Source organism: Bos javanicus, chromosome 27, assembly GCF_032452875.1.
Source record: "Bos javanicus breed banteng chromosome 27, ARS-OSU_banteng_1.0, whole genome shotgun sequence".
Classification (NCBI taxonomy): domain Eukaryota; kingdom Metazoa; phylum Chordata; class Mammalia; order Artiodactyla; family Bovidae; genus Bos; species Bos javanicus.
Window position 1 is genome coordinate 43,100,171 of NC_083894.1, and position 144,179 is coordinate 43,244,349.

The 144,179-nt window shown below is 42.9% G+C and overlaps 1 long non-coding RNA gene across 1 annotated transcript; it reads left to right on the top strand.

Annotated features, from left to right (window-relative positions):
• Positions 1-36,268: 36,268 nt before the first annotated feature.
• LOC133240103 (uncharacterized) lies at positions 36,269-109,907 on the top strand. Its single transcript, XR_009734112.1, has 3 exons — positions 36,269-36,450; positions 63,110-63,223; positions 109,803-109,907. It is a non-coding gene; the product is annotated as an uncharacterized LOC133240103 (long non-coding RNA).
• The last annotated feature ends 34,272 nt before the right edge of the window (positions 109,908-144,179 follow it).

The following is a 144,179-nucleotide window of genomic DNA, read 5'->3' on the forward strand; positions in this document are numbered from 1 at the left end:
GGAGAAGACTCTTGAGAGTCCCTTGGATGCAAGGAGATCCAACCAGTCCATTCTGAAGGAGATCAGCCCTGGGATTTCAGCATCAGGGCATGATGCAGAAGCTGAAACTCCAGTCCTTTGGCCACCTCATGCGAAGCGTCGACTCATTGGAAAAGACTCTGATGCTGGGAGGGATTGGGGGCAGGAGGAGAAGGGGACGCCAGAGGATGAGATGGCTGGATGGCATCACTGACTCGATGGACGTGAGTCTGAGTGAACTCCGGGAGTTGGTGATGGACAGGGAGGCCTGGCGTGCTGCGATTCATGGGATCACAAAGAGTTGGACACGACTGAGCAACTGAACTGAACTGAACTGAAGAGATTTCATGTCACTACCTTTTGCCTGTCCCCCAGCCATGGTCTCCACTACCCAACTCAGATCTCTGTCCTGGTCAGTTACCCATATTGCCCAGATTGCAAGGTGCCCCCTCTTCTCAGGCCCAGCACCTGTGGAAGCTCTACTAGAAACAGTGACTCAATATGATTTGATTTGCCACTCAGAGATGTTGGCAGAGGAGGGGAGAGGGTGAAAGCCATAAGCCCCTCATTTCTGAATGAGTCTATAATGTATGCTGCTGCTGCTAAGTTGCTTCAGTCGTGTCCGACTCTGTGCGACCCCATAGATGGCAGCGTACCAGGCTCCCCTGTCCCTGGGATTCTCCAGGCAAGAACACTGGAGTGGGTTGCCATTTTCTTCTCCAATGCATGAAAGTGAAAAGTGAAAGGGAAGTCGCTCAGTCATGTCCGACTCTTAGGGACCCCATGGACTGCAGCCCACCAGGCTCCTCCATCCATGGGATTTTCCAGACAGGAGTACTATAATGTATAGATGGCTCTTATACACACCCTGGGAATAATGAGAGGAATTCCTGTACCAGCAGACTACTGTATTCTTAACAGAATCAGGCAAATGTAATTGCTTCCTCTGAAATGATCAACATGGGACCCATTCTTCAAAGAATCAAACCATACCTAAGTGCTGCTTCTTCCTTGTAATCTCTTCTGAACCTTCCAGCTGCAAATTTCTGTTTTACCTATGCTCACATAATGCTTGATTGTTCTCTGATAATATAAATTATTCAGCCATAAAAATGGAACAAAACTGGGTCATTTGTAGTGTTGTGGATTCACCTGGAGTCTGTCATACAGAGTGAAGTACGTCAGAAAGAGAAAAGTAAATGCTGTGTATTAACGCATAGATGTGGAATCTGGAAAAATGCTACTGATGAACCTCTTTGCAGGGCAGAAATAGAGATGTCCCTTCTCACGTAGAGACTGGATTTGTGGACACAGTGGGAGAAGGAGAGGGTGGGACGAATTTAGAGAAGAGCATTGATGTATCTATACAACCATGTGTAAATAGACAGCTAGTGGGAAGCTGCTGTAGCACCAAGAGCCCAGCTCAGTGCTAGAGGAGCTCTGTGATAACCTGGAGGAGTGGAATGGGGAGTGGGGAGGAGCCTCAAGTGGGAGGGTATATATGTATGTTTATAGCTGATTCACTTTGTTGAACAGCAGAAACTATCTCAATATTGTAAAATAACTATAGTCCAATTAAAAATAAATTTTTAAAAGTGAGGGTTAAAGGTTAAGGTTTCTATGCCAATTTTTAGAAAAGTGTGCAAACTTAGGGGGCTTCCCTAAGTTCCCTAAGTGGCTCAGATGGTAAAGAATCTGCCTGCAATGCAGGAGACTTGGGTTCAACCCCTGGGTCAGGAAGATCCCTCTGGAGAAGGGAATGACAACCCACTACAGTATTCTTGCTGGAGAATTCCATGGACATAGTAGCCTGGTGGGATACAGTCCACGGGGTCACAAAGAGTCGGACATAAATGAGTGACCACACTTTCACACTTTCACAGACTGCAGAACTTTATCCTGGTCCCAGTTTCCTCATGTTGAAAACAGACCATCGGACGTGCTTGGCTGACACGAGTGCTCACTGCACGTTGGCTGCTGCTGTTCTTACACGTGGTTTGCGGCGTCCTGTCCCTCCAGGTAGGTGAGTTCTCCAGGAGAAAATCTTTCTTTGCTTTTGCTCAGTGTTGTGGATTCCCAACTCATATTTACTCAATGGGTAAAAATGTGAATGTGATTAGTCAAGTTAGTCAGATAAAAATGATTTATCAGGGGAAGGAAAACAGATCAGTAGGCTTAGATACAACAAAGGTTCATCTAGTCAAGGCTATGGTTTTTCCAGTGGTCATGTATGGATGTGAGAGTTGGACTATAAAGAAAGCTGAACACCAAAGAATTTATGCTTTTGAACTGTGGTGTTGGAGAAGACTCTTGAGAGTCCCTTGGACTGCAAGGATATCCAACCAGTCCATCCTAAAGGAGATCAGTCCTGAATATTCATTCAAAGGACTGATGCTGAAGCTGAAACTCCAATACTTTGGCCACCTGATGCGAAGAACTAACTCATTGGAAAAGACCCTGATGCTGAAAAAGACTGAGGGCAGAAGGGGACTACAGAGGTTGAGATGGTCGGATGGCATCCCTGACTCGATGTACGTGAGTTTGAGTAAGCTCTGGGAGTTGGTGATGGACAGGGAAGCCTGGCATGCTGCAGTCCATGGGGTCACAAAGAGTCAAAAGGACTGAGCGACTGAACTGAACTGACCTGACTGAGGGTTGGATACACCTGCTTCCTGAAGACACATCTTTAGGACTGAAAACATCTTGTAGCATTTCAATCATATAACTTTAAGTATTTAAGGTTCCAGACTGAGCTTTTGTCGTGCTTTCTGCCTCTTGCCCTCAGAACTTATTTCTTACCTATTCTGCACTAACCCCCGCTGGCATCAGTCCCATAAAAGAAAATGAATGTTCTTATTCCTAAATGAATAATGACACTGTAACTTTTTTTTTCTTTTCCTTTTTCCCCCACAGGGGATTCTTCCCTTGTCTTATTGGAGCAATGAGACAACACAGAGAAAGGACTTTGGCATTCTTTTCTTGAAATGGAAAGAGACGTCTCAAAAGCAAATATTTCACATTTGTTGTGGGCGCTTCTGACTCATGCCTTAATTTACATTATTGGGCAGCTCTAGGTTACTGAGCTGACATCTGGAGAAAAGGCCTGAAGTGGGGAGATTCGGCAGTCTCTGCCTTTTCCCATGACCGCAAGGATGAAGGATAGCTTTGTAGTGATGACAGCTTGGGACATAGTTCTAGAAATCTTTCCTTGTTGTTAATATGCATTAAATGTCTATGTATGCACATGGATTTTAATATTCTTTCTCTTCTTGTCCTCTAAGTGTTGAATAGTGTGGCTCTCTCCATTGATACCTTGACATCTGTAAGAAGTGGGGCAGAGTGGGGGTGGGAGAAGTTGAGCATCAATTTTTCTCAGATTTAGGACTAATCTGCATGACCTTCACACAGACTAGAGGGGTGGCTGTGATGGTGAGTCCTGTATTGTGGTCAGAGGGGCTTCCTCCTCCCCTCTTCCTCCTCCTGTTTCCTCCACCAACACTCTCTCCCCCTTCTCTTCTCGCTCCCTTCTTTCCACCTCCTCTTTAAATGTTTTGGTTTGTTCTTAATGAAAAAGCAATCATGGAGCATTGTCATTCTTTTCAGAGAAGAAGTGTAGCCTCTAGAGATTTTTAAAGTATTATTCAAGTTTATCTGGTTCTGATTTTCGGCCTCTCACTGAGAGCTTTCGGTAATCCTGCCTGGAAATCCTTTCGGTCTCAGTTCCCTATTTGAAAACAGCGTGTCCCGTTAAGATGACATAGTGGGATCTGACTTTAAGAGTGTAAAAAAAACACGCTGAGCTTCCACCATGAGTGTTTTATTCTTCACTTGGGGATTCCAGCTTTGTGGCTCATCATTAAAGCACATCAAGGAGTTAAAACCTTGTACATGTACAGCCCATCACACATAGGGTTCCCATTTCCTGAGAAAGAAAGCTGTTTACTCGTGAAATACATTTTCATATTATTTCTTCTTATATATGGTCAAAATTGGACTTTAATATCATGATTGATCAGCACAGGTTTACGCCTTGCCCCTTGATGCCAGTGTTAAAGGCGGAGTTTTGGGGATCATCCAACTGCCTTACCCTGGAGATATCCAGGCTCAGAAGTGGGGTTTTGGCCTGGAGCTAGTTGATTACCAGCAGACACAGAAGAGGAACTCAAGTTAGCTCTTCCTAACAGTACCAGTCATATTGCTTATTTCTGGTGAAGGCTGTCAGAGCATGAAGAAGCTATGGATTGATAAGTTGTGCTGACTGCAAGATCACAGGACAACAAAGAAGAGGGTGGACCCCATCGTCAGGCTGATTTAGCCTCAAATTCCATACTCGCTAGCTGAGTACTTTGGGCAAGCCTCAGATGATTCTCTCTGCACTTCTACCTACCCAACCCAAGAAAGCATGAAATAAAAGTGTTTTCCTAAGTAAAGTAGCAAGGAAAGTAACCGCCAGACATGAAGTATGCAGTGAGTTTTAGCTCCACATTGTGTTAGAAGTATGAGAAGAGTAGTCGTAGTAGTAACAGTAGCAGCAGCAGCAGCAGCAGTGATGGGAATAGTAGTGGTACGACCAGTATTAGTAGCATTACACCTCTCATTATCAGTGCTTATACTTCTTTTCCCTGGACTAGTCATTCCCATGGTGTTTGGGGTATATGGTATCCTATAATTGAGTTTGTTTCAACTGAAGGTTAAGATCAGGTGGATCCTTAAGACGGATAAAAATTCAGAGTGATCCAGGAGAATGTGCTCACTGTGAAAGCGGCTCTGGGAGAGAGCTTTGCTGCCTCCTATGATTTCAAACACTTTTAGGCCATCCAAACACAAATTCACACATCCATGAGTTCATTCAATTGTTCCTGGATGAGTTCTATGTGCCAGGTCCCAAAGTCATGATACATTAAAAACTCAAGTGCTAGAAGAACGCTTGCTGCCATCACTAGCTTTTTCCATTGCTTTGTGGCCTCTAAAGGAACTTGTTGGATATAAAAGAGAGCCTGTAAGTTTTGGGGTTGTAAGACGTAGATTGTAACATCAGGACGAACCAGCTCAGGAAGGAATAGCTTGTGTCATGATTGACCCAGAAACAAGACATATCTTGACAGCACTAAGCCACATATTTATAAACCAACTCAAATTCTACATGAAATAGACAAAATATTTTGTATATATCCCAAAGGGGTTTACTTTGACTCTTGAGCCTATTGAAGTTACCCAAAGCAGAGATGCAAAGAATGCTGGGAAAACCTGCAGCACTATCAAACTATACGTTTTTTTGAAATGGCAACCTTATATTTAGTAAGTTTCTCCCTCCCTCCCTTTCTATGAAGATATATACATGCTTTATCCCAGCGAGAATCTGGGATCAGAGCCTTCTAACTCCATCAATCCACCATTTATTGGACACCTACCATATGTCAGACTCTGTGCTGAGCTCTTTGCATGCCTGGTCACCCATGGGGGAGACATTATTACTGAAAACTACTATTTAGAGAAGTTCAATAGAAAGGGAGGATTTGGATCTCCTGGAGTCCAAGTCTGTGACAGTATCCACCACTTAAGAAATAGAAGCATAAGAAAGTCGTAGAATGAAATTCCTCAAAGAAAGAGTGAACGTTTTTGCATCCTGGGCTTGTTGTAAGATTATCTGGGGTTGCGGTTTATCTTAAGTTTGGATTTCTGATGAGACAGTAGGTTATAAACATGGTTAGGGACTTTCCTGGAGGTTCAGTGGTTAAGCCTTGGCACTTCCACTGCAGGGCGTGCAGGTTGGGTCCCTGGTGGGGACACTAAGACCCCACATGCTGTGGGGTGCAGCCAGAAAGTGAAAAAAATATTTGGAGTGTGCTCGTTAGTGAACGCAGCAGCCTGGCCTACTCTGTCCGTAAACTTGAATGATGTTGGGTTTTCTGTAAGACTCTGCAGACCCAGAAACTGTTTAAGGAGGTTTCCCATGAGAACAAAGGGAAGATATTTTAGAATACAAATTGCTAAGAGGCATTTCCTTTTAAGCTGTCATGAGCATCCACGTTATAATGCTGTGTGTTCAACATCAATTGTCCAAGGTGATAACTCTGAGCAGGAACTAAGGAAAAGAGGAGGGTAAAAGAAGCTTGCAAGCTCACTAAGAGTCATTACACCACTCAAGTCACCGGTGAGAGGTATATCTCAAACATAAAGGCACGTCCAGTATACTTCCCTTACTTGTTCAAACACGGGAGCATGGACAACAAAACAGCTAAGGGCTATTGTGTCAGAAGAAACAGTTTCTCTTAACTGTTTTTAAGTGGAGAGTATCCAGTCACCATCGTGTTTGAATTTTAACATGTAGACCCTAACTGAAAAATAAATGGATAGAAAATCAACACATGTTCTTTTGTACATTGTATTGATTGAAGGCTTGTAGATTCTGTTTGGAGTTTGAAAAAGGATGCACATCAAGAGGAAAGAAAGAGCTTTTTATCAGCACTGTTTTCTTAATTCAAGTAGAGCTGATTTACAATGCTGTGCTGGTGTCAGGCGTACAGTAAAGTCATTCAGTTTTATATCTGTGTATTCTCTATACACAATATATGGATATAAGTTATTACAAATACTGAGTAGAGTTCCCTGTGCTACACAGGAGGTTCTTGTTTGTCTGTTGTACATGTATTAATACCAGTGTGCACCTGCTAATCCCAAATCCCCAGCTCATCCCATAAGTTTGCTTTCTAATTCTGTGAGTCTATTTCTGTTTCCTAATTTGCATCATTTTTTAGACTCCGCATACTAGTGATGTCATGTGGTCTGTCATTCTCTGTCTGATTGACTTTACTTAGCACGACAGTCTCCAGGTCCGTCCATGTTGCTGCAAGTGACATGATTTCATTGTTTTTAATGACCGAGTGATATTCCATTGCGTACATGTACCACGTATTTATCCATTCATCTGTAGATGGACACTTAGGTTGCTTCCATGTCTTGGCTATTGTAAATAGTGTTGCAATGAACATTACAAGTGACATGATTTCATTGTTTTTTAATGACCAAGTGATATTCCATTGCATACATGTACCACATATTTATCCATTCATCTGTAGATGGACACTTAGGTTGCTTCCATATTTGGCTATTGTAAATAGTGTTGCAATGAACATTGGGGTGCAAACATCCTTTTGAATTATAGTTTTCTCTGGATATGTGCCTGGGAATGGGATCGCCAGATCCTGTGGTAGCTATGTTTTTAGTTTTTTAAGGAACCTCCGTATTATTGTCCATACTGGCTGTACCAGTTTAGCTGCAGTAATCAAAATAGTATGGTACTGGAAGAAAACAGAAATATATATCAGTGAAGTAGGATAGAAAGCCAAAAAATAAACCCATGCGCCTATGGTCAATTAATCTACAACAAAGCAGACAAGAATACACAATGGGGAAAAGGTCTCTTCAGTGAGTGGTGCTGGGAAACTGAACAGGTACATGTAAAAGAATGAAAAATTCTAGAACATTCCCTGACACCATACAAGCAAAAATAAACTCAAAGGGATTAAAGACCTATATGTAAGACAAGATAGTATAAAGATCCTAGAGGAAAACATAGGCTGAACATTCTCTGACATAATTTTCAGCAGTGTCTTTTTGGGTCCACCTACTAGAGTAATGGAAATTATTAAAAAAAAAAAAAAAAAAAAAAAACAACAACTAAACAAGTGGGACCTAATTAGACTTAAAAGTTTTTGCCCAGCTAAGGAAACCATAAACACAACAAAAAGCCTACAGAATGGGAGAAAATGTTTGCAAATGATGCAACTGACAAGGGATTTATCTCCAAAATATACAAACAGCTCCTACAGTTCAATATCAGCATCTGTCTTGACTCCCATCTAACCCAGAGAGCAGCCCACGTGCCTGTATCTCTACTGCGAGCTGTGACAGAGGTGAGGTGCAAAAGAGAGTTACCTGGGACCATGCGTCCATACAGTCCTGCTAGGAGAGCATCTCTCAATGGAACTGAACCGCAGCCTCAGACGTTGTGAGCTGTTCCATTGTGCACCTATCCACACCTCAGCTTTTTCTCCCTGTTAAGCCTGCATTCTCAAAATATGCAAGAGTATAATGGCTGGTTGCAGGCCTTGGAACTTGAATATGTTTATGTTGGAATGTAACCATGCACACCTAAGCAGGACCAATCTGAGTTTTTCTCTCTGTTTACTACAGTTTTTTTTTTAAGTGGAAGTAGCCTTGAGCCTATATGTCAGGGTTTGAACTTCTATCTCATAGTGTGTTGTAAAGATCAAACAAAAGAAAACATGGGGAAAATATTTTAAAATGTAAGGAAAAGGAATATTCTGGGAAGATAACAGCTTGTTTTCTTTTAGTCCTGTTTCCAATCTTTCCCACATGAGCCAAATGACTGCTAGAATTGGAAGGAAGTTGGTTGGAAGTGAGGCTTTGGTTCTGCAGGAGTTATGGTGAGGCAAAGCTTCCTGCCTTCATTTGTGGATGAGATCTTAAAGACCAGTACCAGAGGGAACTGCAATGAGACTCAGAAATATCAAGTCTTGAGAAAACCATGACCTCACCTCTTTGTGGGCCCCTAACAGAAGGTCACCATCTCCATATGTGGGGCTGGGCTCCTGGTGTTCAGGAGGCCAAGAATTGACTGGATGGATGGAGCCCTCCACGCCCGTAGGCTGAGAGAGGGAAAGCAGACCAGGGATCCAGTAAGGAATTCCCTGTGATGCCTTCAGAGACTTACGGAGTACAGAGCATTTAACTTCCCACTGCTCACCAGGCTTCAGAAACCCCAGTAATTACACTTGAGAAGAGAAAATTTCCTGGAGTTAAAAACAATTTTAGTGCAAAAGTCTTTGGTTTAATTGAAGGAGAGGATGGTCAGAGTAGAGACTGAATCCAGGGAATCAATGGGAAAAAATTCTTAAAACAGAGAGCAAAAACACAAAGAGAGAAATTATGATAAAAAGATAAGAGACATGAAAGATAGACGCTGAACATCTAGATGCACATAAAACTTAAGAAAATGTATCTGAAAAGCTGAGTCACAGGATGAAAGAGCATGTTTAGGTCCAGGAAGTATGGATGAGATGAGAAAAGACAGCTTCAGGAGCACACCTGGAAATTCTGAGAACCTTCCTGTGAGATCAGGTTACACATAAAGGGAAAGATTCATGCTGTTATGCTTGCGTTTCCAATCCTTATAGTGAAATCTAGGAACAGTGTTATAATTCCTAGAGATAACAGATTTCAGGAGTTTAACCTGAGAGTCTCTTACAAAAAACTGTAATTCACTTGGCATGCTAAGCAATTCAATTAAGACTTTGTAATAATTCAGATAATATATCTCTGAGGAAAACACAATGGTCTAGAAGAGATTCTAACTGAACAAGTGAAGGAGAGATGAGTAATCAAGCCAGGGAAATGCGACATGAACTGGAGACTGTGCACAACGCATCTGAGAATGAATCAGTGCTTATTTGTGTGTTTACTTAGATACAGATGGATAATGAGAGACTGAGATGATAAATATAATTTATGTGTGATATAAACGCCAAATATGATTAATATGATGGAGAGAAGAGACACAATGTATTGGAAATTCAACTAATAGTTTAGAACTAAAATTGCTAAATTCTGAGTAAGTCCAAGGACTTGAGGGGAGGGGAAAAGTAAAATCATTCAAATTCTTCAATGTTGATGGGAGGGTCAAAGAAAGAAATGTCTGTATGTAATCTTACGGAGAAGTGGAAAATTATAGAACAGCACATTTTGTTGGTGTAAATGGTTTTTATTTTTGCTTCAAATAATTGTAGAGAAATAGGTTTCAAAAAGAGAAGATAATCATTAAAGAACTGGGGAGAAATCTATTAGTATCATTTCCAAATGAGTATAGGAAAATAGCAAGCAGTCATAATCATCAAACTAGAAAAATAAGAGAAAAGTAAAATGGATGTTGAAAATAAAGAAAGAGGAATAAAATTATGTCAATGATTTTATTAAATATGAAAACTGCATTCTCAGATTAAAAGTGTCAACTGACATAAAAATATAATTAACTGCCATTTGCAAGAAGAACTGTTAAAATGATTTTAAAGAGTTGTATAAAGAAAATGCAAAGAAACAAGAGGCAAAAGGAACATCCATGTAGAATTTAAAGTTAAAAGCACTAAGTCAGGGCTTCCCTGGTGGTCTAGTGGTTAAGACTTCACCTTCCAATGCAGGGGATATGGGTTTGATCCCTCCTGGGGCAGCTAAGAGCCTGCATGTCTCCTGATCAAAACATAAAACAGAAGCAATGTTGTAACAAATTCAATGAAGACTTAAAAAAATATGAGCTCCATATTAAAAGTACTAAGTCATGAAGAAAAACGATTCAGTTCAGTTCAGTTGCTCAGTCGTGTCCAACGCTGTGCGACCCCATGGACTGCAGTGTGCCGGGCCTCCCTGTCCATCACCAGCTCCTGGAGCTTGCTCAAACTCATGTCCATCAAGTCAGTGATGCCATCCAACCATCTCATCCTCTGTTGTCCCCTTCTCGTCCCGCCTTCAATCTTTCCCAGCTCAGGGTCTTTTCCAAGGAGTCAGTTCTTCGCATCAGGTAGCTAAAGTATTGGAGTTTCAGCTTCAGCATCAGTCCTTCCAACGAATATTCAGGACTGATTTCCTTTAGGATGGACTGGTTGGATCTCCTTTCAGTCCAAGGGACCCTCAAGAATCTTCTCCAACACCACAGTTCAAAAGCATTGGCTTTCTTTACAGTCCAGCTCTCACATCCATGCATGACCACTGGAAAAACCATAGCTTTGACTAGACAGACCTTTGCTGGCAAAGTAATGTCTCTGCTTTTTAATATGTTGTCTAGGTTGGTCATAACTTTTCTTCCAAGGAGCAAGCGTCTTTTAATTTCATGGCTGCAATCACCATCTGCAGTGATTTTGGAGCCAAAAAAATAAAGTCTCTCACTGTTTCCATTGTTTCCCCATCTATTTGCCGTGAAGTGATGGGACCAGATACCATGATTTTAGTTTTCTGAATGTTGAGCTTTAAGCCAAATTTTCACTCTCCTCTTTTACTTTTATCAAGAGTCTCTTTAGTTCTTCTTTGCTTTCTGATGTAAGTGTGGTGTCATCTGCATATCTGAGGTTATTGATATGTCTCCCGGCAATCTTGATTCCAGCTTGTGCTTCTTCCAGCCCAGCATTTCTCATGATGTACTCTGAATATAAGTTAAATAAGCAGGATGATGATATACAGCCTTGACATATTCCTTTCCTGATTTGGAATCAGTCTGTTGTTCCATGTCCAGTTCTAACTTTTGCTTCTTGACCTGCATACAGGTTTCTTAGGAGGCAGGTCAGGTAGTCTGGTATTCCCATCTCTTTAAGAATTTTCCACAGTTTGTTGTGATCCACACAATCAAAGGCTTTGGTGAAGTTAATAAAGCAGTAGTAGATGTTTTTCTGGAACTCTCTTGCTTTTTCAATGATCCAACGGATGTTGGTAATTTTGTCTCTGGTTGCTCTGCCTTTTCTAAATCCAGCTCGAACATCTGGAAGTTCATGGTTCACACACTGTTGAAGCCTGACTTGGAGAATTTTGAGCATTACTTTGCTAGCTAAACCAGTTAAACCACTTAGAAGCCTATAAAAAAAGATGAGAAGACAAAATTGTAAAAATACAGAGTGGAAAGGAACAATCATGCAATAGAAAGAATTTTAAGAGCTGACTACAGGAAGACAACTGAACAGTTGATTGAAGGTGGTGGAAGGGGCTAAGTTTAGCTTTGAGGAAGGCACTAGTCTTGATGTATTTCAAAAATAAATTGTGTCTAATCTTTAAAAATAGATTATTCAAAAACTATATAAAAATTTATTTAACAAATATTATTTAGTAAAAAATAGAAATTGCCCCATTTTATTCATGGAAATAGTATCATAGTCATGGTGAAAACTTACAAAGAAACTACAATCTAAAGAAGAAAACTTATATCATGCTACAGACATAGAGGCAAAACTTCTAAATCAAATAAGTGACTGTGTGGTTAGTCGCTCAGTCGTGTCCAGCTCTTTGCAACCCCATGGACTGTAGCCCTTCAGGCTCCTCTGCCCATGGGAGGTCCCAGGCAAGAACACTGGAGTGGGCTGCCATTCCCTCCTCCCGGGGATCTTCCAGACCCAGGCGTCAGACCTGCGTCTCTTGGATTGCAGGCAGATTCTTTTACCATTGAGCCAAGGGGCAAGTCAAAATCAGTGAGTACAATTCAGTAATTGATCAAGAGTTTAAACCATCATAGCCAGGTAAGTTTAATGTACAAAAATATTGGTTTAATTTAGGAAAGTTATCATCATAACCCTAATAGATGAATAATAATATTAAAAACTGATAAAAGATATTTAATATCCAGCAGCCACTCCTATTAAAATTAGGTAAAAGAGTATTAGAAAGAAACCAAATGTAATGAAAATCTATTTACCAAAAATCAATGGAAAATATTATCCTAAATGTTGAAACAATTAAACAGAATACTAAATAAAAGAATTATTTTAAATAACATTAAAATAGTTAAAGTTTGGATTAGATAGAACAACCTTTTATTATTATTTTTATTTAACATTAATCTAGAGGTTCAGGAAAATGAAACAAATGAGCAATGGAAGAACATGGATGCACTGGAAAAAAAGATTTTTTTTTTTTTTTTGCCAAGATGGATTTGATACAACATAATCTTACCTGCAAAGATTTGACTATAAGTCTGAAATCCAAAGAGTAAAAAATCTACTGAAAGAAATAAGTGACTTTGGTAAGGTGTAAAGAAGCACTTTTTCTCTATACTAGCAATTAGCATTTAGAAATGGACTTGGAATATTCTCCTTATAACAACGGTAAAATCAGACCATACTAGGAATTAGTGGGTAAGGCACAGGACTGACATGAAGAAACTTATAAAAATCTACTGTAAATATGGATAGACACACCTGTGCATGCGTGTAATCTGTACACACATAGGATACAAGTTTACATGTATGTACTTCATGTACTAGGGGTATACATGTATATATACCTAAATTTTATGTGTATATATGAAAAGATATATGAAAAAGACGGCTGTCTTGTCTTTCAAGATACTAAGTCATACTACAAAGTCACATTGCTGTGATATTGACGTAGGCTTGGAGAGTGGATGAATGGAACAAAATACACATTCCAGAAACAGATCTTAATTATATATGAGAATATATGACAAGGGCAGTATTTTAATTTAGTGGGAAAGCATAAATTGTTTAATAAACTGTGTTGACTTGGTATTCCATGCATGTGGAAGAAATGATATCAGACTTCTGTCTTACATTATGTACAAAAATAAATTCCAGATGGATTAAAGACCCCTTTTTTTTTTCTGAAGAATTTGAGAAAAAGACAATGCTTTTTTACCCCTAAACACGGCAGTGTGTATTTCCTAAAACATTTGCGATATAATCCCAACCATAGTAAAAATGGGAATTCCGTTTGCTAGCATATTGTTATCTCATCTGTGGTATTAGATAATCACAGTCATCCCTCTAGGGTCTTATTAAGCCGAAGAAGAATTGTAATTTCCTTTTCTGGCTCAGGAATCATTTCAGAACATCCTGTCACCCTGGATTGTCAAGTCTGTTTAGTCTCCTTTAATCTGGAAGAGTTCCTCAGTCATGCTCGATTTTCGTAAAGATTTGAGGAGAATAGCCCAGTTATTCTGTAGAGCAGACCTCAGTTTGCTCTGCTTGCTATAGCTGTGGGCTTTCCTCACCATGCCTTCGCTGGATCTGTTGTTTTCTTTTGTTACTTTAAAGCTGTTTCAAGCTTGAATCCACTGTTTCAAGCAGGGGCCTATCCACTGATCTGAGGCCTCTCGATGGCAGAAATGCCTGGAGCCCTGGGCCAGGGACTTCTACCAAGGCCCCTTGTGGATCTCAGAAGACCTCCTGCTGTCAATCACAGCTGGTAGAATAGAACCCATCATTTCCGTATTACCTGGAAACCTTCAGTCAGTTCAGTTCAGTCGCTCAGTCGTGTCCGACTCTTTGCGACCCCATGAATCACAGCACGCCAGGCCTCCCTGTCCATCACCAACTCTCGGAGTTAACTCAGACTCACATCCGTCGAGTCAGTGATGCCATCCAGCCACCTCATCCTCTGTCATCCCCTTCTCCTCCTGTCCCCAATCCCTCCCAGCATCAGAGTCTTTTCCAATGAGTCAACTCTCCACGTAAGGTGGCCAAAGTACTGAAGTTTCATCTTTAGCATCATTCCTTCCAAAGGAATCCCAGGGCTGATCTCCTTCAGAATGGACTGGTTGGATCTCCTTGCAGTCCAAGGGACTCTCAAGAGTCTTCTCCAACACCACAGTTCAAAAGCATCAATTCTTCTGTGCTCAGCCTTCTTCACAGTCCAACTCTCACATCCATACATGACCACTGGAAAAACCATAGCCTTGACTAGATGAACCTTTGTTGGCAAAGTAATGTCTCTGCTTTTGAATATGCTGTCTAGGTTGGTCATAACTTTTCTTCCAAGGAGTAAGCGTCTTTTTTTAGATTCCCCATATTCTTCTTAGATCCACACTGATGCAATAAACAAGTGGAAACATTTTGCCTACTTAGTGGCCACAGAGATAATTATATTTGAGGCAACACTCTAGTGTGAAAACAAAGTCAGTCAGTCACATAATCAAATTTTACACTAGCTAAATCCGGCCCTCATGACAAGCCCACCCAGAAAGGAGAAGTACTCTGCTTCATGAAGCTTCTTAACTCCACAGTTTCTTGAATTGGCAGGCAGCAGTTGTCTTTGTTGTGAATACCAATGTTTTTCGGCCAGCTATCAATAGAGTTTTATTTCCTGTAAACTCTTCTGGCCTTGTGCCCTTCCAACACCTCAAAGGCTTAGGGAGCCAGATCTTCAGCCTTTCCTTTAACAGGTGTGATTTAATGCCCTGCTTTTTTATGCACAATGCCAACATTGTAACCTTCATCACAATGTGTGTAAACGGGCTGCCTCCTGGCTGTGAACTGGCTGAGTGAAAAATACATTGCCTAGGAAACCACAGCTCTGCAGCTTTCCTGAATGTTTAATTAGTTTAGTTAGGGATCAGGACTTGTGATACTTCCTCGGTCAGACCTTGTTTCCACTACTTTACTACCTATTTGCCTTTGAGCAATTTAATTAATATCACTGTGTCTGAACTTTCTCACTTATCAAATGGAAATACTTATGTTACATATTTGATTGGTACTTATATTAACGTGAGGAAGAAATTAAATATTGACTCATGGTACACAGCACCGTACAACAACATTTAGTAAGTGTGTTGGCTGAGCCACACCTGGGTTCCTTGCCCGAATGCAGTGAAGCCAACCTACGGACACCGCGTTGTGGTGAAGGAAAGTGCAAGAGCCAAGCGAGCAGTCCAGGCAGCTAGTGCTTGAAAGACCTGTACTCCCCGGTGGCGTTCAGGGAAAGGTTTTTAAAGGCATGGTGAGCAGGAGAGGGTATGGAGTGTGTGATCAGCTCGCGGACATTCTTCTGATTGGTTGGTGGTGAGGTAATCAGGAGTCAACATCATCAACCTCCTGGTTTCAACTGGTCTGGGGTCTGTGTGCTGGTGAGCAGCACACAATTAACTTCTCCCACCCTGTGGGGGGTGTCAGTATCTGCAAAACTGCTGGAAGGACATGGCTCAGAATATTATCTAAAGCCCTTGAAGAGGACCTAAAGGTCCTCCACCTTCTTTAGTGACTCAACTATTACTGTTTTTTATTGCTTGTTTTTTTTTCCCTTCCTTTCTGTATTTTCTCACTTCTCTGATTAAATTTGCTCAGGGAGCATCTGGGAGGCTAAAGATTTTTTTTACAGACAAGAGGCACAGGGAGGGCATGGGGCACAGGGGGTCTGTCCCGGGAAAGCCCCCATAGGATCCTGCTCAGTTACAAATGTTAATGATTGTTATAATGGGTTATTATGCCTCTTTGGTAAACTGTGTAAATGAATGCTTTGGGTACCAGTTGATGTATAACCACAGACCTTCTGGTTTAAAACAAAGTGACTTTATTATGCTCACAGTCTATAAGTCAAGGGCTGAGCAGGGCTTGGCTGGGTGTGGCGTCAGCTGGTGTGATCCGGTCACTTGCAGTGGGTCGCTGGGATGATCTTGGAGAGTCTGAGAAGGCTTCACTTGCTTGTGGTCTTACTGGTCTGCAGCTTGGGAGGCATAGCAGGGGCCCTGGTCTCAGCTTGGTCTCTCCAGGTCTTTCCCGGATCATCTCTCTAGCTGGAGCATCCGACTGCTTTAGTACCCAGGGCTCTAGAGTAAGTGTTCTAAGAATCCAAAGAAGAGCTACAAATCTTCTCGAGTTGTTTCAGAAGTTGCCACGTGTCGCACACGCTGCATTCTTTCGATTTCACAGGACTAGCTCATGTTCATGGTGGGGAAGGACCGTACGACTGCATGAATACTGGCAGGCATGACTCTTTGGGGCCCGTCTTCAAGACAAGCCGTGGCAACGAAGAACAGCATTTCTTCCAGGAGTATTCTTCTGTATCTGTGTGCCAACTAATGGTTACTCATTAGTCAGGCATGTGTCCAAGGTGTGTTATTGCAAAAAAAAATGCTTAAAAAAATACTACAGAGTCATCTCATGGAGTGACTTGAAATTTTCTGAAAATGCGTCCTGGGATAGAGATTGGCTAGAGAGATCAGAGGAGAGTATGACTAAGAGCAGACTCCTTTCTAGAGTCAATATTTCCTAATGTTTCACTTCTAATTGCAGATTGAAGAACATATTTCTTGGTCATTGCTCCCACTAGGCTATGTTAAAATCCACCCCTTTACCTCAGAGGCTTATAATAATAAACGTTTATTCCCTCCTCTCCTGTCTGTAAATCAGCTGTGCTCTGCTGGGCTTAGCTGAGATCATTTGCAGTCAGCTGGATTAGGATTCAGGATTTGGGTGGGTCCAAGTATGTCCTGAAGAATTGATGCTTTTGAACTGTGGTGTTGGAGAAGACTCTTGAGAGTCCCTTGGACTGCAAAGAGATCCAACCAGTCCGTTCTGAAGGAGATCAGCCCTGGGATTTCTTTGGAAGGAATGATGCTAAAGCTGAAACTCCAGTACTTTGGCCACCTCATGGGAAGAGTTGACTCATTGGAAAAGGCTCTGATGCTGGGAGGGACTGGGGGCAGGAGGAGAAGGGGACGACAGAGGATGAGATGGCTGGATGGCATCACCGACTCGATGGACGTGAGTCTGGGTGAACTCTGAGAGTTGGTGATGGACAGGGAGGCCTGGCGTGCTGGGATTCATGGGGTCGCAAAGAGTCAGACATGACTGAGCGACTGAACTGAACTGAAGTTTGTCCCACCTGTCTCCTCATTCTGGAATCATGATAGAATTCTGAACTTCTGGTGAAATTCAGGAACTATAGAGGCTAAAGCAAAGCATGCAAGCACCTATGAGACATCTGTCCACACACTGCCCGCTTACATTCACTGGCCAAATCAAACCACAGGGGCAAGTAAGCCCAAAGTCAGAAGCACTGGGAATTCTCTTCTCCCCACAGGAAGGCATAGGGGAAAGGAATAACTGTGAACAGCTGGCATTCTCCACCATGGAGAGCCAGGCACGGTGGAATAAAGAGCCAGTTCCCTGGACCTTGCTGAATGGATCTTCAGTTTTTCCATTTGTAAAGCTCTATCTCCCATCCAGTAGAAGAGAGCATCATCTTCTTATAATTTTTTAGGAGCACTCAGAGTTCATTCCAAAGCTCCAGATTTTAATTGTCTAACATACAGAAATTATTACCCTTTTTTTGAACTTTCTGTTATTTATATTCATACTGTGTTTATGCAACACCAACACCATATTTAGCTATTGACAATGCATAAGGAATTGGTCTCTGCCCTGAGGAATTTATTTCAGAGCAATTCAAGCTGCTTAAATCAGTGTCAGGCTCTCAACTTTGAACAGACAGCTGTGGAGAGGAGATAAGCTTTTGAAGATGCAGCAGAAATGGTGTTTATAGAGGGAATGAAAGTGGGAGAGATGACAGGCAACCAGGAAAGGGAGAGTTTATCCAAACTTGCAAAACGAATGGTAGGAGAGGGAAAAAATGAACAGTTCAGGTGATGGAACAGTCAAAGGTGAGGCTCCAGCTCGACTTCATCCTCTGCATTTTCAGCAGTCCTGAGGAATTGAGACATCAACTGGGTTTATTCTTTGGCAGACATAACCTCTTGAAGTTTTGACTTCAGCTTTATCACGTCTCCGTCTCGTACGTGCTCTGTGCTGATAACATGGCTAGTTCTCACTGAGGATGGTGCAGTCCCTACGGGCATGTTGTTAATAGAAAGTTTGATACACTTCAGTGATTTTCTAACCTAAAGTAAGATCTGAACAGAGGCTAAAACAGTAACTTCTAATATGTTATAATTTGAGGATTTCCACAGACATCTGTTGGAGAAGGCAATGGTACCCCACTCCAGTACTCTTGCCTGGAAAATCCCATGGATGGAGGAGCCTGATAGGCTACAGTCCATGGGGTCGCTAAGAGTCAGACACGACTGAGCGACTTCACTTTCCCTTTTCACTTTCATGCATTGGAGAAGGAAATGGCAACCCACTCCAGTACTCTTGCCTGGAGAATCCCAGGGACAGGGGAGCCTGGCAGGCTACAGTCCATGGGGTTGCAAAGAGTCAGACACGACTTAGTGACCAAACAATAGGCATCTGTGCCTTTAAAATAATTCCTACACCTAAACTCACCCTGTACTTGATAATCCTGAAATGCCTTACTCTGCATTAAGGAATTAAGATGATAAGTAAGACTATGGTGTCTCATAGATATATAGCTCCTTGGATGGACACTGACAAGGGAGATGTGATGGCAAGATCCTGCTGGTAAAGAGCCCTTGTCACTGTGAGCTGTCTGCTTCTTCTGGGCAGTCCTCTCCACCCTCTGTGAAAGTGAAGTCGCTCAGTCGTGTCCAACTCTTTGTGACCCCATGGACTGTTGTCCACCAGGCTCCTCTGTCCATGGGATTTTCCAAGTAAGAGTACTGGAGTGGGTTGCCATTTCCTTCTCCAGCCTCTGTAGTGGGGGTTTGTTCTTGGCTGCTCAGAATCCATGGACTTTTCCAGGATGAACCCATCATTGTCTTTTGGCAAATTCTCTTTCCCACTTTGTGAGTAGTATTTGGTAAGTGTGTAAACTGAGGTGCCCTGTTCTGTTACCTCCCTTCTGTGATGGTCTTTTTTAAAGAGTTTCTGATGTAGACCATTTTAAAAGTTTTTATTGAACTTGTTACAACATTGCTTCTGTTTTATGTTTTGATTTTTGGCCAGGAGGCATGTGGGATCTTCTTTCCCCACCCAGGGATCAAACTTGCACCGCCTGCGTTGGAAGGTGAGGTCTTAACCACTGGACCACCAGGGAAGTCCCTGTGATGGTCTCTTGATGTGTCAACTTGGCTATTCTCCTGTCCTCGGTTATTTAATTTTATATTATTTTAAATTTTCATTGGCGTGAGAGAGCCAAAGAATATTTCTTACACTATGTCAGATCTCCCACTCTAAGGATCCTCCAACCCCCATGCTCTGTTTGAGGAGTTAGAGGAGATGGGCCTCATCCCTTTTCCACAGAGATGGAAGGAAGATCTGAGAGTGGGAAGTGCAGCTGAGGCACCAGGGCTTAACTGGGGACTCTCAGGTCCTCAGTATTGCTTCCACTCTGTTTCTTAGCTATGATATGCCTGTAATTTTGTTTTTAATTTTTATTGGAGTATAGTTGGCTTACAAAGTTGTGTTAGTTTCTTGCATACGGCAAAGTGAATCAGTTATACATATACACATATCCACTCTTTTTTAGAGTCTTTTCCCATATAGATCATTACAGAATATTGAGTAGAGTTCCTTATCCTATAAGTAAATCCTTATTAATTATCTATTTTATCTACATTAGATGGGTTTCCTTGATGCCTCAGTGAGTAAAAAGTCTACCTGCAATGCAGGAGATGTGGGTTCAGTTCCTGGGTCAGGAACATCCCCTGAAAAAGGGAATGGCACCTCACTGTACAATTCTTGTCTGGGAAATCACATGGACAGAGGAGCCTGGTGGGCTACAGTCCATGGTGGTGTCAACACTCTCTCTTTTCTGCAGTATTTTACTTTCTTATGTTATCTTGAAATTACAATCTTAATCTGTGCCTTATATATAATATCTTTAGGTCATTGAATTTTGCATAGTTCCATGAGCAATTTCCCAATTTCTTTTTATCTGTTGTTGATTTTATTTTAACCAAGAGGGAAACAAACAATCTTAAAGAAAATTAAACACTGTATGTGGATATTGCTTAGGTATTACAAGTACTTTTTTAACCCTGATGTTTTGAAATCTTTTTCCAAAGAAAGTCTCTGAACAAGATCCTCTGATCATTCCTTCTTAGCTTATTTTTACTCTATTTCCAATCCTGCTTCATAGCTATTGTGTTGTCTTAGTAAATTTTCCGTTTGCTTGGCCACAGAAGAACAACAAAACACACTGGCAAGCCCATTTGTGTCACTTGCAATAAGAACAAAAATACTTACCTAATATGGCCCATGAGCATTCTGATGGACAAAACTTGGATTCCTTGTAAGCCTGAACTCCCAGAATATATTCAAACAAATAGATGAACCCATGAAATGCCCTGTAATCAGATTGAATCTGCCTTCTCTCTTGCTTTAAGGCATGGGGCATGCAGGATCTTAGCTGCATGACACGGGACCTTTAGCTGAGGTCCGCAGGCTCTCTAGTTGGGGTGTGAGGGCTTTGTTGTCCCGTGGCATGTGGGATCTTAATTCCCCAGCTGGGGATCAAACCCATGTCCCCTGCATTGGAAGGTGGTTTCTTAACCACTGGACCACCAGGGAAGTCCCGCAACTGGGTCTTGAAAAGTGGAAGAACCAGGCCAAGGACAAGCCAGCGTCAGAGGGATGCTGCGATAGGAAGGCTCAGCTAGCAGTGAACGTGAAAGGAGTTGGGAAGGCAGTGCAGGGCCCAGCAGCTGAGAAGGCAAGAGTCTCCTCTAAGCCTCTGGAAGGAATGCAGCCAGTCAGTACCTTGAGATAACCCAGCATGACCTGCAGCGGAGTTCTCAGCTACAGAGCAGTAAGACGATCAATCTCTGCTGTGTTAAGCCAATAAGTTTGTGGATAATTTGTTATGGTAGCAAGAAAACTATTAGGCTCTATAGCCCGTAAGTGTAGCAGGAAGAACAGAGCTGAGCACAGAATCTGGGGGTGGTCAAACAGCGGGGAGTGCAGATCATGTCCCTGCTCTACTGTTTACTGGCAAGAGGTTCACCTCTCTAAACTTCAGTATTATCATCTCCAGAATGGGCAGAAGATGCCTGCCTTTCAGGTTTTTTTTTCCTATAAATTAGAGATAATACAGGCTTAGCTTGTAAGCATCTGAACTCTCTCCCTGGCTCTGACCAAGGCTGGGATTCAGGGTGGTACCTGGTACCACTGAGGAGAGAGAGGTTGATTGTGATAGGCTGGGAAATGTAGGTTGAAGGGGAAACTGAGGTTTGCAGGTGGCCAGGTCAATATGGGCTCAGGAAGAGAGTCTGTGACTGGGAATTCAAAGACACAGGGCAGATAGGCCGTGACTGTCTGTGGGCAGAAAGCTAGCAGTCTGGTCTGGCAGGACCGAGGAACGAGGTCAGGACTGGGGTTACTGGAGCAGGTCCCGGGGCCAGGGTAGAAGCAGGACCCACTGACTGGGCAGGGAAGATCCCCTGGAGCAGGGCATGGTGGCCCACTCCAGTGTTCTTGCCTGGAGAATCCCGTGGACAGAGGAGCCTGGCGGTCCACAGTGCATGGGGGCACAAAGAGTGGGATATGACTGGAGTGACTTATCACGTATGCATGGTAATGCAGTAAATATAGATTCTAGCTATTACCTTATCATAGAAAAGAGCAAGAGAATTCCAGAAAAACAGCTATTTCTCCTTTATTGACTATGCTTTGACTGTATGGATCACAACAAACTGTGGAAAATTCTTAAATACATGGGAATACCGGACCACCTCACCTGCCTCCTGAGAAATCTGTTATGCAAGTCAAGAAGCAACAATTAGAACCAGACACAGAACAACAGACTGGTTCCAAATTGGGAAAGGAGTCGTCAAGATTGTATATTGTTACCCTGCTTATTTAACTTATATGCAGCGTACATCATGCGAAATGCTAGGCCAGATGAAGCACAAGCTGGAATCAAGATTGCTGGGAGAAATATCAATAACCTCAGATATGCAGATGACAGCACCCTTATGGCAGAAAGTGAAGAAGAACTAAAGAACCTCTTGATGAAAGTGAAAGAGGAGAGTGAAAAAGTTGGCTTAAACCTCAACATTTAAAAAATGAAGATCATAGCATCTGGTTCCATCACGCCATGGCAAATAGACGGGAAAACAATGGAAATAGTGAGAGACTTTATTTTGGGGGCTCCAAAATCACAGCAGATGGTGATTGCAGCCATGAAATTAAAAGACACTTGCTCCTTGGAAGAAATTCCATGACCAACCTAGACAGCATATTAAAAAGCAGAGACATTACTTTGCCAACAAAGGTCCATCTAGTCAAAGCTATGGATTTTCCAGTAGTCATGTATGGATGTGAGAGTTGGACTATAAAAAAGCTGAAGGCCAAAGAATTGATGCTTTTGAACTGTGGTGTTGGAGAAGACTCTTGAGAGTCCCTTGGACAGCAAGGAGATCCAACCAGTCCATCCTAAAGGAGATCAGTCCTGAATATTCATTGGAAGGACTGATGCTGAAGCTGAAACTCCAATACTTTGGCCACCTGATGTGAAGAGGTGACTCATTTGAAAAGACCCTGATGCTGGGAAAGAGTGAGGGCAGGAGGAGAAGGGGATGATAGAGGATGAGATGGTTGGATGGCATCACTGACTCAATGGACATGGGTTTGGGTGGACTCTGGGAGTCGTTGGACAGGGAGGCCTGGCATGCTGCAGTCCATGGGGTCGCAAAGAGTCGGACACGACTGAGCGACTGAACTGAATTGATTACCTCTTGGAGTATTTTTCCTTTTGCTTCTTTCTCTTCTCCCATTCCTTGTGTGTTGATTTGTGTGTATGATGTGTGTAATCCTGTGTGTACATCTTCGAGATTTGATTTTTCTTCCAACTTTTTCCTCTGTTATTCAGATCACATTCTTTCTATTGACCTGTCTTCAAGTTTGCTGATTCTTCTGCCAGCTTATATTTACTGCTGAGCCCCTCCAGTGAATTGTTAATCTTGGGTTTGCATTTTACTATCTGGTTCTTTTTAATATATATATAATTTACCTTTTTATTGATCTCTATTTACAGAGACATTGTCACCATGCCCTTATTTCTGTAAGCACAATTTCATTTCCTTGTCTTCGCATCATTCTCTTAATAGTAGCAGCTCTGAGGTTTCTCTGTCCGCCCAGTTCACCCTCTGGGCCTCCTCAGAGGCAGATCTTGTTGATTTTTTCCGCCTGTGGATGGGTCACAGTTTCCCTTTTTTTTTTTTCTTCATGTCTCATAATTTTTGGTTGAAAACTGAACATTTTAGATACTACCCTGTCGCAGCTCTGGATACTGATTCCTCCCCACCCCCACCCCAAGGAACTATTGTTTTATTTGCTTGTTTGTCTGCTTGGTGACTTGGCTTTGGCTGTTTCGACCTGGAGTAAATTGCCTGGTGGACAGGCTTGTTCACAGAGCTGGGCAAGGAGGGTAGGTGAAAGAATGAGCCAGAGACTTCTTATTCTTACCAAGATTTAGTAGATTTTCACGAATGAATGTTTCTCTACTTGATGTATTCTCACAGGACACTTTCTATAGACTTCAAAGGATTAAAACAACTCTTTCTGCCTCAGTTAAATTTCTGTTTTACTGGGGAGAGTTTTCGCTGAGACCCTTGTTCTGCCGTTCTGGAAGCACTGCTTCTTCTCTTGTTTTCACTGTTTGCTTAACTAGAAGATATCCTTGGGAATCCCTGGTCGTCCACACACAGAAGACTGCGTGTTTCACAATCTGTAGCCAGTTTCAATCCATGGTCAGGGAACTAAGATCCCACATGCCATGTGGTATGGTCAAAATGAAAATAAAATAAATGAATAAGTAAATACATAAATAACATCTTTTATTTATTTGAATCTAGTTGTTATGAAGCAAAGCGATCCTCTTGATCTTTAAGTAGGTGAAAGCAAATTATCTGTGTGACTCCATTCCAACGTTAACGTTGATAAATGAGAATTTTTGAAATGTGCCCAACTTGGGTTTGAGATCACTGACACCGCATTAGTTTATCTCCCAGCAGGAGTCCGTGGCCTCTGGGAGGCAGCAGTGTGAAGACGAGGTTTCTCTCCGAAGCACCGGTTTCCATACGGTGATGGATGGTGGCTTCCATTCAGAGATCTTGGGACAAGTCTGACTGTAGAGCTGGAGGTTTGCAGAGCCGGTCCTCCAGAGGTCTCTGTGGACAGTTGGTAGAATTGGTTTTCACCTAGTAAGAAAAAAAAGTGATAAATGAGCTAACAAATTAAACCTTCAGGTTAAAATAAAGGGTTTAAGTGTCAACTAAAGAAACACAGGTAAAGATCAGAGTACAAATGTGGTTAATAGCGTATGCTGGAGAAGGCAATGGCACCCCACTCCAGTACTCTTGCCTGGAAAATCCCATGGACGGAGGAGCCTGGTGGGCTGCAGTCCATGGGGTCGCTAAGAGTCGGACACGACTGAACGACTTCACTTTTACTTTTCACTTTCGTGCATTGGAGAAGGAAATGGCAACCCACTCCAGTGTTCTTGCCTGGAGAATCCCAGGGACAGAGGAGCCTAGTGGGCTGCCGTCTATGGGGTCGCACAGAGTCGGACATGACTTAGTGACTTAGCAGCAGCAGCAGCAGCAGCGTATGTTAGTCAGTACGTTGAGAAAACAGAGTTTTTTGAAGCAATTTTGAAGTAGAGGAAAGGTCATTGAAGTGTGTGAGAGAGTACACGGGACGGCTCACTGTTGTCATCGTGCAAGAGAGCCCACCGCCTTTCACCACTCCTCCAGCGGGCCTCCAGGAGGCTTCAGATTCATGAGCCACTATTTTCTTCGTTGTATGCATAGTGACTGTGTTGTTGCGGATATAAAAAAGCCTCCATTCATGCTTACTGAACAAATAGGTTCAAGGTATAGGGGGTAATATCCAAAATATGTAAGGAACTCATGCAACTCAACAGCAGAAAAAAACAAATAATCTGATTTAAAAATTGGCAAAGGACTTGAATAGACATTTTGATGCAAAACACATAAATGGCCATCGAGTACAGAAAAAGGTGCTAAGCATCTCTAGTCATCAGAAAAGTGCCAATCAAGTAGACAAGGAGCCATCACCTCACACCTGTCAGGATGGCTGTTCTCAGAAAGACGAGAGGTAACCAGTGTCAAGGATGTGAAAAAAGAATTCTGGTACAGTCGGTGGAAATGTAAACTGGTGTAGCCACTGTGGAAACAGTATTGTGTTCCTCAGAAAATTAAAAGTAGAACTATCGTGTGGCCCAGCAATCCCACTTCTGGGCATGCATTCAAAGGAGATGCAATAGTCGTCTTGATGGGAACTCTGTGCCTCTCCATGTTCACTGCAGTGTGGTTCACATAGCCAAGACACGGAACCAATTCAATTATCCATCAGCAAATGAGGGGGTAAGGAAAGTGTGATATGTGTGTGGTGTGTGCATATATACACACACACATATGCACACATGTACACACATAATGGAGTATTATTCAGCCACAAAAAGGAAATTCCTGTGACACCATGAATGAAACTTAACAGCATTACGCTATGTGAAAAAAAATCAGAGAAAGACAAGTACTGTACAATTTCACTTGTATGTGGAATCTGAAAAAGATAAAAATCACTGAAACTGGTAGATTGGTGCTTGTTGGGGGCTGGGGCGTTGGGGAAATGGGGAGATGTTGGTCAAAGGCTACAAACTTTCTGTGATAAGACAAAGGAGTTCTAGGGAACTAATGGTGACCAGAGTTAACAGTACTGTAATGTATACTTGAAATTTTCTAAAAGTAGATGTAGCAAATCCATGCACACACACACACACAGACACACAGACATACACACAGACATGCACACACACACCAGCACAGCTGCGTGAGGTGTGGATGTGCTGACTGGCCTGCGGTGAGCATTTCACAGAGGATGCAGGCATCACAGCGCCTCGTCACTCACCTCAATTGCCAAATGACGTCATGTGAACTTATACCTCAGCAGAGCTGAGGGGAAGAAGACCTACTCATTGCTGGTTCAGTCACTGACCAGTTGTGGAGACAGAAACCACACCAGTTACTGTAACAGAGGAAAATGGGCATTAATGATTGCTTACATTCATGGATTTGAGTTCTCATGTGCGTGTCCATGTGGGATTCCTCTCTTGGTCTCCTTGATCATTGATGTCCTTTGTAGTCGGTTGAATAGTATCCCTCAATGAGTACATCCATATCCTCAGAGCCTGTGAACATGATCTTAATTTGAAAAGGGTCTTTGAAAATGTAAGTAGGACTCTTGAGATAAGACCACCCTGGATTGCCCATTGACATGCCCCTAAAAGAAACGTGGAGAGGAGAGACAGGCGGTTGCGGCAGAGGGGGCCGCTTGCTTGTGGCAGAAGGAGATGGGCTCGGAGTAATGCAGCCACAGGCGGGGAATTCCTGATACCACCAGAGGCTGGAGAGCTAAGGGAGCTTCCTCCTGTAGAGGCTTTAGAGAGAATGGGGTTCTGCTGTGCCTTGATTTCACACTTGTGACACCCAGTGTAGTGCGAGAATAAGTTTCTGTTGGTGCAAGCCACTGGTCGTGGCAACTCCTATGGCAGCCTTTGGAAGCAAATATGTACTTCCATCTCATGCTCCCACTTTAGTTTATTTAATGTATATCTTTACAATCCAGTGTCCGTGTGTTCCATGTAGATCTGTGGACTCCCTTGATACATGTCTAGGCTTCTTAGCAATAAAAGGAATTCAAGTTTTAAATGGCTAAAAGCAATCAAATCTACCAACAAAATACCAGTATATTTTGAATGTGCCAGACCAATTCCAAGGGTAAATAATTCATCCCAAATGCCCTAGGAGTCTACTTGGAAATTATTCTCTCAAACTTGGTTACCGTCACTCCATCTATTTTATTAGCAAAATTATAAAAGTCATCCACTGTTGACAAGAGAAGCAGCCATGAACACGTATTCCTGGAGTTGCTATAAATGGTCCCCAACGGTTTTAGATGATAAGTTGACAATATCAGGTAAGAGTCATAAAGATAACACCATTTACCTTGGTGACACTTCTTTTAGGAGTATGTTCCAAAGAATAAGTCAGAAGACAAAAATTCTATGAAGGCACTTCTGTACCTAAACAAAATAAAACAAATAAAAGGTCCTAAAATAGTTCAAAGGCCAGACTGTGGTTTAGTAAACACTCATTCATACAGTAAGCTACTATTTTACACCCTTCTGAGTACTGAGGATAAATGGTATATAAGCAAAATCATATCCCCAAGACACACACACACACATATTTGTTGTTGTTATTTAGTTGCTAAGTTGTGTCCGACTCTTTTGAGACCCTATGGACTATAGCTGGGCTTCCCTGGTGGCTCAGATGGTAAAGCATCTGCCTGCAATGTAGGGGATTTTCCAGGCAAGAATACGGGAGTAGGTTGCCATTTCCATCTCCAGGGGATCTTCCTGCCCCAAGAATCAAACCTACATCTTCTGCATCATCAGGCAAATTCTTTACCACTGAGCCACCAGTGGTATATATATATACACACATACATATATGTGTATATATGTACCGGGAGTTGGTGATGGACAGGGAGGCCTAGCGTGCTGCGATTCATGGGGTTGCAAAGAGTAGAACACAACTGAGCAACTGATCTGATCTGATAGATGTATACATGTGTATATATATCTATATATACACATTTCTTTATAGCTCATAAAATGCTTTTGATTGAGATGATCTTATTTAGCATTTACAATAATCCAGTGATGATGGGGGATGATCCCCATGTTAAGATAAAAACGCTGATTACGGGAGAGGGCAAGTAATTTTCATAGCTTTCTGTAATTAAGTAATAGACAGAAATTGGATGGAACCTGTTAACATTTGATATTGTTTCTAATTAAAGTGCATTCACTGTAGAGTTTTTTGTTTGTCAAATAAACCACATAGTCAGGGGAAGAAAAGAAAGTTTAAGCCAAATTCATATTCTTTCCTGTGACTTAAAACACTCTGAGCCGTAACAGGCTCCATATAACAATGGCCTTCAAGTGGGGAGGAGTGTGTGTGTGTGTGCTGGGGTGTTGATGGCAGGGTAAAGGGAAGCCATGTCCCAAAGATACTTCTCAAAATTCTTTTTTTTTTTCTTTTAAATTTTATTTTATTTTTAAACTTTACATAATTGTATTAGTTTTGCCAAATATCAAAATGAATCCACCACAGGCATACATGTGTTCCCCATCCTGAACCCTCCTCCCTCCTCCCTGCCCATACCATATTCTGGGTCGTCCCAGTGCACCAGCCCCAAGCATCCAGTATTGCGCATCGAACCTGGACTGGCAACTCATTTCTTACATGATATTCTACATGTTTCAATGTCACTCTCCCAAATCTTCCCACTCTCTCCCTCTCCCACAGAGTCCATAAGACTGTTCTATACATCAGTGTCTCTTTTGCTATCTCGTACACCAGGTTATTGTTACCATCTTTCTAAATTCCATATATATGCATTAGTATACTGTATTTATGTTTTTCCTTCTGGCTTACTTCACTCTGTATAATAGGCTCCAGTTTCATCCACCTCATTAGAACTGATTCAAATGTATTCTTTTTAATGGCTGAGTAATACTCCATTGTGTATATGTACCACTGCTTTCTTATCCATTCATCTGCTGATGGACATCTAGGTTGCTTCCATGTCCTGGCTATTATAAACAGTGCTGCGATGAACATTGGGGTACACGTGTCTCTTTCCCTTCTGGTTTCCTCAGTGTGTATGCCCAGCAGTGGGGTTGCTGGATCATAAGGCAGTTCTATTTCCAGTTTTTTAAGGAATCTCCACACTGTTCTCCATAGTGGCTGTACTAGTTTGCATTCCCACCAACAGTGTAAGAGGGTTCCCTTTTCTCCACACCCTCTCCAGCATTTATTATTTGTAGACTTTTGGATGGCAGCCATTCTGACTGGTGTGAAATGGTACCTCATAGTGGTTTTGATTTGCATTTCTCTGATAATGAGTGATGTTGAGCATCTTTTCATGTGTTTGTTAGCCATCTGTATGTCTTCTTTGGAGAAATGTCTATTTAGTTCTTTGGCCCATTTTTTGATTGGGTCATTTATTTTTCTGGAGTTGAGCTGTAGGAGTTGCTTGTATATTTTTGAGATTAGTTGTTTGTCAGTTGCTTCATTTGCAATTATTTTCTCCCATTCTGAAGGCTGTCTTTTCACCTTGCTAATAGTTTCCTTTGATGTGCAGAAGCTTTTAAGGTTAATTAGGTCCCATTTTTTTTTTTTTTGCTTTTATTTCCAATATTCTGGGAGGTGGGTCATAGAGGATCCTGCTGTGATGTATGTCAGAGAGTGTTTTGCCTATGTTCTCCTCTAGGAGTTTTATAGTTTCTGGTCTTACGTTTAGATCTTTAATCCATTTTGAGTTTATTTTTGTGTTATGGTGTTAGAAAGTGGTCTAGTTTCATTCTTTTACAAGTGGTTGACCAGATTTCCCAGCACCACTTGTTAAAGAGATTGTCTTTAATCCATTGTATATTCTTGCCTCCTTTGTCAAAGATAAGGTGCCCATATGTGCGTGGATTTATCTCTGGGCTTTCTATTTTGTTCCATTGATCTATATTTCTGTCTTTGTGCCAGTACCATACTGTCTTGATAACTGTGGCTTTGTAGTAGAGCCTGAAGTCAGGTAGGTTGATTCCTCCAGTTCCATTCTTCTTTCTCAAGATCGCTTTGGCTATTCGAGGTTTTTTGTTTTTCCATACAAATTGTGAAACTATTTGTTCTAGCTCTGTGAAGAATACTGTTGGTAGCTTGATAGGGATTGCGTTGAATCTATAAATTGCTTTGGGTAGTATACTCATTTTCACTATATTGATTCTTCCAATCCATGAACATAGTATATTTCTCCATCTATTAGTGTCCTCTTTGATTTATTTCACCAGTGTTTTATAGTTTTCTATATATAGGTCTTTAGTTTCTTTAGGTAGATATATTCCTAAGTATTTTATTCTTTTCATTGCAATGGTGAATGGAATGTTTCCTTAATTTCTCTTTCTGTTTTCTCATTATTAGTGTATAGGAATGCAAGGGATTTCTGTGTGTTGATTTTATATCCTGCAACTTTACCATAGTCATTGATTATTTCTAGTAATTTTCTGGTGGAATCTTTAGGGTTTTCTATGTAGAGGATCATGTCATCTGCAAATAGTGAGAGTTTTACTTCTTCTTTTCCAATTTGGATTCCTTTTATTTCTTTTTCTGCTCTGATTGCTGTGGCCAAAACTTCCAAAACTATGTTGAATAGTAATGGTGAAAGTGGGCACCCTTGTCTTGTTCCTGACTTTAGAGGAAATGCTTCCAATTTTTCACCATTGAGGATAATGTTTGCTGTGGGTTTGTCATATATAGCTTTTATTATGTTGAGGTATGTTCCTTCTATTCCTGCTTTCTGGAGAGTTTTTATCATAAATGGATGTTGAATTTTGTCAAAGGCTTTCTCTGCATCTCTTGAGATAATCATATGGTTTTTATTTTTCAATTTGTTAATGTGGTGTATTACATTGATTGATTTGCGGATATTGAAGAATCCTTGCATCCCTGGGATAAAGCCCACTTGATCATGGTGTATGATCTTTTTAATGTGTTGTTGGATTCTGATTGCTAGAGTTTTGTTAAGGATTTTTGCATCTATGTTCATCAGTGATATTGGCCTGTAGTTTTCTTTTTTTGTGGGATCTTTGTCAGGTTTTGGTATTAGGGTGATGGTGGCCTCATAGAATGAGTTTGGAAGTTTACCTTCCTCTGCAATTTTTTGGAAGAGTTTGAGCAGGATAGGTGTCAGCTCTTCTCTAAATTTTTGGTAGAATTCAGCTGTGAAGCCATCTGGACCGGGGCTTTTGTTTGCTGGAAGATTTTTGATTACAGTTTCAATTTCCTTGCTTGTGATGGGTCTGTTAAGATTTTCTATTTCTTCCTGGTCGAGTTTTGGAAAGTTGTACTTTTCTAAGAATTTGTCCATTTCTTCCACGTTGTCCATTTTATTGGCATATAATTGTTGCTAGTAGTCTCTTATGATCCTTTGTATTTCTGTGTTGTCTGTTGTGATCTCTCCATTTTCGTTTCTAATTTTGTTGATTTGATTTTTCTCCCTTTGTTTCTTGATGAGTCTGGCTAATGGTTTGTCAATTTTATTTATCCTTTCAAAGAACCAGCTTTTGGTTTTGTTGATTTTTGCTATGGTCTCTTTTGTTTCTTTTGCATTTATTTCTGCTCTAATTTTTAAGATTTCTTTCCTTCTACTAACCCTGGGGTTCTTCATTTCTTCCTTTTCTATTTGCTTTAGGTGTAGAGTTAGGTTATTTATTTGACTTTTTTCTTGTTTCTTGAGGTGTGCCTGTATTGCTATGAACTTTCCCCTTAGGACTGCTTTTACCGTGTCCCACAGGTTTTGGGTTGTTGTGTTTTCATTTTCATTCGTTTCTATGCAAATTTTGATTTCTTTTTTGATTTCTTCTGTGATTTGTTGGTTATTCAGCAGCGTGTTGTTCAGCCTCCATATGTTGGATTTTTTAATGGTTTTTCTCCTGTAATTGAGATCTAATCTTACTGCATTGTGGTCAGAAAAAATGCTTGGGATGATTTCTATTTTTTTGAATTTACCAAGGCTAGCTTTATGGCCCAGGATGTAATCTATCCTGGAGAAGGTTCCATGTGCGCTTGAGAAAAAGGTGAAATTCAGGTTTTAATTTTGAATATATTGCAGTTTGAAAAATCTCTCCTGGTAATGTCTATACACTCTCAGAAGGAGAATGTTTGGAGTTAATATGAATTGAGCACTTGTCTTGGGCCAGCTATGTCCAAGCGCTTTACATATGAGGTCGTGTTACCCCGTGAGGCAGGAAACATGGGCAAACCAGCTCTGAAGCCAATATTCGTAAACCTGGCACTGACCGCCTCTTCTTCCCCGGCCAAGTCGAAGTGAGTGGAGTGTTCAGCTAAACTTAGAAACCACACTGAGTAGGAAAGACAGTCTGGAGGAGAAAATGTAGATGCTGCAATGTGGCCTATATGAGAGCCATGTCATATATTATTGTAAATGGAACAATTCTGAAGTAGCTGCTGCAAAAGTCACGTTTTGTTGAAGTTGAGCACAGCTCTGTTGCAGGCTCTTTGGTACATTCATCCTGGTAGACCTCAAATTACCAACCTGCACAATTTGGTGAATCACATGTACTTCCTCATTTATTGATTACTTTGATCTTTGCTATTTTGTGTAACTAAATGTTTGGTTATAAATTCATGCTACAGCTGAATATAATTAAAAATCATCAAAGAATGGGAAATGAGCTTAACTAGCATCCGAAGGTGTTATTATTATTATTCATTGTGATCATCATGCACAGATGAGATTTATTAGTTGTAGTGTTTGTCTGTGTTACATTTGCTTCTTTATAAGCAAAGGGACAGGATTCCAGGTTATCTCAATAGAGTACTTGTGGTCAAGTATAAAGCTGCAGTTTATATGCTATGCTCTGAGAGCTTATCTTTTTAAGCTTAGCATTTTAATTATGGGAGTTTCATACATTTTCTTCTGTGCCTCAAAATTTCACCGAAAATTCATGTCAGCCTTTCACTTTACCTTCCTCCTAATAAAAGGGAAGAATATTTTAGTAATTATCACCCTTCACCATATAATTGTTTGTTTAGAAAATCATAGTGGATGGAATAGAACATTTTATTGTGCAGCCAAGAGGGAAAACATAAAAGCTTCCAGTGAGCTGGTTGGTAAATACATGGTTTGTTTCTGTCATCATGGAGTGCTAACAGCTTCCCTACATGGATTGTGAGCTCCAATCACCATTTTATGATAAACTTAGCTGACCCAGAAAGTGCTAAGTGATTGCTCATGGTCACCAAACATTAGCTTCCATTTGAGGGCTTCCGCTAGGTCACCTGATAAGAATATCACAAAGTCTGTATTTGAAAATGGTCTAGGAATCCTCAATTGCCAGTCAAATTCCAAGCCCTGTGTCCAGATGTTATTACATTATTTGAACCCATGGTTATCAAACTTGAGCATGAATCGGGATCACTTGGAGGGCTGTTAAATCACAGACTGCCGGGTCCCTTCCCAGAGGCTCTAATTCAGTGAGTCTGCAGTAGAGTTGGCCCTTCACAGGTTCGAGCTGTGTGGGTCCACTTATACACGCCTTGGTTTCAATAGGAAATACTACATTACCATATGGGCTTCCCAGGTGACTCAGTGGCAAAGAACCTACCTGCCAATGAAGGAGATGTGGGTTTGATCCCTGGGTTGGGAAGATCCCCTGGAGGAGGAAATGGCAACCCATTCCAGTACTCTTGCCTGGAAAACCCCATGGACAGAGGAGCCTGATGGGCTACAGTCCATGGGATTGCAAACAGTCAGATACAACTGAGCAACTAAACAGGAACAACAGTGAACAATACCACACAGGACCCACAGCTGGTGGAGTCTGCAGACTCAGGGCCCTCGGATACAGAGGAGTCTTGTATATGGAGGGTTGACTATAAATTATATGTGAATATTTGGCTACCTAGGGTCAGCACTCCTAACCCATGTGATGTTCAAGGGTCAACTGAAGTGCCTAAAATTCTGGATTTCTAGAAATCTCCCGGGTGCAGCTCAGGCTTATGGTGTGTACATTGAGAGCTACTGGCATGAGCAATAATGATGTTTATTATTCAAACAAGGAGAAGCCCTGGGTTGGAAAATGAAGTATCAAAGATGATCAGTGTATCAGCATAGCCTTCTCACCTCATCGCACGGTGACAAGATAGCTGCTGAGTGTGAAGTCCTTCATGAAGAAGCGGGAGTGCCTAGGGAGTAGAGGGACCATCTTTCCAGGTGTGTTTCTTTAATCCATGAGGAAATCCTCCCAGATGTCCTCAGCAGACCTCTTTTGGTCATAAGAGAGTCACATACCCAGTCCCTAACCAGTCATTAGCAAGGGGAGTAGGATGACCATGCTAGAGTTGGAGGAATTAAGATTTACCTCTGAGATCACAGATCTAGAGAAGAGATTGGTGGTTGCCAAGGGGCAGGGGCTTGGGAGAGGGCTGGAATAGGAGGTTAGGGTCAGCAGATGTAAGCTTTCATACGCAGAATAGATGAAAACAAGGTCCTACTGCATAGCACAGAAAGCTGGATTAAACATCCTACAATAAGTCATAATGGAAAAGAATATAAAAAAGAATATATATATACATACACACCTGAATCCCTTTCCTGTACAATAGAACCTAACATAATATTGTAGGTCAACTGTACTTTAATAAAAAACACTGATAGAAAACATTTACCTCTGTGTAGAAGTTGGGTCATTTTTCTAAGCACATTACCTGGTGGAGGAAAGGGAATACCCCAAACATAAGCATGACTTGATCTGCAAGAAAGAGCTGGGTAAAGGGTTTGGAATGTGCAGCCATAGCATCCATTCTACTAGATACTGAAGATCTTGCTCAGCTTAGCTTGGTAACAGTGTAACTGCAATAATGAGAAAGACCCTCGGCGCTTCTATCTGCCATGTAACTGGATGTGGCTGAGCACGCACACACGCAGTGAGGATCCTGGTTAGTAGGCTACTCCATCTTGGATGGTTTAATATAGATAGATTGCTCTTAGAACAGCATAGCTTGCTCCAAAGAAGTAAAGTGATTTCCCTCAGGCGGAAACGGATTGTATTTGACATATTTAAAATAATAGTTAAGCTAATATGTTAGGAATAGAGCTTCACAGTTTTAATTTTCTTACCAAAGAAAAATGAGAAGCGATGCCCATGCTTCACAAATAGGGTGAGAATGCAGCTTCTCCAAAGGGCTGGGGAAGGGGGTGTGGACTGTCATCCACAGAGGAAGCTTTTCTGTTCCACATCCTTCCTTCATCTGCTTTGTGCTCTTCCTCACCCTCCGTTTGTTTCTCCAAAATATGGTAACAGAAAGCCGAAGCTTCTAAATTAGGAACACAGGAAAACTTCAACAGTACTTTGAAAGGAAAAAGTACCGGTCAATTTTATATATCTCTTGCAGATTCATGTATTTATGGATTTCTAAGACTGCCTTTGGCACACTGGTGGGAACTGGTTTCTGTCTCCCTGTGAAAAGTGATATGAAGTCATAGTTGTGAGGTCAAATAAACTCTGGGCCTTTAGAGATGATATCTTAACACTGATAAACTAGTAAGTTGTAATAAGATGGTCAGGAAATGATCAGTTTTAAGGATTTATTACCTTTGGCTTAAAATTATTTTTTTTTTATTGAAGTATAGTTGATTTACAAGGTTGTGTTAATTTCTGCCATACAGAAAAGTGACTCGGTTATACACATAAGTACATTCCTTTTCATATTCTTTTCCACTGTGGCTTATTCCAGGATATCAAATGGTATCCTGTGGTATACAGTAGGATCCTATCATTTATCCATTCTATATGTAATAGTTTGCATCTACTAACCCCAAATGCCAGTTACCTTTGTTTTTAATATAATTTATTGCAAGCATATATAAATTGATCTTTAATATAGTTTATTTAACTGGCTCACAAATTTCTTGGAAACTTATGAGCTGGTAGGAGCCAGCTCCAGTACACCACTGGATATATTATACACAGGGAAGTAGATTAGACCTGTTTAAGCCGGATGAGTGGTATAATTGCTTTTGTATTCATTCAAGATTCTGCTGCTAAAATGCATTGCATTAGAAATGTATGCCAGCAGTACCAGCTGGAGCCCATTCAGATTTGTGTGACCCCATGATGACCCTATCTTCCCATGACTCTGAGTATCCTAAGTCATAATCAACCATAACTCTGTGTGACCCCATGGTGACCCTATCTTCCCATGACTCTGAGTATCCTAAGTCATAATCAGCCATAACTCAAGTTGTAAAATCCCAGTGCAGGTGACAATATCAGATCTACAAGCCCCCCTGACCCTCAGCTGTGCCACTCAGTGTCACGGGCCCTGCTGCTGGCCCTCAGTCACCATTTGATTCCAGCACAAGCCTCTGTCTCAAGGCAACAGGGAAAACAGGAAGAGAGGTGAGTCATTGACTGTGTTAAAGAAGATCAGAGATTACATATGGAACTATATTTTTTCTTCTCCTGACCTAAAAATAACTTTCTGAAAACTTACAAGACAAAATTGGTACTGGTAACCAGCTTAAAGAAAAATGCCTTCAGACTTTATCCCCTCATACATCAGTTACCATAGTTCTGTATATTGGGAGCCAGAAATTCAGAAGGTATTTTGAGATATGACTTCTCATTATTTGATCCCTAAAGAAAATTAACATCACTTGTGTCTGCTTCCTGTTGAGCTTCTAACATGTATAAATTGTGCAAATAATAGAGCATCATGGATGAGCTGGAATACAAACTTGAAGAATCTAGTATGTGTGGTTTGGTAATAATGTATTAATATGTTATTAGCATATATATACCTATATATTAATTACAATTACAATATATACAATATATTATATTGTATATAAAAATAATATAGATTATATAATTATATAATTACAAATATATATAAATACATATGATGTTATATATAATATACATAATACATTATATATAGTTATAGGGTTAGGATTAGGGTTAGTATAAGTATATTATATTATATATTATATTATATATATATAGAATATATCATTATAGGTATATATATATTATATACATATATAATTATAGGTATATTATATGTATGATATTATATATAATATACATAATACATTATATATAGTTATAGGGTTAGGATTAGGGTTAGTATAGGTATATTATATTATACATTATATTAAATATATATAGTATATATCATTATAGGTATATATATATATTATATACATATATAATTATAGGTATATTATATGTAATATATACCTATATATAATATATATATATAATATATTATATACCTATATATAATATATACCTAAATTACATATAATATACCTATATATACCTATATATAACATACCTATAAAAATACATGTTTATATATTATATATAATATACCTATAACTATATATATTATATATAATATACATATAATTATATATGTATATTATATATAATATTTGTAGTTATATATATTATATAATTATATAATATATACATTATTTATATATAATATATATATATTATATATTATATGGGGCTTCCCTGGTGGCTCAGAAGTTAAAGTATCTGCCTGCAATGTGGGAGACAATTATATAATATTATTCATATATTAATTAATATATTAATTATAATTAATATCATATATTATTATGAATATATATATAAAAAATACATATCATATATAATATAATTATCAGAGAAATGCAAATCAAAACCACTATGAGGTACCATTTCACACCAGTCAGAATGGCTGCCATCCAAAAGTCTACAAATAATAAATGCTGGAGAGGGTGTGGAGAAAAGGGAACCCTCTTACACTGTTGGTTGGAATGCAAACTAGTACAGCCACTATGGAGAACAGTGTGGAGATTCCTTAAAAAAACTGGAAATAGAACTGCCTTATGATCCAGCAATCCCACTGCTGGGCATACACACTGAGGAAACCAGAAGGGAAAGAGACACGTGTACCCCAATGTTCATCGCAGCACTGTTTATAATAGCCAGGACATGGAAGCAACCTAGATGTCCATCAGCAGATGAATGGATAAGAAAGCAGTGGTACATATACACAATGGAGTATTACTCAGCCATTAAAAAGAATACATTTGAATCAGTTCTAATGAGGTGGATGAAACTGGAGCCTATTATACAGAGTGAAGTAAGCCAGAAGGACAAACACCAATACAGTATACTAACGCATATATATGGAATTTAGAAAGATGGTAACGATAACCCTGTATACGAGACAGCAAAAGAGACACTGATGTATAGAACAGTCTTATGGACTCTGTGGGAGAGGGAGAGGGTGGGAAGATTTGGGAGAATGGCATTGAAACATGTGAAACGTCATGTATGAAACGAGATGCCAGTCCAGGTTCAATGCACGATGCTGGATGCTTGGGGCTGGTGCACTGGGACGACCCAGAGGGATGGTGTGGGGAGGGAGGAGGGAGGAGGGTTCAGGATGGGGAACACATGTATACTAATTAAATAATTTTCTATTAAAGAAAAAAAAAAAAAACTTAACCGTAAAAAAAAATATATATATATAATATACCTATAATTGCATATATTATATGAATTATATGTCAATTTATATATTAATATTATATATTCACATATTATTAATATATAATATACCTATATATTAAATGTGATTATATATATCAATTATATATATTAATATATAAAATATGTACATAAATATTATATATTAATATTAAATATGTATATATAAATATATGTTTTATATTAATATTATATATATTATAAACTTATTATAACAAATAAATGTTACATATTAAGTATTATTTTAGTATTATCTTATAGTAAATGTATTCTAATAAATAATTATATATATTAATATATTATTAATGTATAATATACCTATATGTTAATTATAATTATATATTAATACATATATTATGTAAATATGTATATAAATATACTATATATTATTAGTATATACTATATAATTAGTATATATATAATTATATATAGTATATTTATATATAAATATAAAATGTATATACATATATATGAATATTTATATTTATACATTAATATTACATTATAATAAACATATTATAGATTTATTATAAACATTACATATTAAATATTTTAATATTATTTTATAATAAATTTATTATAATAGATAAAATAAATATTATATATTGATATATTATATGCCTATATAATTATAATTATATATAGCATATTAATTATATATAATACATAGATTATATATACTATATATTATATATATTTTATATATAATATACCTATATATTACTTATAATTATATATTGTATATATTAATTATAAATATATATTATATAAAAGTATATGATTATAATTAATATATAAAGCATATATATTAATACATGCATTAAGTCAGCAAAACCTAACCAATAGCTAGAAGGGTATTTGGCATGATGGCTTATACTTTGGTCAAGAAGGAGCAGTGTATCCAAGGAGCCTGGGCTCTGTGGTGCACATGCTTGCACGCGCTGTGAGGATGAAGGATGCACATACAATGACAAAGTGTATCACACCAAGTCCAGTTCCTCTGGGAAACCCTCTCACCCCCTGAGGGGTGTATAGTGGGTTGATTGGTATTCCTTCAAAAGATCTGCCCACCATTTTCTGGAACCTGTGAATTGATATTATTTGGGGGAAAAAGAAAGGGTCATTGCAGCTGTAAGTACGTTAAATATCTAGGGATACCATCCTGGGTTATCTGCGTGGGCCCTAAATCCAGTAAGGAGTATTTTGACCAGCAGCACCCGGGGGAGAGCCCCAGAGGGAAGATGGAAGCAGTGATGCGAGTGGTGCTCCAATCCCGGTGCATGCCAAGGGGCAGCAGAGTCCCCAGAAGCAGGAAAGGAGTCTTCAGAGCACGGTCCTGCTCGTCCCTTGATTCTGGACTTCTGTCCTCTTGCCTGTTGTAAGTCATCCCGTTTGTGGAAATTGGTTACTGTGGTTCCCGGAAACTAATACAAATAACAAAACTGATTGGCAAATGAATGTCTCTGGATGACTAAGGAACCACCCAGTTCTGTTATGGGAGATTGTGTAAAGATGGGCCACAAGAAGGGGATTTTAACTTTTCATCTGGAAAAGGGCACAGCAGAAATTCAGAGACAAATAAGGATGTAGCTCAATCGGCAGTGATGGGAAGTGTCAACACTTTTTTTTTTTAATTGGAGTATAATTGTTTTGCAATGTGGTGTTAGCTTCTGCTGTACAACAAAGTGAATCAGCCCCATGCAGATATACACCCCACCCTTGTGGGCTTCCCTGTCACCCACATCCCTGTAGGTCATCACACAGCACTGAGCCGAGTGCCCTGAGCTCTACAGCAGCTTCCCACTAGCGATCTGTTTTATACATGGCAGTGTATGTATGTCAAGTCCTCTCTCTCTCTTTGTCCCACGCTTCCCTTCCCACCCCTCTCAGCACGACCACACGTCCATCCCTTATATCTGCATCTCTATCCCTGCCCTATAAATAGGTTCATCCGTCCCACTTTTCTAGATTCATATCTATGTGTTAATACATGATATTTATATATCATATGACAGTTTTTCTCTTTCTGACTTACTTCACCTATATGACAGTCTCTAGGTCCATCCATGTCTGTACAAATGACCCACTTTTCCCCTTTTCATGGGTGAGTGATATTCCATTGTATATATGTATCACATCTTCTTTATCCATTCATCTGTCAGTGTATATGATCTTATTTGCAAAACGGAAGTAGAGACAAAAGAAATTGTGAACAAATGTATGGAAACCAAGAGGGAAAAGAGGATGAATTAAAAGATTGGGATTGACATCTATACATTACTGATACTCACATATAAGATAGATGACTAATGAGAACGTGCTGCATAACTCAGGGAACTCTACTCTATAACGGCCTAATGGGAAACCAAGCAGGGAGAGTGGGTGTATGCGTGTGTATAAGTGATTCAGTTTGCTGTACACCTGAAGCTAGCACAACACTGTAACTCAGCTATACTCCAATAAAGTTAAAACAACAAACAAACAAACAAACAAGCAGGGACAATTGATCCAATCGCTTGGAAACAAAATATTACACTTCCTAGGACCTGTACATTGTAGAGTTCAAAGGAGCAGTTTGGTCACATCTATTTTATTCAGTGTTGAGCAGAAATAATCACCGTGTTGCATTTTTCACGTTCCTGTGGGAATTAACTATGTGTTGCCCCCATGGATTTTGATTTCCGTCACCCCTGTGGACGGAACGTCTCCGTTGATACAGGTGCCAGGAACACATTTTGCAAGGCAAAAAGCTGAAAACATCTCTGACAGTTATGTCGTGCCACATTAGACAGCAAATGGCAATCGGGGAGATATTGCTTGGATGACAAAATGCTAGAAATTTCAAATCATGATGGGAGTGAGTGATTCAATATAATCCATAAAGTTGGCACTGTCCCAGAAAACCCAGATGGTGAAGACGAGGCATTAGCAGCTCTTAATTTCTTAGCTTTGGGTAACTGAGATGAGAGAAAAATCAACAATGCATTTGTTTTTACCCAAATATCATTCTAGGAAAAATGAGTGCTATTAATTAAATCTCTAATTAATGGTACTCAGAGTGCTGTGGTCTCTCGATGGGAAGGCACCTGTATTAAACATGGTATACTCACTGCTCAGGGTTTATGGACTCAGAGCATGAGGCTTCAAGGGCTGTAGGATTCAATCCCCTCACTTGGTGGGTGTGGAAACTGAGGCAGAAGACATGTCATCGTAGGGATGGGAGCCTGCAGCCTGAGCGGACCTGGACCACTGAACTCCCATCTGTGTCCTTCTGAACCAGCCACGCTCTTCAAGGGCTCTTTCTGACACTGACTTCCCTCTGCAGACAGCAGCGTCCTGGGGCACTCCTGTAGCTCCAGCTGCTTATCGCTGGTCTCAGCCTTTTTCCTAGCTTCTTATCAGAGGCAAAGCTTTAATTGCCTCAACACAAAGTCAGTTCTACTTGAAAGACGAGACCGGGCGGGGAACTCCATTCCTCAGTGTTCTCAGACATCATGAGCGGTCTTCCTTGCAGAATCTCCAACTCTAAATTATTCCCTTTAATTACCAGCTTTTCTTTCTCTAGAATCGCGACCAACATGTAACGTAAACGCCTTTTGGCTCCCGAAATGCAAACTCTAAATTGAAAAAAAAAACGTTGCAAAGAAGACTTTAAATAAAAGCCCATAAATTCTTTTCATACATAACTAATGCCAAGCAGGACCTGAATTTTCAGACACATTGTAGCAGAAAGCCTGGCACATAAGATTTTGAATGGAGAAGATGTTAATTCAAATCTCACCCACTCTGTCTGAGCTCTTGGCTACAGTTTGTGCCAGTAAACCAGGAAATGCTTTTCTCTCGAGCAGGATAACCACATGGAGTAATTAACTCATTTCTCTGTGGATTCATCAGAATAAAATGAGGGTGTGGGGTAGAGTATAGCCTTCACACCAGTTTCCATTTTTCTTTCTTTCCTGCAATTCCTAGGGCCATTTACTGCAGAAAGCTTCTGAGGAGCTAATTTCTGGCCTAGGAGTAATACAAAGACTCCCTTTCCTGTCTGTTGATTTACACTGTTTTGGAGCCTGGGAATGGCCCTGGCTGTCTTCCAATTATAAACATGCTCGCAGCCAGGGCTGAAACCAGGAGGATGCTCTTCAAGGCGATGAGGTTCCTAATGCAAATACCTTCGGAATTCTGTTGCTTCCTCAGTGGGGATTTATCACAGTGTTCACTGCCAGGGATTCCCTGGTAGCTCAGTTGGTAAAGAATTTGCCTGCAGTGCAGGAGACCCCAGTTCGATTCCTGGGTCGGGAAGATCCCCTGGAGAAGGGATAGGCTACCCACTCCAGTATTCCTGGGCTTCTGTTGTGGCTCAGCTGGTAAAGAATCTGCCAGCAATGTGGGAGGCCTGGGTTCAATCCCTGGGTTGGGAAGATCCCCTGGAGAAGGGAATGGCCACCCGCTCCAGTATTCTGGCCTGGAGAATTCCACAGACAGTCCACGGGGTTGCAAAGAGCCGGACACGACTGAGCGACTTTCACTTTCACTGCTAGAGCCAGATGCAGACTCTGTGTCCCAGGGACTGCTCCAGGAATGCAGAATTGGGAACCAGAACAGGTTACCAAATGTGCTGGATTTCTGGCCCAGATTCAGCCACAGATTTATTGGGAAAAATACAACATCAAGGGGATGGGAGACTACATTTCCCCATGAGTAGGACCTCACATTTTCAGCAAGCACGTGGCCCATGGAAAGTGGATGTGGGTGAGGGTGGCTGACCTGGGTATTAACTCCCCTGGTTTCATGTCCCCTCAAATTACCCATGAGCTTACATGCCATCCATAAAAGTCCCAGGTGTTTACATTCTAGAACTTGGGTAATGATTCTACACTCTGACTGCCTACCTAGGACTCATTTATTATTTTTTAAGAAAATTTTAAAAACTTGTTTAGTTAGTTAATCGGGCGTCTGTTTTTGGCCGTGCTGGGTCTCTTGCTGTGTGGGCTTGTCTCTGGTTGCGGCCAGTGAGGGATACCCTCTGGCTGTGTGCAGGCTTCTCACTGTGGCAGCTCCTCCTGCTGTGGAGCGGGCTCCAGGGCACACAGGCTCAGTAGTCGTGGCTCCTGTGCTCTGGAGCGCCCACTCAATGCTTGTGGCCACAGGCTTAGCTGCCCTGCGGTGTGTGCGATCATCTCAGACCGGGGATCAGACCTGTGGCTCCTGCATCGGCTGGTGGATCCTTTACCACTGAGCCACCTGGGAAGCCCCGTCATTTCCTCTAAACACATGTAATGGGTACCTACTGTGTGCCAGGGCACCCCCACGGCTGATGGCGGTGTTGCCAGTAACTGGCCTGTTGCCTCTGTCCTGCTCATCATCGTCCCCACTGGCATCTAATGGATTTATTTAGCTCCTTCAAATCTGACTGTCGTTTTGCTTCTCAACTCAGCCCCAATTCTTTGTTCAGTTAAACCCAGAGGTTTCACTCTCAATTGGAGCCTGAACTCCCCAAAATTAACCAATAGAGCTGTGAAGTTTTGGTTGTTGTGGTTCAGTCACTAAATCGTGTCCAACTTTATATGACCCCATGGACTGTGACACGCCAGGCTTCTCTGTCCATCACCAACTCTCAGAGCTTTCTCAAACTCATGTCCATTGAGGTGGTGATGCCCTCCAACCATCTCATCCCCTGCTGTCCCCTTCTCCTCCTGCCTTCAGTGTTTCCCAGCATCAGGGACTTTTCCAATGAGTTGGCTCTTTGCCTCGGGTGGCCAAAGTATTGGAGCTTCAGTTTCAGCATCAGTCCTTTCACTGAATATTCAGAGTTGATTTCCTTTAGACATGACTGGTTTGATCTCTTCACAGTCCAAGGGACTTATTGGTAAGTCTGTTTGTATAGACAAGAGCCAAGGACACTGGACAATCCTGTAACTGTGGTAGATCTGAAATTCATTCAGAGTAACTCAGGAATCTCCCTTTCTCCTTTCCTCTAATAAAATAATTATACACCATTAACTAGTTTCTAATATATTTTGTGAAACTCCCATCACTGCTCATAAGCAGGAAATATAGCAGCATCAGCCACCACAGCAAAAACAATACATTCTAAGCTTGTTCGTTAAAGGTATATTAGTGTCTTCCAGTTTAAAATACTTTGTTTTGAGTAGACTCTGTTTCTTCAGTTTAGGAGTCTCCATTTGTAAACCCGATTTCTTTTTTGAAAAACATAGTCTTCCAAGAACGTTTCCTCTCTCTTTTTTCTTTTGTCATCAAAGTGTAGGAGAGACTTTACCCAACTTGGTGCCCTGGGCTATGGGGGCCTGGGTCCCTTTGTTGGCACTTGCTGATGGCTTTCTGTTGAGGCTAGCTCAGTGACCCGGAGGCAGTGTGTTGACCTTTGACCCCGCTGTGACGGATGTCACCTTTCAGTGATGAGGCCGCCTGCGCACGTGGCCTGAAGTTCACCGTGCCCGCGCCTCCCCCTGCCGCCTGGTCCTGACCTCAGCCCCATCAGCCCCTCGTGACTTACGTGCTTCACGTCCCTCTTGCTTTCGAGCGTCCAGTCCTCAGTCTGAGCCGTCAGGACCCTCGCCCTGCACTACTTTGATCCTTCAGTCGGCACATTGATTCTCAGATTTTCAGCTGTGTCTCCTGTCCTTCCTACAGGCCTGTGGGTGTTCCTGAACCTTCACCAAGTTATGAGCCAGCAGGAGGGAAAGAGGGAAGCGCTGTTTCTGGACTGTGATGCAGACACTTCATAAAAACGCAGTGCGCAACCAGAGCCACCGTTCTATCGATCGCGGCATTCTTACCTCATCTAAGCACGCAGAAATTAAGTTCTTAAGGAATGCCATGAGGAAGTCATTTTTTAGAGTTCTATTCAATTAACTTCACTGAGAAAGATGAGAAGCGTTTGGCTCTGGTCACAGCTCCCTGTGAATGATGCTCTTCCCCGTCCTCAGAATGTGTTGGACACAACAGAGAGGAAGCAGAACGCCAGCTTGCTGCTCTTGGACTCTCCTTCGAGCTCCATGGGATTTTTGTTGTGGAGTTTCTACCATCAGAAATCTACTGCCCCTCTAAGCCCATGTTCGGGGTGTTAGAACACTGAGTCCCAGAGAAACCATGACTTTACCCTATTCTTATCTTGTTGACATTTCTTTCTGTAACTAACTGTGTCTTCCCAGAGGCCAGTGGGATTTGTGTTTTTCCTTATTCTGTGACAGGAACTGTGCATCCATCAAATTCTCCCCGTTCTGTAGAGTAAAACTCTGCTCAGAACTCCAAGCTCTGCTCTCGATATGTAAAATGCAATGAGCAAAGTATTTTGTCTTTAAACAAAATCTGGGCTTTTCAAGACTGTTCTCATGCTACAGACTCAAGAAAAAAAAATTTAAGTTAAAAAAAAATTAAACTTAAAGCTAAACAACAATTTCCTTTTTCTAGGCATCATCTGACTTCCCTCAGACAAGAAGTCTTTAAATCAGAAGCCAGAGGCAACATGATATATGGAGATGGGGGGGAAAAATTCATTGTTTAGACATCTCCAAATAGTATGTTCTATAAAGGACAAGGTGCCCAGGGCCTAGCTCAGCACCTGCTGCACACTAGGCATGCAGCAAATGTGAACTGGGTGAAAGGATAGTTTCATTAGCTTTTATTCGGATTACTCTTGATAGCACACTCTAGCCATCCCACTTTCTGTGACGTCCACTGCAGAAGGCATGTGAATGAATGAAGTGTGTCTACACTGGACCTGAATAGGGTGTAATCCCACGTTTCCTCAGTCCCACCCAAGCCCCTGAGCTTCAGCTGTGTCACCTCACTCCTGACGCAAGAATTCTTCACGTGTGGTACACAAGTTCATCTAATGCCTCTATGTGGCTCAGCCTCCCTCAGGGACGAGGGCCAGGACTTATCGGGGCCTCCACTGAGGCTGCGTGGGAGGGACCTCAGCCTCTCCAAGTCGAGGTCCTCCTGGATCAGCTGCCAGAGGTTCTGGCTTCACAGAAAGACCAGGAAACACAACCCCAAAGTGCCCAGGGGTCAAGGCCTTGTACAGATATCTATGTTGAGATGATGATGAGAGTCTATGTGAAAACTCGAATCAACGAGCTTGCAGTTGAGAAGAATTTCAGGCTCTATGAGGGTGGACATAATGGCTGATTCTAACCTCAATGTTCAGATCTCATCAGGACGTGATTCTGGGGTGGGGGCTGTCTGTCTGGCCCCCTGTCCCTCATGACCAAAGGCTTACTGCCCTTGTCAAGGCCATACATTGTTGAAATATACGATTAACATCTTAAAATCAAGACTTTTTAAAGATGGTAAGAGGGCTTGGAGTAAGTAAAGTTTTAGGTGGAAGAGCATATAAGATAAGGTTCCATTTCCCTGGTGGCTCAGTGCAGGAGAAGTGAGTTTGATCCCTGGTCCAAGAAGATCCCCTGGAGAAGGAAAGAGCAACCCACTCCAGTTCTTGCCTGTAAAACCCCATGGACAGAGGAGCCTGGTGGGCTACAACCCATGGAGTCAGACACAACTTAGCAACTGAACAACAACAGGGTAAAGGCCGCCTCACACTGCGTGTTTGTAAAGTATATACAACAGACCCTGCCAACACACAGCTCACCGCACACTGATGCTGTTAAACCCTAATGCCGTTAGCATGTTAAATTTTTAGTGCATTTCCAGTTAAGAACTGGTGAAAGCCTTAGGGAAGTATCTCTGCCCTGCTATTCTTTTCTCGTTCTGGTTTTCAGTCATTCAGTGAGTGTCTTCTAATCCCGTCTGTTCCCAGGCCCAAGATGTGTGTTTGATTGGTTGCCTTTCTCACCCTAACAGCAGAGACATTTCAGTTCTTTCTTAGCAGTGTCCAAGGTTCGTGTTGATAATCCAGCAGCTTCATTAACCGTATGTGCAGAGCTTTCTCCTTTGATTAATACCTTCTATGCATTTCACTTCCGTTCTGGAACTGAATTAAGTTTGCGTTTCTAATGTCTGCTTATCTGAAGACTTTCCTCTGATGGGTTTATTATAACTTGTTCTCTCTCTTTGTTCTCAATTCTTGCAACTCTGAAATCTGTCCCTCTGCATTGGAAAACAATGGTAAAAGCACTTTTCAGCAGGATACAACTACAAAAGGGCGTCTGTCAGTCCCCCAGGCATAGAAATTATTTCTTGATAATTCTTATGTTATTGTCAAATATTTCCGACCTCGTGTATCCATGTAAAGTATTCTTGTTTAACTCTTCTTATGTATAATTATGTAAAATCACTAGAGGAGTAATTTTATTGGTAACAGTGAAAGTTCTCTGCAGACAACAGAACTGTAGAGAGGACTACGGACCTTTACAGGAGGAAAATAGAAGTCCCAGGTTTGGGTAGCAAGCCAGTGGTTTCATCAGTCAGTTAGGTCAGTCACTCAGTCGTGTCTGACTCTTTGTGACCCCATGGACTGCTGTATGCCAGGCCTCCATGTCCATCACCAACTCCCGGAGTTTACTCAAACTCATGTCCATTGAGTCCATGATGCCATCCAACCATTTCATCCTCTGTTGTCCCCTTCTTCTCCTGCCTTCAATCTTTCCCAGCATCAGGGTCTTTTCCAATGAGTCAGTTCTTTGCATCAGGTAGCCAAAGCATTGGAGTTTCAGCTTTAGCATCAGTCCTTCCAATGAGTATTCAGGACTGATCTCCTTTGGGATGGACTGGTTGGATCTCCTTGCAGTCCAAGGGACTCTCACAAGTCTTCTCCAACACCACAGTTTGAAAGCATCAATCCTTCAGCACTCAGCTTTCTTTATAGTCCAACTCTCACAAGGGTTTCATGCTTACTTGCTAAGAAGATCAAGGTCTGGGCTAAGATAGAATGTCTGGATAGAAAGGACTTTGGTTGCATGGTTTAATCAACGCACATAGTAAAACTGTGATCTCTAGGAACTGAGGCTAAGACTTGGAAGTCAGATGCCTGGGGGAAGATGTAGGGACTTCTGAAGGCTAAGACTTGGAAGTCAGATGCCAGGGGGAAGATGTAGGGACTTCTGAAGGCTAAGACTTGGAAGTCAGATGCCTGGGGGAAGATGTAGGGACTTCTGAAGGCTAAGACTTGGAAGTCAGATGCCTGGGGGAAGATGTAGGGACTTCTGAAGGCTAAGACTTGGAAGTCAGATGCCTGGGGGAAGATGTAGGGACTTCTGAAGGCTAAGACTTGGAACTCAGATGCCAGGGGGAAGATGTAGGGACTCCTGAAGGCTAAGACTTGGAAGTCAGATGCCTGGGGGAAGATGTAGGGACTTCTGAAGGCTAAGACTTGGAAGTCAGTGCCTGGGGGAAGATGTAGGGACTTCTGAAGGCCACAGTGACTGAGTTGGTGCTTGTGGACCCCAGGATGGGGAAGAAGTTGAGGGGAGTCTAGAAGAAGACAGTTGTGTAAGAGAGTTGACTGAAGAGAGGCCGAAGTGATAATTAAAAATTTAACTCATGTTACCATAAACCCCTTCAAAACCCTTTGGTGTTACCTTGGTACTAAATAAAAGCTTCTCAAACTTTAGAAATTAACTGCTGTTGAAAATTCCTAGTCTGTGCTGCATAGATTCTGATGATTCATTTGTAAGGTCAGACTCGGAAGTTACTTCTTTATGTAATAGCCCGAGTGATTTGCCCACATTTTTACAAACACTGTACATCAGGATAAAGTCCAAATTCCTGACCATAAAAATGAGCGTCCTCTAGATTTTTCAAGGCTATTTAAGCATTTGTTCTTCTTTGTTAAGTCATTTGTAATACCACCGAGGTTGAACCTTTCCCTTTATAAAACATTGCATCCCACAGCATTGTAATAGAGCTTTCAGAAAATAAGAACAGCTTCTCAACTGCACACCTATCCTTTTCTACAAATAGTGAGCAATTTAAAGATAGGGACGAGCACTTGCCTCTGATTTCTCAGTGCTCAGCACAGCGCTTAGTTTAGAATAAGCTCTCAAAGTCAGTTCTACTGGAACCTTCCTAGACTGTTAGTGGGAATATAAATGGGTGCAGCCTCTATGAAGAACAGTGTGCTGGTTCCTCAAAAACCTAGAAATAGAGCTACCGAATGCTCCTGGGCATTTATCCAGAGGAAACCATAATTCAAAAAATACACGCCCCCACTTCCTTCCCTCTCATTGCTTCTCCATCAACAGTGTCTTCCTGCACACCTGTACACGAGGTCCTGGACCCCACCCACCTCACCGAGTTCCACCAGAATGAGGGCTTGTGACTGACCTCACCTCACCCTGGCTCAAGGGCATCACAGAGAAATCCTTCACCAAGCTGAATGGCACCCAGCTGCACTTCAAGCCAGCCTAATAGCTGACAAGGAGCCCAGCCTGGACGTGTTCAGCTCCCACTGAGGCCTGAAGGAGTGGATGGAGGCAGGAATGTCCAACTCTCTGCCTGAGATGCTGCTGCCCAGGGCTCCTGGAGAACCTGTGGGTCGTTGCCTGGGGCCTCTCCCCGAAGTGCCCAGTGGTGATCAGGTATGGCGTTAACATCCTGCAGCTGGTGGGCCACAAGTGTGTGATGGTATATAATAATCATCTTAGTTCTGCATGAGAAAGAATTCAGGAGTGTGAGTTATGTTTACAACAATTTGGAGGTGGGTCAGAGAGGATCTTGCTGCGATTTGTGTTGGGGAGTGTTTTGCCTGTGTATTTCTCTGGGGGTTTTGTCATTTCTGACCTTGCATTTGGGTCTTTGGTCCCCTTTGGGTTTATTTTTGTGTGTGGTGTGCTTTTGCGTGTAGCTGTCCAGTTTTCTAGCACCACTTGTTGAGGAGGCTTTCTCTTCTCTGTCGTATATTCTTGCCTCTTTGTCAGTGGTGGGGTGACCGTGGGTGTTATGTTTATCTCTGGGCTTTCTATCTTGCTGTCTTGTTCCATTGATCTATGTTTTCATTTTTGTGCTGGTGCCATACTGTCTTGATTACTGAGGCTTTGTGATATAATCTGAGGTCTGGGCGCCTGGTTGCTCCAGTTTGTTTTTCTTCTTAGGATTGTTTGGCTGTTCAGGGTCTTTTGTGTTTCCCTGCAGATTGCGGAACTTTTTGTTCTGGTTCTGTGAAAAATGCCATTGGTCATTTGATAGTGATTGCACTGAATCTGAAGATAGTATACAGAGTGAAGTAAGTCAGGAAGAGAAAAACAAATATATTAAGGCATATATATGGAATCCAGAAAAATGGTACTGATGAGCCTGTTTGCAAGGTAGGAATAGAGACACAGATATGGAGAATGGACTTGTGGACATAGCATGGGAAGCGAAGAGTGGGATGCACTGAGAAAGTAGCATTGATGTGTATACTCTGCTGTGCCATGCCATGCTAGGTCATTTCAGTCATGTCTGACTCTGTGTGACCCCAAGGACTATAGCCCTCCAGGCTCCTCTGTCTGTGGGATTCTCCAGGCAAGAATATTGGAGTGGGTTGCCATTCCCTCTTCCAGAGGATCTTCTCCACCCAGGGATCAAACTCACGTCTTTATGTCTTCTGCATTGGCAGGCGGGTTCTTTACCAATAGCATCATGTCACTTCAGTTCAGTTCAGTTAGTCATGTCCGACTCTTTGTGACCCCATGGACTGCAGCACGCCAGGCCTCCCTGTCCATCACCAACTCCAAGAGTTTACTCAAACTCATGTCCATTGAGTCAGTGATGCCATCCAACCATCTCATCCTCTGTTGTCCCCTTCTCCTCCTGCCTTCAGTCTTTCCCAGCATCAGGGTCTTTTCCAATGAGTCAGTTCTTTGCATCAGGTGTCTGAAGTATTGGAGTTTCAGTTTCAGCATCAGTCCTTCTAATGAATATTCAGGACGGAGCTCCTTTAGGATGGACTGGTTGGATCCCTTGCAGTGCAAGGGACTCTCAAGAGTCTTCTCCAACATCACAGTTCAAAAGCATCAATTCTTTGGTGCTCAGCTTTCTTTATAGTCCAACTCTCACATCCATACATGACTACTGAAAAAACCATAGCTTTGACTAGATGGACCTTTGTTGGTAAAGTAATGTCTCTGCTTTTTAATAATATGCTATCTAGGTTGGTCATAACTTTCCTTCCAAGGAGTAAGCGTCTTTTAATTTCATGGTTGCAGTCACTATCTGCAGTGATTTTGGAGCCCCCCAAAATAAGTCAACTACTGTTTCCCCATCTATTTGCCATGAAGTGATGGGACCAGATGCCATGATCTTTGTTTTCTGAATGTTGAGCTTTAAGCCAATTTTTTCACTCTCCACTTTCACTTTCATCAAGAGGCTCTTTAGTTCCTCTTCACTTTCTGCCATGAGGGTGGTGTCATCTGCATATCTGAGGTTATCGATATTTCTCCTGGCAATCTTGATTCCAGCTTGTGCTTCATCCAGCCCAGCATTTCTTATGATGTACTCTGCATATAAGTTAAATAAGCAGGGTGACAATATACAGCCTTGATGTACTCCTTTTCCTATTTGGAACCAGTCTGTTGTTCCATGTCCAGTTCTAACTGTTGCTTCCTGACCTGCATACAGGTTTCTCAAGAGGCAGATCAGGTGGTCTGGTATTCCCACCTCTTTCAGAATTTCCACAGTAGGTGTTTTTATTAAGTGGTGTGTGCACTCAAATGCAGTTGCAAACCAAAGAAATATGATCACTGGCCCCATGGACCCCAACCATCACAGCTACTATGGCAACAACCGTTGCTGAAATTGGCTTATTGAATGTACACTGAATTTAAAATTATACAAATAGAACATGGCTTTATTTTCCTCCCATAAGGCATTCAAATGCACTTTATTATATCCTACTTCTGTGTGTGTGTTCGTACACACACACACACACACACACACACACACACACGTGTTGCCATGACAACAGAGAAGTGGGATCACGCATCGGGACCTGGGGTGAGGTTATCAGTGATGCCTGATCTGACGCTTGAAGGTTACTAAGGAGAGCAGGTATGAGGAGGCATTGGCAGCATAAAAACGCAGACCAAAGGACTGAACTGTGGCACAGCAGCTTTACGAATGGATGCATGAGTTATTATTATTATTATTACTATTGTCTAAGGAAGAAAAAGGGAAAGTACCATGAAATTTTAGAGTTGGAAGAGATCCTGGAGTTCATTTAGTGTCATTTTCCCAGCCACTTCAAGACTTCTCAGAGTCCTAGCACACCACTCCACGCAGCATGCTCCGCGCTGCTTCTCAACACGCATGAAGGTCACTGACATTCTAAAAGCCAAATATAAAAGCAGGAACTCCAGTCCCAGAGTATATTGTTCAGGACTGTGCCTTCCTCTTTTTGGATTCCCCATGGTGCACAGAACTTTCCTTGAGGCAAAGTAAGTATTCACTCTATGGGAGCCTACTTAAGACAGGCACCCTGGAAGCAGTTCAGTACATTGTGAAAAGCAATCATTTCAGTGACTCCATGGCATTCCAGCCTTGCATGATTTTTCTGACAATTACTCTTACTGTAGGACTAACTGAATGCACAAGTGAGTTTAGTGATCAGGACCCTCTACGGTTTGTATGATGTGAAGAAAAACCACAGACTTCTTGTAGAGGCCGAATGTATAGTGATTGGCTTAAAGTGGAAATTACTCATCCACCCTTAATTTGGGTAACTGATAAGCCTAAAGCAGGTAAGTGCTCAACATACAAGACACAACTAGCAAATGATAAAAAAAAAAAAATCTCATTTTACACACACTGAAAGCTGGTAAGTAACTTAGACGTATGGAAGTTTTAGAGTTATTTTGGTCTTTATAAGCTATTTATTTCAATTCTTTTTTTTATTACTGTGAGGCAATTATAGCTTAGAACATTTTATTCTTCTCTGAAGTTGGCCTAAAAGTCAGTTCACTTCATTAATTTTAGCGGGTAGGTCTAGTTACAGCACAGATTTTTTTGAGTCAGTGCTTTTATACACGTAGAATAATCCATTGTCCTTTATTAAAACAACAGAGAAAAGAAAAGAATAAGTTTTGAAGGGCTCATGTTATCTTCTTCTGGAGTATTTGCCTATAAAATATGTATGTTCTATGCAATAAACTTAATTGCTTTAATTCACACTTTATGTTTCACATTAGGAGGACATAGGTGTTTTGAGAATGGTACTAGCATTTTAAATAAGATATTAAGAAATAATAGAATCGTTACAATTATCATAAACCTTTCTTAAGCAGTGTAGAGCTATTTTCATTTTTGTTGCCACATGAATCCATCCCTCAAACTCAATGAAAGTATGGAACTACCATATATGTTTAAAAATAATATCCTGAACATAAGAAAATTTATTACAAGTGAGAGATTAAAGGAAAGTTTTAAGCTACATATAATTGTTCATTCAGTCAGCATTTATTGAATGCCCAGTATGTGAGAAGGCAATGGCACCCCACTCCAGTACTCTTGCCTGGAAAATCCCATGGACGGAGGAGCCTGGAGGGCTGTGGTCCATGGGGTCACTGGGCGTCGGACACGACTGAGTGACTTCACTTTCACTTTTCACTTTCATGCATTGGAGAAGGAAATGGCACCCCACTCCAGTACTCTTGTCTGGAAAATCCCATGGACGGAGGAGCCTGGTGGGCTGCAGTCCATGGGGTCACACAGAGTCGGACACGACTGAGCAACTTCACTTTCACTTTGCACTTTCATGCATTGGAGAAGGAAATGGCAACCCACTCCAGTGTTCTTGCCTGGAGAATCCCAGGGACGGGGGATCCTGGTGGGCTGCCGTCTATGGGGTTGCACAGAGTCGGACACGACTGGAGCAACTTAGCATGTGACAAACAGTTTGATTCTTATTTGTATAAAATATACAAATATCTCTGCTCTCATGGAAATATAAACTTTAATATAGATCTAACCATTCATTACATTAGTATAATATTTAATTCATTTAGTTACATATGCCCATTTAGTATTACATAAGGCAATGCCACCCCACTCCAGTACTCTTGTCTGGAAAATCCCATGGACAGAGGAGCCTGGTAGGCTGCGGTCCATGGGGTCGCGAAGAGTCAGACACGACAGAGCGACTTCACTTTCACTTCTCCCTTTCATGCATTGGAGAAGGAAATGGCAACCCATTCCAGTGTTCTTGCCTGGAGACTCCCAGGGACGGGGGAGCCTCGTGGGCTGCAGTCCATGGGGTCGCTAAGAGTTGGACACAACTGAGCGACTTCACTTTCACTTTCACATTAATGGTAATTTTGACTATTCTCTTTTCCAATTTCATGTTTCAAAAACAATTGTATTCCAACATTTACATACAATTTTAAAAATTAAAAACTTACGACATTCATCTAGCATATAAGAATATGGTTTTGTGTTCACATTCCCATGACTTATGCATGTATAACTGGAAGTTTGTATTTCTTAAGCTCATCACCCATTTCACCCATCCACCCTCATCTTCAGCAACCACCATTCTGTTTTCTGTATCTATGATTTTGGCTTTATTTTGTTTTGCTCTTTTGTCCTGATTTTTAGATTCCACATGTAAGTGAAATCATACAGCATTTGTCTTTCTCTGACATTTTGCTTAGCACAGTTCCCTTTGTGTGAGTGTGTGCTAAGTCGCTTCAGTCGTGTCTGACTCTGTGACCCTATGGACTATATATAGCCCACCAGGCTCCTCTGTCCATGGGATTCTCCAGACAAGACACTGGAGGGGGTTGCCATGCCCTCCTCCAGGGGATCTTCCCAACCCAGGGATCGAACCCAGGTCTCCTGTGGCTCCTGCGTTGCAGGCGGGTTCTTTACTGCTGAGCCACTGAAGAAGCCCTTAATTCCCTTTAGGTCCACTAATTTAGCTTGGCAAGTTCAGTTCCATTCAGTCACTCAGTCATGTCCGACTCTTTGTGACCCTATGAACCGCAGCATGCCAGGCCTCCCTGTCCATCACCAACTCCTGGAGTCCACCCAAACCCATGTCTATTGAGTCAGTGATGCCATCCAACCATCTTATCCTCTATCGTCCCCTTCTCCTGCCTTCAATCTTTCCCAGCATCAGGATCCTTTCAAATGAGTCAGCTCTTCACATCAGGTGGCCAAAGTATTGGAGTTTCAAATTCAGCATCAGTCCTTCCAATGAACACCCAGGACTGATCTCCTTTAGGATGGACTGGTTGGATCTCCTTGCAGTCCAGGAGACTCTCAAGAGTCTTCTCCAAAACCACAGTTCAAAAGCATCAATTCTTTGGTGCTCAGCTTTCTTTATAGTCCAACTTTCATCCATATATGACCACTGGAAAAACCATAGCCTTGACTAGATGGACCTTTTTTTTGTGACAAAGTAATGTTTCTGCTTTTTAATATGCTGTCTAGGTTGGTCATAACTTTCCTTCCAAGGAGTAAGCATCTTTTAATTTCATGGCTGCAATCACCATCTGCTTGGCAAGAGTTAGTTCTTTTTTATAACCAAGTAATAATCCCTTGTATATATGTCTCCTCTTCTTTATCCATCCATCCACTGAGGTTGTTTACATATTTTGGTAACTGTAAATAATGCTGCAATGAACATGGTCAGATATCTTTTTGAATTAGTGTTTTCATTTTCTTCTTTTTTTAAAATATAAATTTATTTATTTTAATTGGAAGTTAATTACAATATTGTATTGGTTTTGCCATACATCAACATGAATCCACCACGGGTGTACACGTGCTCCCCATCCTGAATCCCCCCTCCTCCTCCCTCCCTATACCATCCCTTGGGGTCGTCCCAGTGCACCAGCCCCAAGCATCCTGTATCGTGCATCAAACTTGGACTGGTGATTCATTTCATATATGATATTATACATGTTTCAATGCCATTCTCCCAAATCATCCCACCCTCTCCCTCTCCCACAGAGTCCAAAAGACTGTTCCATACATCTGTGTCTCTTGTGCTGTCTCACATACAGGGTTGTCGTTACCATCTTTCTAAGTTCCATATATATGCATTAGTATACTGTATTGGTGTTTTCTTTCTGATAAATATCCAGAAGTGGAATGGCTGAATCATATGGAAGTTCTATTTTTAATTTTTTGAGGAACCTCCATACTGTTTTCTGTGGTGACTGCACCAATTTACATTCCCACCAGGAGTGTACAAGGGCTCCCTTTTCTCCATTCTTGCCAACATTTGTTGGCATTTGTTGTTATTTGTTCTCTTTTTCATAACAGCTATTCTGATAGGTGTGAGGTGACATCTCATTGGGGTTTGATTTGTACTTCCCTTATAATTAATGATGCTAATCATCTTTTCATGTGCTAGATTCTGGGTGCATGTGGCAGCTTTAGCAAGGGGCCAGGAGGATGCTGTGACTCCTCGTGTGTGCTTGCCCCAGCTGGGGGGTGGGTGAGTGCTACAGCAGCGGGCCGTAGCAGGGCAGTGGGTGCTTTCTGTATCCGTGTGTCACCACCTGTGCTTGCAGGTGGGGGGAGTCCAGTAATGCCTTCCCCCAATGCCTCGGTCCCCAGGGAGAGTTTCATCTGTCCCCCACCCCACCAGCTGATGCTCCAAGATTAGCAAATGAATATTCTTCAGTCAGATGGGGTGTCTTTTGTGCTGAGTCCCGGAGTAACTGAGACCACAGCAAGTCCTTTGAAAGGGGAAATGCAGTCCTCTACAGCCCTCTGGGGCCTTGGACACAAGCCCCAGTGGTTTTCTGCAGGCATGAGGAGGCCCATCTCTCTGATGCTTGTCCAGGGGTAGGGATGCCTGGCATGGAGCACAAACCTTTTCTCTGGGAGAAGCTCAAACCTGTGAGATCCGTCGCTGTTGCGGGTCACCACGCGGGGCGGGGCTCTGATGAGCCCACATCCCCACCTCTCGCCCCATCTCACATGGCGCTTTCACCCTGCTTGTGCAGGAGTAGTTCAGCCAGTCTGCAGTTCTTTTCAGAGGACATCATTCCATGTGCAGCTGGCATGCGCTGTGTCCCGGGAGCGGGGGTGGGGGGTGGGGGGGGGAGTGCTTGAGTTCAGGATCTTTCCATGCCAACGTCTTGGACTGCCATCTCACTTTTATCTAAATTGGGATGATTATGCTTTGCTACAAGAACCCGTATGTATATCAGTATCAGTATTATTTACCCATTCTTACTGTGGGTAGATATACATGGCTTCTATCAAGCAATTATTTATTATTATGCCTTTTTAAGTGATTATTGAAAGGCTTTTTTACAATTATATCCGACGATGCAATGGTTATAATACTAATTACTAATACTGTAACTGTTAAATGTATAACAAGTTTTAAAATATTTTCTTACTGATTTTGTCAAGTGACCTCTACAAACATTAAACTACCATTGGTTGGTACTATTTTATGGTAATGCATCTTCCCCAAAGTTTTGTTTTTAAGAAACAAAACCATTGAGAAAGATTGCCCAAATATTATTACAACTTCATAAAGACTTAAATAAAGATAACTGCTCTGCTAGGGAAGAATTTTTGAGGAAAATGCATTCCCCTTATGTTTAGATATACGTGGTAGAAATACCCATCATTATGACTTTGCCTTCTCCATGAACCTTCTGTTTTCCCACATTCTTTCTTGGGTCACTTTTTTTACAAAGGAGATTTTAAGTGATAATGCCTTGTTGGTTTCTATGATTCTATCAATACTCTCTTTATAGAGCAGCTTAGGGTGTTCTGCGTCAGTGGACAGAGTTTCTGCTTCACGAGGCTTCCTTGCGAGCTTGGCAGCGAGATGACCGGAGTCAGCAGTCGCTGCAGAGCGGAGGCAGGCCCTGGCTCACGCTGTTGGCAGCATACAGCGGGCCGAGGTCGTTCCGTCAGCGGATGCTTACTGAGCGTCTGCTGAGACGCCGGAACTCGGCTCACGTTGACCGTGCGTTCTGAGCACACTTTGTCGGTTTCACACTCTCAGCATCAGCTCTTTCCGTCAGTTTTTGGTTGTTTTATGTTTTCGTGTTTTGTTTTTTAACTTTTACAATGCTGTGTTGGTTTCAGTCATACAACAATGTGAGTGAGTGAGTGAGTGGAAGCCGCTCAGTCGTGTCTGACTCCTTGTGACCCCACGGACTATTCAGTCCATGGAGTTCTCCAGGCCAGAATACTGGAGTGGGGAGCCTTTCCCTTCTCCAGGGGATCTTCCCAACCCAGGCATCGAAACTCAGGTCTCCTGTATTGCAGGTGGATTCTTTACCAGCTGAGCTATCAGGGAAACCCCTGACAATGTGAACCACCCAGAACTACACATACATCCCCTCCTCCTGAACCTCCCTCCGTCCCCATCCTGCCCGCCTCCCATCATCACAGCCTGGGCTCCTGTGCTGCGCGCAGCTTCTCACCAGCTGCCCCTCTCAGCCCGGGGGCGTATATATCTTGATGCGGCTTCCTCCCTTTGTCCCCCCTCTCCTTCCCCCACTGTGTCCACAAGTCCATTCTCCAGGTCTGCGTCTCCATTCCTTCCCTGAAAACAGGTTCATCAGGACCATTTTTCTAGATTCCATACATATATACATTAATATGCTGTGTTTATTTTTCCTTTTCTGATTTACTTCACTCTGTATAACAGGCTGTCGGTTGTTAAAATATGTAAGCTAAGGGTCCATCACAATAAGTTGTCCCAGGACTCAGCTCCAAAGTCAAAGTGACATTTTTTTTTGAGAACCATCAATATTATGATTTACCCATTATATGTGATGGAATTAGTCTTCAAACTGCTTTTTTGACAGGTGATTTTGCTTGATTAACATGGTTATAGGAAAATCCCAAGATCAACACTGTCAAAACCAAGCATCATTATATGTCTATGATTTGGAACACTCTAAAGATGATTAATTTGAGAAGAGAATGGGGACATTGCTTTTGAAAATACATGCCTTCTGTTTAATCGCAATATACTGTTGAACCATAAATAACCAGTGTTGAAATATATCGTCTTGTTGCTGAGATGTTTTGACATCTGGCCCTTCTGCAATAAAAACTTTGCATGCATTTTGCTTCCATAAATATATGTTGCTTCGTGCACAAAAACATGCCATTCTATATTTCATATAGCTGTTAAAGGTCCATTTTTAGAATTATGCAGATATAGATGCACAATACAGAGTAGAAGTAACATTTTTTTATACAAGTCATAAAACTGGTAAATTGTTTCATAATTTCTCTTTACTAGAATAGCTTCCTTTGAACTGAAAAACTATTTTCAAGGCTTCTCGTAAAAGTAAAATTATGAGTCAAAATGGTTTGCACAAAACAGATTTGTTTGTTTTACATATTTTGAATTATTCTAGAATTACCGTATGCTATTCTCTCATAATCTTTTGTTACAGAATCAAAAATAGAGCCATAGTTCAATAGGGCAGATGAAGCGACTACAGTCCCTACATAATGTGTGACAACTTTGCATCATATCAATTTGCTTAAAAGACTAAGCAAACTAAAATACTTAGTATTATAAGATATGTAGTTAAAAATTATACCTCTTAGAAGGATGATATCAACTGATGATTATACAGGAGAGAAATGTGTATTAAGCGACCATTCTAAAATTCCTTTCACTCAACAGCGATTCCCTCTGGGTCCATGACACACTCTCTGGTTAGTCTTGGGAAGAAACTCGCGGTTTATTTCCTAAACTCACAACTGGGAGCACGGTTGCAAGGCTTAAACAAAACCTTTGCAGCACCCCACTTGCCTGTGGCCAAGGTCAGCGGTCCTGTGGCTGTGACACCTGGGCCGTGTTGTCCTCTCTGCTGTGGCAAGGATGGTCAGAGAGTCCTGGGTTCAGAGCTCGTGTCCTGCCCTGACACAGATCAGAAATCGTTTCTGTTTCTCCTGAATCCCCAGGACCATAGCACTCAGGCTGCCATTGCAATCTGACCTTGCATGAAGGTATTCCAGCGCATATCCTGTTTCTCCAGCTGGATTGCATTTGCTTAAAAGCGTAAGGATTGCGCCTTGTTTATTGCTGTGACCCCTAATACTGTCTAGTCTAGGACTTTCCACGTGGTATGTACAGTAAGCTAACTGCTATAAACCTTCAAGTCGGGCACTTTCAAAGATGCGAACGTGCATCCGGTTCCAGCAGGAACCAGAACCCGCGCCACCGACGTCAGCACGAGCGCCGCTGCCGCCGGACTCCGTCTGCGCTGGCGACCCCTCAGCCCCGCCGTCTCCCCACCCACCCAGTCAGCACTCTTCCTGCCTGTTCACCCGATGCCAGCCCTGGGTGCCAGCTGCTGTCCTCGACTACAGTGCTTTTCAGGGTGCTGTACTATAAGATTTAAATGTTTTGGTTATTCTTCTTTTTTGTTCATTTTTAATGTATTATTTGTGTGAAAAGTACTGTAAACCTATTACAGCACAGTATAATATAGCCACCTGTGTTAGATGGGCACCTAGGCTACATTTGTTGGACTTATGAACAAATTGGACTTACAAACATGCTCTTGGAACAGAATTCATTCATATGTAGAGGACTTACTTTACTCAATATAGGTGGACTGAAGGAAACTAAGAGATAAAAGTGTCTTCGGAATTAAACAAAAAGAACTACAAAATCCAACAAAACAGAAAAAAAATTCGAATACTACATAGACTATAGAAGTTAAGTTATAGAAGACTATCAATCTAAGAAATACTGGTCGGATTATATTTAGTTCTATCAAGATGGCCTGAGTGTTTGGAGCAGCAACAGGAGGTGTTAAGACAGTTCTTTCTCCTATGTCTTTTTTTTTTTTTTTAAACCAACTGCTATACTTTATATACTATACTCCTATAAAAAGCAGAGACATCACTTTGCCAACAAAAGTCCATATAGTCAAAGCTATGATTTTTCCAGTAGTCATGTATGGATGTGAGACTTGGACCATAAAGAAGGTTGAGCTCCAAAGAATTGATGCTTTTGAACTGTGGTGTTGGAGAAGACGCTTGAGAGTCCCTTGGACTGCAAGGAGATCCAACCAGTCCATCCTAAAGGAGACCAGTCCTGGGTGTTCATTGGAAGGACTGATGCTGAAGCTCCAATTCTTTGGCCACCTGATGCAGAGAGCTGACACACTGGAAAATGTCTTGATGCTGGGAAAGATCGAAGGCAGGAGGAGAAACGAGTGACAGAGGATGAGGTGGTTGGATGGCATCACCAACTCTGTGGACATGAGTTAGAGCAAGCTCTGGGAGTTGGTCATGGACAGGGAGGCCTGGTGTGCCGCAGCCCATGGGGTCACAAAGAGTCAGACACCACTTGGGGACTGAACAACAGCCTACATTTGATTTCACGGTATCTAAGCCCACTCACGTCTGATGCTTTAGAGACTAATGTCTAGACCACCACCTCCTATCAGACCTGATGGTGACAAGTTCTCAGCCTCTCAAAGCCTTTACCCAATGGCTCAGCATCCCCTGGGAGCTTGCTAGATCACAGGTCTGCTAAATACAGGTTCCCCAGGTGACTAATCTGTGTATTAAAGTTTGAGAAGTACTGACCTCAGACCTTTGTCTAAAATGCTATTTCTGAAGCCCTCTTTCCTATGGATTCCGATGTACCAGAGGGTTTCCTCAAATTCACATTTTATCATAAAGCAAATTTATAAACTACTCCAGTCAGGGACAGGATGTTTTAAATGATGACCTAACAAGTTCGAATCTCCTTGAAGAGCTCCAAATGGTCTGTAGGTAGAAGAGAAGGAATTAAGAGAAAGGACAGATATGTGTTATGAGCTCACGTCAATATTTACAGTTGGGGTGATCCATATTTCTGAAGAGCAAGCCTGTGTTTAGGTGATAAACTGTTGTTGGTTTTTTTTTTTTTTTCCCTAGCTCTTTCTGATGGAAATATTCTAAGATTGGAGTTTATGGTCCCTTACTTTGGCAATATAATTCATGGTTTAAGGATGACATTATCAGTTTGCTGTGTATATTTATACTATGATGTCACAAAACAGCATCCTGGGGCATCCAGATGAGATGGTGCATAAGGAAGGAGCCACACAGATAGGAAATATATGTACATGGGGTGTGTGTGTATAACTTAATAGTTGCATACGTATTCACAAACAAAAATTCACATGGACACTTCGACATAGCGTGAGTGTATATCACTAGGAAACAAAAAACCGTTTTCTTTTGTCACAATTTGATTTCCTCCAGTTGCGGTGAGCAGGGCTGCTCTTCACTGCAGTGCACAAGCTCCCCGTTGTGGTGGCTCCTCCTGTTTGGAGCACAGGCTCTGGGGTGTGGGCTCAGTAGTTGTGGCTCGTGGGCTTAGCTGCTCTGCAGCATATGGCATCTTCCTGGACCAGGGATCAAACCCATGTTCCCTGCATTGGGGAGTGGATTCTTATCTACTGCACCGCCAGAGATGTCCACAAAACAGTTTTCTGAAGTGATGCTTTTATCCAGAGCCTTGGAATAAGACATGGCTCTCAAGCAAGCTTTCTTTTGTATTCTAAAATTAGTTTCAAAACTATAGTAATAAATGTATGTAGTCAGACCTACTGCCAAAATAATGAAAGCTCTATCTGAATCAAATATACTATATGCTTTCTTCCAGCGCTCGCCACAGCGAGAATAATTTGTTTCAAAGCAGTTTCATGGCTCGGAGGTGAATCAGGAGTTCTGGAGACCCGGGGCCTCTCTGGGAAGGATGTTTGGAACTAAAACGCAGGTAGCAGAGAGAATACACGGGCAGGTTTGCGCTTGTAAAAATTATGACCTGACGAACAAGACTGTGTGCTGAGAACGCAGCCCTTTAAGTTCAGCCACAAAGGCTCTGTGGAAACAACACAGAATGGAGACTGTGAACAGAGCGTCCTCCACGTTGGCCCCCGTGAAACGGGCCCAGTGCGCTGGGCCTGCACTTGGCAGGTGCCAGGGGGGCTCGTGTGACCTGAGGAGTCTGTTGTTCGAGTTTATCGTTCTGAATTCTGGTGATTTAAGGCTACTGTGAGACGAAGCCTCAGACTTTCCTATTTCTCATAAACTGCTCGCATTTTTATCCACACACAAGACTACGTGTCTGCATGACACACTGTCCTCCTGCTACTAAGCATGCTTTATCATTGTTGTTGTCTTTCATGTGTACAGACTAATCCTTCACTCCTTTGAGTAGGGACCCTCTCATTTAAATGCCATACACGTTGCTTTTGAAGTACTCAGTGGTCAGTACACTTTGACTAGACTTAACAAGATGCAGAGATGCCCTTTGGGAGGTTAACATTCCTTCAACCAATATGTATCCAGTAACTTCTGCGTTATATAAGTGGCTGACTCAAGGGGTGGGGATACAGGTAGCTGTGGTCCCTTCTCTCAGAAAGCTTACGTACTTAATTAACTGAAGTAGAGATGGTTTACACTGCTGTGGTAGTTTCTAGTGTATACCAACGTGATAACTGTATATATCACTTCAGTTCAGTCGCTCAGTCGTGTCCGACGCTTTGTGACCCCATGGATCACAAAGAGTCGGCCTCCCTGTCCATTACCAACTCTCGGAGTTTGCTCAAACTCATGTCCATCGTGTTGCTGATGCCATCCAACTAGCTCATCCTCTGTCTCCCCTTCTCCTCTCACCCTCAATCTTTCCCAGTGTTAGGGCCTTTTCCAATAAATCAGCTCTTCACAAATCAGGTGGCCAAAGTATTGGATCTTCAGCCTCAGCATCAGTCCTTCCAATGAATATTCAGGACTGATTTCCATTTTTTTCATTTTTTCATTTCATTCTAGTTTATCACAGGATATTGAATATTGTTCCTTGTACTATATAGTAGGTCCTTGTTTATGTATTATATTGGTAAGAGTATATCGATATCAAGTTCATCCCAAACTCCTAATTCATCCCTCCCTCCCACCTTTATTTACCCTTTGTGTCAGACTTTATTTTTTGGTTCTCCAAGATCACTGCAAATGGTGACTGCAGCCATAAAATTAAAAGACGCTTACTCCTTGGAAGGAAAGTTATGACCAACCTACATAGCATATTCAAAAGCAGAGATATTACTTTGCCAACAAAGGTTCCTCTAGTCAAGGCTATGGTTTTTCCTGTGGTCATGTATGGATGTGAGAGTTGGACTGTGAAGAAAGCTGAGTGCTGAAGAACTGATGTTTTTGAACTGTGGTGTTGGAGAAGACTCTTGAGAGTCCCTTGGACTGCAAGGAGATCCAACCAGTCCATTCTGAAGGAGATCAGCTCTGGGATTTCTTTGGAAGGAATGATGCTGAAGCTGAAACTCCAGTACTTTTTGGCCACCTCATGCGAAGAGTTGACTCATTGGAAAAGACCCTGATGCTGGGAGGGACTGGGGGCAGAAGGAGAAGGGGATGACAGAGGATGAGATGGCTGGATGGCATCACTGACTCGATGGACGTGAGTCTGAGTGAACTCCGGGAGTTGGTGATGGACAGGGAGGCCTGGCGTGCTGCGATTCACGGGGTCGCAAAGAGTTGGACAGGACTGAGCGACTGGACTGAACTGAACCGTAAGATCGCTCTCTATGTCTGTAGTTTGCTTCCATTTTGTAAATAAGTTCATTGGTGCATATTTTAGATTCCACGTGTAAGTGATGTCATAGGTGCTGTGTGGACAGTTTAGTTTAACGCTGGGGCCGGCAAGTGAGGGGCCTGCAGAGGGAGAGACACTCTGATGGAAACGGAGAGCTTGTCAACACCCAGCCAGGCCCTGGGGACGGAGGTGCGTTTCCAGAAGAAGCTGCTCTAAGCGGGTCTCGGGCAGTGGGAGGTGGGGACAGAAGGAGAGGGGGTGGGGCCCCGGTCCATGGAAGAGTGCGCACGGGCCTCCCGTGTGGAGGGAGCCCTTAACGTTTGGGGACCGGAAGGAGGTGGGCGGCGCTGGGAGGAGCATCCTGGTCTGGGAGCATTTGCATCGTGCTGACATGTCACTCAGAACACTCTCCTGGGTCGTCTACCTTATGACTTAGGGCATCCTCAGCGGACTGTCTCCTGCCGAGTCCACATTCTCTTCTCCCATTTGTTTATGCGTTCTAATGTTGGCAGTCAGTGTGTATAAATCCTTAACCATCCTCAAAGCTTGGAGAAATCTAATTCCTTCTTTAGCTGTTAAATACTTTACTAAGGAAACATCTCTCTCTCTCTTATATATATATATATATTTTTTTTTTTTTAAAGAAAGACTGTTTCCAGGGACTTTGAGATACTAAACCTCAGGGGAGACACCTGGAGAGGTTAAATAACTCAGAATTGACAATCAGATCAGATCAGATCAGTCGCTCAGTCTTGTTCGACTCTTTGTGTCCCCATGAATCGCAGCACGCCAGGCCTCCCTGTCCATCACCAACTCCCGGAGTTCACTCAGACTCACGTCCATTGAGTCAGTGATGCCATCCAGCCATCTCATCCTCTGTCGTCCCCTTCTCCTCTTGCCCCAATCCCTCCCAGCATCAGGTCTTTTCCAATGGCCACCTTTTTGCATGAGGTGGCCAAAGTACTGGACTTTCAGCTTCAGCATCATTCCTTCCAAAGAAATCCCAGGGCTGATCTCCTTTAGGATGGACTGGTTGGATCTCCTTGCAGTCCAAGGGACTCTCAAGAGTCTTCTCCAACACCACAGTTCAAAAGCATCAATTCTTCCACACTCAGCCTTCTTCACAGTCCAACTCTCACATCCATACATGACCACAGGAAAAACCATAGCCTTGACTAGACGAACCTTTGTTGGCAAAGTAATGTCTCTGTTTTTGAATATGCTATGTAGGTTGGTCATAACTTTCCTTCCAAGGAGTAAGCGTCTTTTAATTTCATGGCTGCAGTCACCATCTGTAGTGATTTTGGAGCCCCCAAAAATAAAGTCTGACACTGTTTCCACTGTTTCCCCATCTATTTCCCATGAAGTGGTGGGACCGGATGCCATGATCTTCGTTTTCTGAATGTTGAGCTTTAAGCCAACTTTTTCACTCTCCACTTTCACTTTCATCAAGAGGCTTTTGAGTTCCTCTTCACTTTCTGCCATAAGGGTGGTGTCATCCGCATATCTGAGGTTATTGATATTTCTCCCGGAAATCTTGATTCCAGTTTGTGTTTCTTCCAGTCCAGCATTTCTCATGATGTGCTCTGCATATAAGTTAAATAAACATGGTGACAATATACAGCCTTGACGAACTCCTTTTCCTATTTGGAACCAGTCTCTTGTTCCATGTCCAGTTCTAACTGTTGCTTCCTGACCTGCATACAGATTTCTCAAGAGGCAGGTCAGGTGGTCTGGTATTCCCATCTCTTTCAGAATTTTCCACAGTTTATTGTGATCCACACAGTCAAAGGCTTTGGCATAGTCAATAAAACAGAAATAGATGGTTTTCTGGAACTCTCTTGCTTTTTCTATGATCCAGCGGATGTTGGCAATTTGATCTCTGATTCCTCTGCCTTTTCTAAAACCAGCTTGAACATCAGGAAGTTCATGGTTCACATATTGCTGAAGCCCGACTTGGAGAATTTTGAGCATTACTTTACTAGTGTGTGAGGTGAGTACAATTGTGCGGTAGTTTGAGCATTCTTTGGCATTGTCTTTCTTTGGGATCGGAATGAAAACTGACCTTTTCCAGTCCTGTGGCCACTGCTGAGTTTTCCAAATTTGCTGGCATATTGAGTGCAGCACCTTCACAGCATCATCTTTCAGGATTTGGAATAGCTCAACTGGAATTCCATCACCTCCACTAGCTTTGTTCGTAGTGATGCTTTTAAGGCCCATTTGACTTCACATTCCAGGATGTCTGGCTCTAGGTCAGTGATCACACCATCGTGATCATCTGGGTCATGAAGATCTTTTTTGTACAGTTCCTCTACTAAAGCTAAATAATAGGATGCTTTCTTGAACCATAAGTCTTACAGAAAAGTACAGATTTAATGGATGACAAGAAAGAGAAGCATTTAGCAACTATTTAAAGGGTGTCTTGCCCTAATTATAATTTTAAATAACTATCCATTATAGAGTTTTATTTAGCAAATGATTTTGAATGATTTCTTCAGTTTCTTTTAAAAATCACAGATTGAAACTACAGACAAGATAAACCTAAACTTTAAATGGAAAATTTCAATCCTAATGCTTTAAACATAATAGCCGAAGGCAGTGAAGCCAGCAGAAAATGCAGAGGCGGTGAAAGTCTTCTGCTCACCTGACATGAGGAAATGACCTCTGAGCCTCAGTCTCCCAATCTGTAACAAATCTATCAGCTAAGGTTTGTGTGATGATCAAATGAGTAGTTATTATTATTATTATCAAATAATAATCAAATAATAATAATAACCATTTTACTTTCATATGAAATCTAGTTACTGAGTAATACTTTTGAATTCGTTCAATTCTTCTTGAATTATCCCATATCTCTTTTAATATTCTTTAAATATTAAATAAAAATGAAACTATTGTTGTCAAGGCACTTTGGGACATGTGAACTGTTGTTGAAATCTATCTAGAATGTAGGGTTAGGGTTAGGGTTAGACTTCGGCCACCTGATGTGAAGAACTGACTCATTGGAAAAGACCCTGATGCTGGATAAGATTGAGCAGGAGGGGCAGGGGACAACAGAGGATTAGATGGTTGGATGGCATCACTGACTCGATGGACATGAGTTTGAGTAAACTCTGGGAGTTGGTGATGGACCGGGAGGCCTGGTGTGCTGCAGTCTATGGGGTCACAAAGAGTCGGACACAACTGAGCAACTGAACTGAACTGAACTGAAAACGTTATTAGGTGAATGAGTCTCCCATTAACAGAAAGGCAGATCAAAGATGTAGTAACTTAAAACATTAATCAGGAGATAGTGCTGCCTGGGAAATCAGTGAAGTGGATGCAAGGAGAGTCCCCATCTAATTGTGGAAAGAAAAATCACCAGAAACTTGGAGACAAAACAAAAGGAGGAAGGCATGTATTCTCGGGGCATTGTTTAACAAACCCATCCGAGGATGGTTTAGTTTCCTAGGGAAATGCAGCTCTGCCTTGCTGTCTACTGTTGATCATGGCCAGCCCAGACTCCCTGAATTTACTTGTTAACCTGCAGGCTTGTGTCCCCCAGAGACACAGATTTCTGCTTCAGATGCAGATGAGTAGAGAAACACAATGGTTACAGTTTTACTGCCCTGGCCCACCCTTTCTCTAACCTAGCAGCCCCACTTCAGCAGATTTTCTCAGACAGACTGTGTTCATTTGTTTCTCAAATGCTGTCTTATCCAGCTTTATCATCCTGAGTGTTCTCTCATGTGTGAATACATAAACCTTTGGCCTATATATTCTACATTTGTAGAATGTGTTTAGCTTTTTAAAATTAAGCTTGACAGTTTTAAATAAAATTTACTTACTTTGTGGGTTTTGTGGATTGAAAAAAAAAAAAATCCACAACCTAGAAGCAAAGAATTCTGTTTTTTCAGTGAACTTGCTGTAAACTTGATCCTGGGATAATGCCTCCCAGATAGTTCTGAGGGATGCTCAGAAGAACTAAAGGAAGGAAAGGACAGGATATACAGGGTTTTTGAAAAAAAAAAAAAAACCCAGCTAGTTGAACATCAAAAGCATACTGGTACTTATATAACAAACCCAGAATCTCACGTTAGTGAATTTCAGACTTATCTCTGTACGGGAAGATGCAAGAATCTCTTTGCATTGAAATCACTCTTTTGATATGCACCTTAGCTATCTCAGCTGGTAAAGAATCCAATCTGCCTGCAATGCAGGAGACCCATTGATCAACCCATTGATCCCTGGGTTGGGAAGATCCCCTGGAGAAGGGAAAGGCTACCCACTCCAGTATTCTGGTCTGGAGAATTCCATGGACTATATGGTCGAAAGAGTGAGACATGACTGAGCAACTTTCACTCACTTAGCTATCTAGAGCCAGTATCCTGTTTGTCTCCATTCTGAATCCCCTCTGGGCAGCTGTTAGGTTGATGGCTTTGTTTACTGAAATGGCAGGCATTCTTTGTCCACAGTTTCCAAGGACAATGTGGGGAAAAGAGAAAAGAAAATATTTAAAGTCTCAATTATTACACACTCTTTCTTTCATGAACAGGGTAAGTAAAGACAGGAAGCATGCCTTGTCTGTTAAACTGCTTTGGCCTCATATACCCAGCAGAATGAGAAAATAAAATCTTTCTATTAAAAGAAAACGGCAACATACACAATTGCTTTGAGATAATAGAACAAACTAGGCAAGTGGGGTTACATGAGTTGTCGTTTAAAATGCTGACTGAAAATGATGCACAACTTGAGAGGCGTTGAGTTAAGTTTTATTTGGGGCAAAATGAGGCCTGCAGCCCAGGAGGCGGCCCTTCAGGTAGTCCTGAGAGACTGCTCCAGAGGTAGTCAGGAAAGGTCAACGTGTAAGATTCTGGGGAAGGAGGAATTCAGAGCAGTCAACTGCTGACTTAGGGCTTCCCTTGTGGCTCAGCTGGGAAAGAATCCGCCCGAAATGCAGGAGACCTGGGTTTGATCCCTGGGTTGGGAAGATCCCCTGGAGAAGGGAAAGGCTATCTGAAGGAGGAAACAGACAGAACAGCAGGACTCCATCTTGGGCCGGACTGTGGACTTTGAGCTTTATGCCCAGTATCTACGGAAACGACATACAAACTGGAAAACCAGACTCGCCCCCCAACCCTCACCACCATGGAAGAGCCCCAGGGCTCATACCTAGACTCTCCATCGCCTAAAAGAATACACTGTGTAACCAAATAGAATCATAAATTCTATTAAGCTTATTGGGGTATGGTCACAGGCCTACTGATAATTGCCCACTGTTAACTACCTAGGCTTAAGGTATACAAATCATGGGGTTAAGGCATACGAATCACAGGTTAACTTTAATTGTATCTTTCTTTTCCTTTGTTCAGACTATGTCAGAGAATTTGGGGAGCTGGGTTTGGGCATGTACACTTAGGGTATATAAGGTTTTCACAAAAGCTGGTTGGGGTCCTTGGCTAAGAGGAGACTCGCCTTGGGCCCACCAGTGTAATAAACTGCACTCCACTATCTGCATTGTCCTTCTGAGTCAGTTTGTTTCCTGGAACATGTGGCTACAACACTACCCACCCCAGTATTCTGGCTTGGAGAATTCCATGGGGTCACAAAGAGTTGGAGACGACTGAGCGACTTTCACTTTACTTCGAGTGCTTACTTTACAAAAGGTTTTCTGCAAGTCATGAGGAGCTGATGTCACCATGAAGGGATTAGTGCTTTTCCAGATATGAAGAGATGCAAGCATTGGGATCTCTATTTTCTTGGGCTCCAAACTCACTGCAGATGGTGACTGCAGCCATGATATCAAAAGACGCTTGCTACTTGGAAGAAAAGCTATGACCAACCTAGTCAGCATATTAAAAAGCTGAGACAGAACTTTGCCAACAAAGGTCTGTCTAGTCAAAGCGATGGTGTTTCCAGTAGTCATGTATGGATGTGAGTCATGTATGGAAAGCTGAGTGCTGAAGAATTGATGCTTTTGAACTGTGGTGTTGGAGAAGACTCTTGAGAGTCCCTTGGACTGCAAGGAGATCCGACCTGTCCATCCTAAAGGAGATCAGTCCTGAGTGCTCACTGGGAGGGCTGATGCTGAAGCTGAAACTCCAATGCTTTTGCCACCTGATGCAAAGAACCGACTCATTGGAAAAGACCCTGATTCTGGGAAAGATTGAAGGCAGGAGGAGAAGGGGACGACAGGGGATGAGATGGTTGATTGGCATCAATGAACATGAGTTTGAGCAAACTCAGGGAGTTGGTGATGGATAGGGAGGCCTGGCGTGCTGCAGTCCGTGGGGTCTCAGAGTCGGACACGACTGAGGACCGAACTGAAGGATTGGGATCATGAAATCTGTCCCTGAAGATATCTAAGGAGCTAAAGACCTATCCCACAGAGTGCCTCCCTCCAGCCTGAACTCCCTCTTGGAGTGCTGAAGGTCAGCAGCTGCAGCGGGCAGTTTAAACTCCAGAGGCAGATGGCAAATGTGCTTGTTGTGCAGTTGCTGGCAGTGCTCTTGGCAAGTGCCAGTTTGTAGTTGGCAAAAACAACACATGCGTCCTGGTTATTGGGTGTGATGGGACGCATTCTGAAGATTCACCTTGTGCTTTTGTTTGTCCGTTTGCTTTCCTTTGCTCTAGGGAGAGGGGCCAGAAAGTCCCTACCTGCAGGAAGTCAGGGGGTTCTGGATGGTAGGGAATCCTGGAAGCACTTGGAAGCCCTACACGTAGAGGTGGCCGGGACGTTGCTGTTCAGGAAGGATCTTTTACCTGCTGTTTCAAATACATAAGATCTGAAAGAGGACTGGGAAAAAAGGAAGGTCCATTTGGGCTTTGGATCTGTGGAAGCATGACTATTGAGCTCACTCTCACCAAGAATTCTGCAAGATGCTGTGGCCAGCACTGGGATGGCACATGGGAGACCATCCAGCGTGGTGGGCCTGGTGAGTGGTGGTGTGTTGGAGCCCAAGGTTCCAGCGGGACTGAAGCTGCACTGGGTGCTCGGCTCCAGCTTCAGACCTGGCTCTACTCCGTGGGCGCTGCACCCCCTTGTGGTTGCAGAAGGAGATGCACCCGAGTTCCCCGAATGACCTTGAGTTTTGAGCGAGTGAGAATCTGGGTCAGGGTCTCCTCTGGCCAGACTTAGTAAGCAAGACCTGGGAAGATGGTATGGGCCCGGAGGGGAGGCGAGAGGAGTGTGCGCGCTTAACTTATTCTGTTGGAGATCAGGATCCCAGGAATGAATGGAAATGTTTAAGCTAACATAAAACTTTGTTCAAAAGGTAAATGACTGATAAAGGAATCAATCATAGGTGTGAGTGTCTGTGTGTCTGTGTGTGTCTGTAGATTTCCGGGTAAAATGACATGTGATAAGATAAAGGGTAGCTTCTTGATCCAAGGACGTGTTTTATATTCATGACAATAATATGTTAGTTGTTTTTTTTTTATTAATATTAGAAGAGGAGCAGAACCTTTACACTTAACTTCAAAGCGATATGAAAGTATTAAGGCCTGTGTTAGTTTCCTATGACTACAAATTACCAGCAAATTGGTTCAGTTCAGTTCAGTCGCTCAGTTGTCTCTGACTCTTTTCGACCCCATGAATCGCAGCACGCCAGGCCTCCCTGTCCATCACCAATTCCCGGAGTTCACTCAGACTCAGGTCCATCGAGTCAGTGATGCCATCCAGCCATCTCATCCTCTGTCATCCCCTTCTCCTCCTGCCTCTAATCCCTCCCAGCATCAGAGTCTTTTCCAATGAGTCAACTCTTCACATGAGGTGGCCAAAGTACTGGAGTTTCAGCTTTAGCATCATTCCTTCCAAAGGAATCCCAGGGCTGATCTCCTTCAGAATGGACTGGTTGGATCTCCTTGGAGCCCAAGGGACTCTCAAGAGTCTTCTCCAACACCACAGTTCAAAACCATCAATTCTTCAGTGCTCAGCCTTCTTCACAGTCCAACTCTCACATCCATACATGACCACAGGAAAAACCATAGCCTTGACTAGACGGACCTTTGTTGGCAAAGTAATGTCTCTGCTTTTGAATATGCTATCTAGGTTGGTCATAACTTTCCTTCCAAGGAGTAAGCGTCTTTTAATTTCATGGCTGCAGTCACCATCTGCAAACAATACAAATTTGCCTAATACCTTACAGTGCTTGAAATTAGAAATATGCAGTGGGTCTTGCTAGGCTAATACCAAGCTTCGGGAAGAACCGCATTCCTTTCAGAGGCTCCAGGGGAGTGCCTGTTTGCCTTTCCAGCTCCTGGAGGCTGTCTGCATCCTGGGCTTGCGTCTCCTCATCTGTAAAGTCATGGTGGCTGATCCAGTCTTCTCACTGTGCGTTCCCCTACACCGACCTTCTGCCTCCCTCTTCCACACTGAAGAGACCCTTGTAAGCACACGGGGCCGCCTGAGTAATCCAGGGTAATTTCACTGTATTAGGATATGCGTGCTGTGTAGCTTCAGTCGTGTCTGCCTCTTTGAGCCCACCAGGCTCCTCTGCCATGGGATTCTCTGGGCTAGAATTCCGGAGTGGGTTGCCATGCCCCCCTCCAGGGCATCTTCCCAACCCAGGGGTCAAAGCTGCGTCTCTTTTGTCTCCTGCGCTGGAGCCTAGTGCTGCTTGGGAAGCCCCGTTAGGGTTAGCTCCCTCACTTACCTGCAATCTCAGTTCGCTTCTGCCACGTGATGCACGTTTCCAGCTTCTATGTATTAAGATATGGGCGCCTTGGAGTGGGGAGTAGTATTCTTTCTACCACAGGTCACAAAGGCAAGAAAAGCAAGATAAAAATCAGAGAAAATATGGAAAACATCTCACTGGATCATAAGTGAAAGTCGCTCAGTCGTGTCTGACTCTGTGACCCCATGGACTGTACAAGTCCATGGAATTCTCCAGTCAATAATACTGGAGTGGGTTGCCATTCTCTTCTCCAGGGGATCTTCCCAACCCAGGGATTGAACCCAGATCTCCCGCATTGTGGAAGGATTCTTTAACAGTTGAGCCACCAGGGAAGCCTCTGGATCATAAGGTATCATAAATATTTGTAAAAATAAATTTATGATTACTGCTGGGAATTTTTAAGCCGGGTTCATTATAATTTGATATTATGGTAAGTTAATTTTGCAGATATTTAAATAGTTAATTTTTCTATAAATAGCTTAGTTGTCCTTTTACTGATTATATTACCTTCTCTTTATAAAAATTGCAAGAAGGCTCTGTACTTATATATATCTCCACACACACACACACATATATTTATACACATATGTATGTGAAAATATAACTCATTTGCTGCCCTGTCATATAGAGGCAACTCCAAGCACATTTTAGAATATCTTTCAAGGTATTTAGGAATACTAAAAAAGTATGACAGTATGTGTTTGTTTAGATTAATGGGATTGTCTTTTTATCCATGCAATGACTACAGGTCTGCATCATGATTTTTAATTGCTTTTCCAAATTCCTTTATGTGATATATTATTTAAATAATTTCTTACTGTTGGACATTTCACACAATCCCCATTTTCTTTTTATAAAAATATTCTGCATCTAAAAAATAAATAGTTTTATTAACATTTTTGTACATACTTATTTCATTTATTTCTCACTGATTTCCTTAGGGTAAATTCTAGAAGTAGGTTAAATGGTAACAAGTATCAATTTAAATTAGCTTTTTTCCCCCTCAAGGATATAAATGAATAAAGCAGGTAACAATTCTGGAGAACAGAGCTCTTATTAGGGTAAGAGTGAATAATTTAAAATAAACTTTTATTGGAAAATAGTAAGAATGAGTTTTGCACTTGAGGATTGAACGTTTATGATTCATATGGTTGCAGTGCACTCTAGTACAGACCGATTTTATTAATACGTTTAAAGCTCGGTTTCATTGTTTGCTTGAGAGATAATAGATCCTGAGACGAATTAGGTAGTGAGATCCTTGCCCAGGAAGAAAAGTAAGCCGCATATGATGCTTCCACTTTGTTTTGCATAAGAAGATGGCGGTGCAGCTCCGGGTCAGCTGTATGCCTCGGGTCACTGAGGTCACCTCCTGGACCTTGTTTGTCCCAGGTCGGGCCTGGAGAGTAGTGGACTTCCTCTGGCTCTGACGTCCCTCCAGCCTTCAGTGCTCAGCACTAAATACAGTGACGTTCTGACATTGAAATTACGGGTTTAGATTGTTTATTTACGTATCCTCTGTACTTTCAAAAAGTCTTGTTGCAACTTACAAGAAAAACTTGAATATAGTGAGGCCAAGAATCACTATTTGATACAGGTCAAGTTAGAAGTCAAGCATCAGTTTTATTGGTAAAAAGGGAATCTGGACAATGACATCACATGCAGAATAACCCATATAAAATTCCCTGCCCCACTCCTGCTAGCTCCCATCCCTATCCTCTCAAGTAAAAGAGGAAAAGTAGAGAAACATTGTAGCAAAACTCTGGGTGAAGAATACCGCCCCAACTTCCTAGCATTCAAAGCAAAGTGAGAAATATGGGGATAGATGTAGCAGACTCTGCCTGGTAAAAAATTGAAACAGGGACTGATAATTTTTTGATCATGAATTCTGAGTGGCTCTCATCCAGATATTAAATGATGTTAAACATTAAATGATGTTAAATGATGTTAAATATGATGTTAAATATTCTCATATGTATGTAAATGATGTTACATACATCATGATGATGTTAAATATTGTAACATGATGTTAAATATTGTTGTAAATGATGATAAATATTCTATGTATGTATAATAACAATCTTATAAATGTTTTTCTTCTATGTAAAAGGCTTATTACAGATTTTAAAATTCAAAATATAGTATCTTTCAAGAATATTGGCAAACTTTGAGAAAAATATTTATCTAAAATTTTGAGACCACTTAGAACCAGTAAGTCCTGGCAGATTTCCTAAACAACTGACATTAATTCAATACATTTAAAGGTAAATTCTTATGAGTAAATAGCTTTAAATATGTTGATAATCTATGACCTACTAATTTAGCTCCTGATAACTAGTCTAGGGTTAAACCAAATACAAAGCCCAGAGAATAGCTTAAGGTGTTAACCTTTTTTACTGCAGCGTTATTTTTAATAAGCAAATATCAGACTTGGTCAAAGCAGAAGCCCAGTAACGGGTGATGGGTAAAGCCTGATATGCGTCCCTGACGCAGGTCAAAGAGTTTTTAGAAATTGTGGTAAAACACACATAACATAAAAATTTCCATCTTACCCATTTTCAAGTGTGCACATTTAGAGTTAGGGTTCATCCATATTGCTTTGCAACTAATCTGCAGAAGTTTCCTTGTAAAAGTGCAAGTCTAGATCCATTGAACAACTCCCCATCTCTCCCTCCTGGCAACCACCTTTCTACTTTCTGAAAGCGAAAGTGAAAGTCGCTCAGTCGTGTAGGACTCTTTGTGACCCCATGGATTATACAGTCCGTGGAATTCTCCAGGCTGGAATACTGGAATGGGAGGCTTTCCCCTTCTCCAAGGGATCTTCCCAACTCAGGGATCAAACCCAGGTCTCCCACATTTCAGGTGGATTCTTTACCAGCTGAGCCACAAGGGAAGCCCCTTCTATTTCTCTGAATTTGACTTTGTAGGAGGTTCCTCCTTTGAGTAGAATCATGCCGTATTTGTCTGTGTGTGACTGGCTTATTTCACTTAGCATAATGTAGCTAATGTACCTACTCAGGGGTCATCCACGGTGTAACGTGTCAGAATTTCCTTCCTTGTTAACGCTAACCCTAACTCTGTTGTTTGTAGCCTTTTTTTTTTTTTTTAACCTTTCATTGATAGATTTCTAAGTTACTGTTGCGAATAGAGCTGCTATGAACATGTGTGTACAAATATCTCTTTAAGACCCTGCTTTCAGTTCTTTTGGGTAAAGACTCAGAAGTGGAATTGCTGGGTTGTATGGCTGACTCTTTCTATAATTTTTTAAAGAACTGCCATCCAGTTTTCATCGCAGCTGCAGCATCGTGCATTCCCACTGATGGTGCACAGGAGTCCCCATTTCCCACACCCTCAGCAACACTTGCTCTTTTCTTTTTCTGTAGCCGCCCTCCTGATGGTGTCCGGGGGATCCAACGATGACTTTGACTGGCTCTTCCCTAAATGAGCGATATGAAGCACCTGTTCGTGTGTTTATTGGCCATTGGTCTTCTTTTATTTAACAGAATTTTAAAATCATTTGTTTACGGCTGCGCGGGGTCTTCTGCGGCATGCAGATGTTCTCTAGCGGCAGCAAGCTGGGCTCCTCTCCGGTTGGAGGCGCAGCGTCTCTTGCTGCGGGCACAGGCTCTGGGCACGTGGGCGGCGGCAGCGGCAGGATGCGGGCTCCAAGCTGAGGCCCACAGGCTTGGTTGCTCCGCAGATGAGGAATTCTCCCGGAGCAGGGAGTGAACCCATGTCCCCAGCACCCGCAGGCAGATTCACCCCGGACCACCAGTCCGCCATTGGTTTCCCTGGGGAAGTGCCTATACGGTACTTTGCCAGTTTTTTAAGCAGGCTGTTTGCTTTTGTTATTGAGTTTTAAGTGTTCTTTACTTACCTGGTGATTTTCAGATACATGATTCGCAAATATTTTTTTCCATTCTGCAGGTTGCCTTCTCACTCTGCTGATTGTGTCTTTTAATGCACGCAAGTTTTCAACTTCGATATAGCCTAATCTATTTTTATTTTTGTTGTTACTTGACCTCATTTGGTGGTTTCAGTGTTACAGGATGCAAAGTCTTTAAAATTCTGACCACGTTCAGGGCAGAGTTTCTTCCAGATTCCACTGTGGCAGATCTAGGACTGAACTATAAGGTCAGGCCCACCTAGTTCTCTTGTTCAGATAAAACTTTGTGGTGTCAGTATCACCAAGCCTGTTTAATTTTCTAATTCAGAGGAATATTAAATCACATCATTTGACACACTGCCGTATATGAAGTAGATAACCAACAGGGACCTATCATATAGCACAGGGAGTGATATTCAATGTCCCACAATAACCTATAATGAAAAGAACCTGAAAAAGAATGTGTATGTGTGTATATATTTATTATATATACATATAGCTGAACCACTTTGCTGTACACCTGAAGTGGACAGAACACTGTACATCAACTATACTTAAACAGATTTTTTTTTTTAATGATGAGACAAATCCATCATCTGATTCTAGAAAAATAGAATAAAATTCCCCCATCAGCACAACAGCTTTCTTTTCCCAGTCTTTGTACTGGCCTGACCTGGTCATTTGCTCCAACTTTCTTTTTCCTCACTTTGTGGGAGGCGTGGGACAACGTAATCTTACAGGGAGGTGGGTTCAGTATCTTTCATTCTTGATTCATGTTGACTCAAATCATAAGGCATTAATTTCAGAAAGAAAAGATTTCATTGACTTTTGTGGAAAGAGGGTTCATTTTATGGGCCATGCATGGTTACCCATTTCAAGTATAGTTTGGTGCAAAAGAAATTCAAACACTGAAGAATATCTCCAAAAATAAAAGTGAACGATGAAATAAGTGTTTTCACTATGCACACATGCTGTAGATAAGCTTTCTGTCCCAGTATGGAATGTGTTCTTAGGTAGTCACCTCTCAGTCGTGGTAAATGGGAGCATCGATTGGTATTGCAATTCTAAGCTTAAAAAGCTATAAATGTAGGGTCACAGATGAAGCTGTCTTAAGGCAGATACTCTCTAAATAATATAATGTAAATATTAGCTTAAAAACTCTGCACACATAAAATACTTATAGATTCCTGAGAGAAAAAGCGACCGAAGACAGCTTCTTAAAGAAAACACACACTCATTCATTAAAAATGGAAATGCTGTCAAGTAGCACCTGTGGAAGGTACAGTTTGGAAGGAACGTCTTTAGGCCCTGAATTCCGTGGAAGTAGGTTGAAAGCATGCTATTGGGAGAACCAGGGACAGGCAGAAGGGGGGAAGTTCTACTTGATCTTTTAAAATTTGAATGTAAATAATTCATGTTTTACTTCTCATCGAAAGGAGGGGAAAGTATTGTTTTTATTCCTGTGATTTCCTGCAGGTGGTAAACAGCAAGCTGCTGGAATGACAGCAAGGGCAGGAACCACGGGGGCCCTCTCCCGCCTTCTCGTTTCCCAGAAGGGAACGGAGAGGCTGAGCCACGGAGAGACGGCCCGGGCCCGGGCCCACGGCCGGCTTGGCTGTGATGGTCTCCTGCGGCCCCGTCTCTGGGTTTGCCGGCTGGTGGGGGGACTTCAGGCTGGGCGCTGGGACCCACTCTTCCCCTTCTCAGCCTGTTCCCAGGAGGCCAGAGGCGAGGACCGCCCTCTCTGTGACCCAAACGCTGTCTTCCCCCTGCCTCTGTCGGAGTGAGCAGTTTTCATTCGTTCTGACGTCCTTTGTTTCAATGTAAACAAGGGATACTTTGAAAGCTCTTTTGTATTTTGGTTTTACATTCTACTCCTGCTAGTATATTCACATTGTAATCATTCTCAAAGCAGCTAAAACTCTCCATTCTATCACAAAAATAGAGGCTGAGAGGCAGTTTAAATCTGCTTTTTTTTTTCCTTTCTTTCATGACTGACTTATCGCGTTACAAGTAGATTGTCAGGAGTGTTTACGTAGCTGAGGTCGCCTTTCTGAGCTGACCAACCCAGACACGGTTGATTGGAAAGTCGGTGCACCTGAGTTCAGCACTGGGCATCGACAGGCCATCAAAGGCGCAGGAGCGCTTTTCCGGGTTCAGATCACGCCGCGCCTGTGCGTGAGCCTCAGCACTTGTACTTTAAATCCTGTTGGGACTAAAAGGCCACACAGACGTCACCTGAACCCTCCTTGCCACCAGGTTGGAGGCAAAACAGTGCGTCTAAAGACTTCAGAGTCAGCTTTGATGCTTTTAGTGACGTGGGAGATTTGTAGAAGGTTTAGGAGTGTCAACAAATCTTGGAGTCTAGCTCAAAATCTAAATGAATGAACGAATGCACAGATGTACTGCTGTTTACATTTCAATGTGGGGGAAATACTGATCAAAACCAGCAGGGCCTTGTGCTCAGAGAAGGTTGAAGGGGGAACGGGTAACTTGCAAGTCACAGGTGAAAGCCTGGAGCAGAATGTGATTTCCTTTCTCACTTTTTCTGAGCTGGTAGTTGGAGGTCGTGGGTTGAGGTTGTCGGCCTGTGCACAGACTTGCTTCCTCCGGCTCCAGTGCAGGAAGGTTCATTTAGCTGTCCTTCACCACCAAGATCGCCACTGCCACACTGCCGCCAGCCATGGGTGGTTTACTGAGAACTTGCTGAACGGGGTGCACCTGAGCAGTGGGAGCTGGTAGTTTTCTGTTGTGAAAACTCCTGTATATCCTGGCTCCTCCCTTCGTTGGAGCGGACCCTTAGAAAGATCTGAGAGGCTCCTTTTTTGGACTTAAGTCCTCAGAAGATCTGTCGAATAAAACAGTTCTTAACTTTTAGGGCTTCCGTGGTGGCTCGGTTGGTAAAGAATCCACCTGCAATGCTGGAGACCTGGGTTCAATCCCTGGGTCGGGAAGATCCCCTGGAGGACGGCATGGCAACCCACTCCAGTATTCATGCCTGGAGAATCCCATGGACAGAGGAGCCTGGCGGGCTACAGTCCATGGGGTCCCAAAGAGTCAGGCATGACTTAGCAACTAAACCACCACCACTTCAACTTTTAGGTTGCATATACATATATATATATACACATACACACACACATATATATATATATATATTTTTTTTTTTTTCCAGCCAACAGTACTAAGCAAGGAAGACATTTCCCTCTACTCTCCTTGGCTATTCTGGCTGCTGTAAAATTAAACTGACATGAGATAGATAACAGGAGAAAATCAGACAAAATTTATAACACGCATACACATGAGGAAGATGCAGGAAAACTGATTAACTTGCTGAACTGGCTGAAACTCTCCCTTTAAATAGCATCTTTGGCTAAAGACAAAGGAGGATGTTGAGGGTGGTGGTTTGGGACTTCAAAGGTCAAGGAAGGCAATTCACAGGAAGAGGAAAGAGCAAATGTGAGGTAGACAAGTGTTTGGTGGCCCAGCAGAGACAGGAGGACCCAGAGCTTCCCACCAGACCATGTTCACTGCAGATTATCACCAACGACAGCTGTGCTCCTGTGGGAGACCTTCGATCTAAATTCTTCGGACAGCTAAGGGGGAAGTCAGAGGTTCTTCTTGAGTCCCTTGGGTCTTGATCATTTGCAGCTGGAAATCATCTGCATTATAATTTTGAGGTGGCAAATTTTCTTCCCCCACAGAATTCATGCTTGGACACCACTGAGGGGGTTAAGCAGGAGGAGTGAGACAGGACTTGTGTTTCCGAACATCGAAGAATGTTTGGGAGACTTCCCTGGCTGTCGTCCTTCCAGTGCAGAGGGTGTGGGTCCGACCCCTGCGTGGGGAGCCAAGGTCCCACAGGCCTCATGGCCAAAAAGCCAAACCATGGAACAGAAGCAATATTGTGACAAATTCAGTAAAGACTTAAAAAAAAACTGGTCCATAGCCAAAAAATTTTTTAAAAAATTAAAAGAAAGAGAAAGAACAGACAGATTGAAAAGATGAGAATGATTGTTTCATGAGAGCAGGGTTTTATATGTTTTATTCATCACTGTGTCTCCACCTCTAGAAGGTGCTCGGTAAATCTCTCTTGAATATACAAGCAGTTTGTGTGTGTCTGTGTTTCTCTTGAGATTTTGTTAAGCAGCCTCTTGGCCCGTAGAGTCCCTCCATCTCCTTATAAATTTACTCCTTGGAAGACAGCTTTATTTATTGGAAGTTTAACTGTTTCTCACAAGGAAATTTTTAAATTTTTGGTTGTTATTTATTCTGTATATTTTATACACACAAATCAGACCTCTCTGAAGTTCCAGGGAAGGGGCCTGTGCTTCGTGTCCTTTGGATCTGTTGTACATGACTTTTTATACCTGCCTTTTTTTTGTAAAACAAAGCTGTGCACCGAGTGACTTTTCCCTCACAAGAGCTGGGTTTTCTTTTTTTGTTAATTTAATAGCTTAGCCAATAAAACACCCTTATCTGTTCCTTACACATTCACCTCTATTTTATTTGCTCATTTCCTCCTTTACTGTTTTACTTGATTTTGTAACGGGGGTGTTTAAATCGTGCTTCTTTGCCTCATCTCACCTCTGTAGATATATTTTAGATTTCCAGAGAGGGCTGTATCTTCCTTTATTTGTATAACAAAGGTGCATATTGTTAGCATAGCTCCTTGCCTGCCTGCCTGGGGCCATGACTGAACCTCTAGTGGTGAAACTTAAACGTTGTAGAGATAACAGGTCTAAGCTCTCCTAAACACACAGCTGTATCCCTGTCCCTGGAAGCCTTTTGAAGCTCCTCCACTGACCTCATTCTTCTCATTCCAGCTCATCCTCCAGTTGAAGTCTCAATTTCCGAAAACGCTGGTTTGTGGATGTAATTTCCTCACTTAAACACCTTTTCTGTATTCTTTATCTACAGAATAGATTCTCGGCACAGTAACGTATGATCAGAGGTCCCTCACCGTATGACACCACCGGCTACTGCAGCTCCTTCCTCTCCTCACTGCCTGGAGCCTAGCCCTCCCTCCACTGCGGGCCGCGTCCCGACTCGGGGCGCAGCCTCCCACCTCTGTTCTTGTCTGTCTCTGCTTTTCATCACATCAAAATCCTACTTTGGTTTTTTTAATTTTTAAAAATTTATTGTATTGAAGTGTAGTTGATTTACAATGGTGTGTTAATTTCTGCTGTTCAGTTCAGTTCAGTCGCTCAGTCATGTCCGACTCTTTGCGACTCCATGAATCGCAGCACGCCAGGCCTCCCTGTCCATCACCAACTCCCGAAGTTCACTCAGACTCACGTCCATCGAGTCAGTGATGCCATCCAGCCATCTCATCCTCTGTCGGCCCCTTCTCCTCCTGCCCCCAATCCCTCCCAGCATCAGAGTCTTTTCCAATGAGTCAACTCTTCACATGAGGTGGCCAAAGTACTGGAGTTTCAGCTTTAGTATCATTCCTTCCAAAGAAATCCCAGGGCTGATCTCCTTCAGAATGGACTGGTTGGATCTCCTTGCAGTCCAAGGGACTCTCAAGAGTCTTCTCCAACACCACAGTTCAAAAGCATCAATTCTTCGGCACTCAGCCTTCTTCACAGTCCAACTCTCACATCCATACATGACCACTGGAAAAACCATAGCCTTGACTAGACAGACCTTTGTTGGCAAAGTAATGTCTCTGCTTTTGAATATGCTACCTAGGTTGGACATAACTTTCCTTCCAAGGAGTGCCGGGGACCAGCCCCGGCTGATCCAGGGTATTCGAAGTGGGGACGGTGTCGGCGACCTATTTATTTAAATATTTTATCAAAGATATAAAGAGTAATAGGATGAGGATAGCTCAGCAGCAAAATTTAGTGGAGGAAAGAGGCTGAGTAGCTTGGTTTACGCAGGAGACCAATAAAACTTCAAGACAAGAAGTTTGCACCACTTATGTAGGCCGCAGGCGTCCTTCCGTTCTCCCAAAGGAGAGGAGACACTGAGGCCTCCCCGGGTCGGATCTTAGAAGCCCAGGCATAATTAGCAAGCATGGCGGGTTCCACGCCCCAGATGGAGACTCAGCCAGAATTTGAGAGAGAGAGCGACATGGGGAGACCAAGTTTCGGTTAACAAGGCCCGCACTTTATTTTCCAAAGTAGTTTTTATACCTTAAGTTGTGCATAGAGGATAATGGGGGAAGGGGTGGAGTCATGCAAGGACAGCAGTTCCTGGTCCTAATCGAAGCCAGGCTTTCAAACTTATCATATGCAAAAGTTCAGGTGAATTACATCATCTTCTGGCCAGGAGGCCTGTTAACATTTTAAGAAACTTATCTTTCTCTAAAGGTGATTATTCCAAAGTCAGGCACGAGCCTCCAAAAAAGCACTGGACAAAGCTGCATTCCTATAGTGCAAAGGTGAAGTGGGCTCAAGCAAGAAAAGAATTAACTCAAGGGTCCAAGGTTACAAACATTGAGGCTACTACTTACATTTCTATACACCCATCATATCAATCAATACACTGCCAAGGACACAGTAGGTAAGGGGTATGGAGACTTAGCAACAACATTGGCTCAATAAGTGAAAAACCCTTCACCAATACAATTTCTAATCAATCTTTTAACTACTCAAAGGAATCTGTGTTTAGACAGTTTAGAACATCTCCCGCCTCTCACAGTTGGGAGGCTCTGAACAATCACATGTGGCTGGAAAAACCTATTCAGGCAGGCTAGAGGACTTCCAAAGGAGTTTGTAGGTTAAACACTGTCACACCCAGGAATTATTAACTGGAGCTGCAAGCTAACTCTTCTTTCAGAGAGAGGTAGTGGGGGACAGCCCCCCGTAAAGTCAGAGGTGTAGGTGAGAGCACAAAGCAGAAAGTAGGCAGACTCTGGTTTTGGGGGTAGATGCTTGAGAATTTCCAGGGGACTCCTGAGGCTCCTTCCCGCCTTTGCGTATGCCGAGCCTCCTTCCTCATGACCTTTGTCATGGGTGGAGCTCCTCACGCTGGCTCCCGGCAGTGATAGAATTCTAGTTGAGCTATTCCAGATCCTGAAAGATGATGCTGTGGAAAGAGCTGCACTCAATATGCAATATGCCGGCTCCCGGCAAAGGAGTAAGCGTCTTTTAATTTCATGGCTGCAGTCACCATCTGCAGTGATTTTGGAGCCCCAAAAATAAAGTCTGACACTGTTTCCACTGTTTCCCCATCTATTTCCCATGAAGTGGTGGGACCGGATGCCATGATCTTCGTTTTCTGAATGTTGAGCTTTAAGCCAACTTTTTCACTCTCCTCTTTCACTTTCATCAAGAGGCTTTTTAGTTCCTCTTCACTTTCTGCCATAAGGGTGGTGTCATCTTCATATCTGAGGTTATTGAGATTTCTCCTGGCAATCTTGATTCCAGCTTGTGTTTCTTCCAGTCCAGCGTTTCTCATGATGTACTCTGCATAGAAGTTAAATTACCAGGGTGACAATATACAGCCTTGGCGTACTCCTTTTCCTATTTGGAACCAGTCTGTTGTTCCATGTCCAGTTCTAATTGTTGCTTCCTGACCTGCATACAGATTTCTCAAGAAGCAGGTCAGGTGGTCTGGTATTCCCATCTCTTTCAGAATTTCCCACAGTTTATTGTGATCCACACAGTCAAAGGCTTTGGCATAGTCAATAAAGCAGAAATTTCTGCTGTACAGTCAAGTATATATTGATATACAATCAATATATATTGATTACATATATATATATAATTCTTTAATATATATATATAATTCTTTTTTATGTTCTTTCCCATGATGGTTGGTCACAGGGTAGTGAGTATAGTTCCCTGTGGTCTGCAGCAGGGCCGTTTGTTTCTCCATCCTGTATATAATAGTTTGCATCTGCTGACCCAAATCCCAGTGCACACCCCACCCTCCTTCCCGCTTGGCAATCACAAGTCTGCTGTGTCCGTGAGTTTGTTTCTGTTTCATAGAAAAGTTCATTTCTGTCGTAGTTTAGATTCCACATACAAGGGACCTCATCCAGTGTTTCTCTGACGTACTTCACTCAGCATGATCTCCTCTAGGCCCACTGCTGCTGCTGCAAATGGCATTCTTCCTTCTTTTTAAGTGGCTGGGCAGTATTCCATTGTGTATATGTATCACATCTTCTTTATTCGTTCATTTGTGGGTGAACATTTAAGTTGCTTCCAAGTCTTGGCTGTTGTGAATGCTGCTGCTATGAACATAAGGGTGAATGTATCTTTTTTAACTATAGTTTTGTCTGGGTATATGCCCAGGAGCGGGATTGCTAGATCATATATTCTTTATGCTTTTAGTTTTTGAGAAACTTCCAGACTGTTTTCCATAGTGGCTGCACCAACTTACGTCCCACCAACAATGTACGAGGGTTGCCTTTTCTTCACACCCCCTGCAGCATTTGTTATTTGTAAATTTTTTAGTGATGGCCTTTCTGACTGGTGTGAAGTGGTACCTCATTGTAATTTTGATTTGGACTTCTCTAATAATTTTCAATTTTGAGCATCTTTTCATGTGCTTATTGGCCATCTGTATGTCTTCTTTGGAGAAATATCTGTTTAGATCTGCCCATTTTTTGATTGGGTTGTTTTGTTGTCGTTGAGTTGTATGAGCTGTTTGTACATTTTGGAAATTAAGCTCTTGTGGATTGCATGGTTTCAATTATTTTCTCCTTTTCTGTTGGTTGCCTTTTCCTTTTCTGTGTGATTTCCTTTGCTGTACCGACTCTGTGCGACCCCATAGATGGCAGCCTACCAGGCTCCCCTGTCCCTGGGATTCTTCAGGCAAGAACACTGGAGTGGGTTGCCATTTCCTTCTCCAATGCATGAAAGTGAAAAGTGAAAGTGAAGTTGTTCAGTCATGTCCGACCCTCAGCAACCCCACAGACTGCAGCCTTCCAGGCTCCTCTGTCCATGGGATTTTCCAGGCAAGAGTACTGGAGTAGGGTGCCATTGCCTTCTCTGAAGTATTTTCTCCTTTTCTGTTGGTTGCCTTTTCCTTTTCTGTGTGATTTCCTTTGCTGTACACAAGCTTGCAAGTTTGATTAGGTCCTGATTTATTTTTGCTTTTTGTATCTATTGCCTTGTGATACTGACCTAAGAAAACATAGGTACAAAAATCTGACTACTTTGAATGTCTTTTCAATGCCTTTCCCAAACTTCTTGGACCAAAGTGATGCTCATGGAACTTTACTTACGCTTCTGTTTTCTTGACCCTCTATGTCACACTTAAATTGACCGCATATCTACTCTCCTTCCTGGTCTATGAGCTCCCTGAAGGCTGAGGGAGAACTTGATCATCATTTTATCACCAGCGCTGTGCACAGTCCTTAAACAACTGGGAGTTCAGCAAATTCTCAGTAAACAAGTGAGTAGCTGACCAAATGAGTAACTGTATTTGTAAGCCTGAGTTGAACCGCTCGGCCAGCATCGTTCTCCCTGTCGCCAAAACACTGATGTCACATCAGGAATTCTGAGATGCTATTGTTGGTGAGGCAAGCCGAAGCAGATTGGGTCATCTTGAAACTCCAGCCAGGATAGCTGGGGAAAGTTTCAGTCTTAATGTAAGGTATCTCTGTTTTTATTCTTCTTTCTGAAATGACACCCTGTTAATAGTTCATATATTTCCTACAAAGCTATTTAAGTCAAGGTTTTTACTGAAGAAAGGCATGCATACACGAGTGGACAGCATGATGAATTTTCACAGGGATAAGACAGCCGGGAATGGGACTCAAGGCTGTAATAGACATCACCGATGCCCTGAAGTCTGTCCTTCAGTCCATCTATTTTCACCTGCATACGGAGGAGCCTCACACACTGACAGCTCCTCTTGCACATGGAAACATGTCCATGAGGGGTTAATGTCCTTAGGGCAAGCCTCAAAGCCTCCTGGGCAGGGGAGCCTGGTCCTAAATGGCTAAGCTTCCCGTCTTCCAGTGGGACAATCTTCGCACTGGAAGACGGGAAGCTTGTGTGTCCATGTGAGTCCTCAAACACTGACTAGGTATTTCATGTATTTAGAATATGGCTCAAGAAATTTCCCACATAAAGTTTTGCTAAAAGGATTGTGTTCTGTGCATACACACACAGAAATTTTATTCTACATAAGCATCACATAAAAACATTGTATTGAGAGGTAAATATGTTATAGGAATTTGAATATTAAACAAAAAGAGATAAGAACATGAAAAGATATTTGCTCAGGAGACAGTCCACGGGCATATCTGTGCACACCACAGGGGCCAAGGTTATTACACAACTTTGGAGACAGAGTCAAGGCTGGGTACATCAGCAGTTGATACTGAACCGAACTTGGGTCTGCTGGGCCGTGTGCAGTAAAGCCACTCTACTGACACTTGTGAAAGAACGTGAAGCGTTTACTGCAGGAAAAGAAGCAAGGAATCCAGGGCAGCTTCTGCTCAAAACCCTGAACTCCCCAAACGGGTTCAGCAAACCATTTTTAAAGGTCAGATGATGGGGGAGTTCCAGGGTGTGTGATCAGACAGTGTGCAGTTCTCTGACTGGTTGATGGTGAGGTAACTAAATGGCGTCACAGGAGTTAACAGTATCAACCCTTAGGCTCCAGGAGGCCCGGGGGCTATGTGCTTATCATCAAGTAGCTAGCTAGCATCTTCCCTTTAGTGGGGGTTTGTGCATCTTGGAACAACTCAGGGAACGCACATCAGATGCTATTATCTAGGTACTTCAGAGACCAGTTAAAGCAGAGGGCAAGGAGGAAGGGTCTATTCCAGGAAGACCTCTTAGGGTCCTGCTTGGTCATACAATAACTGTAAATTGATTAAATTCATTTACTAAAACGAAGCGATTTTTAGATAGGATTAAAACGAAAGCTAAGCCATATACATTCGATAAGAATGACACCTAAAATCTAAGGCTAGAGAAATTTTGAAAATAAAGACTGAAATGTTAAGTACTTAGGAACAAAAAATATAAAACAGATAAAGAAGAATATCACTCGGTGTTAGAGAAAACAGCACACTAAGAGTATATGACTCTCAAGACTTTCATACTTTTAACAACCTCAGCAAGATCCATAAACCATAAAATAAAAATTATTACACTTTGGGAGAATTCAACACAGCCCTTTCAAAACATATAGATAAAGACTACAAAAAGAGACAACAGCGTTTGTAAGAATGTAACATAATGGAACCACAGAATTTATAAAGTCAAATTAATGTGCATAAAATATATCTTCCAACAAATAGACACTATACATTCTTTCCTGGACTTAGTAAACTTGCATAAACTTATTTATGGTAAAGTCACAAATGGACTCTCGACAAATTCCAGAGAACTAGTATTATGCAAATGATATTCTCTTACTGAAATTAATATGGTAAATATCCATAGATGTAACCAATAGGAACAGAAACTCTTTGAGGTCTTCAGTAGTTATAAACACGGAAAATGTCCACGAGGTCAAACTGCTGGAGCACCACTGACTTGGTCAAGCTTCCTGTCCCTCCCTTCTCCCTCTCCTTGTCCACCATCCCAAGTAAAAAGAAAATTGATCAAGGTTCAGTCAGTTTCCCTGGTGGCTCAAATAGTAAAGAATCTGCCTGCAATGCAGGAGACCTGGGTTCAATCCCTGGGTCAGGAAGGTCCCCTGGAGAAGTGGAAACCCACTCCAGTATTCTTGCCTGGAAAATTCCATGGACAGAGGAGCCTGGTGGGTTACAGTGAATGGGATCACAAAGAGTCAGACACAAATGAGCAAACTTTTTTCCTTTCAGTCAATTTTAGTTTCAAGATACGTGTTTTTGTTTGTTTGTTTTGTTTTTTAATGGTGTAAAACTGTGTTAACATCAAAAACTGACAAAGACCGTAAAGGAAAGAAACATTTCAAGACGTCTCATTTATGAATGTAGCTGCAAACTGTTTAAATGAAACCTAACAAGGTCTGTCCTGTGTGTTAGTCACCCCGTCGTGTCTCCTCTTTGTGACCGCGTGGACTGTGCCCGGTCAGGCTCCTCTATCGCGCATTATACAAAAGAAGCATGTTGTTACCAAAACGAAACGTCAGAGTTTGGAGCAGAGAAAGGTTTGTTCCAGGGCCAAACCAGAACAGGTGGCTCATGCCCCAAACTGCAAGCTCCCCAATGGTTTGCGAGGAGAAGATTTTATAGGTAAAACCTGGGGTGCGGGCCACAGGGTGTGTGGCTGTCTTCTGATTGGCTGAGATCAGGGTGATGAAATAACAGTGCGGCTCCGGGAACCCTGTGCTCAGCCGGAAGTCATCGTCCTCTTCCGGGGCAGGGCTTAGTCCCGGCTGAAGAACGCGGAGGTCCTGTTTTGTGCATTCCTTGAAGAGAAACCAGGACGCCAGTTATCACCGCAGTGTTGTTTCCTGACCGCGCCTTCTCTGCTGCTCACTCGCTCTCTTCCCAGATTCGAATCAGCCCTTTGGGACTCTGGGAAGGTCAGGGAGGAGGGATGAAGTCTGTTTCCTGCAAACAGAACACCAGGGACCCAGAAAGGGTTAGTGCCCAGGAGAGACCTTCAGGGTGCTGCTCAGCTTCAGGTGTCGGTGTTACCAGGTAGAGTTTATCCCACAGTTATACAGATGATTCACGTTAAATATTAATGTAATCTGTTCATCAGTGTACACGTGTGTGCTCAGTCACTCAGTCGTGTCCCCTCTTTGTGGCCTCCCGGACTGTAGCCCCCCCGGCTCCTCTATCCATGGAATTTTCCAGGCAAGCATACAGGAGTGGGTTGCCGTTTCCTACCCCGGGAGATGTTCCCAGCCCAGGGATGGAACCTGCACCTTTTGTGTCTGCATTGGCAGGTGGGTTCTTTACCACTAGAGCCACCTGGGAAGCCCTGGTCTAAAGTTAGAAGCATCCAGTTAGAATTAGAGACAATACGGCGATGCCTGCTGTTACCTACACTGCCCAGTCTGTTGGTAATCATAGCTGATACAATAAGGGACAAGAAATAAAAAGCTTCTTTAAAATAAAGAGATACATTATCATTATTTACATTAATGTAATTTACATTACATTAAAAAGGTCTACAGCATAATCCAAGAAACATGCTAGTCAAACTATTGAAGAATCAACATACAAAAGAGAGTGGTGTTCACACACCGAGAACAGCCAGTTCCAAAGAGTGATGCGGAGATTCAGTCACAAAAGCAAAATAGCAACAAATTGCAAAATATCAAGGAACCAATCTGAGTAATATTCTTAAGGCTGTGTGAAGAAAATTTTAAAGTTTATTGAAAGATATATAAGAGCTAAGTTGAGAGATTAGTTGTGTTTGTCACTTTGTCAAGCTAGTTTCACTTCAAGCTAATGTACAATTTCATCGTAACTCCAATGAAATTTTAAGTGTTTTCACAAAACAAAGTCATTTAAAAATTAATGTGGATTATAGAATTTCAAATGATAGTTGAGATAATTCTTATGGAGGAAAACAGAAAGAAAAGAGAAGTCCTATCTATAATAAAGCCATTTTTAAAAAGCGATTAATTTAGTGCTGTATCAGTTAAGTATTGAGAAGATCAACAGAAGATTATATAGAAATGCAAAACAGATCCAAGAATATGTAACAAATTGCACAGAAGAGAGGTGGTATTCAAATTGCTACATGATGATTGTCTGGTGAAATGCTGTTGGAAAATTTATCTGGCTTCCCAGCAAAAATAAAAGTAGGTCACTATTCAGCATCATATAAAAAGATGATTGTTATAACTTTTAAAACAAAAAGACTCCCCAATTTTCCAAAGACAGCATAGGAAAATATTTTAGTAACTTAAATGTAGAAAGGGTTTGTTAAAGAAAATATACAAACACATATTATAGGAAAAAAACTTTAAAATTTTGATCAATGTGATATTTAAATTTGTATTATAAAATATTGTAAATAAAGTTAAAAGTGAATTTATAGACTAAAAAGAGATATCTGCAACATATCTAACAGGATGAGTTCAACATTAAGGACGTGTAGGAGCTTCCCTAGTGGTCTGGTGGCTGACTCCACGCTCTCAATGTGGGGGCCCCGGGTTCAATCCCTGGTCAGGAAACTAGATCCCGTGTTCCACAACTAAGAGCCAGTGCAGTGAAACAAGTGAAAAAAAATTTTAAAGAACATATAAAAGGTAACTTAATAGCATGTAACTTAATAGCAAAAAGACAAACAATTGAAAAGTGGGCAAAGGACAGAAACAGCTCCAAATGACTGTTAAACGTAAGAGAACAGTTGTGCTCACTAGCACCCTGAGACGTGTGACTTTAGAATCACAGTTACCATTTAAATGAATGAGAGCCATTAAAGCCCGTGTTTTCTGCAGTCATGGTCTGTGTGGCACCAGTCCAGAGTTTTGTCTACTGTGCAAATCATTTTTCCATTTTGTAAATTATTGTTCTCCTAAACTCATGTGCAATTTGAAGACAGGTGAGGGGAGCTGCTGGAACCTTTCAGGCTTGACCAGCCACTCAATTAACAAAAACTGATTTAAAATGGACTTTCCCTGGCAGTCCAGTGGTTGGGACTCCATGCTTTCAATGCAGGAGGCATGGGTTCTATCCCTTGTCAGGGAAGTTTTGCATGCCATGGGGTGTGGTAAAAAATAATTTAGAAAAACAGGGAAATATGAAACATTTCTCAGTTCATTTTGAAAAGTAAAATGGACGGTGCTTGGTTGGTGCCTGTGCATGACAGAATGATGGCCCACGGACCACTGTACATCCTAATAGCAACTAGTGCCTTTCGTGGTAGAAGGGGCTTCACAGATATTGAGGATCCCGAGATGGGACAGTCCTGGATTTTCCTGGACTATCCTGAAGGGTCTTTACAAGAGGGAGGCAGGCACAGAGAGGGGAGGTGATCTGAGGATCTGGGGCAGGGAAGACAATATGATGCCCAGAACTGAGGACAGTCCCCTAAGCCCGGGAAGGTTGAGGTGGATCCCCCCAGAGCCTCCCGGAGGAGCGGCTGGGCCGACACCCTGATGCTAGACCGTGGAGACCGACTTTGGACTTCTGTGTTTCAGAACTGCAAGATCGTGTGTGTTGTTTCAAGCCACTGAATTGAACGATAACCTGTCACAACAGCAGTAGGAAACGAATCCAGTGGTCTGGGGGGCGTATAGCATTTCTCTTCCACTCTCTTGTGATATGATACCAGAAAATTCCCGACCCATGCAAGGGCTCCATCCAGGTCTCTCGACCAGAGAAAGATCTGTTTCCCACCGTCCATGCTATAAACGCCCAGTGCAAAAGTCCAGGTACCACCAGAGTCGCTGAGCGTCTCAGTTGAAACCAACTAAGCATATGCTGTTTAGTCATCTACTGGCGATTCACAGTCTGAAGCCGTTTACCCCACTGGCTGCTTACAGGGTCTGTGCTCTTGGGCCACCTGAGAATTAACCAAAAAAGATGCAAACCGATCACCAGAGTGGCTACTTTATCACCATCTGCAGGCAGTGGCTCTAGATGGTAAATGTAATGGTGGATAGAAAAGAAGAATCCCCTGTATTTCATCAAGCTTTTGATATTTCTGGCCATGCTGATAAGAGACTGACATTTGGAAGGTACCCTGACATTCACAGCTTCAATAAGCGTGTTCCACCAGCCCAGCCTCTGCAGGTCTGGGGATCTGTTTGCAGGAAGAGGGACACTGAGGCTTGGTTCCAGTCGGTCCTTGAGGAGTCGCTGATCTGTGAGTGATGCAAAGTGCCAAACGGCCAGGGAATGGATGGCTGCGATTCTGTGTTCTTCCTAGCACGCACACTGTTCCTATAATTTTCAGGAGCCAGGCCAGCTCGGTGTAGCTGACTTATATTAATGTCTTCGTCTTTGTGTGGGTCTCTGCTCGTATCTGCAGAAAGTGGTGTGTTTGTGTTCAGATAGAAGCATTCTCATGTAATCACATGTGTTGATTAAATAGGAGGGACCAGTGAGATCCCTCCAAAAAGGACAAAACCCCATGGTGGCCGACAGATGCGAGAGGTGTTGAACAGTAACTGCCAAAGATGGGGTTTAAAAAAGAGAAGGAGACCAGATAGTAAAATATTGTTATTAACCAGTGGGCCCTCTGTGTTTTATCTAGGCACACTGGGATGGCTAGATTTCTCTAGAATTTTTGGAAGAATGGACTCTTGGCAGGATTTTGGAAACCTGTAGTTTGCTTCATCAGACTCTAGTCAGCTGTAAATAATGTCTCTTTAAAATATGGTACAAGAAAATGTGGTTAAAATTTCAGGTGGAGGGTCACAGTGTGAAAGACAGATTGGTAATTTATCTGAATCTCCTGGTTTGTTTTTAAGGGTAGGTGGTCGCTTGTTTGGCTGATGTTCCTAAAGCGATCAGTGCCTGGGACTTCAAAGATAAGCTGATCCTAGGAGATGAAGGCTCTGCTCAGAAAAAGAAAATGTTGTTTTGCCTAAAGTGCAGAAGTGCCCCCGACCGACTCACCAGGGAGCTGATTTCAGTATTTGTGCAAATGACATCCTCAGCTTTTGGCAAAACAAAGTATTCTTTTTCTTAGCAGCCCATAGCTGGAACCTTCCATTTTATTTGTCTTTGCCTGTATTTAATTCCTTTCCTCCTGTTGCTTCTGCTAGATAGATAAGAAAATGGAGCGTAGGTTAGAGATTTGTTCAGGCTCACAAATCTGGTAACTTCTTGAGCTGCAGTTTCAGAGCACCTTTTTTTTTTTTTTTTTGAGAAGATAAATATACCGAGGTTAGTTGCACAGCATTTCCAAGAAATAATTAGAATCTATATTTTATCAGTTGATGTGAATTTGTCTGTCTGATGAGAAAATTTAGTGATCAATTTTTTCTTAGATGTGTTTGGTGCATATTCATAATTTTAGCTCAAAGGAATTGTAATGATCTAAGTATCACGAGGTTTTAGTTTTTTGCAGGAGGCTTTTGATAGGCTTGGGCATATTTTGTTATCATAATTGTGCTTTTTTTAAGCCACAAGAAGTTAGTACTCAGTTTGGGCTCCTTATTACCATTGGGTTTTGCTAAGCATCAGATAATAACCAAAAGACTAAAAACTTTGCTTTAAAAATTCAAGCCTTTTATTAGGCATTTTCCAGCATATACATTTCAGCAGCCATGGTATGCTCAAATTACACTGGGTATTCGGCCTGTTTTGCTTTTATTATTTTTCTCCGTGTTTATAATTACACTGAACCTCAATATATTTTGAATAATAACCTTTAAAAAGTTGTTGCAGAGGCACAAAGAGGAGCATGGCGGGGATCTGCAGCGTCACAGCGTTATTCAGTGTCCTTGTCATATGGTTCATAACAGTGGCCAGGTTTAATCACAGCTATCCATCCCCAAGGAACTGTTTGTTTCGAAACAATTTTAGATGTGAAAGTTCTTTGACCTAAATGCAAGGCAGCCTGGAGTGGAGAAAAATGAGAATTATAGTTAGAAATTACAGTTAGAAATCATGTTGTCATATTTTTAACATTAAAGTGCATATCCTGTGAAGCCACCAGGAGCACATTCATAAGGACTATAATTTATATCGTGGTGGGTGTGCACGCCCGTGTGTGTGCATGCCTGTGTGTGTGTTCACGCTTTGTCGCTCATTTCTCGCTGAACAGGTGTGATGACCGTGCCTTGCCAGCAGGAGCACGGGTGATTCATTAATTTCTCCTCACTTCTTGCACAGGAGCTGTGTTTCACACCTGAGGCGCTTACACTCTGACCCACTCACACCCAGTGGGGGCCAGTGAAACCAGCCTTAAAATAGCAAAAAGGAAGATGGGTAGATAGCTCCTCTGGTGGGTTAGGTGGCCTCCGGCACTCCTCCTGTGTCCAGAGGCAGGGTGCGTTAAAAAGATCAGAGGTTGTATCCATACAAAACTATTCAAAATTCAGGTCTTACAACGTAGAGTCGCTCAGTTGTGTCTGACTCTCTGTGACTCCATGGACTGTGGCCCACCAGGCTCCTCCATCCGTAGGATTCTCCAGGCGAGAGTACCGGAGTGGGTTGCCGTGCCCTCCTCCAGGGGATCCTCCCGACCCAGGGATTGAGCCCAGGTCCCCCGCGTTAGCAGGCAGACTCTTTACCATCTGAGCCAGTAGGGAAGCCCGACTCTGTAGTACCTGTATTCAACTGGGGTGGTCACTGAATTGCTGTAAGCATCAGTTTTCTCACCTGGAAAACACAGTTAACAGTACCTGCCTTGTAAGCACCCCGTTCTTGTCCTGAATGTGAAATTATGGCATGCACAGTGCGAGTACACAAAGAGTGGGTATACATGGAAGCTGTTCATGTGACGGCATCGCCTTTGCCTCCCCATTGAATCGCAGTCAGTCTGGGCTCTGGCTGTCACTTTGTGCAGGTGGAGAAAACAGGGTCCAACTTTCTGGGGAATATTGCTTTAAGAAGAGAAGCAGGATATTCAGTATAGGCTTTACACGAGAAAACAAATCTAGCCCCTTCTTGCGCTATGGAGAGCAGCTAAGAATTTTTTTTAAAATGGAAGTATAATTTACATAGAAGAAATTGCCCAAATTGAATGGGTATGGCTCAGTGATATTCTTGTCTTTATGTATTTTTTTTTTGATTAAGTATAGTTGATTCACAATGTTGTGTTAATTTCAGGTAGACAACAAAATGATTCAGTTTTATATACACACATATATGTAGGTGTGTCTGTGTATATATGTGGTGGGGGTTTAGTTGCTATGTTGTGTCCAACTCTTGCAAACCCTATTTTCAAATTCTTTTCCTTTATAGGTTATTACAAGACATTTAGTAGAGTTTCCTGTGCTACACAGGACGCTCTTGCTGTTTATCTATTTTATATATCAGATCAGATCAAATCAGTCGCTCAGTCGTGTCCGACTCTTTGCGACCCCATGAATCACAGCATGCCAGGCCTCCCTGTCCATCACCAACTCCTGGAGTTCACTCAGACTCACATCCATCGAGTCAATGATGCCATCCAGCCATCTCATCCTCTGTCGTCCCCTTCTCCTCCTGCCCCCCAATCCCTCCCAGCATCAAAGTCTTTTCCAATGAGTCAACTCTTTGCATGAGGTGGCCAAAGTACTGGAGTTTCAGCTTTAGCATCATTCCCTCCAAAGAAATCCCAGGGCTGATCTCCTTCACAATGGACTGGTTGGATCTCCTTGCAGTCCAAGGGACTCTCAAGAGTCTTCTCCAACACCACAGTTCAAAAGCATCAATTCTTTGACGCTCAGCCTTCTTCACAGTCCAACTCTCACATCCATACATGACCACAGGAAAAACCATAGCCTTGACTAGACGGACCTTTGTTGGCAAAGTAATGTCTCTGCTTTTGAACATGCTATCTAAGTTGGTCATAACTTTCCTTCCAAGGAGTAAGCATCTTTTAATTTCATGGCTGCAGTCACCATCTGTAGTGATTTTGGAGCCCCCAAAAATGAAGTCTGACACTGTTTCCACTGTTTCCCCATCTATTTCCCATGAAGTGGTGGGACCGGATGCCATGATCTTTGTTTTCTGAATGTTGAGCTTTAAGCCAACTTTTTCACTCTCATCTTTCACTTTCATCAAGAGGCTTTTGAGTTCCTCTTCACTTTCTGCCATAAGGATGGTGTCATCTGCATATCTGAGGTTATTGATATTTCTCCCGGAAATCTTGATTCCAGTTTGTGTTTCTTCCAGTCCAGTGTTTCTCATGATGTGCTCTGCATATAAGTTAAATAAACAGGGTTAAATAAACAGAGCCTTGATGAACTCCTTTTCCTATTTGGAACCAATCTGTTGTTCCATGTCCAGTTCTAACTGTTGCTTCCTGACCTGCATACAAATTTCTCAAGAGGCAGGTCAGGTGGTCTGGTATGCCCATCTCTTTCAGAATTTTCCACAGTTTATTGTGATCCACACAGTCAAAGGCTTTGGCATAGTCAATAAAGCAGAAATAGATGTTTTTCTGGAACTCTCTTGCTTTTTCAATGATCCAGCGGATGTTGGCAATTTGATCTCTGGTTCCTCTGCCTTTTCTAAAACCAGCTTGAACATCAGGAAGTTCACGGTTCACATATTGCTGAAGCCTGGCTTGGAGAATTTTGGGCGTTACTTTACTAGCATGTGAGATGAGTGCAATTGTGTGGTAGTTTGAGCATTCTTTGGCATTGCCTTTCTTTGGGATCAGAATGAAAACTGACCTTTTCCAGTCCTGTGGCCACTGCTGAGTTTTCCAAATTTGCTGGCATATTGAGTGCAGCACTTTCACAGCATCATCTTTCAGGATTTGGAATAGCTAAACTGGAATTTCATCACCTCCACTAGCTTTGTTCGTAGTGATGCTTTCTAAGGCCCACTTGACTTCACATTCCAGGATGTCTGGCTCTAGGTCAGTGATCACACCATCGTGATTATCTGGGTCGTGAAGATCTTTTTTGTACAGTTCTTCTGAGTATTCTTGCCACCTCTTCTTAATATCTTCTGCTTCTGTTAGGTCCATACCATTTCTGTCCTTTATCGAGTCATCTTTGCATGAAATATTCCTTTGGTATCTCTGATTTTCTTGAAGAGATCTCTAGTCTTTCCCATTCTGTTGTTTTCCTCTATTTCTTTGCATTGGTCGCTAAAGAAGGCTTTCTTATCTCTTCTTGCTCTTCTTTGGAACTCTGCATTCAGATGTTTATATCTTTCCTTTTCTCCTTTGCTTTTCGCTTCTCTTCTTTTCACAGCTATTTGTATGGCCTCCCCAGACAGCCATTTTGCTTTTTTGCATTTCTCTTGATCCCTGTCTCCTGTACAATGTCACAAACCTCATTCCATAGTTCATCAGTCACTCTTATCTATCAGATCTAGGCCCTTAAAATCTATTTCTCACTTCCACTGTATAATCATAAGGGATTTGATTTAGGTCATATTTTATATATAGTAGTATTCATATCTTTTAATGCTAGACTCTTTAATTTATCCCTGGCCACCTTTCCCTTTTGGTAATTATAAGTTCATTTGCTTAGACTATGAGTTTGTTCTGTATATAGATTCATTTGCATTGCTTTTTAGATTCCACATATAAAGGATATCATATAGTATTTGTCTATGTCTGACTTACTTCACTTAGTATGGTATCTCCAGGCTGATCCACGTTGCTGCAAATGGCAGTATTTTGCTCTTTTTTATGGTTGAGTGATATTCTACTCAGTGTGTGTCTGTGTGTATGTGTGTGTGTGGTGTGTGTGTGTGTGTGATGTGTGTGTGTGTTTGTGGTCTGTGTGTGTGTGTGATGTGTGTGTGTGTGGTGTGTGTGTGTTTGTGGTGTGTGTGTGTGTGATGTGTGTGAGTGTGGTGTGTGTGTGTGGTGTGTGTGTGTGTGTGGTGTGTGTGTGTGATGTGTGTGTGTGGTGTGTGTGTGGTGTGTGTGTGTGATGTGTGTGTGTGGTGTGTGTGTGTGGTGTGTGTGTGTTTGTGATGTGTGTGTGTGATGTGTTTGTGTTTGTGGTGTGTATGTGTGTGTTTGTGGTGTGTGTCTGTGGTGTGTGTGTATGTGACGTGTGTGTGTGGTGTATGTGTGTGTTTGTGGTGTGTGTGTGTGATGTGTGTGAGTGTAGTGTGTGTGTGTGGTGTGTGTGTGTGTGATGTGTGTGTGTGTGTTTGTGGTCTGTGTGTGTGTGTGATGTGTGTGTGTGTGATGTGTTTGTGTTTGTGGTGTGTATGTGTGTGTTTGTGGTGTGTGTGTGTGGTGTATGTGTGTGTTTGTGGTGTGTGTGTGTGTGTGATGTGTGTGAGTGTAGTGTGTGTGTGTGGTGTGTGTGATGTGTGATGTGTGTGTGTGGTGTGTGTGTGTGTTTGTGGGGTGTGTTTGTGGGGTATGTGTGTTTGTGTGTGGTGTGTGTTTGTGTGATTGTGTGTGTGGTATGTGTGTGTGGGGTGTGTGTGTGTGGTGTGTGTGTGTGTTTGTGGGGTGTGTTTGTGGGGTGTGTGTGTCTGTGTATGTGTGTGTGATTGTGTGTGTGTTTGTGGTCTGTGTGCGTGTGTGATTGTGTGTGTGTGGTGTGTGTGTGTGTTTGTGGGGTGTGTTTGTGGGGTGTGTGTGTGTCGGTGTGTGTGTGTGTCTGTGTGTGTGCCTCACGTCTTCTTTGTCGGTTCATCTGTTGATGGGCATTCAGGTTGTCTCCATGTCTTGCCTGCTGTGAATAGAGCTGCTATGAACATAGGGGTGCCTGTACCTTTGAATTAGAGTTTTGTCCAGATATATGATCAGAAGCGAGCTTGCTGGATCACATGGCAACTCTTATCTTTGGTTTTTTGAGGAGCCTCCATGCAGTTTTCCAAAGTAGCTGACCAGTTTATATTCCCACCAGCAGTAGGCGGGGCCTCTTTCCCTCTCCAGCATTTGCTTTTTGGTATTGGCCATTCTGAAGGGTGTGAGGTGATTTGCATTCCTATTTGGTGGGTATTTACATCTGTATGCCCTTGTGTAAGAACCACCTAGATCAGGATATAGGATGTTTTCTAGCAGCTCCCTCATGTCCTTCCGTTCACTATCTGTCTACCTAGAGGGAATTGCTATTCTGACTTTTATAACCATAAATTGAGTCTGTTCATGAACATTATGTAAAGAGAATCATACACTATGATTTTGGGTCTGGCTTCTTTTACTCACCATAATGTTGTTGAGTTCACCCAGGTATCAGTACTTCATTTCTTTCTCCTAATAGATATTTGAGAGTTGTTTCCAGCTCTTGGATTGTGGAAAAATCTACAATCAGCTACTTTCACAAATCTTTTTGTGGATATATCTTTTCATTTCTCTGGAACATATACCTATGATGAGAATTGCTGAGTCATAAGGGGAGCATATGTTTTAAATGAATAGAAACTGCCAGCCTGTTTTCCAAAGTGATTGTTCCAACTTCCACCCCCACCAGCAGCATTACAGAGATCCAGTGCCCAACGCGACTGGCATTGTCAATATTTGTCATTTTAGCTATTTTAAGAAACTTTGTGGTGGCATCATAGTTTGCATTTAATTTGCATCTCCCTGAGTGTTCATGAAGTTGAGTGTCTGGATCATTCAGGCATCTTTTGTGAGTTGCCTGTCACGGGAACCAAATGCTCATGGACCAATTGTACTCTGGGGGCTGGGCAGAGTCCTTGTGTATTGTGGATAAGTAAGAGCTTCCTTTGAAAGGCATTAATTTAAAAATCAAATCAGGGGGACTTCCCTGGTGGCCCAGTGATCAAGTGCAGGGGCCACGGGTTCGATCCCTGGTCAGGGAACTAAGATCCTTCATGCCTTGGAGCAACTAAGCTGGTGAGCCACAACTAGTGAGTTTGCGTGCTGCAACTAGAGAGGCCATGTGCCCCACCGAAGAGACGCAGCGAAGATCCTGCATGCGCAGCTGAGACCCCACGCGGCCAAGTACACAAACGCAAATGGAACAGAGACATCCCACGTCACTTTCCTGCTGCCTCTGCTCTGTGCCCAGGGCTGCGTGGCTGCTGGCACACAGCAGATGCGAGTAGGCATTTCATCGGGAGGAGCTGTCTGACAGATCCCCTGGCACCTGCAGCTCCATCGAGGTGTTCTGAGACCCTCAGGGTGACGTCCAGTGAAAGGGGAGGCTGAAGCAGCAAGTGTCTGGATGGTTCTAATTGGTGGCTGTTATTGAAAATGCACTTCAGGAAGCAGAAATGAACATGTGGCTTACAGAACTGTAGGATCTTAACGTTAGAAGGAGCCCTCAAGGTGACCCAGCCTACACATCTCGTTTTCTGAATTGGAGGAAAACGAGGAAATGGAGGCTTAGTGAGATTCTGGACTTGCTCAAGTTTGAGGTGCTGGTTAATGGAGGAGTTAGATCTTAAATATTTGTTTTTATTAGAATTAGATTAACCTGTGAGTAAAATTAAATTCCTTGCAGGGAGAGGAGGGACATACACTTTGCCTCATTTCGAAGGTACTGATAAACCCAGGCACTTCTATATACGTATTACATGCGTAATAACAGCAGGATGCTCCTTCTGACCCCAGACTCCTTCAGGTGGGAAATGCCCTGCCTTTCTTCTCTTCTCCAGCCCACACATACAGCCTGGCCTGAGGTCTGAGCCTCTTCTTCGAGGAAAAAAAAATTGCAAAAATAAGCAGCAGCTCAGACGCAGCAAGTACAATCGAAGAATAAATCATAGAATTATACCTGAAGAGTTCAAGGTCAGGCTAAAGAAGTTTGACCTGAAGTGTGTTAAACTCAAGAGCCTGGATATGCATGTCAGGGTATTGAGCAAGACGCTGTCTGCTGCAAGTAATAGAAATTTGACCACGTGTCCCTTTATGATCTCACAGGACAATACACCCGGGGGCAGAGACTCGCCAGTTGTGGCTAATTGAATGAATCGATGGCATGGGCAAGGACCCCGAGGTCTTTGGTGATTCCAGGGAAATCTGGGGGTCCCGGCTCATCCTCGGCGGTGGGCACGGAGACATGTTCCCCCAATGGCCCTCCATAGAAGAACCTGCGGTCCAATTGTGAGCAGTGATGTCGACAGGAGCCCCTGGCTGGCGGCTCCTCTAGCAGCATGGTGCCCTCAGCCAGAGAGGGCTGCTCAGGTTGCACCCTCTCTTTAGAGAAAGGGGGTGGGAAGAGCAGCCCCAAACAGGGCAACTTCTGAGGCTGATTCTGGCCCTCAGATCCCTGTGGGTTCTTTTTTTAAATAATTACTTAAGCTGTGTGTGTGCTTAGTTGCTCAGTTGTGTCCAAAGCTTTGCAGCCCCATGGAGTGCAGCCCGCCAGGCTCCTCTGTCCATGGGATTCTCCAGGCAAGAACACTGGAGTGGGTTGCCATCACTTCTCCAACCCAGGTCTCCCACATTCTAGGCAGATTAACTGTACTGAAAATCATTAAGACAGTGCTGCTCACTTAACACAGCATGAAGTTTCTCATAAAATTAAGTTACATTTGATGAAATTCCTTAGTCTTAAGATTTGAGGACTTCTAGTCAAAAGGTACAAACTTCCAGTTATAAGACAAATAAGTACTAGGAATGGAACGTACAACATGATAAATATAACGAATCCTGCTGTATGCTACATATAAAAGTTAAGACAGTAATACTGAGTCTTCACGACAAAAAAGAATTATTTTTCTTTTGCTTTAATTTTGTATCTGTATGAGATGATGATGTCCACTCAGTTTGTCGTGGTCATCATTTCTTGATGGGTGTAACTCAAACACTGTAGTCTGTAGCTTAAACTTTACAACACCGTATGTCAATGATACCTCAGTAAAGCTGGAAGAAAAAGAAATTAAATGTGACACCTGTACAGGATATCAAGGCAACACCATCCTTACGTCATGGACATTCACCTGGACTCGGTGTTTGCCTACTTGGGTGGCAGTGTAGAATGCTAACCATTAAACCCTGTTTTTACTTTTCTTGTAAAATAAGCCTGACTCCAGAACAAAACTTGGATCTGTACTCCATTTCATTTACTTATTTATTTTACATTTTAATTTTTATTTTGGAGCATAATTGATAAACAATGTCGTGTTCCTCTCAGATGTACAGCAGAGTGAATCATCTATACACACACATGTATCTGTTCTTTTTCAGATTCTTTTCCCATGTAGGTTACTGGAGAGCCCTCAGTAGAGTTCTCTGTGCTGTACAGTGGGCCCTCGTTGGTCATCAGGAGAGACTGGAGTCTGGGGTCTGCTCCATTTTAAGGAAACTGTTAATCACTCAGTCGTGTCCGACTCTTTGCGACCCCATGGACTGTAGCCTGCCAGGCTCCTCTGTCCGTGGAATTCTCCAGGCAAGAACACTGGAGTGGGTGGCATTGCAGGCAGGTTCTTTACTGTCTGAGCCACCAGGGAAGGGCTCCATTTTAAAGAAATGCCCCATAACCTGGGAGACCTCTTCATCCAGAGGAGCAGCGCCTTCTCTGAGAAGCTTCGAGCAAACGCCTCTCCAGGGATTCTCCTGTCTTCCTGGCAGGGCCGCCCCTTTCTGGGCCCTCAGGGTGCTTTTCCCCTCCTGTCCACTGCATTCAGAGTGGCCCCCACCCCTTCACCCCTCAGCAGGTACAACTGTGATCAGAGTCACTCTCAGATTTACTTTACTGACGTGGGTTTGGGAAAGCTGCGTTCACTTCTTTCCAAAACTAACCACAGGAACCAGCACAGCTCCTAAGCTGTTTTCTGGCTGCCTTTGGCTTAGCTCCTCTGTTTACAATTTCAGCTTAATTTTAGAAGTCTTTAGAAATGTTGATTACATTCTTTATGCTGAGCTTGACAAAGGATGGATAAACTGGTTTATTAAAACCGCATTATTTTACAGTTATAATGAAAGTGAAGGTGAAGTCGTTCAGTCATGTCCTACTCTTTGGGACATCATGGGCTGTAGCCTAACAGGCTCCGCCATCCATGGGACGTTCCAGGCAAGAGTACTGGTGTGGGTAGTCATTTCCTTCTCCAGGGGATCTTCCCAACCCAGGTCTCCCATGTTGCAGGCAGACGCTTTACCATCTGAGTCACCAGGGAAGCCACAGTTATAATAAACACACTTAAATTGTAATTTTCAGCCAGTCTGTGAGCCAACCTAAAGATCTTAATGTGTGGCTTCAAAGTATAATATCTGCTTCAGATGAAACCATAAGTCTGCCTCCCCCTCTGGTAAATTCGCCAAAAGCCTAGAGGACTGCAGCCAGCTTCACTGTGGCCAGGCTCACTGCAGCCAGGAAAGTCCATTGTGATCCAGACACACACACACACACACACACACACACACACACACACACACACACACAGATCTACGGGCTTACATCCTCAACTGACGTGAATCTTGTTGATGGATTGAATCCAAAGATAATTTCTGGTTATAAAGATAACCAGAAATTAAATGCATATAACAAAACTTTTGACTCAATGTGTAGAATCCATGGTAAATCATTAGAACACAATGGAGTTGACCTACTAAATATTATAGACTATATTCTAGTTTATAATGTTCCTTGTAAGAAATGGCACATATTTTTGTAAGTCAGAAATTCGAAAGAGTCTAAAATGCCCCTGTTCCCTTTTTTGGCAAAGATGAGATGTCTAAGTGAATTGTAGCAATTGGTGTTAGGGACTTCAAAGCTTCCTGTTATCTATGAAATGCTTCATTATTAATGCCCTGATGTAGCTGGTAATGTTTAGTCTAATTGGATTTAAGTCGTTTATTGCAGGAAATTTTCATTTGAGGTTATTTTTGCCGCCTCAGTGATAATAACCTGAGTCACTGAAAGTTTGTCCTGAGAATCTTTGCCAAGACATAAACATTGTCAGCTGAATGGTTATATTGGCTCATCATGTCTGTGATGGGATAGTTGAATCCAGTAAGTACTACTGATAATGATCTTATTTTTCCTAAGTGTAGAGATATTAGTGAGATCTGGTTTATATTATTATATATCATTCTGTCCTAAGATGATGTGTTAGTCTTGAGTGGCTGGGGTGGCTAGGAGATGTATCTACCTACTTCTCTACAAGAAGCCTCAACATCTTTGACCCTATTCCACTGAGGGAAGAAAAAAGGGTTAGGGGGTGCTGGAAAAGTTGTATGACTGGGAATCACAGGGTTCCAGAGCCCGCAGGTATGGTTCACAGGAGATGAATGTCTTTTATGTCTTTTATATCTGCCCTCATTCATCCATCACCTGTCTTTTCACTTATCACCTGTCGGTCTGTCTTCTCACTGTGGGTGAATCACTGTTCTAAGTGTTTCAGAATAGTAGCTGATGGGTGAGAAGGGGCATTCATAAATGGAGTAAACTTTGTTTTGTATTTAGGCTTTAAAGAAAGACCAAAGCTAAGATTATAAAATTAAATAAAAACCAAACCGAGCTGTAGTCACAACATCATGAGTCTTGAAAGGCAGGCAGATGTGAGAGTTTAGGCATGAACAGAGAGTTCCTTCAACCAATCTTGAAATACTTGGGAGGTCCGGTTCTGCCTATGAACATGGCACAGTGTTGGTGTCTGCCAAAGGACTAATTGACCTCAGAATAAGTAAAGATCAGGGACAACTAGAGAAGTCAGAGGAATGAATGGAACCTGTGTTTTGCTACTGGTTTTATTGATTCAAGCCTCTTATAGGAGTACTGGAATTCACTGGTTATTTTGGAAAATACCTCTAGAATTCAACAGACGTCAACAGACACTCCATCCTTCACTTTTTACAAAGTACACCATGAGGCCCAGTTCCAAAGATGCCCCGGAGTTACAAGTGGAACCTGTGATTATTTTATTGTTTCTAGCCTTTTTTTCCTCCAATCCTCTAATTTTCTCCCTAATAATCTCTCTTGATTGCCATTTCCCAAGTCCTTGGAAGGGATGGATCCTCTTAGACATTACAAAACAGAGTGGGAATGATTTCACTGGGTGGTCAGTGATCATCTCAGAGATGAAGATGCTGTCAAGGTTGCTAGGCAGAACCCAGGGGGTTATCTTGTGAGTTCTGAAAACTTTCAGGTTTAGGAAAACCAATCTCATTAACACATGATTGTAATAGTAACAGCCAGAGATTTTGATTTTCTGTGTTCAGATGAGATTTTTATAAAGTAGTAGTAAAAATCTAAATACAATAACTAAAATACTTCACAAAGAACTATAAAGAGAAAAATTAGTCCCAAGGGAGAATAATCCTATGTACCCAAGACTGTAAATGAATTTCAGGAAGAGTGTTACCCAGTAGACCTTTCAGTGACAAGGAGATGTTCTATCAGCTGCCCTAACACTGCAGCCAGCTGGCCACACGTGACCATCAAGCACTTGGCAGTGGGACTGAGACCCTGAATTTTTACTTTTACTGAATTTTAATGAATTTAAATGTAAGCATAAATGCCACGTAATCACTGCATTAGATACAGCAGCTCTACTCATTTCTTTTCTGAAATTGTCAGTCATAATTAATTCTGTATGATAAGAAAATTTGAAACTGAAGAAACATTTTGTATGTTTTACATTATATATCTGAAATCATTATATTTTAAAAACCGCATGCAATTTATAAGAATCATTAGAAGGACATGTTTGGTTAAATATATGCATTTTCAAAATTATATTTGACACCAGACTCTAGTATTTCAAATGTTTTTCCCATTGACATTGCACATTTTTATTCAGTTCAGATCAGTTCAGTCGCTCAGTTGTGTCCAACTCATTGTGACCCCATGGACTGCAGTACACCATGCCTCCCTGTCCATCACCAACTCCCAGGGCTTACTCAAACTCATGTCTATTGAGTTGGTGCTGCCATCCAACCATCTCATCCTCTGTTGTCCCCTTCTCCTCCTGCCTTCAATCTTTCCCAGCATCAGGGTCTTTTCAAATGAGTCAGCTCTTCCCATCAAGTGGCCAAAGTATTGGAGCTTCAGCTTCAGCATCAGTCCTTCCAATGAATATTCAGGACTGATTTCCTTTAGGATGGACTGGTTGGATCTCCTTGCAGTCCAAGGGACTCTCAAGAGTCTTCTCCAACACCACATTTTTAATATTTTTAAAAATTGATTTTAGCTAAAGACATAAAATATGCTTATAGCAATATTAAAACATTTGTAATTTCAGGTTTTATTTACTGATAAAAATCCTACTTTTAGAAATAGTTTTATTGAACTGACCATAAAATTCACCTATTCAGTGTAAAAAATTTAGTGGTTTTCAGTATATTTGTAGAGCTGTACAACCAGCACAACATAATCTAATTTTGGAACATTTTCATCACACATCATCCCCATCAGCTGTCACCCCCCACTTACCCTTTGGACCCTGGCAACTCTGCTCTTTCTCTCTAAATCTGCTTAATTCTGGATGTCTGATAGTAACGGGATTATAGGCAAGGGAGTTGGAGAAAGCAATGGCGACCCACTCCAGTACTCTTGCCTGGAAAATCCCATGGACGGAGGAGCCTGGTAGGCTGCTGTCCATGGGGTTGCTAGGAGTCGGACACGACTGATCGACTTCGCTTTCCCTTTTCTCTTTCATGCATTGGAGAAGGAAATGGCAACCCACTCCAGAATTCTTTCCTGGAGAATCCCAGGGACAGGGGAGCTTGGTGGGCTGCCATCTATGGGGTCGCACAGAGTCGGCCAAGACTGAAGTGACTTAGCAGCAGCAGCAGCAGGCAAGGGAGTAATGTGTGACTGCCATTCTGAAATTAATTTCTTCACCCAGGAAATCTATTTCTTTACCTGAAACAAAATAGGTAAATATGGTTAAGGATAATACACTTCCCTTCTAGGGATGTTCAGAAGGTTCTGGAGAACAGAGAAGTGTAAGCATTCACTTACACTACAGAGCCAGTGGCCGGAAAGCTCGTCGGGAAAGGACTCGTGTGTCTCCTAGGGAAACCCGCCGCACTCGGCCTGCTCAGAGAGGGTTTGGGTCACGTGGCCGCTGCAGGCTGGGTCTCACCCTCTCTGCTTCCCGCGTGTTTTGCGAGGCTGCCTGCTCAGAAAGGATGTGTGGAGCACGCACGCTTCGGGGTCAACTGAGGGGAGATCCCCTTCGTCTCCCTCTCGGTGGTCTCCCCTTGAAGGGCACGCGAGGCGGCTCTGCTTCCCCCCATATCCCGGTGTCAGGGGTGACTCGGTTGAGCCTTTGCCCGCCGCTCCCCCTGCAACCCGTCTGTGTGCCCCGAGGGCCTGGGGGCCGGGATCTCTGCAGACCCAGACCGTCCGGGCTTTGTTCTCTTCCCCAGGGCTGAGGCTCTGTCTCCTAGAATTAATCCCATCAGTGCAGGCTCCGCAGTTTGTGAGACACATCCAGATATTTTTCTGAACATCAGAAAAATGTGGGGAGCTAAACCCAAACTGGAAAATCCATTGTTTTTCTCAGTAGAGAATCCGGGAGGGAATCTGTAGGTGGCGTCACCTGGTAGGACTATTACAGCATCTCCCCCTCCCGGATCGCGGCTCTGTGCTCCTGTATGTAGAATTAGTTTGTTTCTCACGCTTGGTGTGATGGCTCTCAATTCTCCAGTGATGCCAAAAACCCACCATTTCTCATATTCAGTAAATTGACTTATAAACCTGCTTTATGAATAGACCTGCTGCTGCTGCTGCTGCTAAGTTACTTCAGTCGTGTCCGACTCTGTGGGACCCCATAGATGGCAGCCCATCAGGCTCCGAGTCCCTGGGATTCTCCAGTCAAGAAAACTGGAGTGGGTTGCCATTCCCTTCTCCAATGCATAAAAGTGAAAAGTGAAAGTGAACTCTCTCAGTCGTGTCCGACTCTTAGCCACCCCATGGACTGCAGCCTACCAGGCTCCTCCATCCATGGGATTTTCCAGGCAAGAGTACTGGAGTGGGTTGCTATTTCCTTCTCCAAACAAATAGACCTAAATGTAGTCAAAGGCTTGTCTAGAAAGTTTATCTTGAAAAGAGCTGTATGTATGTCAGTGACAGCAAGACAGCTAGCTGAAAAAGTAAGCATTTCATGAAGCATTACAAGTAAAACGCTAGAGCTGTTGGTCATTATCTGGTAGAACGTGATCCCAAGAAGAGACCAGGTAACAGCTTTCTGCTTACAGAAATTAATGAATTCAGTCACATGAGTTGTCTGCGAGCCCAAAGTTACTCACAGTGTTAACACTGTGTGTGTGTGTGTGTGTGTGTGCGAGCGCGCAGGCACGCACACTAAGCCACTTCAGTCCTGTCAGATTCTTTGCGACATAAATTGAATAAAAAAATTACTCATTTCCATCACTAACACCATGGAAAAATGAGCAGGCTAAAGAATATGGAATTTCTTGAAAAGCTATTTAAAAAAGTATGTTTTTCAAAGTGAAAGGATCCAACATAAATCCAGACCTACGGCAGGAGAACTCTTGCAACACCTACGGGATGGGGGAGAATCGTCTCAGACTTGCAGGGTTTTGAGACTCCTGGGATATTAGATGGTCCACGATCCTTCAGTGGTTTTGGTCTCTAATTGTGTTGCGTGGACAGAAATGACGAGTGTGCAACTGGTGACTCTGCTCTGGGGCCAGAACTGGGCGGGGAGGAGCCGCCCCCGGTGCTGCCCCACGGAGGACGGGGGCGCTGGTCTCAGGACACACGGGCCTGTTCGCTCTGGTCAGAGCGTTCCTGTTTCCCACGCTCGTGTGTTCTAAGGGTCACCCTGCTTTTCCCTTTCTCCTTCCCCCTTCTTTGTCTCAGCACCATAAAAACTGTCCCTGGGGAGTCTTCTTTTTTCTAATTTTATTATTTTTTTAAAATTAAAGTTTTCATTTTGTCTCAGAGTATGGGCAATGAACAAGATGGTGACAGTTCCGGGTGATCGGCAGAGGGCCTCAGCCACGCACACACGTGAGTCCCTTCTCCCCCAGGCTCCCCCCACCTGGGCGGCCACGTCTGCTCACGAGGCCACGAGGCCTTCCCGAGTTCTTCTGATTCCTTAGGTTTCCGTTCTCCCAACCTCTACGCAGTTTAGAAATGAGTGGAGACAGAGGGTGAGTAAAACAGACGAGAGTGACCCTGGATTTTTGACACCAGGGGAAGCAGAGGGGAAGTGTTTCTAGGCTTTGGAGTCATGCATCCTCGAAGCAAGAGGGGGAACCACAGGTGTGCTCGGGAGAATCCTGGTGCTCTCGGAGGAGCTGAGGGCCGGTGTGCAGCCAAAGGCTCCGTTGCGGTCTGCGAATTCTGATACTGACGTTTTTCAACCTGCTGAATCTTCTCCTCTCCCTGTGGCATTGGGTGAATCCTAGGTCAAAGCAGGAACACAGCCGTCTCTTCAGAGAAAGAGAAATATCCTGTGACATTCCCTGTATGTGTAATCTAAAGAATGATACAGATGAACTTACAAGCAGAAAGGGACTCACAGACTGAGGCAATGAACTTATGGTTACCAGTGGGGAAGGGTGTGGGGGACGGATGGCTAGGGAGCCTGGGATGGTCATGTCATACTCTGTATCTAAAGTGGATCACCAGTGAGGACCTGCTGTGTGACATGGGGAACTCTGCTCAAGACCGTGTGGCAGCCTGGATGGAAGGGGCGTTTGGGGGAGAAGGGACGCCTGTGTATGTATGGCTGAGTCCCTTTGCCATCCGCCTGAAACCATCACAACACTGTTAACTGACTCTGCTCCAATACAAAATACAAAGCTTTTTAAAAAAAAAGAATACAGCATCTCTTGATCCACGTTTTCTGGTTTAGGAGGTCACATTAGTGTCCTGACAAGCAGTGAAGATCAAACAAGACTCTCTCCATGTTCTGAAGGAAATTACAGTCTAGTAGCAGGAACTTGCAGGCCAGCAGGCTCAGTGCAGCCTTCTATGGAGCAATGGAGGAAGTCTGGATTTGGGAGGCAGCCTTGTGAGGAATGCACGACTTCCATCTGGGGAGCCTGGAAGGCATAGCCCAGTAGGTGACATTTGACTTGGGCATTGAGGGATGAGTTTTCCAGGTTACACGGAGCAGAAAGGGAACAGCTAGGGCACGTGCCTTGGGAGAAAGGTAGGCATGAAGGCAAAAAAGCTTTCCGTTTTCATAGCTCTGGGCTCTGCCAGACCTTGGAATGTCAGCAAGAGTGCCCTTGGGGTTCTTTTCCTTTTTAAAAAATATATGTATGAATATGGGCTTCCCTGGTGGTACTAGTGGTAAAGAACCCGTCTGCCAGTGCAGGAGACACAAGAGATGCAGGTTTGATCCATGGATGGGGAAGATCCCTGGAGGAGGAAATAGCAACCCACCCCAGTGTTTTTGCTTGGAGAATCCCATGGACAGAGGAACCTGGTGGGCTACAGTCTGGGGGGTCACAAACCCTCAGACATGACTGAGCACACATACACACACACATATGCAAAAATATATAGAAATCTTCATTTTCATAGTATTTTCCATTCTGGTATCCTGTACGTTGATGTATGTGTAGTGCCAAATGGAGTTTATGCTCAAAATTGCCTAATCCATTAATCTTCAGGTGTTCTTCACATTTTCCACTTGAGTGACTCCAGGAGACTCCCTGACCTCTGAAGGTGAAGGACCAAAGAGAGCAGCAGCGGTATCCCTAAATGGGGACTGTTTACAGAAAAGACAGTTCACTTAGAGTCATCATGCAGGGAAATTAGGGGGAAAGCTCGGGCTGAATGCCCGTCATTTATTAGCTTAGAATCAAACCAAGTATCATCTGGGGGTAATGAGTAGAGACGCCTTTTTAAAGTGACTCCTTTGGCCCCTAGTGCTGCAAACTTGCAACGCTGTGGCTGGCTCGTGTGCAGAATCACTCAGATCGTGGCTCAGTGCCCAAAACTCCATTTCTATCGTTCCGTGGCCTCTGAAGCATGTTTGCTCTGAGACTCAGCTTGTTCTAGCAGAACTTTGCCTTATTGAATTCTGCTTGATCTGCTCTTCCTTGTGGGTCTGATTAAAGTTCCCTGCTCTTTTCAGCACCCATTTGTTTCTGCTTCCAGTGAAGAGCTTGCTTAGTTGGCTCAGTCTGATTTCCCCTGTGGGTTTTCCCCCAGGGGGTTTCTTCGGTGCAGAAGCCCTTGCAGGTAGAAATGTGACCTCTTGAACAGGTAATAACAACAGCTCTTGGGAACCAACACACGCAGCCAGCCCTTCTAGACTGTACAAATGAATGCTGCTCAAACTTGAATGTGTGAAAGAATTACCTGGGGATCTCGTTAGAAGGCCAGATCCGATTCCAGAGGTCTGGGGTGGCACCCAGGGTTCTGCATTTCTTACAAGTCCCCAGGAAATGTCAATTCTACTGCTTCATGGACCACATTTTGAACATCACATCTTGGCCACAACCCAGCATATCTCAGGCTCTTCATCTCTTTCCAGAATTCACTGCTGGTTAGCTCAGTGTCCTACCATTATTTCTACTATTTTCCCAACAACCCAGCCTGAAATTTGTGGACATGTTGCAACCCGTTAATTTTCCGTGAAGCCTGTAAGTCTATGGAGCACTGTCTTTTTATTTGAAAAGCACTGTAAAGTGAATATGAACCTCAGGGTTTCTGCTTTTGAGAAAGGCTTTGGCACCCTCCCGGGTGACATTATATTTGCATGGGGGTTTAACCACATTGGTATCATAATTGCTCATCACACATCACCAAACTCCTGGCGATGATGATGGACGGCTTGAAGATAAGGAGCCTCGTGATTCTTATCAGACTTTACACAGCCAACTCAGCCACAAAGAGGTCAAAGAAGACAATTCTGTAACATTTTCATATCACATGGAGGATGAGTGTTGCATAAGAAAAATGAATGGACGTTATAAAGAGGTGGTTATTCAATCACGTCTGAGGTCATGTCCATTTATAATTTAAGTTTCAATGTTTTTATGAATAGTTCTCTGGCTATAAGCTAGGCAATTTTATCTCCTAAATTTTCAGTGAGTCTTAGAATATGGTTTAAAATATGTTTTAAAAATGTTTGACTTAATTGATTTTTTAGCTGAACCACACATGGCTTGTGGTTCTTAGTTTCTCAACGAGGGATCAAACTCAGGACCCAGCAGTGAAAGTGCCAAATGCTCACCACTGGATCGCCAGGGAATTCCAAAAGGCATGTGTTTGTAGGCCTTCTCGATTCACAAACATCCACTTGCATTTTTAAACAAAATAAATTGTATGTTACGTTTTCCCAGTTTCATTCAACACTTCCCTTGGGGTTTGCCTTATCTTGCAGATATACTGTGTCACTACTGTGGACATTTTATTACATAACAGTGTGTTGACATTTTTTAGGAAATAATTCTAATGCACCATGCCAAACATTTTCTAATGCTTGAAATAGCTAGTGACATAAAATACCAATGTGCAAAGCTGTTTAACCATTACCTAAAAAGAAATAGAAAAGAAAGTCCTTGGTCAAGATGTTTTGAAAAATTTATATGTGGATTTGTGTGCATGTGTCCCACAATTTCTTTCACTGTCTGACTAATATTTTCTTGCCAAATAAGGATTTTAAGAAAGAATTTGTTGCCAGATTTAACTAGAAAGACAATTAACCTCAGAAAAGGATCCAAAACTTTGGCTTCTTTCAAACCCCAAAGATCTCAGGTCACTGATGGCTCAGGGGAAAAACAAAAATCTGTTGTACAATTGCCAGGGCCAACTTTGAACTTTAAAGAAACTAGAAGAGAAAAGGAAACATGAAAACCTTCGCTCTCTTTTCATGTCTTTCTCAGGAGTTACTAGATCTGATCCAAGAAGTGTTTAAAGAGGCCTGGCTTCAGAAAGGAGAGATGACTAGAGAAACCTACAGAAATATTCTAATGATGTTACAATATCCGGTGTTCATGAAGGTTTATGTTTTCTAGGGTATTGAAAAAAAAGCCTCCAAAACCCTCCATGCACCAGCTTTCTGAGAAGTGAGAGACTGGCTGGCATTCGGGGGTGGTGTTTATACTTCAGGCCACACTTGCCAAGCAGTAAAGTAACTTTTGATAAAATATGTATTTCACGGGGTGGGCTAGTTCTGCAGAAACTGCCTTTTCCCGGTCCAACTTCCTCTGATAACGTGGTCCAGCGCAGTCCGCGGTGTACTGTGGGCATCCAAGTGCGTCTCCAGGGCAATTCTGATGGAGACCTGGTATTCCAGGCGGTGCTGCTCCTATGACTCCTGCAAACGATCCAGGTTTCTGAGGGCAGAGATGATGCGGAGAGCCTCCTGGCAGCACTGAATGTTTTCACCTGGTTGTCACAAAATCATTTCTACCCATGTCTCTTTAGTTGAAGCAAATGCTGTGGTCCATCTACTGATACCTTCAGAGGGCAGTAAAATGCAACCATCTTGTGTGCCAAAAAAAGTCTTTGTGGTAAGATTTTACCACAAAGTTCTCTGTATTTATTTATACGTCTCCTGATTCATTATTTTTTTCCCTTCCATATGTCACTTTGTTGGCTTCTGCAACTCTCACCCAGACCATTGTTTAGCCTCATCTGTAACATTTCCTTTTTTCCAATTTCCTGGCCCTTGTCTATCTCACTGTTATTCAGTTGCTAAGTCATGTCCAACTCTTTGTGACCCCATGGACTGCAGCAAGCCAGGCTTCCCTGTCCTTCACTATCTCTCAGAGTTTGCTCAAACTCATGTCCATTGAATGGGTGATGCCATCCAACCATCTCCTCCTCCATCTCCCTCTTCCCCTCTTGACCTCAATCTTTCCCAGTATCAAGGTCTTTTCCAATGAGTTGGCTCTTCACATCATTGGCCAAAGTGTTGGAGCTTCAGCTTTAGCATGAGTCCTTCTAGTAAATATTCAGGTTTGACTTCCTTTAGGGTTGACTGGTTTGATCTCCTTGCTGTCCAAGGGACTCCCTAGACTCTTCTCCAGCATCACAATTTGAAAACATCAGTTCTTCAGTGCTCAGCCTTCTTTATGGTCCAGCTCTCACATCCATACACGACTATCGGAAAAACCACAGTTTTGACTATACAGACTATACAGTCGGCAAAGTGACGTCTCTGCTTTTTAATATGCTGTCTAGAAGGCAATGGCACCCCACTCCAGTACTCTTGCCTAGAAAATCCCATGGACAGAGGAGCCTGGTAGGCTGCAGTCCATGGGGTCGAGAAGAGTCAGACACGACAGAGCGACTTCACTTTCACTTTTCCCTTTCATGCATTGGAGAAGGAAATGGCAACCCACTCCAGTGTCTTTGCCTGGAGAATCCCAGGGACGGTGGAGCCTGGTGGGCTGCCGTCTATGGGGTCGCACAGAGTTGGACACGACTGAAGCGATTTAGCAGCAGCAGCAGGTTTCGCATAGTTTTTCTTCCAAGGAGCAAGCATATTTTAATTTCTGTCTATCTCATGGATTTCCCTGATGGTTCAGATGGTAAAGTGTCTGCCTGCCTTGCAGAAGACCCAGGTTTGATCCCTGGGTTGGGAAGATACTCTGGAGAAGGAAATGGCAACCGACTCCAGTACACTTGCCTGGAAAATCCCATGAACAGAGGAGCCTGGCAGGCTACAGTTCATGGGATCACAAACAGTCTATCTCATACAGAGTCACAAAATAACTTTCCTCGAACCAAGGGTCTTCCTATTTAACCCTCTGCCCCATTTCACCCATAATTTCCTTACTGACCTGTTTCCTAATATGTAATGACACTGCCAGGTTAAATGTGGCTGGGGCCACATAGCTGGGATCACCAGTAGAGAAGCAGGTATCCTAAAGCAGCCTCACCCACCATAGCTGAGGTCACACTGCAGAGAATGGTCCAGAAACAAGCTCAACCTGCAAGAGCAGACAGACAGGATCCAGCATCCATCCAGACCAGCGGTTGGCACAGAAGAGGCCCAACCAAGAGAGCTGTGGGTCCCCTTTCAGTTAAGCCGGGAGTTGGGTGCATTGACTCCACATATATTCCTGCAGGCAGATCCAGCAGGAAGCAGAACCTCCAAGAACTGGGATCTGGGGGTGCCTCACCACTGGACTGTGCTGAGGGAGGGGGAATCCAAGCTGGAGTGCAGAAAGATGGCAAGTTATGAAGATCAGAACCCACGTTAGGGTGACAGTGAGGGTTTAGAGACGCCAGTCATCTCCACGGCACCGGCTTTTCAATCGTTCACCGCCACTTCAAATGGAACACTCAGAACCCCAATACAGAAGCTGAATGGCAGCAGAGATCCTCTGGCTGAAGTCACTGTGGTCTCCACCCTTTCTTCACCTCTGGCCTAGCTCTACCCCCAAAGTTGGCTACCCACATGGCTCTAGGGTAAAGATTTTGCCTGCAATATAGGATTCAATCCCAGAGTCAGGAAGATCCCCTGGATAAGGACATAGCAACCCACTCCAGTAATCTTGCCTGGAAAATCCCATGGACAGAGGAGCCTGGTGGGCTACAGTCCATAGGGTTACAAGAGTCAAACATGACTTAGCAACTAAACAACAACAACCATCTCAGAAGGAATGTCTCAGCATCCCTAGGGTTCCACCAAACAACTATATAAAGTCTTAGTTGAAAGGTCGATGGCAAATGTGCAGGTGCCAAGACTGGATTGGGAGCGAGACACTGGAGAGAGTGTGCACATGTGTGTGTTCTCAGTCGTGTCTACTCTGTGACCCCGTGGACTGTAGCCCTCAAGGCTCCTCTGTGTGTGGGATTCTCTAGGCAGGAACACTGGAGTGGGGTGCCATGTCCTCCTCCAGGGGATCTTCCTGACACAGGGATTGAGCCCATGTCTCTTGTGTCTCCTACACTGGCCAGCAGATTTTTTACTGCGGCGCCACCGGGGAGTGAGAGGCTGGAGGTAACACTCGAGAAGCACTGGCAGTCAGAGCACCTGAGCCGTGCTGGACTGAGATCCTGTGTGATGAACCAGGTCAGGCTTTCAACCCCATCAGACTGAGGCACATTAGACCTTGATCTGGAGGCGGATGGGCCTGTGGAGAGGGGCTGAGCGACCCTGAATGTGTCCCCTGGTTTCCGTGGAAGCAGTCTCCCTGTGATGCTCAAGGGCATTTGTGTGTTGGGTTCCAGACCCTCACACACTCTCAAGAACTTTGCTCCTGAACTGCTTCCTCTCGTGCCTCACCAATGCCTTTCTCCACACAGGACCGTCTCGGCAAGCATGTGTCACTCTAGAGCAGTGATACTGAAGGGGTGGTTCTTATTTCCACAGCCTCAGTATCACCTGGGAAATATAATGCAAACTCTCACTGTCTACCCCAGATCTACTGAGTCAGAAACTTTGGGGCCCCCAGCATTTATTCTTAAATAAGCCCACCAGATAATTCTGACATAAGGGAGAGTCTGAGAACCAGTGCTTTAGAGAACCCACTTAAAAACAAACAACAAAACCACACTTTGGGGGACTTCCCTGGTGGTCCAGTGGGTAAGACTCCATGCTCCCAATGCAAGGTGCCCAGGTTTGATCCCTGCTCAAGGAATTAGATCTCATGTGCAAGCCACAACTAAGACCCAGGGCAGCCAAAATAAATACATGAATATATAAAAAAGTAGAGTCAGTGGCAGTCTCTTGTACTCAACATATTAATGGATCGTTTAAAGAATAATATGTATAAATATATAAAAAACACTTCCCTTGGCCTCTATCCTCCACAACCACTGTCTAGTCTCCCGTTCTCATCCAGGGTAAAACCCCTTAAACATCTGTCCACACTTGCCCTCACCTGCCATGTCGCTTTGAATGTGACTTCAGTCCCTACCACTCCACAGAAAACATCCTTTTCAAGTCACCCAGAATTTCCGTCCCAAGATCAGTGGACACTCCTCTCTTCAGATCTAATCCCGCCTCTCACATGTGTGTTTGAGTGGGTCTCACCCTTCCCAGGTCCTCTCCCGTCTTGACTTCCATGGTGCCATGGTGCTTTCTTTCCTTCCCTGAGCCTTTAGTTTTCTTTGCTGGCTTTTCATTCTCTAATCGCTAGAGATGGGTGTTCTGCGGGCATTGGAACTCTGCATGTGCCTTTCGATTCCTCCTTTGCCCAAGGGTGATTTCACCCAGTTTTGAAGTATACGCCCCTTCTCTATCTGATACCCCCAATTTAGATCGCTAGTCTGGGTTTCTCTGAGCCGAGGATCTGCAAACTCAATTCTTCCTTCTCTGCGTCTTCAGTATCACATGTTTAGAACAGAAACACTGAATCTCACTCCCGGACACACACAGCTTGGTCTCTGCTCCAATATCATTCCTTAAAACTGCCATTGCTGTCTCCATTTTTATCAAATATCCATTTTCAGACCCATATCCTGACTACCACGTACTAGCTGTATGACCTTAAATAAACTTCATGACAACATTTCACCTTGGCTTTGTAATCTGTGAAATGTGTATCTGCAGAGGATGTAACAAAATCTACTTTGTAGAATTGTGATGCTTTCCATATGTGTGTTGCTTAGTACGGTCCCTGGTGTAGAGCATTAGCCCAGGATTATGTGTGTTTTGAATGTCTGCCATACACAAGGCGTGAGTGTGAGGCAGGGCACAGCTGGCCTTTGACTGAGTCGATCCCAGTGTGCTAAAGCTGATGGTCACAGTGCAGGGCTTCTCACCAGGGACCCCCTCCAGGTGGCCCACCACATGGTTCTTAGAGATGCTTAAGATACCAACACCATCAGTACCACGGTAATCAATAAGGACATTTCTGTTGTCTTTTGGAAGCTGCAGTAGAATAAATTAACCCTCCCTGCTTCCACATTTTCCCATATAACTGTGATTTGCCCGCCTGGTGTGACATTGGCTTGACTGTTTGACTGGGTTTAGCCATTTCATGATTAAAAGATACTGTGTGAGTGGGGTTAAGCCCTCTCAATTCTTTACCATGGCATGACAGAATTCTTCGGTGTGATAGGTAGGTAGACCCACCCCCTATGCCACAAAGATGTCCATCAGTTCAGTTCAGTTCAGTCGCTTAGTCATGTCCAACTCTTTGTGACCCCATGGACTGCAGCACGCCAGGCCTCCCTGTCCATCACCAACTGCTGGAGTCTACCCAAACTCATGTCCATTAAGCTGGTGATGCCATCCAACCATCTCATTCTCTGTTGTCCCCTTCTCCTCCTGCCTTCAATCTTTCCCAGGATCAGGGTCTTTTCAAATGAGTCAGCTCTTCACATCAGGTGGCCAAGTATTAGAGCTTCAAATTCAGCATCAGTCCTTCCAAAGAACACCCAGGACTGATCTCCTTTAGGATGGACTGGTTGGATCTCCTTACAGTCCAAGGGACTCAAGAGTCTTCTCCAACACCACAATTCAAAAGCATCAATTCTTTAGTGCTCAGCTTTCTTCACAGTCCAACTCCCACATCCATACATGACCACTGGAAAAACGATAGCCTTGACTAGATGGACCTTTGTTGGCAAAGTAATGTCTCTGCTTTTTAATATGCTGGCTAGGTTGATCATAACTTTCCTTCTAAGGAGTAAGCATCTTTTAATTTCATGGTCTCAGTCACCAACTGCAGTGATTTTGGAGCCCAAAAAGTAAAGTCTGACACTGTTTCCACTGTTTCCCCATCTATTTCCCATGAAGTGATGGGACCGGATGCCATGATCTTAGTTTTCTGAATGTTTAGCTTAAAGCCAACTTTTTCACTCTCCTCTTTCACTTTCATCAAGAGGCTCTTTAGTTCCTCTTCACTTTCTGCCTTAAGGGTGGTGTCATATGTGTATCTGAGGTTATTGATATTTCTCCTGGAAAACTTGATTCCAGCTTGTGCTTCATCCAGCCCAGCGATTCTCATGAGGTACTCTGCATATAAGTTAAATAAACAGGGTGACAATATACAGCCTTGACGTACTCCTTTTCCTATTTAGAATCAGTCTGTTGTTGCATGTCCAGTTCTAACTGTTGCTTCCTGACCTGCATACAGATTTCTCAAGAGGCAGGTCAGGTGGTCTGGTATTCCCATCTCTTTCAATATTTTCCACAGTTTATTTTGATCCACACAGTCAAAGACTTTGGCATGGTCAATAAAACAGAAATAGATGTTTTTCTGGAATTCTCTTGCTTTTTCGATGATCCAGTGGATGTTAGCAATTTGACCTCTAGTTCCTCTGCCTTTTCTAAAACCAGCTTCAACATCTGGAAGTTCACGGTTTACGTACTATTGAAGCCTGGCTTGGAGAATTTTGAGCATTACTTTATTAGCGTGTGAGATGAGTACAATTGTGTGATAGTTTGAGCATTCTTTGGCATTGCCTTTCTTAGGGATTGGAATGAAAACTGACCTTTTCCAGTTCTGTGGCCACTGCTGAGTTTTCCAAATTTGCTGGCATATTGAGTGCAGCACTTCCACAGCATCATATTTCAGGATTTGAAATAGCTCCACTGGAATTCCGGAGAAGGCAATGGCACCCCACCCCAGTACTCTTGCCTGGAAAATCCCATGGACAGAGGAGCCTGGTAGGCTGCAGACGACTCGAAGAGTCGGACACGACTGAGCGACTTCACTTTCACTTTTCCCTTTCATGCATTGGAGAAGGAAATGGCAACCCACTCTAGTGTTCTTGCCTGGAGAATCCCAGGGACGGGGGAGCCTGGTGGGCTGCTGTCTATGGGGTCGCACAGAGTTGGACACGACTGGAGCGACTGAGCAGCAGCAGCAGCAGCACTGGAATTCCATCACTTCCACTAGCTTTGCTCATAGTGATGCTTCCTAAGGCCCACTTGACTTCACATTCCAGGATGTCTGGCTCTAGGTGAGTGATCACACCATCCTGATTATCTGGGTCGTGAAGATCTTTTTGTACAGTTCTCCTGTGTATTCTTGCCACATCTTCTTAATATCTTCTGCTTCTATTAGGTCCATACCATTTCTGTCCTTTATTGAGCCCATCTTTGCATGAAATGTTCCCTTGGTATCTCTAATTTTCTTGAAGAGATCTCTAGTCTTTCCCATTCTGTTGTTTTCCTCTATTTCTTTACACTGATCACTGAGGAAGGCCTTCTTATCTCTTCTTCCTGTTCTTTGGAATGCTGCATTCAAATGGGTATATCTTTCCTTTTCTCCTTTGCTTTTCACTTCTCTTCTTTTCATAGCTATTTGCAATGCCTCCTCAGACAGCCATTTTGCTTTTTTGCATTTCTTTTCCATGGGGATGGTCTTGCCCCCTGTCTCCTGTACAATGTCACAAACCTCTGTCCATAGTTCACCAGGCACTCAGTCTATCAGATCTAGGCCCTTAAATCTATTTCTCACTTCCACTGTATAATTGCAAGGGATTTGATATAGATCATACCTGAATGGTCTAGTGGTTTTCCCTACTTTCTTCAATTTCAGTCTGAATTTGTCAATAAGGAGTTGATGATCTGAGCCACAGTCAGCTCCCACTTTTGTTTTTGCTGACTGTATAGAGCTTCTCCATCTTTGGCTGCAAAGAATATAATCAATCTGATTTTGGAGTTGACCATCTGGTGATGTCCATGTGTACAGTCTTTTGTGTTGTTGGAAGAGGGTGTTTGCTATGACCAGTATGTTCTCTTGGCAAAACTCTATTAGCCTTTGCCCTGCTTCATTCTGTACTCCAAGGCCAAATTCGCCTGTTAATTCAGATGTTTCTTGACTTCCTACTTTTGCTTTCCAGTCCACTATAATGAAAAGGACATCTTTTTTGGGTGTTAGTTCTAAAAGGTCTTGTAGGTCTTCATAGAACCGTTCCACTTCAGCTTCTTCAGCATTACTGGTCGGGGCATAGACAGCTCCAGCGCTGCACAGCCGCCACTCACCCCAGTCCATCCTCAAGGAGATCAGTCCTGAATATTCATTGGAAGGACTGATGTTGAAGCTGAAGCTCCAATACTTTGGCCACCTGATGTGAAAAACCAACTCATTAGAAAAGACCATGATGCTGGAAAGGATTGAAGGCAAGAGAAGGGGATGGAAGAGGATGAGCTGGTTAGATGACATCACTGACTCAATGGACATGAGTTTGAGCAAGCTCAGGGAGATTGTAAAGGACAGGGAAGGCTGGCATGTTGCAGTCCATAGGGCCACAAAGAGTCATACACAACTTTAGTGACTGAACAAGAACAATATGTATAACTGAATCACTTTGTGGTATATCTGAAACTAACACAACATTGTAAGTCAACTATACTCCAATAAAATTAAAAAAAAAAAAAAGGATACACAGGGCTGGGACAACAGAGCTCAGTTGCCCCACCCGGCCTGGCAGAGGACCGCCTATGGCAGCGGACAGACGGCCCACTGCCAACCATAAGACAGGCAAATGTGCCGAGACGAGGCCACAGGACCTGGCCAACCGCCCGCAGACATAAGCAGTACACCGCAGCCCTGTCATGCCTCTGATGTGTGACGGCTACTGTTAGGCAGCATTGTTGTGGCAATGAGTATCTGACAGGTGGCCAAGGGAAACTGGGGGGATCTCTTGCTTTTTTAATGAAATGCTCTCTAAGAATGATGAGTGAGAAAAATTTGCTGATTAGCTCTGAAGTTCAGTTCATGGAGCAAGATTCCAAGGTGGATTCGGACAGAAATGTTCCATTTAAGGAAAGGAGATGGAGAAGTTGAATTGCTTCTCTCTATTATTGATGAGATATTTATGAGAATTCTTTGCATTCAAGGAGAAGTGGAAGTTACTAGAACTTCTACTAGAGGCTCTTTTCTTTTTCTAAATGGCTGGCCTAGTCAGCCCAAAAGATCTTCACATTATGAAAGGTTTGAATTCATAAAAAGGAAATAAAATTTTCCAGCCACACTGCTTCTTTGCCAAATGAATAAATAAACCAAAAACCCCAAAATGAAGCAGTTGAATACTGAGACTTATATGAGTGAGAAACTCCACAGAGTTAAATAAAGCATAAAATGGCTATTTCCACTAGGGCTATCTTAACTGAAGCAGCTATTAAAAAAAAAAAAAAATTAATGTAATTCTGGCTTAATTTGGTTTTGTTGTATCAAGTCAGCAGAGCTAATTCTCTGTCAATAAAAAAAGAAACTCAAGCTGTGTGAATCATTTTACACTCTATGTGAATTTCTGGAGGAAATACTGAAAACATATTTAAATTGCACCCCAGGAACTGTGAGTACATTTCATTTTACATTTTTTAAAAAAAGCATTGTTTGTGTTTTAGGAGAATAAAACAGAGCCAAAGTAGAAAACTTCTATAATTCAGTGTTTGGGACACAGTAGGGTTTCAATTGAAGAAATTCCCTCCCAGGCCCAAAACAAACATTTCCTAATGTATTGTTCTTCAAATCAATACCAGACTCAGCAAGGCTGGGATTTGTGGCTGCATCTTTCTTCTGGAGAGGTTTAAGGGAAGTATTCACAGTGTTTTATGAATGAAGGAGATTTGGTTCTCAATAGAGTGACAGCAGAGGAATTTTTGTGCAGGGCTCAAAGTGTTAGCTTTGACCCTGAGCGATCTTGTCTGTGTGCGCTTGTCCCTGTAGGTAAATAATAACTGTTTAAAGAAACCATGAAAGAGAACAGATGAACCATCTATGATCTGTATACAGCACGACTTCACCTCTGCTGTAGTCTCTAAAAAGAAGACAAAGAAATTAAAGTTTGCTTTGCACACCATGTGCTTCCAGAAAATGAAATGGGAGCCAGCCAGCCATTTGCTTTACAGATTGTTTTAATTGATTCCAGTTTATCGTGGAGTGTAGGCATGAGGAGAAGGGGTAACAGGAGACTTGAAGTCTGTTTAATCTCTCCAAGCTGGCTGCATTTTTTCCTCTATACTTTTAGAAGAATGGACCCAAACTTTTCTAGCAAAGGATAACTTCATTGTTTTCTTCAAGCTGGAAAATAGAATTGGTATTTATTGAACATCAATTCTGTAAGCAGGAGAGGACTGGAACCTTGGCAGAAAAGAGAGTGTGTGGTGTGTGTGTGTGTGTGTGTGTGTGTGTGTGTGTGTTCATTAGTATGGAGACATGAAGGAAAATTCATAAACATGGCTGATACTGCAGAATACATATTACCTGACTGTGGAAAAGAAAAATTCTTCCTACCCTACTTCCCTGTGGTGTTTCTGGCTATAAGGTCTTTTCCTACAGTTCCAGAGGTCTTGTCATCTGATAGAATCTCTGAATTTTTAAAAATACATTCCTCTAAAAGTACTTGATTTATTTACTTTAATTGGGGATTAGATGATATGCTCTTGACATTATTATCTGCATTCTTGAGTTTATTATTCATTCATTCATTGAATTTATGGGCATTTACGGAGAAGGCAATGGCACCCCACTCCAGTACTCTTGCCTGGAACATACCATGGACCGAGGAGCCTGGTAGGCTGCAGTCCATGGGGTCACTAAGAGTCAGGCATGACTGAGCGACTTCACTTTCACTTTTCATTTTCATGCATTGGAGAAGGAAATGGCAACCCACTCCAGTGTTCTTGCCTGGAGAATCCCAGGGATGGTGGAGCCTGGTGGGCTGCCGTCTATGGGGTCACACAGAGTCGGACACGACTGAAGTGACTTAGCAGCACTAAGGCATTGCTTAATGTATTTGATATCTGGATGCAACTGTTTTTCCGTTCCATTCATCCCTCCATATGTCAACCCCATCTTCAGTGATAACTATGGAATAAAGCAGACAAACATACATACGCAACAAAGTTTGCACTTGCCAAACACGAATGTTACACCTTGCACTTTGCATTCTGTTCCATTGTTTTAATGTTTCCATTGAACATAAGTAAAAACTCCAAGTGGTCATATAGAACCATAGGGTTGAGCTAACTCAACTGCCACTTCTTTGCTTTCACAAGCATTATGTTGTTGAAAGGTTGTTGTTGAATCACACGAAGACACCAGGATTCTTGTCCCCTGGAGGAGAAGAATTCAATCTGGGGCCAGAGACGAGGCTTGATCGCTCAGAGCTTTTGTGTAATAAAGTTTTATTAAAGTATAAAGGAGATAGAGAAAGCTTCTGACATAGGCATCAGAAGAGGGTACAAAGAGTACCCGCTTGCTAGTGTTAACAATGAAGTTATATACTCTCCAATGAATCCAAAGAATGTCTGGAGGTTGTAAAGACCTCATCAGACCTACTCCCATAAGTTACATTTTAAGATAACAGAATTAGCCAGAAGGTTTAATCCAAAGACTGTCCTTAGGCAAGATACATTATTGTTATATAATCCTAAGGAATGTGGAGAAAGAAAAAAAGTTTGTCCTTTCTTCCTCCTTGAGAATTCCAGACCCCTCTCTCCTTGGGGACCCCTAGACTGCCTATCAACATACCTAGGAACTGACTCTCTCATTCCCCCCTTTTCTTTTAGGAGAATTATGTTGCCTAGGGAAAAGGGGCGTCGTTCTTCTTCCATAACTGCTTCCGAGCTGACAAGGGGTGTTGTCCCTAAATTGGTGAGGCAACATATTCTCCTAATCCTAATATTGAGGATATCTGATCCAGGGGCCCCAAATAGTAGCTGGAGGAAGCTACAGCAGTAGCAGGAGTTTGAGCAATCATTTGTAACTTAAAAGATTTCATGCGGCTAGAAACAAATCTAGTTATACAATTACAGATGCAGGCAACATAGTCATTAAAACAAGTTAAAATCGAAATTAAAAGTCACATTATGTCCATAGTTAAAGTACAAAGTATTGCACCAGTCCATTTTAGGGTTGGTAGATGTCATCAGATGAAGAAGAGGCATTGCATGTGATTGTTGTTGAAGGTATTCACAGACTTGGAGAAAGTCTTTTCCTTGAAGTGGGGATATCCACCACGGGAAGCCTTCCACTGATGAAGAGGGGAACGCTCTGCAGACCCAGCAGTTAGACCGATTGTGGAATGTGTGAGCCCAGGACAGGAAGACATTGTCTTGAGGATCCAACGGCAGACTCAGGATTTTTGGAGTCAGCAGAAGTAGACTCACATAGATTATCAGGCCCATCCGCTGCCCTTTGCTTAACTCTAGAGCTCGGGTCAGGGCCACAAGCTCCGCTAACTGAGCACTGGTTCCCTGGGGGAGAGATTTTGCTTCCAAAACCTGTTCAGCAGTCACTACGGTGTAACCTGCTTTACGCTTTCCATCCTGAACAAAAGAACTGCCATCTGTAAATATTTCCATGTCAGGATTGTCTAATGGGGTATCCTTTAGATCCTCCCGAGCTGCATAGTTTAAAGTTAGGAATTGAGAACAATCGTGATCAGGTGTTTCATTTTCCTTCTCAGGAAGGAAAGTGGCAGGATTTAAATTTCCACAAACTTTAAGCTTAGTTTCTGGTCCTTCTAACAACAATGACTGATACTTAAGAAGCCTACTGTCTGTCATCCAAATATTAACCTTAGAATTTAAGATTCCACTCACATCATGAGAAGTCAGTACAGTAGGGTTTCGTCCATTAATTATTTTTAAAGCTTCAGGTGCTAATAAAGCTGCTGCCCCAATTACTTTTAGGCAGTGGGGCCACCCACGTGAAACTACATCTAATTCTCTGCTTAGATAAGCAATAGGTTGCTGGTGAGGCCCTCGGGGTTGTGTCAAAACTCCCAATGCCACACCTTTTCTTTCAGTGACAAACAAATTAAATTCTGACCCTGTGGGCAAGCTCAGAGCTGGAGCTTGCAGGAGAGCAGTCTGAAGAACCTTAAAAGCCTTTTGAGTTTCTGGAGACCAAACCAGTTTGTCGGTTTGGGCCTGCTGAGTTTCAGCTATAAGTTTATATAAAGGCCAGGCAAGTTCCCCATAACCCGGAATCCAAATTCGATAGTAACCTGTGATTCCCCAAAATCCTCTCAATTCTCTTAAAGTCATAGGTAGGGGATGATTTAGTATAGGTTTAATTCTCTCAGGGCTTATGGCCCTAGTCCCTTCTGGTATGATTAGGCCCAGATATCTGATTGTTGACAAAGCTGAGCCTCTTCTCTTGATGCCTTGTAACCACAGCCTGCCAGAAAGTTTAAGAAATCTTCTGAGGCTCGCGAACAAGCTTCCTCTGTCTCAGCACAGAGCAAAATATCATCTACATATTATAACACCACCGCTTCAGAGCTATTAAAGTTTTGTAGATCCTGTGACAAACTTTGTCCAAATAAGTGAGGACTGTCACGAAATCCCTGGGGCAAAACTGTCCAGGTTAACTGAGAAGCTGGCTGTGTAGGGTCTTCAAAGGCAAAGAGAAATTAACTTTCTTCCGCCAAAGGCACTGAATAGAAGACATCCTTTAAATCAATTACTGAAAAATATTTGGCCCGTTCAGGAATTTCAGACAATAGAGTATAAGGATTAGGCACCACGGGGTGTAAAGGAACTACAGCCTCATTTATTATTTGTAAATCTTGAACTAGTCTCCATTTACCATTCGATTTCTTTATACCCAAAAGAGGAGTGTTGCACGGACTGTTACAGGGAATTAATAGTCCCTGCTCCTTTAAATTTTCGATGATGGGTTTTAACCCTTCCTTAACTTCAGGTTTCAATGGATACTGCTTCTTATGTGGAAATATGTGTGGGTCTTTGAGCTTGACAACTACAGGAATAGCATTCTGTGCTCGACCCACAGATTTTCCATCAGCCCGTACTCTAGGGCTTTCCATCAGCCCATACTCCCTTTCAACTAAAGGGAGAGAAAGGAAGGGCTCCATATTCATGAAAGCAGAGGCATGGACCTTGCTCAGTATATCCCTTCCCAAAAGGGGTGAGGGAGATTCTGGCACAATCAGAAACTCGTGTGAAAACAGCACAGAATCACAGTTGCAAGATAAAGAATAACTGAAATAATACCTTTTGGCTTGTCCGGACAGTCCCATTACAGAAGAGGATCGGGAAGAAAGTGGGCCAGGGGCTTCAGTAAGCACCGAATAAGTTGCCCCAGTATCTAAAAGGAAATCGACTGATTGGCCCCCCACAATTATTAATACCTGGGGTTCCTCAGGTGTTATTAGGATGGGAGCTTGTGTGGGGACCCCCGGGCACAGTCCTGATTGTCTTGAGAGTCCTCTGGGGACAGTCTCTCTTCCAGTGTTGTCCTTTGCAGACCTGGCATGGAGCCGGGGGCGGCTTAGATGCCTGAGGGCAATCCCGCTTGAGGTGCCCCTCCTTTCCACAGTAATAGCAAGCCCATCCCTTTTCACCTGGGTCCCTCTGGGCATTTTTCTCAGGCTGTTTAAGAACGTTTTTTCATAGCCATGGTGAAGGCTTCTGCCTTTTCCTTTGTCTTTTTTTGCCTTTCTTTCTTTTCCTCATATTCCCTACCATAATAGACTGTCTGAGCCAGTTGTAACAGAGTATCTAAAGACTGATTTGGTCCATACGCCTGTTTTAATAGCTTACGGCGGATATCTGGAGCCGACTGAGTGAGAAATCTATCCTTTAAGATCACTTTTCCCTCTTCACTTTCGGGATCAATCTCAGTGAATCTGCGAAGGCCTTCTCTCAGTCCATCTAGGAATTTACCAGGAGCTTCCTTCTCCTGTTCTATGTCTGCCAATTTGCCATAGTTTAAAGGCTTAGAACGCGCCTGCCTAAGTCCCTCAAGAATACATCTAACAAAATGACTCTGATCCCATCTTCCTTTAGCTGTGTTGTAGTCCCAGTCTGGTTCTATAGTTGGGACCGCCTGATTCCCAGTGGGGAGGGCCGCTATCTCGTTCTCCCTCTTCCCTACTGATTCATTACCAGGCCACTCATTTCCATAAGCAACCGCTTTTCCCAGAACTCGAGTCTTTGACTCAGGAGTCAGCGTTTGTCCCAAGATATACATCACATCCTTCCAAGTGAGGTCATAAAGAAGAGTAACACCTTTAAAAGCTCTGATATATTTTTCTGGGTCCTGTAAATAGTCTCCCAGATCCTCCTTGATTCTTTGTATTTCTTGATAAGAGAAAGGCTTATTAACTCTCATGGACTGATTATTTCTCCCAGTGGGTGTTTCATAAAGAGGCAACAGCTTGTGTGGCCGTTCCTCAGTCTCTCCGGCTGCTCTGCGCATATGATCCCAGGGATAGATTGGAGAGACCTGTTTTTCCTCTTCTCTTTGTCTCCTGTCCTCCATCTCATCTCTTACTTCGATGGTCTGAGTTTCTACTGAAACCAGAGTAGTCTGAGGTCGTACTGAGACAGGAGTTGTTTGGACCTCCACGTGGGCAGTTTGAATCTCAGTTTGGAGTCCCCGGTATGGGGGCAAAGTAAGAGGACAGGAGGGAGCTGAAGGTTTCACGCCCAAATCTATACCCTTAGGACACAAGTCTGGCATATTCCGCAGAGAGAAAAGGGGCAACACATATGCTACTTCTACTCATTTCCCTTGTTCCTTACAGAACCAGTCTAATTGTAGAACAGTATTATACTTAAGAGACCCTCCAACTGGCCATGGTTCACCGTCCTCCAATGGATACCGTGGCCATGCAGTATCACATAGGAAGACCAGGTGTGTCTTCTTTAAGCCCTGAGAGGTTGGATTTTTTGCATCAACTCTATGGCTGTGTGATTATGAATGTCACTGTTTCCTCATTGCTAGAATAAGATTGCTTGATGAAAGCTTATGTACTCGCCGCCCCAACCCATGATTCTATGAGAGTAGGCAACAACAGCACCAGTGGGACACAACCTTATTTAAAAGCACTTTCCCCTTTAAGCATCTCTCTTAACTTCACATTAATGCTGTGAGGTAGGTTTTATAGTCATTTCCATCCTACAAGACTTGCAAGAAGGGGGACCCTTTCCAGGGCCCGAAACTGGGCTCTTGTCTAACACTCGGAAATGAATTGTCCAAGGAGACACATGTGCTGACAAAGCAAGAGATTTTATTGGGAAAGGGCACCCGGGTGGAGAGCAGGAGGTAAGGGAGCCCAGGAGAACTGCTCTGCTGCATGGCTCGCAGTCTTGGAGTTTATGGTGATGGGATTAGTTTCTAGGTGGTCTTTGGCCAATCATTCTAATTCAGAGTCTTTCCTGGTGGCACATGCATCGCTCAGCCAAGATGGATGCTAGCGAGAGGGATTCTGGGAAGTGGATGGACACGCGGTGTCTCCTTTCGACCTTTCCTGAACACTTCCAGTTGGTGGTGGCTTATTAGTTCCGTGTTCCTTATCAGGCTCTCCTGTCATAAAACAACTCATGCAAATGGTTACTATGGTGCCTGGCCAGGGTGGGCGGTTCCAATCAGTGTGCTTCCCCTAACACAAGAACAGTGACTGCTTCCTGTTTTGATTGTTAACATCTCCCAAGACTCTAGAACACTTGTCCTGGCTCATAGAAGGCTCACAAAAAAGATTTGTTACATGGATTTTTTAGGTGATACAAATGGAGTTCAGAAAAGTTGAATTGCTTATCTTGAATCCTTTACTTAGTATTAATAAACAGTACCTGTTCTGGAACCTAGGCTTCCAATTTCTATGGGATTTTTATCACTCTATTTTGACACATGGTGCTTCTAGCTGTAGGAAAAAGTATTTATTAGTGATGTGTCTTGCTGAGGACTTTCACATTCATTATCTCATCTATCTATACCACCCCCATTGGGTTGTTCCCATTTTATAGATGAGGAAACTGAGCTCAGAGAGTGGAAGTGACTTGTCCAAATTGGTTAGTGGCAGAGCTGAGATTTAGATCCCAGGCCTCCAACTCTGGAAGGAGGCTCTATAAATAAGGCATCAGAATTAGCAGACTCTGCTACTTGAACAAAAGGAATTTGAGCTTAGCCTTGAAAGAATTGTAGGATAACTTTAGCAAAATTATGGAAACAGTAGCATAAGCAAGATTTGCTCAGGAAGTGACTGGGTCTGGCCCTTCAGAGGAGGTTTCTTGGGAACTGGTGAGAGAGGAGACTGGTCCTGATCCAAAAGCACAGGCTGATGCAGTAGTCTTTCGAGAAGGATAGCATGGGAGACTTTTCTTTATTTCAGGGCATATTTGAAGTTGCTATTTGGTTCAGCTGTCTGTTACTCAGGTTTACAGAATAAGGCATTCATTCGGTTCCCTGAATTCATGAAGATACAATGAATCTTTGGCCAGCAGATTCATACTAGACAGTTCATAAGAGAATGACTCATAGATCAGAGTTATATTAAGGAAGGAAATTTGCTTCACCTGAGAACTAGAAGGATCCGGAAGTGGATGGGAACGCAGTGGCGGTTGTGGTAGGGGGTTGACAAGCATTGATGCTGGGAGCTATTTTAGCTCAGGAGATAAAGCAAATGATTTCTTCCCACATATTAAACCGCATCAGAGTCCTGGTAGCCTTTCTTGCTAAAGTAAGCAGATTAAATGCTATTCTAAACTCTAGACCTGAAGTCAGTCCTTTAAAAGAGCATCTCCTATAGCTGCTCCAGGAAAAGCACTCATTCATTCTTATCCTCTAATCTCCGGTTCAATGCCAGGATGACATTCTCGTTTGAATATATGTTCTCATGGTACAGCTGGCAGTTGATAACTCCACAGTTGTTTCAGAGCCCTGGGTTTGGAGCTGAGACCCATGTTCTGTCAATGATTAGACAGTGGGCCTTGAGCAAGGCACATCTAGAAACAGGCTTGCGTTTCTTCACCTTTGTACCGAAGTGTTAGTGCGGTGGTGATGGTTGTGGTTCAGTCACTAAGTCACTGACTCTTGCCACCCTACGGGCTGTAGCCCACCAGGCTCCTCTGTCCAGGGGATTCTCCAGGCAACAACACTGCAGTGGATTGCCATTTCCTTCTCCAGGGGCTCTTCCCAACCCAGGGATCGAATCCAGGTCTCCTGCACTGCAGGCAGATTCTTTACCAGCGGAGCTACCAGGGAATTCGCAGTGTTAGTGTAGGAGACATTATTGTGTTCTGCTCCAGTGGACTAAAACATGTATTAAAACTGCTGAGGATGCGCACTTGGTGAGCCTCCTGTGTGGATCCGCTTGTTTAGTTTGACTGCTCATCTATTCACCTTGTCACATGTGGGTCCTCACCAGACGCCTGCTGTTCCTGGACTTCCCAGTGTCCAGAAATTGGGATAAATATCTGTTTAAAGCATCCATTCTATGGTATTTTAGTTATAACTGGCCAAATAGACTAAGACAGTCTTCTTCGTTTCAGTTCATTCACCCATCTGTGCTTTTTCTTCTGGGTGGTTAATTTGATGCAGGCCCTCTGGGGCTTTGACTGGCCTCTGTCTCCAACAACCCTTAGGAACTTCTGTTATATCCAGTACTCTGTTAATTCAGACGCTGCTCCTTCTTCCGCTGCCCAGTGGGGTCTCCTATTTTTTCCTCCTAGTTTTTATCGTCCTTGCTGGTTACATTTTTCAAATGTCTGTACTGCAATTTTCATGGGGTTTCAGGAAGTAGTGGAGATAAACACATGTATTCCATTTGCCAGTTTCAACCAGAGAAATCACCTCTGTAATTTTTGATTACAGGGATGAAATGGAAAATGTTGGGGAAAATTATTTCGGCAGCCATGTGTGAATAATGGAGCAGAATAGGTCAGGCTATTTCCCTGAGGACGATGGAAAAGGATGAAAGAGGGGTTTCCTGATGGGAGCAGTTTGAATCAGAAGTTGTACTGGGGGGAGAGTGCGTAGGGTGTAACGACCTTCGAGGTACTGGATAACCACAGTCAAAGGGAAAAGAAATGCAAGGAAACACCATGATTTGGAGCTGCCTGAGTGCTCTTGATTGGAGTCAGGAAGACTCTTAGTGTTAAAAGGAAGCTGGACTTATATGAATTGATGAAAAGTTTAACTCTTTAAGAAAAAGCAGGAATTAAGGGAACAAAATTTTGGAGAAGGATTTTAATTTTATTCTGTGGTGGGTAAGACTGACCTGAGCATAAAAGTATTGAAGAAATTTAAGACGTTGGTGGGTGGGAGGGAAGGGTATTTGGTGGGAACATCCATGACAACATCCCCAAAGCTCTTCCCAAAACTGCCACCGTGGTGATGCCGTAAAGGCTGCTTTGTCTACAGAATATTTTCAGAGTTTGATGGTTGCGTGTTAATAATGGCCTGGGTACAAAAGCTGCTGCAAATTAGGAGTTTGGGATTAATAGACGTTGTGAGTTAAGTTTTATTTGAGGCAAGATGTGAGGACTATAGCTCAGGAGATGGCATTTCAGATAGCTCTGAGAAACTGCTCCAAAGAGGAATGGGGAAGGTCAGTGTATGTGTGGTTTTGATGAAGGGGACGGGAGGTATGTGCAGTCAAACCCATATTTTTTGCAGAAGGTTTCTGCCAATCACGAGGAGCAGATGTCACCATCAAGGATTTCAGTGCTTTTCTAGATTGAGGAGATACAAGAATGGGGCTCATGAAATTATCACCTGAAAACATCTATCTGAAGACCTGTTCGTCCAGTTTTTCCCAGAGCACAGAGTGAGTGCCTCATTCCTGATCTCTACCCTGCACTACTTCCAGGGGTGCTGAAGCTCAGCAGCTACCGTGGCTCATAATTTGATCCTTGTAGGTGACAAGTACCAATGTGCGGGTGATACATATAGATAACCAACGGGGACCTGCTATATAGCATGGCAAACTATACTCAACATTTTAAAATAACCTCTAAGATAAAGGAATCAGAAAAAGAATATATATGCATATATATCACCTTGCTGCATGCCTGAAACTCACACAACACTATAAATGAACTGTGTGTGGGGGTGTGCTCAGTTGATCAGTTGTGTGCTGCTGTTTGTGACCCCCATGGACTGCAGCCCACCAGGCTCCTCTGTCCATGGGATTCTCCAGGCAAGAATATTGGAGTGGGTTGCCATGCCCTCCTCCAGGGGATCTTCCCAACCCAGGGATCAAACCCTTGTCTCTTAAGTTTCCTGCAGTAGCAGGCAGATTCTTTACCACTGAGCTACCTGGGAAGCCCAAATGAACTACACTTAAAAAAAGAGCCATCGCAAAACCCTTGGAGTCATCTCCCTTCTTCCCGCTGGTCATATTTGGGTTTCCAGAGACCAGTAGTAGTAGTTTGGAGAAGGAAATGGCAACCCACTCCAGTGTTCTTGCCTGGAGAATCCCAGGGACGGGGGAGCCTGGTGGGCTGCCGTCTACAGGGTCGCACAGAGTCGGACACGACTGAAGCGACTTAGCAGCAGCAGCAGCAGCAGCAGCAGCAACAGATGTAGTAGTAGTTAAAGAACTACCCAACTAAATGCTTATGGCTAGTGGTTACTCACTATCTAACCTCTGTTTCTCGCACATTTCCATTCCTCCATGTAGACTTTTGAGAGGACGTTACCAGTTTTCCTGGGCTTTCCAGGTGGTGCTAATGGTAAAGAACCCGCCTGCCAGTGCAGGAGACAAAGGAGATGTGGGCTCACTCCCTAGGTCAGGAAGATCCCCTGCAGGAAGGCCCTGGCAACGCCTGGAGAATTCCATGGACAGAGGAGCCTGGTGGACCACAGTCCATGCGGTCGCAGAGAGTCAGACACGCCTGAAGAGACTTAGCACATATATAGATTTTTGAGGGGTCGTTTACTAGTTTTCCTTAATTCCTCATGAAACCAGTTTCAGGATCTGTGCTGTGTGTAAATCTGCTAAGTCAGCCCTGGACACCCTGGTTCTAGGGTTATAAGCTCCAACTGTGTCAATGCCTTTCTCCTACCCTCCGAGGAGCTGACTGACTGCTCTTACCAGACGGCTGTGGTTTAGCATCTGCATGTATGTGACACTTGGCTTTGTGTCTAGATGTTTCACTCACATCTAAGGTCTGGCTTTCTCCTTTAAAAGCCATTTGAAAACTTTTACATAAAATCACAGCCTTTCTGATGTGGTTACAGTTCCATTTTGTCTGCTCCCAGGTTCTGAGATTTATCTATTGCCTTTTTTTCCCCCCACATCCCTGTGAAAGAACACCTTTCTCTTGACAACATATTCTAACTTTAGAGGCAGATTTTTTTTCGTGCTGGTGTCTCAGATGTTTCAGTGGGAGCAAGGTGTTTGGGGTAGTGTCGTTCTTATTATTTTAGGATTCTTCACACTTTGCAGAATCCTGTTTTGTCAGCTGCTGCTGTGTGTATGGTTATAAGGGCATGTATAGACAGGGTCAGAAAATTGGCACAAAAATGAAGGACTTATAACTTCTGAGGGGAAACTTGGGTCCTACAAATAAGAAGTTACTTGTGGTGTGATTTCTTTTAAGAGTGGAGAAATATTAGGGATTCCCTGGTAGCTCAGCTGGTAAAGAACCCGCCTGCAAAGCAGGAGACTCTGGTTCGATTCCTGGGTTGGGGAGATCCCCTGGAGGAGGGCATGGCAACCCATTCCAGTGTTCTTGCCTAGAAAATCCCATGGACAGAGGAGCCTGGCGGTCTATAGTCTATGGGGTCACAAAGGTCGGACAGGAGTGAGTGAAATATCATCAATCCTAGAGAGAAAAAAACTGGGTACCTCAAGTAGATTAGTAAAAGGTATTTATGATACTGAGGAGCAAAATTTTATGTAAAGTTTGTGATGGAGTTGTTGGAAAGAAGGTCAGAAATAACATGTTTCAGCCAAGGTACTGATTAGAGATAATAAGGAAATAAAACATAAGAGACTCTGTGTTGTGGTTTGAATTGAATAGATTATTAATACAGACAGAAGGTAAAAGTAGTGAGTCAGAGTCCAGTAGCATGGGGTGAAATAGCTAGCATATTGATTCATATATTGTTCATCTTTTTTTTTTTTTTGAATTTTCAAGAAGTGAATGTGTTTTTATTGATGGGTAGTTACAGTTGGAGAATATCAATTTCCAGCCTGTTTATGCAGGGATAGAAAAGAGAGATATTAATATATTATCTTAAGAATATATGTGGTGTTGTTGGGGAGCAAACCAACTCCTGGAAATCATTTCAAATGTGTATCATTAAAGGAATTTCAATGTGAGACTAAATGACCAGATCTGCAGGGATTCATCATTTTCCAAGTTTTCTATCAGTGAAGACGTCATGAATTATGTATTTCTGAATGGACATGGTATGCTGAGAAATGGCCTTATGGAGCAAAAACCTGTTATAAAGTAAAAGTTCATTTTTCTCCTCTTGATATTAAATCTACAGATGCATAAAACAGCAACCAGAATTTCTAATGACCACAAGGGAATGTGCATACCTACCTTAGTTTAATGTGCTGTAGACATGGCACTTTCATCAGTGTGTCATTCTCAGTTTGGAAAAAAAAAAAATTAGCAATTTTTATTTAGTTCTCTGAAATATTGAAAATAAATTCTCTGAGCCCTTAGCTTCCCTGGAAAGTCATCTGGATATCAGGATTCACAGATTTTTTTCTGTGTTACACTGGATGAGGCAGGTGCTTTGAGAATGATATGGAATTTAAAGATGAAAATGAGGAATCTCTCCTTCCACATTTCTAATCATAGCAGTTAGAGTTTTTAAATGAAGTCTTTCAAACAGAATCTTGGAAGAAATCCAAGTTGTTGGCTCTGTAGTTGCTAAGACCCTGCAGGTATTGCGGCTTTTCTATAAATCTGATTTTGAGAATGTATATGTTTTGACAAGCTTTTTGGAGTCCTTCATTCTTCCTGCATAGTTCGTGTTTATAAAGTATCCTGCCAGTTAAACTAGATGTACTAAAGCAAGAAGTGGAGAAATATTATTGTGTCAGATAATGAACTCTTCTCTTGGATATATTAAGCATAAAAGTTATAGCAAAGCTAGCGGATCCGAAATGATATACACGTTGAAGGATTGACGGAAAGAAACCATCCAATATACACGTTGAAGGATTAAGGGAAAGAAACCATCCAATATACACGTTGAAGGATTAAGGGAAAGAAACCATGCAATGTAACCTAAAAGGAAAGTAGATTGTTAGATAAGCAAGTGCCCAGAAAGGATGTGGTTTTAAAAACTTTCTGCTGTAGATAGATCTCTAAATGTCTTATTTTAGTCCTGCCATGGTACAATGAGTATATAGGTGTCTGAGTCTGTGTGTGTGTGTGTGTGTGTGTGTGTGATAGGGACAGAGTAAAGGGACAAAGCATGTGAGTAAATAGTTAATCCCACTAGAAGACTGTAAGTAGAAAAACTACAGGACACCCATGTCAGTTAATGATCACTCAAGAAAGCTGGTTTGCTGAACCACAAAACCAAGCAGCAGAAGCCTGGGACATGCCCCAGGACAATAAAACAGTGGTGGTGTGAGACCTGCATCCCGTCCAGTGAGCTCAGTGATCCCCAGGGCATGCTGTCTGCACACATGAGGGACAATAGGGTGTGAATCTAGCTCAATTCTTTAGGGACAAGAAAACTCCCTGCCCATCATGGAGGAGGAAGTGATGATGGAAGACGTCATCTCAAGAAAGACAAAGAAGGTTTTCTCCCCTCCCCACTTTTTCTTTGACTAAGAAACTGAAGCCCAGTAAGTTCTTGTGGCATGGCACCTCCTCACCTGCCTGCTTGTAAGCCTCACAAGCATCCATTTCTAATAAATCACTTTTTGTCTATTACTTTGCCTGTGGCTGAATTCTTTCTGTGCTGAGACATAAAGGACTATCCAACTGGAGCTCTTTGAAACCTCCCAAACAACACTCAGCAGTTTCATATGTGCTTAACATATGAAATAGGTAGACAAAACAGGCTCGGTTATACCCAAGAAAGACAAACAGCAATACTATGTGATTCTTTCAAGTGAAAACCAGCAAATGGATAAACGAATTATGTAAAAATTAGGTTTAATATAAGTTCTCCAGAAGAAAATTTGTAACATTTATAATAATAATGTATGTTCTTAGCTAAGTTTTAGTAGTGTAAATCAGCACAATGAGGTAGAAATTCCTGCTTCTGATGCTAAGTCTATAGGTTTTACTTCCCACCTGGGCCAGAGTCCATACCACAGCCGGAAGTGAGCTCTAAGGAACCAAGAGGTGGCCACCCTCGTGCAAATAACCCAGCATATCTGCCCTGCTGACGCGTGTTGGCCTGAAAGGAGCTGTAGAGTATAGATAACAATGTTGTCATAAATTTGAGTAGAGGGTCTTATCTTTGGATAGTGATGCAGATAAAATTCCATTGCAGTCTGTATATGGTTTGGTCAAGAACTGCTTTCCACAAAGTCTACATAACTTGTAGCCCAAGCAGGCAGTGTTAACTTCTGATAAGACCCCATTCTGTAATCAGCGTTGCTTGCTTATACTTGTCTGTCATCTCCATCTGTCCATTGGCCTTCAAATTGTGCACACAGTTCTCTTGACCTCTCCCTGACTCAGGACTTTATAATGAGTCGCTAAACCCCACTAAGGATGGAGAGCTAGCGAAGCTTCCTGTTGTTCGATGTAAGCATGCACTTAGAGGCCTGGTATCATTACCAGAGCATCATCAGTCTCTGAAAAGTCTAGACGTAGACACCGAGTCCTCCAAAACTGCGTTTTTACCATTCTAAGGATAGAAGTTGTCCTTGCAGAGTTCCAGATGATTCCATCTTCAGCTTGCTGTTGAAAGTGCCTGCTTCAGCTTGTAGCGTCTTCCTGAAGACCTCACTCTCAGTGTGGCTCCTCCGTCCTTCCACCGTCTCTCCTCTGGGCAGCGTCTCTGCTTCCCCTTTCTGATTTGGGTTTGGGAATGGTTTGGAGAATCTTGACTTTTACCCAGGAAAAACCCCAGATTGAACAACAGGAACAGTGCTGTATCTCCTGCCTCTTCCTGGCTTGTCCTCTTTCCTGAGTGCAGCTGTCAGCCCCGTCCCTCCAGGAGAAGCCCGTGCTCCCAGGCAGGGGCTCTCGGGACCTTGTTTAAGCATCCCGACCTGCACAGCATCCAGGTGTGTAAGGACCATTCACTCACTTACCTTTGTCTTCTCAGCAGCAAGGGTGCCCCAGAGCTTTGGGAGGAAGCCTCTCTATTTCTGAAAAAAAGGAAAAGGGATAGAAAAAATAACCATCTCTTGTATTTGTAGTACACTTTATGGTTTACAGGCTTGACCTGTGAGGCTCTACACAGCCCTATGAAATACACATACTTGTTTACTATTTTACTTCATTAAAAAAAAAAAAAAACAAAGTCTGAAAGACACAAATGTTTAGGGGCACCCCTAACTGGAACTGATCACCCTGGTCAGACAGCTTAGTAAACATGTGCATGAGTTGTTTTATAACAGGAGGTCCTGGTAAGGAACACAGAGCTAACAACCCACCACCAACAACCGGAAGACTCAGGAAAGGACAAAAGGAGGCAGGAGACACCAGTCCACGTGTCCTCCCAGAATCCTCCTTGCTGGAATCCATCTTGGCTGAGCAATGCATGCACCACCAGGAAAGACCCTGAGTTGGAATGATCGTCCAGAGATAACCCAGAAACGAACCCCATCGCCATAAAACCTGACACTTGAAGTCTCATTCAGAGCAGTCCTCCTGGGTCCCCTTAGCCCCCTACTCTCCATCGGGGCACCTGTTCCCAATAAAATATCTTGCTTTGTTAGCACATGTGTCTCCTTGGATAATTTTTTCTGAGTGTTAGATAGGAGCCCACTCAGCCTCTGGAAAGGATCCCCCTTCTGACAACACAAATTCATTAGTAAGAAATGAAAGCAAGAACCTTAAATTCTATTTCTGTGTCCATGCTATCTCCATAAACCATCTTTCCAAAGGTTTCTTTCCCAGGAAACTTCTTCTGTGACACCTGGCAGCCCCACTGATAGGAAACTGTCGTCACTGGAGGAGAGGATCTCCCCTTATGGGTCACACAGGCCGGCAAGGTGAGGGCTGCAGTTACACCTCTGCAGGAACGTTCAAGTGTTAATTACCTCAATGTTCCTGAAGCCCTGACTTATTGCTTGGCGCAGCTAAAGCTGTGGGGTGTAGACAATAATGTTGCCATAAATTTAAGAGTATAAGGTTCTATCTTTGGAGAGTGATACCGATGAAATCACAGTGCAGTTTCTACGCTGTACAGATTTTTAAGAAACTAGCGTCTATGCAGTGTAATTTTCTGTTTTTTTTTTTTTTTTCTACTAGCAGCAGCAGAAAGGTATCCACAATAAATTTCTTAGACTCCCAGCAGGATGTGGTTTGGGGAAAGGTAGTGAAATAGAGCAGGATCCTATGGTCCTTGCCCTCCATGTCTTCAGCCTGCCTTTTGTCTGTGGAAAAATTTAGCCAAAGAATAAGTTTAATTAGAGAAGTGGGAACATGCAGAAACAAAGGGGAACTATCAAAGGAGACCACATAATAACAGTTTAATAAGAAGCAAAGTTAAGGACCTTCAGTTCCTCCTCAAGGGCATAGGTAATATTCTGAGCCATGTCCTGTGAGCTGTCTTATAGAGACTGAGACCCCCACCAGGTGGAAGAAGTTACCTACATGATGACCAGACTGTGGCCACAACACGTGCGTGCACGCGTGTGTGCGTGCTAAGTCGCTTCAGTTGTGTCCGACTCTTCACGACCCTGTGGACTGAGACCCTGCCAAGTTTCTCTGTCCATACGATTCTCCAGGCAAGAATACTGGACTGGGTTGCTATTCCCTTCTCCAGGGGATCTTCCTGACCCAGGGAATGAACCCAAGTCTCCGGCATTGCAGGCAGATGTTTTTTACCATCTGAGCCACCAGGGAAGCCCAGCCATGACGTGAGCTGCCACAGTTCTGATAACCGGCCTCAAAGAGATGGGAGCACACCGACCGTAGAACTAAAGATGAACTGTACTTAAACGATAGAGACGGTGCAGGTCAGCCCACTGATGACCAGTGTCAAGGTGACCGTCAGAGCAGACTGGGCTGTCCTTCATGTGGCCCCCTCCCTCCACCTGTAAAAGCTCTTGCCCACTGATGGTCATTGGGCAGGGAGGAGTCACCCTTTAGATAAAAGTCCACCCCGCCCTGTTGCCAGCATCCAAAATAAAGCAACTTCCCTTTCCACCAACCTGGCCTTTTTAATGGCTTTTGGGCAACAAGCAGTCAGACCCCACTTTCAGTTATAGTAGGAGGGGTAATGGAAAGAAAGGACATACACGTTCTCTTATGATAAATAAATGCCTACAAATAAATAAGGCCTAAAATATAAGCAATGACAAGGACGGTCTCAGATGTGTGGCATCAACTTGGCTATGTTGTCCCAGCATTTAAAAATTAAAATGTTGCTCCTTCTGTGCTTCACCCTCCACTGGGGGTCATACTAGCAGAGCCTTTAATGAGACTTAGCTCAGTGCAGAAGAGCTTCACCGAGAGCAGGGGCTGATCATACAGAATGCCTTCTGGGGAACGGTCAACTCCGAGACATGACGGTCATTCACCTCAGGAATCTGAAACCCCAGAGAGCTTCCTATGTTGTTACACCAGTGTTTTCTTTTAAATTAATAACTGTTGTAGATTTCTATAGACCGCATGTTTGTGTCCCCTCTAAATTCCTGTTAAAACCTAATGCTGAGTGTGATGGTACTGGGAGGTGGGGTTAGGGGAGAGGATTAGGGTGGATCACTCATGAACGGGATTAGTGCCCTTATGAAAGAGACCCAAAGAGGTCCCTTGCCCCTTCTGCCACTTGAGGACTTAGTGAGAAGACAGTGGCCATCTATAAACTAGGGGCAGGTCTTCACGAAACACTGGCACCTTGGGCTTGGGTTTCTCCGTCTCCAGAACTCCACGAAGCGTGTCTGTTGTTTATACGCCACCCAGCGTATTGTACTCTGTTCCAGTGGTCCAAACAGACCAAGATCTGGGCTGAAGGTTTACATTAACTCTGTGAGCTTCATATGCAAATCAGAGGAAATTGTCCCTGAACTTATGATAAATGCACGTTCCGGTTTAGGTGTGACGCTAACGGATGCATCAGCTGCACGCAGACGCCAGTCGCAGTCAATTATTGTCCATCCTTTGTGCAGTCAGGGTCCTCACTCACCACCTGGTCTCCTATCTGGCATCTTCACCTGACGTCACCTGAATGAAGAGAAGATTCGGAGAAGGCAAGGTGGGCTCTAGGCAACTCCCAGGCACCCACTCACGCACTGCTGGCAACACTATCAGCCTTAGCAAGGAGAGCGCAGCACTGAAATCAAATTGATTTTTTGAAATCACGAGTTATGCACTGGAAAACAGGGAATGAAGATAACCAGCATTTTTATCTATTATTAAGGTAGATAGCATCGTTCTTTTCTAGAAATGGTTTGTGTGAAGATAACAACCCAGTAGTAGCTGAAGAGCTGTCTTTTGGGTAGGAAAGCAGGTGGTATAATCTTTCTTATTGTTATCTTAGTAAAAGTAATTATTTGCTAAAAGGCACGAGCACATTTCCCCTTTTGTTACTTGTTTATCACCAAATGCTTTTCAAAATACTTCCACTGTGGCTTTTTACTTGATCCAAAGGGATGCTTTCCAGCTCTCAAAAGAGCAGCAGTAACAATACAAACCCATCATAATAAAAAAGATAAATAAATAAAACACTCTGGAAATAAAAGCATTACGAATATAGCTGAAACTATCAAGAAGGACTAGGACTCCCAGCCCTCTGCCCCCTGGGGTAGGATGGTTCTCCGGTCAGAGCTGCTGTAATTCACAAATAGCTTTGTTTAAGCACGAAGTACTGTACGTAGTCATTTCCTCATGAAAACAAACCTAGGAAGTGTCACTGACTATTTTATGGATAAAGAAACTGAGGCACAGAGATGTTACGTCATTGCCCAAATTACACAGCTCATAAGCTAGAATTTGGAACCCAAGGGTCTGCATGTTCACACACAGCATATCACAGAATTTGGTTTGGAGCAGAGGACAAACTCAGGGCTTCCCAGGTGGCTCAGTGGTAAAGAATCCTCCTGCCAATGCAGGAGACATAGAGACGTGGGTTCAACCCTTGGGTAGTGAAGGTCCCCTGAAGGAGGGCATGGCAACCCACGCCAGTATTCTTGCCTGGAGAATCTCACAGACACAGGAGCCTGGTGGGCTACAGTCCTTGGGGTTGCAAAGAGTTGGCCATGATTGAGAGACTTAGCATGCACACAGAGGACAAACTCATCTTTGAAAACCTCAGATACTGAAAATAGACTTCTCATCTAATCGTTCTTTCCCATCCTGTCTTCTCTAAGCAGCTCAATTGAATGTTAATAAGCCTGTATTTTGTTCAAGCTCAGCCAGTCACCTGGGGGTAATTAATCTGAGTTTTACAGATCTAGTCTTTCTTTTAACGAGTAAACTTCGAGCAAAGCATGCTTCCACCTGTGGGTATTTGCTTCTACTTGCAGATGCAAATGAGCAGCATATATTTGGTTCCTGTTTTGCCGTCCTTGTTACCGGACTTGGTAGTAAAGAGGGATGGAGAAATTGTTCATTGGTGTACAACAGTTTGTTTTAGCAATGGATTGTGGGAACCCTGACACGCGTAGACACCTAAACCCATCATCAGAAGACAAACAGAGCCTATAATTTGCACGACCGACACGTAGGCGCTAGTCATTCCCAGGCACAGTTAGTGGTGTCTGAATTAGAAAACTGTCAGCAAGCCACGTTTGCAGTTTCAGGAATGACCAACATATGCATTAAGTATGAAAACAAAACCGTGTTGCTTTCCCAGCTCCCATTCATTTTGCTTCCCTTCTCATTTGCCACCATGCTTGCAGATTGGGGCATCCTTGAATTTTGTTTCATAACATATGTGGTTGTCGTTCCCCAAGATTCTCCAAGTTCCTGAGAACTTGAGGTGTTGAAAGGAGATGAAGGTAGGAAGCGTGCACTGCTTCAGAGCATAGGACCTGAGAGTCACCTGGGGCACAGGCGTGCTCAAGGAAGGAAGCTCGGGTTTAGGGCAGGCTAGATAAGCCTTGACTAAGCCTGCAGAAAGACTCGGGCTTCCCAGGTGGTGCTAGCAGTGAGGAATCTGCCTGCCAATACAGGAGATGTAGAGAGAAGCAGGTTCGATCCCTGGGTCGGGAAGATCCTCTGGAGGAGGGCATGGGAACCCACTCCAGTGTTCTTGTCTGGGAAAATCCCATGGACAGAGGAGCCTGGCGGGCTACAGGCCACAGGGTTGTAAAGAGTCAGACATGCCTGAGTGAGAGCGCACACGCGGGACGATTCACACTGGGAGGCTCAGTGCCCCCGTCACTTTTGTGATGAGCTGTGTTTTGAGTTAGGGTGAACGCATCACAATCCCTGGAGATTAAGTGTGCGTGTGTGCAGGCACACACACTCAGCTTTGCCTCCGGCCATGTCTCTGCAGCCTGCTGTGGGGAGACCAGAGAAGGGCTGTGAGGGGGGCCCGGTGGGGAGAGGGGCCCTGCGGGTGCTCGACTCTGTACTCTGTTCCGGTGCTTGCACGCTGTGTAAAGGACGCAACAGGTTAGGAAGCAAATGGCA